Source organism: Salvelinus fontinalis, chromosome 10 (assembly GCF_029448725.1).
Source record: "Salvelinus fontinalis isolate EN_2023a chromosome 10, ASM2944872v1, whole genome shotgun sequence".
Lineage (NCBI taxonomy): Eukaryota > Metazoa > Chordata > Actinopteri > Salmoniformes > Salmonidae > Salvelinus > Salvelinus fontinalis.
The window spans coordinates 40227075-40360152 of NC_074674.1; the positions used below are offsets into that span (position 1 = coordinate 40227075).

General features: G+C 44.6%; 2 protein-coding genes across 2 annotated transcripts; both read left to right on the plus strand.

Moving 5' to 3' along the window:
- The first annotated feature begins 7562 nt into the window (after positions 1 to 7562).
- cct8 (chaperonin containing TCP1, subunit 8 (theta)) lies at positions 7563 to 31233 on the plus strand. The gene is made up of 14 exons (XM_055936814.1): positions 7563 to 7723; positions 9581 to 9671; positions 10760 to 10839; positions 11105 to 11254; positions 11715 to 11895; positions 15440 to 15501; positions 21032 to 21169; positions 22332 to 22510; positions 22767 to 22833; positions 23869 to 23956; positions 24101 to 24288; positions 27564 to 27728; positions 27973 to 28092; positions 30950 to 31233. The coding sequence occupies exons 1-14, from the start codon at positions 7664 to 7666 to the stop codon at positions 31019 to 31021; spliced, it is 1641 nt and encodes a 546-aa protein (XP_055792789.1). The 5' UTR covers positions 7563 to 7663; the 3' UTR covers positions 31022 to 31233.
- Positions 31234 to 36401: 5168 nt separating this feature from the next.
- ltn1 (listerin E3 ubiquitin protein ligase 1) lies at positions 36402 to 120179 on the plus strand. Its single transcript, XM_055936813.1, has 29 exons — positions 36402 to 36565; positions 37041 to 37247; positions 41822 to 41920; positions 42034 to 42093; positions 42629 to 42799; positions 44574 to 44626; positions 45637 to 45817; positions 46005 to 46178; positions 47844 to 48034; positions 49401 to 49548; positions 54212 to 54475; positions 56021 to 56335; positions 56575 to 56726; positions 58553 to 58646; positions 59431 to 59656; positions 61285 to 61356; positions 65533 to 65700; positions 72122 to 72275; positions 72831 to 72981; positions 73183 to 73426; positions 73925 to 74081; positions 92458 to 92568; positions 95091 to 95218; positions 97746 to 97881; positions 99425 to 99569; positions 104265 to 104478; positions 106259 to 106496; positions 108222 to 108299; positions 119954 to 120179. Exons 1-29 carry the CDS (start codon positions 36524 to 36526, stop codon positions 120162 to 120164), a joined length of 4584 nt encoding a protein of 1527 aa, XP_055792788.1. The 5' UTR covers positions 36402 to 36523; the 3' UTR covers positions 120165 to 120179.
- Positions 120180 to 133078: the final 12899 nt, after the last annotated feature.

A 133078-nucleotide genomic window follows, 5' to 3' on the forward strand; every position in this document is an offset into this window, starting at 1 on the left:
TAATGTTCCGCCTCCACTACGTTTTAATTATCACAAACCACGCCACCTCATGTTCTAATGACCCGCCTCCACTACATTTTAATTATCACAAACCACGCCCCCTCATGTTCTAATGATCCGCCTCCACTACATTTTAATTATCACAAACCACGCCCCCTCATGTTCTAATGATCCGCCTCCACTACGTTTTAATTATCACAAACCACGCCCCCCCATGTTCTAATGATCCGCCTCCACTACATTTTAATTATCGCAAACCACGCCCCCTCATGTTCTAATGATCCGCCTCCACTACATTTTAATTATCACAAACCACACCCCCTCATGTTCTAATGATCCGATCTTGTGAACTGTAAAGAACCATCTTATGAACTGTAAAGAACCATCTTGTGAACTGTAAAGAACCATCTTGTGAACTGTAAAGAACCATCTTGTGAACTACAAAGAACCATCTTGTGAACTGTAAAGAACCATCTTGTGAACTGTAAAGAACCATCTTGTGAACTGTAAAGAACCATCTTGTGAACTGTAAAGAACCATCTTGTGAACTGTAAAGAACCATCTTGTGAACTACAAAGAACCATCTTGTGAACTACAAAGAACCATCTTGTGAACTACAAAGAACCATCTTGTGAACTACAAAGAACCATCTTGTGAACTGCAAAGAACCATCTTGTGAACTGTAAAGAACCATCTTGTGAACTGTAAAGAACCATCTTGTGAACTGTAAAGAACCATCTTGTGAACTGCAAAGAACCATCTTGTGAACTGCAAAGAACCATCTTGTGAACTACAAAGAACCATCTTGTGAACTACAAAGAACCATCTTGTGAACTGTAAAGAACCATCTTGTGAACTGCAAAGAACCATCTTGTGAACTGCAAAGAACCATCTTGTGAACTGCAAAGAACCATCTTGTGAACTACAAAGAACCATCTTGTGAACTACAAAGAACCATCTTGTGAACTGTAAAGAACCATCTTGTGAACTACAAAGAACCATTGAAGAGCTCAGAGGGTTTTTTGAGTCAATATGGTTCCACATAGAACCACCACCCTTCCCCAAAGAACCCTTGAGGAACCCTCTCTTCTTAGTGTGCCACCTATGTTCTATACCCCAACTATTTTCACCCTTCCAGCTCCCTCTAGCTTATCTGCATCATAAACCCCAGACCTTGGACGCACCTATCTAATGACTACACAATAAGCCTGCAGGAATGTTATCCAACACAAAAAGGCCTACATCAGAAATAGTCTAAATAATCACCAACAAAAATCAGATCACTGGTTAGGGTAACTTGGGGGAAAATGCCCCCAGACAGAAAAGAAAAGCTATGTCTGATAATATTCAGAAATGTGGAAACGGGCTATCTTTAGCCTAACACATTTTGAAGGGAAATAAGTGGGCAGAATTAATTTGTTTTTCTTTGTTTTACAATAAAAACAGAAATGTAAAAAATTGAGTAATATATAGAATAGTGTGTTAAAAGCCATTTTATACTTTTTATTTTGTCATTTTTAAGTAATTGACCCTTAACAGCTAAAGCCTAGGTATGTTATTTTATTTAAATGAATATCAAAACAATACTATTAATATCCTTCCTATGATGAGGTTTTGATGTTATTTCATCCGAAAGTATCTCAAAATATATTGTGTAACTCAAAGAAGTTACTTATAGATGATTTGTAAAACCTTAAAATACAGTAGATACCATTGAATTGCAATGCGGGGGGGGGGGGGGGGGGGTATAGATCTACGTTCATTAGATAATATATATATCAACTTTTTATTAAAAATGAAAAAAAAGATTAGATCAAATTGCCTCAAAATCACTTTGTTGGCGTGACTTCATAAGTTCCGATGAGACATGACATGTTCAGTTGAGCAAGACTAGTTGGTATCCAGGGAAAGTGTTAAAATAAACGTTGGTGACACAAAGTGGTTTCTGTGAAAACTACAAGAGGAAAAGGGGATTGTTTCACCCCAAGCCACCCTACTTTGGTGGTCTGCCATTTACACACGGCGTGACACTAAACCAACCACAGCACAAAGCCTTTTACTTACCAGACAGCACGAACCGCACCTTCCGAGGTATAAAGAGAAATCTCCCCACGGAGTTTGACTTGTAATTCCTTTTGCTTTTGTCTCCCCCCCCCCGTTCAGTGTGTTATCATGAATTACTCCTCTGCTGTTCAGCACGTCCTGTTAGAGATGGGCTGGAGGTACAAAGCCTTGTCCCAATAGAACCAGCAGTTGACCCCTTCAACCTCTTCACCTGTCTCTCCAAACCCAAGGACTGTGGAGTTCAAGCCCTGGTTTCTCTTATTGTCCCCTGGCCTGACTGTGTGTGACAGAGCTGTCAGTCAGTCAGCATCAAATCCGCACAGTCGATCCTGGAGACGCAGACACACAGACTTAGAGCGCTCCTCTTTAGACACTGTGTGGAGACAGAACAGACACCACACGAGAGAGAGAGAGAAAGAGAGAGAGAGAGACACCCCACGAGAGAGAGAGACACCACACGAGAGAGAGAGACACCCCACGAGAGAGAGAGACACCACACGAGAGAGAGAGAGAGAGACACCACACGAGAGAGAGAGAGAGAGACACCACACGAGAGAGCGAGACACCACACGAGAGAGAGAGACCACACGAGAGAGAGAGAGACACCACACGAGAGAGAGAGAGACACCACACGAGAGAGAGAGACACCCCGAGAGAGAGAGACACCCCACGAGAGAGAGACACCCCACGAGAGAGAGAGACACCCCACGAGAGAGAGACACCACATGAGAGAGACACCACACGAGAGAGAGACACCACACGAGAGAGAGAGAGAGGGAGAGAGAGAGAGAGAGTGAGAGAGAGAGAGAGAGAGAGAGAGAGACCACACGAGAGAGAGAGAGACAGAGATATAGAGAGAGAGAGACAGAGAAAGAGAGAGAGAGAGAGACAGAGAGAGAGACACACCACACGAGAGAGAGAGAGAGAGAGAGAGAGAGAGAGAGAGAGTGAGAGAGAGAGAGAGACAAAGAGAGACAAAGAGAGACAAAGAGAGAGAGACAGAGAGAGAGAGACAGAGACAGAGAGAGACAGAGAGAGACAGAGAGAGAGAGACAGAGAGAGACAGAGACAGAGACAGAGAGAGAGAGGGAGAGAGAGACAGAGAGAGACAGAGAGAGAGAGGTTCCACGCGGCAGTAACACAACAGGGACGTCTGCTACACTCCGACCACCAATTAAACGTGTCTGATGGCATGACTTTAGCCTGTAACAATGTCCATTGCGCCGTCCGGTCATGGTTTGAGTGACATGACCACTCCGCAGGCTGGGCGGCAGGAAGGACTGTTGGAGCTGCAATAGCTGGGCAATGAGGCAGTCGCTCAGAATGACGCTCCACTAGTTCTAAATGCTTAGGGAGAGAAAATAGACACACACACTGCGTGCGAGTTTGGTCTGCTCTATACCAAATTACCATATCCCCTGAGTCCCTTCCCTGTTTCACACCTGGTAGTTTGGACTTGGTGGGTCTCTCCCTCTCCCTCTCCCTCTCCCTCTCCCTCTCCCTCTCAATTAAATTTCAATTCAAGGAGCTTTATTGGCATGGGAAACATATGTTAACATTGCCAAAGCAAGTGAAGTAGATAATAAACAATAAAAATGTACAGTAAACATTACACTCACAGAAGTTACAAAAGACATTTCAAATGTCATATTATGTATATGTAGTGTTGTAACGATGTGCAAATAATGAAAGTACAAAAGGAAAAATAAATAAACATTTATATTGGGGCGGCAGGTAGCCTAGTGGTTAGAGTGTTGGACTAGTAACCGAAAGGTTGCTGGATCGAATCCCCGAGCTGACAAGGTAACAATATGTTGTTCTGCCCCTGAATGAGGCAGTTAACCCAATGTTCCCCGGTAGGCTGTCATTATAAATAAGAATTTGTTTTTAACTGACTTGGCTAAGTTAAATAAAGGTTAAACAAATATGGGTTGTATTTAGAATGGGGTTTGTTCTTCACTGGTTGCCCTTTTCTTGTGACAACAGGTCACAAATCTTGCTGCTGTCATGTATGTACATGTACTTACCTGGAGTGCCTGAGGGTGGCGCTGTTACTAATTACTACATGTAATCATCTGTACTTGCACTTGACCCATGACATCTGATAAACGTGGTTCTTCTCCCCGCATCCCTGCCTCAGTGTTAAAAAGTTAAAAAGTAACACAAGGACAGCTCAACATTCCCAAAACATGGAACAAATGAGACCACCAACTACTCTGAACCTAGAGGGAAATCTAGTCCACATGAGACCACCAACTACTCTGAACCTAGAGGGAAATCTAGTCCACATGAGACCACCAACTACTCTGAACCTAGAGGGAAATCTAGTCCACATGAGACCACCAACTACTCTGAACCTAGAGGGAAATCTATCCCACATGAGACCACCAACTACTCTGAACCTAGAGGGAAATCTATCCCACATGAGACCACCAACTACTCTGAACCTAAAGGGAAATCTATCCCACATGAGACCACCAACTACTCTGAACCCAGAGGGAAATCTATCCCACAATTAGAGAGTGTGGATCTAACTAAGATTGACTTTAGATGCAGTATAACTTTAGCCAGCTAACTAAGATTGACTTTAGATGCAGTATAACTTTAGCCAGCTAACTAAGATTGACTTTAGATGCAGTATAACTTTAGCCAGCTAACTAAGATGTAGTATAACTTTAGCCAGCTAACTAGATTGACTTTAGATGCAGTATAACTTTAGCCAGCTAACTAAGATTGACTTTAGATGCAGTATAACTTTAGCCAGGTAACTAAGATTGACTTTAGATGTAGTATAACTTTAGCCAGCTAACTAAGATTGACTTTAGATGCAGTATAACTTTAGTTAGCTAACTAAGATTGACTTTAGATGCAGTATAACTTTAGTTAGCTAACTAAGATTGACTTTAGATATAGTATAACTTTAGTTAGCTAACTAAGATTGACTTTAGATGCAGTATAACTTTAGCCAGCTAACTAAGATTGACTTTAGATGTAGTATAACTTTAGCCAGCTAACTAAGATTGACTTTAGATGCAGTATAACTTTAGCCAGCTAACTAAGATTGACTTTAGATGCAGTATAACTTTAGCCAGCTAACTAAGATTTACTTTAGATGCAGTATAACTTTAGCCAGCTAACTAAGATGTAGTATAACTTTAGCCAGCTAACTAAGATTGACTTTAGATGCAGTATAACTTTAGCCAGCTAACTAAGATTGACTTTAGATGCAGTATAACTTTAGCCAGGTAACTAAGATTGACTTTAGATGTAGTATAACTTTAGCCAGCTAACTAAGATTGACTTTAGATGCAGTATAACTTTAGTTAGCTAACTAAGATTGACTTTAGATGCAGTATAACTTTAGTTAGCTAACTAAGATTGACTTTAGATATAGTATAACTTTAGTTAGCTAACTAAGATTGACTTTAGATGCAGTATAACTTTAGCCAGCTAACTAAGATTGACTTTAGATGTAGTATAACTTTAGCCAGCTAACTAAGATTGACTTTAGATGCAGTATAACTTTAGCCAGCTAACTAAGATTGACTTTAGATGCAGTATAACTTTAGCCAGCTAACTAAGATTTACTTTAGATGCAGTATAACTTTAGCCAGCTAACTAAGATGTAGTATAACTTTAGCCAGCTAACTAAGATTGACTTTGGATATAGTATAACTTTAGCCAGCTAACTAAGATTGACTTTAGATGCAGTATAAACTTTAGCCAGCGAACTAAGATTGACTTTAGATATAGTATAACTTTAGCCAGCTAACTAAGATTGACTTTAGATGAAGTGTAACTTTAGCCAGCTAAGATTGACTTTAGATGTAGTATAACTTTAGCCAGCTAACTAAGATTGCCGTATAAATTTCTTCCTCTCGCTTGCTGTCTATCCTGTTACACGTTGACAGAAATTGCAAGTGTTCACGCACTGTGTCAAGTCGTGTGGACAGTTCTAGAACGACGCTAGACTGCAAACTATTTTCCCCTCCCCGTTTTTTGTTGTTGTTGCATTAAATCTCGAGAAATTGCAAGTGTTCACACACCCCCTTTTATCTGGTGACCAATTGTGGTTACCACTATGTGAAATCAATTAGCAATAACCACTTGTCATTATGTATGGTTGGCTATTGTGTATGGTTATCGTGCATCATACATGTCATTTAGATGTTTATACTTTACAAACACACCTTTTATTTCTGTAGTTCTCAAAATCCATATATAGTAGACAAACCGGTTCAAACCCGTTCAACATCTCTAGGTTTACCAAACGGTTAAGTGATTAATCTTTAAGCGCAGTTGTATTAAGTGATGGTCAAATGTATTTAAACAAATGAGAAGAGAATCATATAAAAGTTACTGTGAGCATTGCATTGTGAATGGCAATGACTTTATATGAAAGGTATTTCTAGATAAAACACTGATTAGATTTGGTGTAAAAGTTACTGTGTGATTTTGTGTGTTGTACTTAGTCAATTGAAAAGTTTAGGGGGGAAAAAACTAAAATTTTGATGATCTGTTAAGAGTTTTCTACCAAGAGTTGTGAAATTTTACCTGTAAAACTGTAAAACACTGGACACTTCCCGTTTCACACTGTGTATTTAAATGCTGTATAACTCATTCTAGTACTTCTTCTATTACTGCATTTTAGTTAAACTGTTTATACACACCACATATTTATTTATACACTGGATTATTGACACAGCTTATGTCTACTGCTGTGCATACCATTCTTAGTGTATCTACTGCTGTACATACCATTCTTAGTATGTCTACTGCTCTACATACCATTCTTAGTATATCTACTGCCCTACATACCTTTCTTAGTATGTCTACTGCTCTACATACCATTCTTAGTATATCTACTGCCCTACATACCATTCTTAGTATATCTACTGCTGTGCATACCATTCTTAGTATATCTACTGCTGTACATACCATTCTTAGTATATCTACTGCTGTACATACCATTCTTAGTATGTCTACTGCTGTGCATACCATTCTTAGTATATCTACTGCTGTACATACCATTCTTAGGATATCTTATGTAAATTAATCCGGTGTACATAGGTATAATTTGCATTTGGATTACTGTTACAGTGCTATTTTGGTTGTTAATTCGATTTGTTCCGACTTTTCTTGATGTCTTTAATTTGTATTTGTATTTTCTTTAAATATTTAATGTTTTGTGTACTTGATAGGAGCTAGCTAGCTACACCCGCTATAACATCTGCTCAACTACATGCGACCAGTACACTTTGATTTGATTTTGATTCATCAGTCCATCCATAGTTTAAACAAAAGAAGAACATTAGTTTACTGGAAAACTAAAGATTGTGTCCATAAAACAATAGTTGTTAACATGTATGGCCCGTCTGTATTAACAATGAGAGTCAGAGAGAGCAGTGTTGAGTTCACTGGAGACACTTTTTTAATTCGAAAACGCCAAATGTAATGTATGTCCTCAACATCCCTCCGTAGTTGTGGACGCCTTTTTGACAGAGCTCCTCCCGATCTCTCTTCTGGCTTTGTGCAACTACCGAACCCCACGCTGCCGCTAACACATCTTGGATACAGGGGTTGCTAAAACAACATAAAAATGGCTATGCACGTACCGAAAGCACCGGGCTTCGCCCAAATGTTGAAGGATGGCGCAAAGGTAAGATTAACAAATGTTAAAATTAACACAAAACCTTAAGCAAAAGAGTGGTACTGTGACTGGGGAAGTTCAGGTACGCACTGTGTCAAGTCATGTGGAGAGTTCTAGAAAGCCGCAAGGCCGCGAAATATTTTCCTCCCTGTTTTTTCCTCCCTGTTTTTCGCTACCGAGGTACTTTTCATCTTGCTTTTGGAAATTGCTTAAAATGTATCAGTTGTAATTGTCGTGGAAAGCTTTTCTATGTATTTAGTGGATGGAATAAAAATGCGTTTTACGCATTGCCAACATGTGGTTGGTTACTATGATGTGTTAGCTAGTAGCTAGCTAACTAGCCTCAGCATCTTAACTGGCTAGTCAACGGCATCTGATTTAGGTAACATAGTTAACGGTTAGCTACCTAGCGTCCCATGCGGGCTGTCATTCATTCATACAAAGATGAACTAACTTCATAATAATCTGTCTTGTTGTTTTTATATTTAGATGACCACAACAATAATTTAAAAAAAAAAGTAGTTTGGCTACTGTCGACTTTTTGTCTGCATCTACTATTATCTTGTCACTGCGTAGTTGATAGCTACTGTAGTGAGCTAAGATGAGGACGTTGTCACTTAAATTAGTTACCACAGCCACAAAATCAAAAACGGGTTATCCTAAAAATGTAAGCGTTGTGGTCTTACGGTTAGGCATAATGTTAGGAGTGCGGTTAAGGTTAAAATAAGATTTTAAGAAGATAAGTTGTGGAAATAGGCGGGGTTTAGCTATCATTATTACTTGCCCCTACAATTGTTAGCCTCCTCAACCAGCTAATATTAATAGCCACCTTGCTAACGTTAGTGAATGGGATTAGTAGCTAGCTAGTTTCCAGAAGATACCGACCCTACACTTACGCTGGTTTACACTGAGCTGCACTGGGTTAATGAGTACATTAAGACGCCATGGTGCCGTACCTCAATGCAGGGATGGGATATGCCATTGTACTCAATTGTACCATTAGCCACACTGGTAACGTTACATCGATAAGATTGAAATACTGCTATTTTTCCTAGAAAACAGCCATTTTCATCCCATCTAGCAATAGCCACCCAAGCCATTTTTGTAACGGCAGTGTCAATCCATTCCAGTCTAGCCTATTCCTTTGTTCAACGTGTCGATAAAGATACAATTTGGAGTACAGTGGCATATCGGTACGTTTTCCCGACCCATATTGCTGCACAGTGTCTTAATGTATCCATGATTTGCGTTCAGACCTCATTGCAGCTCAGTGTAAACAAGCTTAAGGGTATGGTTCGTATCTTCTGACCTAGTTTAATACAGGTCTAAAAAATATATTCTGGCAAGTATAACAGATTAGCAGCGCTACTGGTCAGATTAGTGCCTAATAAGGCATTCCCCAAAGAGCTGCAGGTCTCACTCTCAACTGGTTTTACATAAATACAATAATGAACTAACAATCAAATGTCAAATTCAGACGTATCCATAGATACCGTTTTTTTTGCCTCTGGTATTGTTCCGTGTTAAATCCTCAATGGGAAATAGTTAGCTAGCTAATATGCACAACTAGTACAAATATTTGTTCTTCAATCAAAATCCAGTCTTTCACTATCCTTGTTTTGGAAATAAGTTATTTTCTTGTACTGTGTATTTGTATCGTAGCATAAGCATTTTACAATACATGAGTAATTTAGGAGACTGTTATCCAGAGCCACTTACAGTAGTGAGTGTACAGATGTTTAATGTTTTTTCTTACTGGGCATGGGAAGTCATGTAAAAGTCCTGGGATTTTTTATGTGTGTACGAGTGGGGGGGGGAAATGTACTGACTACCATTTTATTTATTTTTTGCTTGGTCATCCTCCAGCACTACTCTGGTCTGGAAGAAGCTGTGTTCAGGAACATTCAAGCCTGTAAGGAACTGGCTCAGACTACACGCACTGCCTATGGACCCAACGGTGAGACCTGTCTATCTGTGTCTCTGTCTCTTCGTCTGTCTGTCTCTTCGTCTGTCTGTCTCTTCGTCTGTCTGTCTCTTCGTCTGTCTGTCTCTTCGTCTGTCTGTCTCTTCGTCTGTCTGTCTCTTCGTCTGTCTGTCTCTTCGTCTGTCTGTCTCTTCGTCTGTCTGTCTCTTCGTCTGTCTGTCTCTTCGTCTGTCTGTCTCTTCGTCTGTCTGTCTCTTCGTCTGTCTGTCTCTTCGTCTGTCTGTCTCTTCGTCTGTCTGTCTCTGTGACCACACACACCGCCAATGGACGTGACGGTAAGACTTGGCTGTATCTCTCCTTGATTGCCTGTCCTTTCTCTTTTGTTAGACCACACACACCCTAACATGTTGACCACAGCGCTCACATTGCGTGCGTGTGCGTTGCAAAAATAAATGTACACGTGTTATTCATTCACTTCATCCAAACTGCTCGCACGCGTCAAAGGATCGTCTGCGTGGCCAGGTGCTAAAATACAACTTAGGTCTATTTTTGAGGCTTGGCGCTCTGCAACTCTAGCCTCTCCCATCTCCTCATTGGTTTTTAGGAGCATTTACCCATGTGGGTGATTGAAAGATGAACTGAGGTCCACACTCTAATCCAGTTGGTGGTGGTAAGGAACCTTAACGTTGGTTGCTAACCGCCATATAAAGTCCAAAGAAGAAGACCGAAGGAGGAGAGATGACTAGAAACTAACTTCCCCTTTTATCTGTGTTTTTTTTGTCCGAGTAGAGGACCTTGTGCATTTTCAGGTATCCCAGGACAAATTAGCTAGCAACAGCAAGCTAGCTAGCTAAATGGCTGTGAATGTTTCCTGTGTTTTTCGACCTGTCCCCAAATTTAATATAGTTGGTTCAGAGTTGGTTTGGATATTTCAACCTGCGTGTCCTGATCGCGTCTGGTGTGGGTGGGGCCAAATCTACATGCGAGCACACGCCCTGTCTAGTCAGCGTTTAAGGACCCAATGTCTGACTCTGTCTGTCTGACTCTGTCTGTTAGTTTCAACTCTGTCCTAAATGAGATATTGTTTTCTTGACGTTCTCCTTTTTCTGTTTAATCTTCAGGCATGAACAAGATGGTGATCAACCACCTGGAGAAGCTGTTTGTGACCAACGATGCTGCTACCATCCTCAGAGAGCTGGAGGTGAGACAGTCTGCTTCACCCAGTAGTTCTTATGGACTGGAGTTAGATGAAGACTCCTGGAATGGTCGTCGGGCTTCGTAACCCGGTCGTCGGGCTTCGTAACCCGGTCGTCGGGCTTCGTAACCCGGTCGTCGGGCTTCGTAACCCGGTCGTCGGGCTTCGTAACCCGGTCGTCGGGCTTCGTAACCCGGTCGTCGGGCTTCGTAACCCGGTCGTCGGGCTTCGTAATTTAACCGTTCCCCGTGTGTGGTTGTTCTTCCTCCAGGTGCAGCACCCAGCAGCCAAGATGGTCGTGATGGCGTCCCACATGCAGGAGCAGGAGGTGGGGGACGGAACCAACTTTGTCCTGGTGTTCGCTGGAGCACTGCTGGAGCTGGCTGAGGAGCTGCTGCGCATGGGGCTTTCTGTGTCAGAGGTACGCACACTACCTGTGTTTCCATTACAAAGTTTGTATAGAAAATAGAGGTGACGATTGCCTACTAGGGTGTTTCCATTTAAATATATTGTGTTTATAAAAAAAATCTGGACATGATAACTTCAAACCGTAAAAAAAATATATATATATATATACAATTATCGTTTATTTGAAAACAGTTTTCTATCATTTATCGCAATAAAGTTAGACAAAAGATAAATCCGCCCCCGTAAAACGGATCAAGTGTTCTCTCTCTTAAACATTTTTCCTATATCTGCCCGTTTTTTCCATTTTAATGTCGCAATGATTATTTATGCTACATTGCTTTTGTCAAATAATCCTGAATCCCGTAGGAACACGCAATTAAAAACGGCAAAGTTCAGGACAAATGGACACGGACCTGTATGTACCTGTTTGACAAGGACTTCCCTGACACACCTTGTGTGTGTGTCTCTCCCAGGTGATTGAGGGATATGAGCTGGCGATGAAGAAGAGTCTGGAGCTCCTCCCAGAGTGCGTGTGCGCGTCGGCCAAGAACCTTCACGATGTAGAGGAGGCCACCGCTATGATCCGCCCGGCCATCATGTCTAAGCAGTACGGCAACGAAGACTTCCTGGCCAACCTCATCGCCCAGGCCTGCGGTAAGAGACACGGGCTGTGTTCGAATACCCGTACTAACATACTGTATCCTACATACTTAATGAATACCCGTACTAACATACTGTCTACCTCATACTTAATGAATACCCGTACTAACATACTGTACACTTAATGAATACCCGTACTAACATACTGTATACTACATACTTAATGAATACCCGTACTAACATACTGTACACTTAATGAATACCCGTACTAACATACTGTACACTTAATGAATACCCGTACTAACATACTGTACACTTAATGAATACCCGTACTAACATACTGTATACTACATACTTAATGAATACCCGTACTAACATACTGTATACTACATACTTAATGAATACCCGTACTAACATACTGTATACTACATACTTAATGAATACCCGTACTAACATACTGTATACTACATACTTAATGAATACCCGTACTAACATACTGTATACTACATACTTAATGAATACCCGTACTAACATACTGTATACTATATACTTAATGAATACCCGTACTAACATACTGTATCCTACATACTTATTGAATACCCGTACTAACATACTGTACACTTAATGAATACCCGTACTAACATACTGTATACTACATACTTAATGAATACCCGTACTAACATACTGTATACTACATACTTAATGAATACCCGTACTAACATACTGTATACTACATACTTAATGAATACCCGTACTAACATACTGTATCCTACATACTTAATGAATACCCGTACTAACATACTGTACACTTAATGAATACCCGTACTAACATACTGTATACTACATACTTAATGAATACCCGTACTAACATACTGTACACTTAATGAATACCCGTACTAACATACTGTACACTTAATGAATACCCGTACTAACATACTGTATACTACATACTTAATGAATACCCGTACTAACATACTGTATACTACATACTTAATGAATACCCGTACTAACATACTGTATACTACATACTTAATGAATACCCGTACTAACATACTGTATACTACATACTTAATGAATACCCGTACTAACATACTGTATACTACATACTTAATGAATACCCGTACTAACATACTGTATACTACATACTTAATGAATACCTGTACTAACATACTGTATACTATATACTTAATGAATACCCGTACTAACATACTGTATCCTACATACTTATTGAATACCCGTACTAACATACTGTGTACTACATACTTAATGAATACCTGTACTAACATACTGTGTACTACATACTTAATGACTACCCATACTAGCATACTGTATACTGTAAACTCTCTTCACCGGTCTACCCGAAGTTGATGCTGTTGCTATGCAACCTCTTGCTAGCTTGTTAGCATAACAAATGATTAGCTAAACATTTTACAATTTCATGTGTGTTCGTAAATTCAGTCTGCAGTGCCAGAGTGCGCTCTGGGCGTTTGTAAATCCAGAGTGATGTCAGATTGTTAATTCTGAGTGTTTTGCGTTCGGAGCGCACACTGGACGCTCTGGCTGAGAACTAGAGTTGATCCGACTGTTCAAAGTCAGTTAACTTCTACTTCATCACAATCCCGAATCCGGGAGCACCCCCATCAGTAAAAACGCTGACTAGCATAGCCTAGCATAGCGTCACAAGTAAATACTAGCATCTAAATATCATCAAATCACAAGTCCAAGACACCAGATGAAAGATACACATCTTGTGAATCCAGCCAACATGTCAGATTTTTAAAATGTTTTACAGGGAAGACAAAATATGTAAATCTATTAGCTAACCACGTTAGCAAAAGACTCCACTTTTATTACTCCATCAGTTTTTGACTCCATCAGTAGCTATCACAAATTCTGCCAAATAAAGATATAAATAGCCACTAACCAAGAAACAACCTCATCAGATGACAGTCTGATAACATATTTATTTTATAGCATATGTTTTTTTCTCGAAAGATTTGCATATTTCAGGTATAAATCATAGTTTACATTGCCGCTACATTCAGAAATTGCACCGAAAGCAGCCATAATATTTAGACACCAACGTCAAATACCTAATTACTCATCATAAAACATTTCTGAAAAATACATAGTGTACAGCAAATGAAAGACAGGCATCTTGTGATGCCAGACAATATTTCCGATTTATTAAGTGTTTTACAGCGAAAACACAATATAGCGTTATATTAGCTTAGCACAATAGCCAGAAACACTTGGGCGCCGGCGACTACGACAGATATATGAAACAACATCATAAAATGGGTCTTACTTTTGCTGATCTTTCATCAGAATGTTGAACAAGGTATCCTTTGTCCAGATGAGTCGTTGTTTGGATTCAGATGGATCTCTCCATGTAAACAAACGGAAGAGAACGGAACACGGCAAAACTCCCGAAAAAAATTCAATCATCTGATGAAACTATATTGAAAAAACATACTTTACGATGATATGGTGACATGTATCAAATAAAATCAAAGCCGGAAATAATAGTCGCCTATAACGTCAGCAAAACAAAAGGCAACCCCACTGTCCAAATCGCGTTCTTCAGAGTACCGGAAATGGGGTACACGTCATTCCAAGAGGTTTTATTCCATCCCAGATCGAGATAATCACCTAATTTCTTCTCACAGCCTTCTTGACACCCAGAGGAAGGTGTATGACGTGCATGTATACTAATAGCTCTTGTGCCCATTCATAGGCAGGAAGAGGAAGAGAGCATCGATTTCAGACTTTGAACTTCCGGGTCAGGAAAAGTGCTGCAGAATGAGTTCTGTTTCACTCAGAAATAATTCAAACGGTTTTAGAAACTAGAGTGTTTTCTATCCAATAGTAATAATAATATGCATATTGTACGAGCAAGAATTGAGTACGAGGCCGTTTGAAATGGACACATTTTATCAGGCTATTCAATACTGCCCCTTGCAGACATAAGAAGTTAACCAGTAGGTGTTGTCCCAAAACTCTGCTTCTCACTACTGAAATTACAACATCAATACTGACTTATGTTACCATTTCATGTACATGGAGTAAATAACTAGTGAAACAACGTATTATTGAGTTGAACTTTTTAAGATGGTGATGAATACTGTTGCCCCCCCCCCCCCCCCCCCCATGAGGTTGCGGGGATATACTGCCACCTGGTGGCGACCAGTAACAATTGCATAATCTGAACTATTTACAAATTGATGGACCTTGAACATAGTTTTCCCAAGAACTAAAATTTACTTAAGTCCTTGAATTTGACTTGCCACGGACATGTTGAGGTGTGAATATGAGAAAGCGTTTTTTGTGCAGCACACTCTGAAAATGTGCCTATTTTCAATCGCTTTACAGGGGGGGAAAATTGTTTCCACGCAATTGAATACCCACGCATTTCCCCCCCCCCCCCCCCCCCCCCCCCCCCCCAGGCCCTAACCAGTCTGCATCACTGCAATTGGCTTTGATAGGAATGAAGAAAACAAGGATTTAGATGGCCGGTAACGTTTTTTAGGCACAGCCAATGTATCAAATATATAGGATGTTGATTTTTTTATTGTTATGGTGATTTTTGTCGTTCTAGTCTCCATCTTCCCTGAGTCTGGTAACTTCAGTGTGGACAACGTTAGAGTTTGCAAGATCCTGGTGAGTGTCCTTCACTACAATGCTACAGTACTCTGTCTCATATGTCTCGGTCTGCCTGTGTGTTGCTTTTGTCAATCTGTAGGTTTTATTTGATTGGTCTAATCTGTCTCGGGTCAAGCTAGACATCTGAATTTTCTAAATGCAGACATAAAAAAAAAAAACATTTCCAGCTTTAGATTGAAGTCAAGTGTTTTTTTTTGTTGTTTTTTTTGTTTCAGGGGAAGGATCAGGGACGTGCTGCTATATGTATTTTCTAAAGGAAAATAACTAATTTTTTTAATCCGATGACTAAGTGCAGCTCTATTTGACTAGCAGCCGCAAATAAATATTTTTTAGCAAAAACCGATTGCCTGGTCTTGCTTGAAGTGTTTTGCTTGAAGTTAATGTTGGATTTTACCCGAGAAAAGGAACCTAGACAGCAGTCAGAGAGCTGTCGGGTGATAGAATGCCCATTTGGGGAATTCTCATTGGAGTTTAGAAGCAGAAATTACAACGGGATTTTAGATGTGCGTTTACAAAACACAGCGAGATATTACTTGTGCATTTTATCTGCCTAAATGCGACGTCTGTTACACGCTAGACTTGTTATGGTTGGGGGCCTGTTACACGCTAGACTTGTTATGGTTGGGGGTCTGTTACACGCTAGACTTGTTATGGTCGGGGGTCTGTTACACGCTAGACTTATGGTTGGGGGTCTGTTACACGCTAGACTTATGGTTGAGGGTCTGTTACACGCTAGACTTGTTATGGTTGGGGTTCTGTTACACGCTAGACTTGTTATGGTCGGGGGTCTGTTACACGTTAGACTTGTTATGGTCGGGGGTCTGTTACACGCTAGACTTGTTATGGTGGGGGGTCTGTTACACGCTAGACTTGTTATGGTGGGGGGTCTGTTACACGCTAGACTTGTTATGGTTGGGGGTCTGTTACACGTTAGACTTGTTATGGTTGGGGGTCTGTTACACGTTAGACTTGTTATGGTCGGGGGTCTGTTACACGCTAGACTTGTTATGGTTGGGGGTCTGTTACACGCTAGACTTGTTATGGTCGGGGGTCTGTTACACGCTAGACTTGTTATGGTCGGGGGCCTGTTACACGTTAGACTTGTTATGGTCGGGGGCCTGTTACACGCTAGACTTGTTATGGTCGGGGGTCTGTTACACGCTAGACTTGTTATGGTCGGGGGTCTGTTACACGCTAGACTTGTTATGGTCGGGGGTCTGTTACACGCTAGACTTGTTATGGTCGGGGGTCTGTTACACGCTAGACTTGTTATGGTCGGGGGTCTGTTACACGCTAGACTTGTTATGGTCGGGGGTCTGTTACACGCTAGACTTATGGTTGGGGGTCTGTTACACGCTAGACTTGTTATGGTCGGGGGTCTGTTACACGCTAGACTTGTTATGGTCGGGGGTCTGTTACACGCTAGACTTATGATTGGGGGTCTGTTACACGCTAGACTTGTTATAGTTGGGGGCCTGTTACACGCTAGACTTGTTATGGTCGGGGGTCTGTTACACGCTAGACTTGTTATGGTCGGGGGTCTGTTACACGCTAGACTTATGGTTGGGGGTCTGTTACACGCTAGACTTGTTATGGTCGGGGGTCTGTTACACGTTAGACTTATGATTGGGGGTCTGTTACACGTTAGACTTATGATTGGGGGCCTGTTACACGCTAGACTTGTTATGGTTGGGGGCCTGTTACACGCTAGACTTGTTATGGTCGGGGGTCTGTTACACGCTAGACTTGTTATGGTTGGGGGTCTGTTACACGCTAGACTTGTTATGGTCGGGGGTCTGTTACATGCTAGACTTGTTATGGTCGGGGGCCTGTTACACGCTAGACTTGTTATGGTCGGGGGTCTGTTACACGTTAGACTTGTTATGGTCGGGGGTCTGTTACACGTTAGACTTGTTATGGTCGGGGGTCTGTTACACGTTAGACTTGTTATGGTCGGGGGTCTGTTACACGTTAGACTTGTTATGGTCGGGGGTCTGTTACACGTTAGACTTGTTATGGTCGGGGGTCTGTTACACGTTAGACTTGTTATGGTCGGGGGTCTGTTACACGTTAGACTTATGGTCGGGGGCCTGTTACACGCTAGACTTGTTATGGTCGGGGGCCTGTTACACGCTAGACTTGTTATGGTCGGGGGCCTGTTACACGCTAGACTTGTTATGGTCGGGGGCCTGTTACACGCTAGACTTGTTATGGTCGGGGGCCTGTTACACGCTAGACTTGTTATGGTCGGGGGCCTGTTACACGCTAGACTTGTTATGGTCGGGGGCCTGTTACACGCTAGACTTGTTATGGTCGGGGGCCTGTTACACGCTAGACTTGTTATGGTCGGGGGCCTGTTACACGCTAGACTTGTTATGGTCGGGGGCCTGTTACACGCTAGACTTGTTATGGTCGGGGGCCTGTTACACGCTAGACTTGGTATGGTTGGGGGTCTGTTACACGCTAGACTTGTTATGGTTGGGGGTCTGTTACACGCTAGACTTATGGTTGGGGGTCTGTTACACGCTAGACTTATGGTTGGGGGTCTGTTACACGCTAGACTTATGGTCGAGGGTCTGTTACACGCTAGACTTGTTATGGTCGGGGGTCTGTTACACGCTAGACTTGTTATGGTTGGGGGCCTGTTACATGCTAGACTTGTTATGGTTGGGGGCCTGTTACACGCTAGACTTGTTATGGTGGGGGGTCTGTTACACGCTAGACTTGTTATGGTGGGGGGCCTGTTACACGCTAGACTTGTTATGGTCGGGGGTCTGTTACACGCTAGACCTGTTATGGTTGGGGGTCTGTTACACGCTAGACTTGTTATGGTTGGGGGTCTGTTACACGCTAGACTTGTTATGGTGGGGGGTCTGTTACACGCTAGACCTGTTATGGTTGGGGGTCTGTTACACGCTAGACCTGTTATGGTTGGGGGTCTGTTACACGCTAGACTTGTTATGGTGGGGGGTCTGTTACACGCTAGACTTATGGTTGTGGGTCTGTTACACGCTAGACTTGTTATGGTCGGGGGCCTGTTACACGCTAGACTTGGTATGGTTGGGGGTCTGTTACACCCTAGACTTGTTATGGTTGGGGGTCTGTTACACGCTAGACTTATGGTTGGGGGTCTGTTACACGCTAGACTTATGGTTGAGGGTCTGTTACACGCTAGACTTGTTATGGTTGAGGGTCTGTTACACGCTAGACTTGTTATGGTCGGGGGCCTGTTACACGCTAGACTTGGTATGGTTGGGGGTCTGTTACACCCTAGACTTGTTATGGTTGGGGGTCTGTTACACGCTAGACTTATGGTTGGGGGTCTGTTACACGCTAGACTTATGGTTGAGGGTCTGTTACACGCTAGACTTGTTATGGTCGGGGGCCTGTTACACGCTAGACTTGTTATGGTCGGGGGCCTGTTACACGCTAGACTTGTTATGGTCGGGGGCCTGTTACGCGAGACTTGTTATGGTCGGGGGCCTGTTACACGCTAGACTTGTTATGGTCGGGTCTGTTACACGCTAGACTTGTTATGGTCGGGTCTGTTACACGCTAGACTTGTTATGGTCGGGGGTCTGTTACACGCTAGACTTGTTATGGTCGGGGGCCTGTTACACGCTAGACTTGTTATGGTTGGGGGCCTGTTACACGCTAGACTTGTTATGGTCGGGGGCCTGTTACACGCTAGACTTGGTATGGTTGGGGGTCTGTTACACGCTAGACTTGTTATGGTTGGGGGTCTGTTACACGCTAGACTTATGGTTGGGGGTCTGTTACACGCTAGACTTATGGTTGAGGGTCTGTTACACGCTAGACTTATGGTCGAGGGTCTGTTACACGCTAGACTTATGGTCGAGGGTCTGTTACACGCTAGACTTGTTATGGTCGGGGGTCTGTTACACGCTAGACTTGTTATGGTTGGGGGCCTGTTACACGCTTGACTTGTTATGGTCGGGGGCCTGTTACACGCTAGACTTGTTATGGTCGGGGGTCTGTTACACGCTAGACTTGTTATGGTGGGGGGTCTGTTACACGCTAGACTTGTTATGGTGGGGGGTCTGTTACACGCTAGACTTGTTATGGTGGGGGGCCTGTTACACGCTAGACTTGTTATGGTCGGGGGTCTGTTACACGCTAGACCTGTTATGGTTGGGGGTCTGTTACACGCTAGACCTGTTATGGTTGGGGGTCTGTTACACGCTAGACTTGTTATGGTTGGGGGTCTGTTACACGCTAGACCTGTTATGGTTGGGGGTCTGTTACACGCTAGACCTGTTATGGTTGGGGGTCTGTTACACGCTAGACTTGTTATGGTGGGGGGTCTGTTACACGCTAGACTTATGGTTGTGGGTCTGTTACACGCTAGACTTGTTATGGTCGGGGGCCTGTTACACGCTAGACTTGGTATGGTTGGGGGTCTGTTACACACTAGACTTGTTATGGTTGGGGGTCTGTTACACGCTAGACTTGTTATGGTGGGGGGTCTGTTACACGCTAGACTTGTTATGGTGGGGGGCCTGTTACACGCTAGACTTGTTATGGTCGGGGGTCTGTTACACGCTAGACCTGTTATGGTTGGGGGTCTGTTACACGCTAGACCTGTTATGGTTGGGGGTCTGTTACACGCTAGACTTGTTATGGTGGGGGGTCTGTTACACGCTAGACCTGTTATGGTGGGGGGTCTGTTACACGCTAGACCTGTTATGGTTGGGGGTCTGTTACACGCTAGACTTGTTATGGTGGGGGGTCTGTTACACGCTAGACTTATGGTTGTGGGTCTGTTACACGCTAGACTTGTTATGGTCGGGGGCCTGTTACACGCTAGACTTGGTATGGTTGGGGGTCTGTTACACACTAGACTTGTTATGGTTGGGGGTCTGTTACACGCTAGACTTATGGTTGGGGGTCTGTTACACGCTAGACTTATGGTTGAGGGTCTGTTACACGCTAGACTTGTTATGGTTGAGGGTCTGTTACACGCTAGACTTATGGTCGAGGGTCTGTTACACGCTAGACTTGTTATGGTCGGGGGTCTGTTACACGCTAGACTTGTTATGGTTGGGGGCCTGTTACACGCTAGACTTGTTATGGTCGGGGGCCTGTTACACGCTAGACTTGTTATGGTCGGGGGTCTGTTACACGCTAGACTTGTTATGGTGGGGGGTCTGTTACACGCTAGACTTGTTATGGTGGGGGGCCTGTTACACGCTAGACTTGTTATGGTCGGGGGTCTGTTACACGCCAGACCTGTTATGGTTGGGGGTCTGTTACACGCTAGACCTGTTATGGTTGGGGGTCTGTTACACGCTAGACTTGTTATGGTGGGGGGTCTGTTACACGCTAGACCTGTTATGGTTGGGGGTCTGTTACACGCTAGACCTGTTATGGTTGGGGGTCGGTTACACGCTAGACTTGTTATGGTGGGGGGTCTGTTACACGCTAGACTTATGGTTGTGGGTCTGTTACACGCTAGACTTGGTATGGTGGGGGGTCTGTAACACTGCTCTCTGGTGTGTCTGTGCAGGGCTGTGGACTGACTGCGTCCTCGGTGCTCCATGGGATGGTGTTCAAGAAGGAGACGGAGGGAGATGTCACGTCAATCAAAGACGCCAGGATCGCAGTCTTCTCATGCCCCTTCGACTGCATGGTCACAGAAACCAAGGTAGGATGGAAATCAATGTTACCCCTCTAGCTCCCTTCCTTGCTCCCTTCCTCGCTCCCTCTAGCTCCCTTCCTCGCTCCCTCTAGCTCCCTTCCTCGCTCCCTCTAGCTCCCTCTAGCTCCCTTCCTCGCTCCCTCTAGCTCCCTTCCTCGCTCCCTCTAGCTCCCTTCCTCGCTCCCTCTAGCTCCCTTCCTCGCTCCCTCTAGCTCCCTTCCTCGCTCCCTCTAGCTCCCTTCCTCGCTCCCTCTAGCTCCCTTCCTCGCTCCCTCTAGCTCCCTTCCTCGCTCCCTCTAGCTCCCTTCCTCGCTCCCTCTAGCTCCCTTCCTCGCTCCCTCTAGCTCCCTTCCTCGCTCCCTCTAGCTCCCTTCCTCGCTCCCTTCCTCGCTCCCTTCCTCGCTCCCTTCCTCGCTCCCTTCCTCGCTCCCTTCCTCGCTCCCTTCCTCGCTCCCTCTAGCTCCCTTCCTCGCTCCCTCTAGCTCCCTTCCTCGCTCCCTCTAGCTCCCTTCCTCGCTCCCTCTAGCTCCCTTCCTCGCTCCCTCTAGCTCCTTTCCTCGCTCCCTCTAGCTCCTTTCCTCGCTCCCTCTAGCTCCCTCTAGCTCCCTTCCTCGCTCCCTCTAGCTCCCTTCCTCGCTCCCTCTAGCTCCCTTCCTCGCTCCCTCTAGCTCCCTTCCTCGCTCCCTCTAGCTCCCTTCCTCGCTCCCTCTAGCTCCCTTCCTCGCTCCCTTCCTCGCTCTCTTCCTCGCTCTCTTCCTCGCTCTCTTCCTCGCTCCCTTCCTCGCTCCCTTCCTCGCTCCCTCTAGCTCCCTTCCTCGCTCCCTCTAGCTCCCTTCCTCGCTCCCTCTAGCTCCCTTCCTCGCTCCCTCTAGCTCCCTTCCTCGCTCCCTCTAGCTCCCTTCCTCGCTCCCTCTAGCTCCCTTCCTCGCTCCCTCTAGCTCCCTTCCTCGCTCCCTCTAGCTCCTTTCCTCGCTCCTTTCCTCGCTCCTTTCCTCGCTCCTTTCCTCGCTCCCTTCCTCGCTCCCTTCCTCTAGCTCTATCCATTCCTCCCTCTAGCACTATCTCTCCCTCCCTCTGCAGGGTACAGTGTTGATAAATAATGCAGAGGAGCTCCTTAACTTCAGTAAAGGAGAGGAGGATATGATATTGTCTCTCCCTCCCTCTGCAGGGTACAGTGTTGATAAATAATGCAGAGGAGCTCCTTAACTTCAGTAAAGGAGAGGAGGATATGATGGAAGCCCAAGTCAAGTCCATCGCTGAGGCAGGCGCCAACGTCGTGGTGACCGGTGGAAAAGTGGCGGACATGGCACTGCACTACGCCAACAAGTACCAGCTCATGGTTGTCAGGTAGGGCACCAGCTCATACCCGTTTTTAATTTCAGACCACTTCCTGCCTAAAAATCAACACTCCAAGACCGTCTGCTCTAGTTCCTTTGTCAGTTAAGATGAACTTGGTCATGAGGGTTTTAGTCAAGGGGTTACATGGGGTAGCTGGTAGGTCTTATTGGGGGTGTGATCCACCTGCTCTATATCTACTAAACATTAGCTGCTGGTCCTTAAGGATCCTGTCTCTCTGTGTGTTACTGACCCGTGTCTCCTGCAGGCTGAACTCTAAATGGGATCTGAGGAGACTGTGTAAGACTGTCGGAGCTGTGGCCCTGCCTAGACTGGTGAGTTCCCCTTACTGACGGGGTAGTATGGGTGTTGACGGTATTCGTACCCAATCGTTCGGTCCGGGGACCTCCCTGGTTCGGTCCGCAAACCTGTCGGGCTTCGGTCCGCAAACCTGTCGGGCTTCGGTCCGCAAACCTGTCGGGCAATCGTTCGGTACGGGGACCTCTCGGGTTCGGTCTAAAGGGTATGCCTTCGCTGCATTGTTTCTTGAGTAAATCTGACCTTAAAAAAACCAAACCCATTGTTTTAACAACTAGAGCCGGTTATAAACAAAATTCTATTCTTAATTGGCACATTTTAAACGATCCTTTTTGTAAGGTGCAGTCAGGAACTAATCTGAACAAAATGTGACAATTTTCAAAGATTTTACAAAGTCACCGTTCATATAAGGATATCCGTCAATTGAAATAAATGCCAGGATACCAATCACTACCAGGTTTATTTCTCTACTCCCGTCAACTGTGTCGTTTTACAAAATCAGCTGTAGTTTCAAGCATGGTTTAGAGGCAACTTTTCAGCAGAGCTCTTAAAGCGACAGTAGCGTAGTTTCTTCCTCAAAGTATCTAAAAATATATGCTACAATAATCATGTGTCCATGGGGGTAAATGCAGATGGACAAACCCCTTGCTTCAGCCTCTGTACATTTTATAGCTACTATTCTGCATCTATTGGCTTCAGGTTTGTTATTGGGCTTATTTGGAGATGGGACTTATTTTTTAAGATGGTGTCAGTATCTTAATTTATATTATTTATAAAATCATAAAAATCCTATCATAAAAATGATCCTTTGGAGGACCCGTAATTGGTCAAACTTATTTTAATACTTGTACAAAATAATGTATTATTAAAATAATGAATAATCCTCTTTCCCTAAACGCACGATGGTCATGACTTTCTAACATGAAAGGGGAGGTTAACTTGGCCCCAGACAATCGATATGTAAAATAAATTAATTTGTTCATGTAAGTTGTGCTTCTTCCAAGTCAAAACTGAAACGGACCATTCCTATGTCCCCCCCCCCCCCCCCCCAGACCCCTCCCACTCCGGAGGAGATGGGTCACTGTGACAGTGTCTACCTGGATGAGGTGGGAGACACTCAGGTGGTGGTCTTCAAACACGGTGAGAAAACAGAGACACACTTCACAACTAAAAGTCTCTCGTTTTTTTTAAAAACACATTTCTGTGTGTTCGGGAACTAGAACAGTCTGCATTGGTGCCCATGTCATAGTCGTTCTCTTTTCACCTCTCCTCCCCCCTTCACAGAGAAAGAGGACGGTGCCATATCCACCCTGGTAATTAGAGGATCCACTGACAACCGGATGGATGATATCGAGCGGGCCATCGACGACGGGGTCAACACCTTCAAGGTTCTGGTCAGAGACAAGAGACTGGTGCCAGGTGCCGGAGCTACGGAGATAGAACTGGCTAGACAGATCACTTCATACGGAGAGGTACGGAGATAGAACTGGCTAGACAGATCACTTCATACGGAGAGGTACGGAGATAGAACTGGCTAGACAGATCACTTCATACGGAGATAGAACTGGCTAGACAGATCACTTCATACGGAGAGGTACGGAGATAGAACTGGCTAGACAGATCACTTCATACGGAGATAGAACTGGCTAGACAGATCACTTCATACGGAGATAGAACTGGCTAGACAGAGATAGAACTGGCTAGACAGATCACTTCATACGGAGATAGAACTGGCTAGACAGAGATAGAACTGGCTAGACAGATCACTTCATACGGAGATAGAACTGGCTAGACAGATCACTTCATACGGAGATAGAACTGGCTAGACCACAGGTGTCAAACTCATTCCATGGAGGGCCGAGTGTCTGCGGGTTTTCGCTCCACCCTTGTACTTGATTGATGAATTAACATCACTAATTAGTTAGGAACTCCCCACACCTGGTTGTCTAGGGCTTTATTGAAAGGAAAGACCAAAAACCTGCAGACACAAGGCCCTCCGTGGAATGAGTTTGACACCCCTGGGCTAGACAGATCACTTCATACGGAGATAGAACTGGCTAGACAGATCACTTCATACGGAGATAGAACTGGCTAGACAGATCACTTCATACGGAGATAGAACTGGCTAGACAGATCACTTCATACGGAGATAGGACTGGCTAGACAGATCACTTCATACGGAGATAGAACTGGCTAGACAGATCACTTCATACGGAGATAGAACTGGCTAGACAGATCACTTCATACGGAGATAGAACTGGCTAGACAGATCACTTCATACGGAGATAGAACTGGCTAGACAGATCACTTCATACGGAGATAGAACTGGCTAGACAGATCACTTCATACAGAGATAGAACTGGCTAGACAGATCACTTCATACGGAGATAGAACTGGCTAGACAGATCACTTCATACGGAGATAGAACTGGCTAGACAGAGATAGAACTGGCTAGACAGAGATAGAACTGGCTAGACAGATCACTTCATACGGAGATGGAACTGGCTAGACAGATCACTTCATACGGAGATGGAACTGGCTAGACAGATCACTTCATACGGAGATGGAACTGGCTAGACAGATCACTTCATACGGAGATAGAACTGGCTAGACAGAGATAGAACTGGCTAGACAGATCACTTCATACGGAGATGGAACTGGCTAGACAGATCACTTCATACGGAGATGGAACTGGCTAGACAGAGATAGAACTGGCTAGACAGATCACTTCATACGGAGATAGAACTGGCTAGACAGAGATAGAACTGGCTAGACAGATCACTTCATACGGAGATAGAACTGGCTAGACAGAGATAGAACTGGCTAGACAGATCACTTCATACGGAGATAGAACTGGCTAGACAGATCACTTCATACGGAGATGGAACTGGCTAGACAGATCACTTCATACGGAGATGGAACTGGCTAGACAGATCACTTCATACGGAGATGGAACTGGCTAGACAGATCACTTCATACGGAGATAGAACTGGCTAGACAGATCACTTCATACGGAGATGGAACTGGCTAGACAGATCACTTCATACGGAGATAGAACTGGCTAGACAGATCACTTCATACGGAGATGGAACTGGCTAGACAGATCACTTCATACGGAGATGGAACTGGCTAGACAGATCACTTCATACGGAGAGGTACGGAGATAGAACTGGCTAGACAGATCACTTCATACGGAGATGGAACTGGCTAGACAGATCACTTCATACGGAGATGGAACTGGCTAGACAGATCACTTCATACGGAGATGGAACTGGCTAGACAGATCACTTCATACGGAGATGGAACTGGCTAGACAGATCACTTCATACAGAGATAGAACTGGCTAGACAGATCACTTCATACGGAGATAGAACTGGCTAGACAGATCACTTCATACAGAGATAGAACTGGCTAGACAGATCACTTCATACGGAGATAGAACTGGCTAGACAGATCACTTCATACGGAGATAGAACTGGCTAGACAGAGATAGAACTGGCTAGACAGAGATAGAACTGGCTAGACAGATCACTTCATACGGAGATGGAACTGGCTAGACAGATCACTTCATACGGAGATGGAACTGGCTAGACAGATCACTTCATACGGAGATGGAACTGGCTAGACAGATCACTTCATACGGAGATAGAACTGGCTAGACAGAGATAGAACTGGCTAGACAGATCACTTCATACGGAGATGGAACTGGCTAGACAGATCACTTCATACGGAGATGGAACTGGCTAGACAGAGATAGAACTGGCTAGACAGATCACTTCATACGGAGATAGAACTGGCTAGACAGAGATAGAACTGGCTAGACAGATCACTTCATACGGAGATAGAACTGGCTAGACAGAGATAGAACTGGCTAGACAGATCACTTCATACGGAGATAGAACTGGCTAGACAGATCACTTCATACGGAGATGGAACTGGCTAGACAGATCACTTCATACGGAGATGGAACTGGCTAGACAGATCACTTCATACGGAGATGGAACTGGCTAGACAGATCACTTCATACGGAGATAGAACTGGCTAGACAGATCACTTCATACGGAGATGGAACTGGCTAGACAGATCACTTCATACGGAGATAGAACTGGCTAGACAGATCACTTCATACGGAGATGGAACTGGCTAGACAGATCACTTCATACGGAGATGGAACTGGCTAGACAGATCACTTCATACGGAGAGGTACGGAGATAGAACTGGCTAGACAGATCACTTCATACGGAGATGGAACTGGCTAGACAGATCACTTCATACGGAGATGGAACTGGCTAGACAGATCACTTCATACGGAGATAGAACTGGCTAGACAGATCACTTCATACGGAGATAGAACTGGCTAGACAGATCACTTCATACGGAGATAGAACTGGCTAGACAGATCACTTCATACGGAGAGGTACGGAGATAGAACTGGCTAGACAGATCACTTCATACGGAGAGGTACGGAGATAGAACTGGCTAGACAGATCACTTCATACGGAGATAGAACTGGCTAGACAGATCACTTCATACGGAGAGGTACGGAGATAGAACTGGCTAGACAGATCACTTCATACGGAGATGGAACTGGCTAGACAGATCACTTCATACGGAGAGGTACGGAACACGGACGTGTGTATGTTAACGAACGTGTCGTTTAAAAACACTAACTAGTATGACTCCCTGTCTAGTCGTTTCCGGTCTTGGAGCAGTGTCATATTAACAAGTTTGCCTGATCCCCCTCTAGTCGTGTCCGGGTCTGGAGCAGTATGCCATCAAGAAGTTTGCTGAGGCGTTTGAGGCGGTGCCCAGAGCGTTGGCAGAGAACTCTGGCATCAAGGGAAACGAGCTCATCTCCAAATTGTACGCCGTACATCACGAGGGCAACAAGAACATGGGCTTTGACATCGAGGTGTGTGAGACGTTACCTTCCTGTTCCATTTCCTGTTTGTTTTTTTCTTCTTCCTTATACGTGACAAGGTGCGCTTGGTTTAGTTTGCACAGTGTACCAGGTTGGCAGAGGGTTTTCCCAAAGAAGCTCTACCGGCACGCCAGGCAAATTTAAATCCAGTGCACCTTAAGACAATAAGTTTCTGTTGATTTCCATGGAAGCGTTTTTAATTGTTTCTTACAAAGCTGACATTTTGTGTTCACAGGGAGAGGGTGCTGCTCTGAAGGACATGCTTGAAGCTGGGATCCTGGAGCCTTTCCTGGTCAAACACTGGGGCATCAAACTAGCTACCAACGCTGCTATCACCGTGCTCCGAGTAGACCAGGTACACACACACACACACACACACACACACACACACACACAGACACACACACACACAGACACACAGACACACACACACACAGACACAGACACAGACACAGACACACACACACACACACACACAGACTGGGGCATCAAACTAGCTGCCATCACCGTGCTCTGAGTAGACCAGGTACACACACACACACACACACACACACACACACACACACACACACACAGACTGGGGCATCAAACTAGCTGCCATCACCGTGCTCTGAGTAGACCAGGTACAGACAGACAGACTGGGGCATCAAACTAGCTGCCATCACCGTGCTCTGAGTAGACCAGGTACAGACAGACAGACTGGGGCATCAAACTAGCTGCCAACGCTGCTATCTAGGGATGTAACGATTCACCGATGCGCACCGGTCACCGGTTCAAATGTTTCAGATACTTCATTTGAGTGGAAGCGGAGTGCCTGGATGCAGTCATTAGCCGTGGTATATTGGCCATATATCACAGCCCCCCCCCGAGGTGCCTTATTGCTGTTATGAACTGGGTACCAACATAGTTAGTGCAGTAAAAATACATGTTTTTGTCATACCTACTAATATACCATGGCTGTCAGCCAATCAGCATTCAGAGCTCAAACCACCCAGTTCCTATTTACTCCTGTCGGCTCATGAGCACCACCTGCGGGAGATTTTATTTTAGAATAGAAAATGGATGTGTTAGTACATCGAGCCGAATCCCATCGACTCGTTCCTCTAAACAAACCGTCTATTCAAACTAAAACGTTCCTGTATCGTAACCGAGCCCATGTATCTACTAGATACGTAGCCAATTTTGTTTTGAAAGGGGGGGAAGCGTACACATCCCTACCACTATCACTGTGCTCCTACTGGACCAGCCACACACACACACACACACACACACACACACACACACACACACACACACACACACACACACACACAATAATCTTCTCATTGCAGGTCAAAAGGAGTAAAATGTTTCATCTTTTTAATTACTGTCTTCTCTTTTCCCAAGTTCTCATCAGCAACCAATGGATCCTGTAGAAATGTACAAGATGTGTGTTAATCTGTGTGTTTGGGGGGGTGTTTGTGTGTAGATTATCATGGCTAAGCCAGCAGGTGGGCCCCGGGCTCCTAAACAGCAAGGCCACTGGGACAAAGACGAGGGAGACGAGCCTGAACACTTTGATACACACCACTAATCTTCCTGAACAGGACAGAATACACACTGACAGGTGCTGCTGGAGCTGTGTGTGACCGGGGAGGGGGGGGGGGGGGGGGGCACGGCACGGGAAACACACACTGTGTGTGAAGGTCAAATGGCACGAGGAAAAACTCACTCACAGGGTGTCTGCGGTTCCTTAGTCTTTAAATACATTTTATCTGATTTTAGAAGGCCTTAAGTCTTAAATTCAGTTTTCGAAGGTCCGCGGTGTCGGAGATAGATTCAGTGTTTCCTGTATGTTGTGTCGCTGCTTAATTGTTGCCACATCAAATAATATTGGAGGTCACTTTCACGATGGGCTGTCCGGCCACTTTCAAGATGCTGTCACCGCCACCATGCTTCACCATAGGTTTCCTCCGGACGTGAAGCTTCGTATTCAGGCCAAAGAGTTCAATCTTGGTTTGATCAGACCACAGAAACTTGTTTTCACGTGGTCTGAGAGTCCTGCTATGAGCCATATAGCCTTTGGTAATAGACGGGCCTCAAATGACCACATCTTGCCAACATGGGCTCATTTCTGGAGAGGAATATATGTGTGGTCAACGCAGACCTCCAATTGATATTAAGTTGAATTCCAAGTTTTATTTAAAACGTTCTTAACATTCAATTTCATGGAACCTGCAGATACCTTGCTTTACTTTGGATATGCCCCGTTAATGGGCGGGATACATTTGTGATGGGAAATGGCATGATAACTCACTCTCACAGTCGTGTGTTTTAAATATAATAAGATAACAATGTTAATGAGACTACTGCTACCGTGTGACTAATCATAACATTGTTTGTTTTTATTTAGACGAAGGCTCGCTAACTGCTTTAATATAACCATGTTTGTGTTGTGTAGTAGATGTATTTGTTATGGATCCCCATTAGTTCCTGTCAAGGCAGCAGCTACTCTTCCTGGGGTTTATTATGGATCCCCAGTAGTTCCTGTCAAGGCAGCAGCTACTCTTCCTGGGGTTTATTATGGACCCTCATTAGTTCCTGCCAAGGCAGCAGCTACTCTTCCTGGGGTTTATTATGGATCCCCATTAGTTCCTGCCAAGGCAGCAGCTACTCTTCCTGGGGTTTATTATGGATCCCCATTCGTTCCTGCCAAGGCAGCAGCTACTCTTCCTGGGGTTTATTATGGATCCCCATTAGTTCCTGCCAAGGCAGCAGCTACTCTTCCTAGGGTTTATTATGGATCCCCATTCGTTCCTGCCAAGGCAGCAGCTACTCTCCCTGGGGTTTATTATGGATCCCCATTAGTTCCTGCCAAGGCAGCAGCTACTCTTCCTGGGGTTTATTATGGATCCCCATTAGTTCCTGCCAAGGCAGCAGCTACTCTTCCCGGGGTTTATTATGGATCCCCAGTAGTTCCTGCCAAGGCAGCAGCTACTCTTCCTGGGGTTTATTATGGATCCCCATTAGTTCCTGCCAAGGCAGCAGCTACTCTTCCTGGGGTTTATTATGGATCCCCATTAGTTCCTGCCAATAATAGGGGGGGGGGGGGGGGTGTTCGCATCTGGCACCGTGTGTGAATGCATGCTGCATGGTCACAGGAAGCCAGATCCACAGCATAATGTTTACAATGGTGGAATGACTGACTGTGGTGTGTGTGTGTGTGTCCTCAGATCATCATGGCCAAACCGGCAGGCGGACCCAAAGCCCCCACAGGCAAGAAAGACTGGGATGAAGATGAATGAACATGACCTCTACCCTTTGACCACCTAACCCCTGTCACTATGCCCCCCCCCCCCCCCGGTTTTATTTAAAGTCCAAAGCGTTTGGCGTATTGTGTAGGCACCCACCATCCTGCGTGGTTACTGTACGATGGAAGGAGAGATGACATGGATGATGATGGCACTGTATTGCTTTTTATGTTCTCCTCTCGAATAAAAGGCACTTCATTCCTGTCGTTGGAATTGTCTTTTTATTGCAATGTCAAATCCTTTCTGGGTAACGGCTACGTAACTTAATGTGAGAGAAAAATAAAATGCTTCTTAGCTTGGTGCCAGGACTGTCTGGTCTTCTGAGTGGGGAACATTGAAAACTAGATCTTATTGGCTGTGGAATGTTGGAATGGAATTTTCTTATTGGTTAATAGACCATTGATATTACCAAGGAGGCCAAAACTCCTTTCCACCAAAACAGGATGGAGTTTCAGGCCATCCTTTCAAACGGCTCTTATAAAGAACATCTTCCAACCTCCGTCTGGAAATTATATGAACACAGGAACATCTAGTTTTGGACAGCCTTTAATTCCTTTACACTCATACTGGTTGAAAATGGCAGATTTGGACACTAAGTGCCTAAACTGGAATGCAGTGGCTGTACCATAACATACTATACCTGATGTCTGAGCCCTCTCGGGGTTTTGAATTATAGACGCTTTGAATTTGAGAACTACGCGGGACAAGAATTTGCTCCCAACACCCATATCCCTCAAGCTAATTGGGCTACTTATGCAAATGTTTTGTCTGGGGGAAATGTACATTTAAGAGGACTCTTAAAGTATTTTTGAAAAGATGAGGATTATAAATACCACTTTCATGTCATGCATGCAAACCAAACACCTAGGAGAGAAGATTTGCTCATCACGTTTCCATATATTACAGTGCCTTCTGAGAGTATTCAGACCATGTCCACATGTGGTTACGTTACAGCCTTATTCTAAAATGGATTACATTTAAAAAAAAAAATCCTCAGCAGTCTACACAGGATACCCCGTGAAAACAGATTTCTTTGAAAAATGTGCACATTAAAAACAGAACCTTTTATTTTACATAAGTATTTGGCTATGAGACTTGAAATTGAGCTCAGATGAATCTGATCATTCTTAAAATGTTTCTACAACTTGATTGGAGTCCACCTGTGGTAAATTCAATTGATTGGTAAATATTTTCTTCTTGAACTCTTGAACTTCACTGTTGGTTAAGGACTTGTAAAGTAAGCATTTCACGGTAAAGTCTACACTTGTTGTATTCGGCGCATGTGGCAAATAAAGTTTGATTTATTTATCTTATTGTCCTTTTGGTAAAAATGATGTGGGTAAAAGCGCAAATTAAAAGTATGAATCTTGGAGCATCGTAGCACCATTAGGTGCAAAAACTCGACTTGCCCAGTTTTTGGAAGCGAACCACTCGATTTTCCTCCCTACGTTATTTGGATCAACAACATTGTAGTTAATCCACAATACTAACCTAATTGACAGTGTGAAAAATTGGCAGCCTTTACAGAATACAAATATTCCAAAACATGCATCCTGTATACAACAAGGCACTAAAGTAATACTGCAAAAAATGTTGCAAAGCAATTCACTTTTTTGACTAGAATACAAAGTGTTATGTTTGGGGAAAGTCCAATACAACACATTACGGAGTACCACTCTTCCTATTTTCAAGCATAGTGGTGGCTGCATCATGTTATGGGCATGCTTGTAATCGTTAAGGACTTGGGAGTTTTTCAGGATAAAAAAGAAAAATAATGGAGCTTAGCACAAAATCCTAGAGGAAAACCTGGTTCAGTCTGCTTTTCACCAGACACTGGGAGATGAATTCACCTTTCAGCAGGACAATAACATAAAACAAGACCAAATCTACCCTGGAGTTGCTTACCAAGAAGACTGTGAATGTCCCTGAGTTTTGATTTAAAATTTTGAAAATAAAAATGGGCAAATGTTGCACATTCCAGGTGTTGAAATCTGTTAGAGACTTACCCAGAAAGACTCAAAGCTGTAATCTCTGCCAAAGGTGCTTCTACAAAGTATTGCCTCGGGGGTGTGAATACTCATGTAAATAGATATTTATGTATTTCATTTTCAATACATTTGCAAAAATGGCAAAAAAAACATGTTTTCATTGAAGTATTGTGTGGGTGAGAGCAAAAATGTATTTTATCCATTTTGATTTCAGGCTGTAACACCACAAAATGTCGCATAAATCTGTCCACAAGAGATTACAACCTTGTGATAGTTATTACTAAATCGGATGCAGCTGAGAAGAAAGGAAACACTAAATTGGTGAATTTTGTGGAAACTTGCTCATTTGTAACAAGCGTGGTATACATTCGTTGTTGCACCTCTGTAATTACAGACTTTAATTACCACCAGATACACGTTATCACACTAACTGGGTTATTACAATGAACTACAATGCTTGTTACAGTGTCATTACTCTTGTAATTACACTGCAATAAGGACCCCTTAGAGAAATATCTTCAAAATTGAAAGGCAGCTGGGATGAGGGAAAGATCAGGTGGGACCATTATGAGATCAATTTCGAGTCTCATAGCAAAGGGTCTTTATACTTGTAATTTAAACAATTTTAGAATAAGGCTGTAACATAACAAAATGTGGAAATAGTAAAGGAGTCTGAATACTTTCCTAATGCACTGTATACTGCAACATGTCTAGAACTATACATCCTTTAAGCAGTCAGTGTTCATACAGACATTGGCAAGACAAATTCAAGGCCCATCATGGACTTTTTCAAGCTCTAAAATTGTAATTTTCAAGGACCTCAATATTATATAATTGTATAATTTATATAATTGTACATATAGGGCGTAAAATGTGCATGTGTCAGCATATGGTCTCACAAGGGGTCTGAGAATCTCATCTCGGTACCTATTGGCAGTCAGGCTACCTCTGGCGAGCACATGGAGGGCTGTGCGGCCCCACAAAGAAATGCCACCCCACACCATGACTGACCCACCGCCAAACCGGTCATGCTGGAGGATGTTGCAGGCAGAACGTTCTCCACGGCGTCTCCAGACTCTGTCACATCTGTCACATGTGCTCATGTGCTCAGTGTGAACCTGCTTTCATCTGTGAAGAGCACAGGGCGCCAGTGGCGAATTTGCCAATCTTGGTGTTCTCTGGCAAATGCCAAACGTCCTGCACGGTGTTGGGCTGTAAGCACAACCCCCACCTGTGGACGTCGGGCCCTCATACCACCGTCATGGAGTCTGTTTCTGACCGTTTGAGCAGACACATGCACATTTGTGGCCTGCTGGAGGTCATTTTGCAGGGCTCTGGCAGTGCACCTCCTTGCACTAAGGCGGAGGTAGCGGTCCTGCTGCTGGGTTGTTGCCCTCCTACGGCCTCCTTCACGTCTCCTGATGTACTGGCCTGTCTCCTGGTAGCGCCTCCATGCTCTGGACACTACGCTGACAGACACAGCAAACCTTTTTGCCACAGCTCGCATTGATGTGCCATCTTGGATGAACTGCACTACCTGAGCCACTTGTGTGGGTTGTAGACTCCGTCTCATGCTACCACTAGAGTGAAAGCACCGCCAGCATTCAAAAGTGACCAAAACATCAGCCAGGAAGCATAGGAACTGAGAAGTGGTCTGTGGTCACCACCTGCAGAACCATTCCGTTTTTGGGGGTGTCTTGCTAATTGCCTATAATTTCCACCTTTTGTCTATTCCATTTGCACAACAGCATGTGAAATTTATTGTCAATCAGTGTTGCTTCCTAAGTGGACAGTTTGATTTCACAGAAGTGTGATTGACTTGGAGTTACATTGTGTTGTTTAAGTGTTCCCTTTATTTTTTTGAGCAGTGTACATGTCGGCCATTTCCTCTGCTGTCTTCGTTTCAGGAGGAAATACATGTCGGCCATTTCCTCTGCTGTCTTCGTTTCAGGAGGAAATACATGTCGGCCATTTCCTCTGCTGTCTTCGTTTCAGGAGGAAATACATGTCGGCCATTTCTTCTGCTGTCTTCGTTTCAGGAGGAAATACATGTCGGCCATTTCCTCTGCTGTCTTCGTTTCAGGAGGAAATACATGTCGGCCATTTCCTCTGCTGTCTTCGTTTCAGGAGGAAATACATGTCGGCCATTTCCTCTGCTGTCTTCGTTTCAGGAGGAAATACATGTCGGCCATTTCCTCTGCTGTCTTCGTTTCAGGAGGAAGCTGGTTCGACCGTGAACAGTTGTTCAACACTTGACTGTCATTCAGAATATTCCTTCCTGGATCTGATGATAACGTGTGAAAATATGCACCACTAATCAGCTATCCAACAAGTATTATGCAGAATTATTGAAGAACCACTTATTAATCAAATCAAATCAAATGTATTTATATAGCCCTTCGTACATCAGCTAATATCTCAAAGTGCTGTACAGAAACCCAGCCTAAAACCCCAAACAGCAAGCAATGCAGGTGTAGAAGCACTTATTAATAACAGTATCAATTTAGGTTTTGTAAGTATCAAGGTAAGGTGACTTTTTGGGGGGGTTTAGAAGCATTCGATGTTGCCATTGCATTTATTATTTTTGATTTGAGTGCCCATGAAAACTGTTTCCACCCTGTAATATAAGGAGACAACAAATATGACAGAAGTTACACTGCATTTCTGAGATCTCAATACAACAAAAACGGTCAGATTTGTACAAGGTTCAAGTTCAATATCTAATTTAACGGACTAATACTTAATATAACAACAACTTACACTGCCATAAATGCAAGGACAGAAAAGTAATGTTTTATGTCACACGATTTTGGACGAAATCCATCAAGACACCAGTCATGATAAAGGGTTAAACATGAATTGTATTGCAAATAGCTATGACCCCCCTTATATATATTCATGTTATGACAGGAAAACAAACGCCATATTATTAACAACGACTTATCAACAGCTGTAACACGTTTTTCAGTGTAGGAAAACTACACTGGAACTCTAGTTTATAGAAAGAAACATTGCCTACGGGAATAACTTCACTGTGAAGTACACTTGTGCAATAACTCATTTCGCCCTTGCACACCTTGTAAACAATAGCATGTAGGGTCACGTCTCCAAAACTCAGTGCATTCTGTTCTTAGTATTGTTTTGGGAACCGAAAACTGTATTGAGATCGTCCTTTTCCACGATCAGCAGAATGTAAGCTCAGTTCCATCTCACTCCACTGTTGGCCAATGAGCTTTCTCTCTTCAGATTTCAATTCTTCAGATTTATACATCCGGTGAAACATCTTTTTGGTTTTTACGTGGTCTTCTAGTATTCAGGAGTCTTTTTGCACATCCGGTGAAACATCTTGCTCTAGCTGCGCTATGATGACGTATTTCCGATCTTTTTTTACGGTTTTTCCGGGTAACTGTTGTGACGTGTATTCCCTTTTCGGACCCCATGCTTTTTGGCTTTGGCTCGCTATCTAATGTTTGAAAGTTAACTTAATCTGTAAAATAAAATACATAAAATGGGGGGAAAGAATAAACAGCGAACGAAAGGAAACGTTCGGGTAAGTTACCTCGCCACTGCTATTGATTGAGCCAGATATAACGTTACATTCGCTCGCTATTCTAACGTTAGCCATGATATCTGTGTGGTTAGCTTAGCTAGCTACATAACACTAGGCAAGCTGGGTGATATCCGGGATCATTGGGACGTCCCTACCCTAAAATCAGAACCTCTTACCATTACCGTTTTAAATGTCAACTTCAATGGTGTAACGTCAAAGTTGGGATGTCCTATTCCCAAGGATCCCGGATAGCACTGACCCGTTAGGTAACGTTAACTTGGCCAGTCAAAGTTCACGCCAGCATAACTTTCCAGAATTTTATGTTTGATTACAATCAACTTAGAAATCAACTAACTAGTTTGTCAGTGAGTTACCCGGTGTTACGTATGGTACTGTTATGGTGAGTGGGCTTAATAACTACCGAACAACTCCAGTTGTGAATCTGACATTTCGTCCGTTCTTCCACCACCACTAGCCGTCCAGCAGCGGGCGGGCTGCCGAGTTGCTGGCCCGGGAGAGTGGTGTCGTTCCCGGGTTCGTGGGGTTCGCCACCACAACGACCACAGAGCCGGGCTATGTGCCTGCTGTCCATGGGGCAGAGGAGATCGACAACCTGGTTGATGCTGACTTCCGCCTGGTGTTGAGGAAACTATCAAAGAGAGACACGGTCACCAAACTGAAGGTAAGATCTTAGAGAAAGAGAAGGTGAAGAGATGTACACCTTTGGAGAGGCCAAATCAACCTTCGTACCGCCTCAAATTTTGTAACGATTTGAAGGGCTCCATATTGGTATGATTGGTTGATGGTAGGTGGGGGGGCGGTATGTCCTGTAAAAACACAAACTCGCTTCCTTGACATCTTCCTACACAACAACTCTGTTCTGTTCCCCGAAGTTCAAGAAGTACTAATAACCCTGACTTCTGCAGAGCAGTAAATGCCTTACGGCCAATGCAGATGCTGGAATGACCATAACGTGTCATCTAGTAGCTGTAATGCCGAGGCAGCATTGGTACGCACTATTTAAGCTTTTAATGGTTGCTAGGCAGCACCCGTTACTACTCATCCTGGCAGTTGTAAAACTTTGTGAGTCATGCCATTTCACCCGTCTCTTCACATAACCCACCACATTCAACTGTACATAGCCCATCTATAATTTAGCACAAACAACTACCTCTTCCCCTACTGTATTTATTTATTTAGCTCCTTTGCACCCCATTATTTCTATTTCTACTTTGCACATTCTTCCACTGCAAATCTACCATTCCAGTGTTTTACTTGCTATATTGTATTTACCTCGCCACCATGGCCTTTTTTTGCCTTCACCTCCCTTACCACATTTGATCACATTGAATATAGACTTATTTTTCTACTGTATTATTGACTGTATGTTTGTTTTACTCCATGTGTAACTCTGTGTTGTTGTATGTGTCGAACTGCTTTGCTTTATCTTGGCCTTGAACGCAATTGTAAATGAGAACTTGTTCTCAACTTGCCTACCTGGTTAAATAAAGGTTGAAAAAAAATAAAAAAGTAAAAACTGTTTTCTAAACCACAGCTAGATGTATCCAGAACAACAAATATTGTAATAAAGTAGGCTAGTGTAATTGAAGGCATCAAATTGTTGCTTACTTAAACTCCCAAAGTAATCCAATCGTTTATAATAGGATTTGAATCAATAGTCTACCCGCGTGTGGTCAACTATTTCAGCATCGTTTCACGCGGCTTTGAGGTCGTGTCTACACTTAACACTTACATGCGACTTTTGCTATCAGAATATGAAGATCACATTTGAAAAGACGGGTGTAGACGCACCCAAAGTTGTTTTGTGGTCTGATTGTGTTCAGATCTGGCTGACCTCTTCAGGAGGGGGGGTTCAGGGATGCATCGTATGCAGATTTCTCCTCAGTCTGGACCAATCAGACTACCGAAAGAATATCAAGTGTGTGACGTCATCAGCACTCCTCCCACAAGTCTCCATAAAACTTTTGTTTTGGCCCCGAAATAGACCTTTTCGTTGTAACATTGGAGGAAATACGTTCCTAGCACGTGAGAAACGTGTTTGCTGGACTCGTAAATGCTAGCCAGCTAGCTAATATTTAGAAAAATATGTTTTTGTTTGTGTAGAGTTTATTTATTTGTTATTTTTTTATATAACCTTTATTTAACTAGGCAAGTCAGTTATGAAAAAATTCTTATTTACAATGACGGCCTACTCCGGCCTGACCCGGACGACGCTGGGCCAATTGTTGGGACTTCCAATCACGGCCGGTTGTGATACAGCCTGGAATCGAACCAGGGTCTGTAGTGACGCCTCTAGCACTGAGATGCAGTGCCTTGGACCGCTGTGCCACTCGGGAGCCCAATCCCTTTAGTGTTGTTTGCTAGTTTGCTGGACAGCTACATAGTGTAGCTGGCTAGTTGGCTGCAGAGGTTAGCTGGCTAGTTAGCTGCAGAGGTTAGCTGGCTAGTTAGCTGCAGAGGTTAGCTGGCTAGTTAGCTGCAGAGGTTAGCTGGCTAGTTAGCTGCAGAGGTTAGCTGGCTAGTTAGCTGCAGAGGTTAGCTGGCTAGTTAGCTGCAGAGGTTAGCTGGCTAGTTAGCTGCAGAGGTTAGCTGGCTAGTTAGCTGCAGAGGTTAGCTGGCTAGTTGGCTGCAGAGGTTAGCTGGCTAGGTGGCTGCAGAGGTTAGCTGGCTAGGTGGCTGCAGAGGTTAGCTGGCTAGTTGGCTGCAGAGGTTAGCTGGCTAGTTGGCTGCAGAGGTTAGCTGGCTAGTTGGCTGCAGAGGTTAGCTGGCTAGTTGGCTGCAGAGGTTAGCTGGCTAGGTGGCTGCAGAGGTTAGCTGGCTAGGTGGCTGCAGAGGTTAGCTGGCTAGGTGGCTGCAGAGGTTAGCTGGCTAGGTGGCTGCAGAGGTTAGCTGGCTAGGTGGCTGCAGAGGTTAGCTGGCTAGGTGGCTGCAGAGGTTAGCTGGCTAGGTGGCTGCAGAGGTTAGCTGGCTAGGTGGCTGCAGAGGTTAGCTGGCTAGGTGGCTGCAGAGGTTAGCTGGCTAGGTGGCTGCAGAGGTTAGCTGGCTAGGTGGCTGCAGAGGTTAGCTGGCTAGGTGGCTGCAGAGGTTAGCTGGCTAGTTGGCTGCAGAGGTTAGCTGGCTAGGTGGCTGCAGAGGTTAGTTAATGCCGTCAAGTTGTTTCTTTTGTCATATTGTTCATATTCCAGTATTTGCAGAATGCATAGTGACATTTTAATATGGCGTGGGAAAGGGAATCCAGACACACTGTGGACACGGTAGACACATTTAAATATAGATTCATAATGTGTTCTGAATTCCATGATCAGAATCAAAAGCTGCGTGGACTGTCAAGTCTAGACACGGCCTGAGACGAGCTTGTGAACTTGACTAATAAATCAATCAATAAATGTCAGATTTTTCTTTTCACTGAATTGCCGTTTGGATATTGATTAGGCTACCATTAGGCTGGGGGAAATGTGAGGCGAGAGTGCTGATCATCTTGTCTAGTTGGGTCATTGATCGGCATTGATCAGAACATTTTGGCAGCACGTTATTTAGCTTAACAAGTAGATTTATTTTGCTCTTCTCTCTCACCCGCTCTGTCGCTCGGCCGTTCTGTCGCTCGGCCGCTCTGTCGCTCGGCCGCTCTGTCGCTCGGCCGCTCTGTCGCTCGGCCGCTCTGTCGCTCGGCCGCTCTGTCGCTCAGCCGCTCTGTCGCTTTGTAGCTTTGGACCTACTGTCGACCAAAAGCCTGTGATTTAATCAATCAATGTGATTTTGTTTCACTGAATCTGCGTCTGTATATTTGGTTAAATAAGAGGTGGTATCGCTCATCTGTTTGTTTGCTAATCTATCACTGATCAGAAAGATTTAGCATGTTATAATGTAGCCTAACTCAAGTGTAGGCCTATTGTTTACAAATAAATAAATCCTGTGGAGGTTGTGAAATATGAAGACGAGACTTGCATATTTTTGAAAACATAGATTGCTATTGTTTTCTATCAGTATCATGATGTAGATACTGTCAACGTAAGACCGTACGCCTGCTCCCCAACAAAGCGGAGTGAGGTTAGGAAAGAGATGTAATTGGATTTAAAAATAAATAAAAAAGCATTGGCTTGTCTTGGGCTCTGTTTCAACATATTTGGCCAGTCTACCTCCACTCCTAAACGTCTACCTCCACTCCTAAACGTCTACCTCCGCCCCTAAACGCCTCCCTCCGCCCCTAAACGTCTACCTCCACCCCTAAACGTCTCCCTCCGCCCCTAAACGTCTCCCTCCGCCCCTAAACGTCTCCCTCCGCCCCTAAACGTCTCCCTCCGCCCCTAAACGTCTCCCTCCGCCCCTAAACGTCTCCCTCCGCCCCTAAACGTCTCCCTCCGCCCCTAAACGTCTCCCTCCGCCCCTAAACGTCTCCCTCCGCCCCTAAACGTCTCCCTCCGCCCCTAAACGTCTCCCTCTGCCCCTAAACGCCTCCCTCCGCTCCTAAACGTCTCCCTCCGCTCCTAAACGTCTCCCTCCGCTCCTAAACGTCTCCCTCCGCTCCTAAACGTCTCCCTCCGCTCCTAAACGTCTCCCTCCGCCCCTAAACGTCTCCCTCCGCTCCTAAACGTCTACCTCCGCCCCTAAACGTCTCCCTCCGCCCCTAAACGTCTCCCTCCGCCCCTAAACGTCTCCCTCCGCTCCTAGACGTCTCTCTCCGCTCCTAGACGTCTCTCTCCGCTCCTAAACGTCTCCCTCCGCTCCTAGGCGTCTCCCTCCGCTCCTAGGCGTCTCCCTCCGCTCCTAGACGTCTCCCTCCGCTCCTAGACGTCTCCCTCCGCTCCTAAACGTCTCCCTCCGCTCCTAAACGTCTCCCTCCGCTCCTAGGCGTCTCCCTCCGCTCCTAGACGTCTCCCTCCGCTCCTAGACGTCTACCTACACCCCTAAACGTCTCCCTCCGCTCCTAAACCCGTTCATGTGCGCAGGAGATATAAAAGCTTATCTGAGCTAGAATGTGGTAAAAAAAAAATGGGACTGTTTCTAAAAAAAACCCATTGTCAGATTAAAATAAAATACAGGCAGCATACCATAAAGACTGTAAAGACTAATAGAGTACCAAAAACTGATATCACACAGAATAGAGTACCAGTCGCTTCAGTTCCCTTGGGAGAAGAATGTTCTAGACTCAAACAGACACAAACAGACACACACACACACACACACCAGCCCTGTCCCGGAGGCGCTGACATTTTGCCCTCTATTTCTCCCCTGAAGGCAGCACAGGAGTTTGGGGCTATGTGTCAGGAGCGGGACTCAGAGGTCGTTAAAGGAGTTCTACCTTACTGGCCCAGGATCTACTGCAAGATTTCAATGGTGAGTCTTAGTGAGCTGCTACACTAGGGAGGGAGGGGGGTCTCAAGTGTTTGCATATTGTATGTGATCCTTGTGGGACTTGAACCCATGACTCTGATGTTGTTTGATTCCAGGACCACGACCGACGTGTGAGAGAGGCCACCCAGCAGGCGTTTGAACAACTGGTCCTGAAGGTGGGAGACGGACAGACAGCGAGACGGACGGACGGACAGACAGCGAGACGGACGGACGGACAGACAGCGAGACGGACGGACGGACAGACAGCGAGACGGACGGACGGACAGACAGCGAGACGGACGGACGGACAGACAGCGAGACGGACGGACGGACAGACAGCGAGACGGACGGACGGACACACAGCGAGACGGACGGACAGACACACAGCGAGACAGACAGACAGCGAGACGGACAGACGGACAGCGAGACGGACGGACACACAGCGAGACGGACGGACAGACACACAGCGAGACGGACAGACAGACAGCGAGACGTACAGACAGACACTTGTATAACCCATTGATCTCTGTATAACCCATTGATCTCTGTATAACCCATTGATCTCTGTATAACCCATTGATCTCTGTATAACCCATTGATCTCTGTATAACCCATTGATCTCTGTATAACCCATTGATCTCTGTATAACCCATTGATCTCTGTATAACCCATTGATCTCTGTATAACCCATTGATCTCTGTATAACCCAAGGTGCGGCGTAGTCTAGCCCCCTACCTGAAGAGTGTGATGGGCCACTGGCTGCTGTCTCAGTGTGACAGCTATCCTCCTGCTGCCTCTGCTGCCTGCCAGGCCTTCAACGCTGCCTTCCCCCCCAGCAAACAGGCTGAGGCTCTTAGCTTCTGCAAGGACGAGGTTCTCACTGTGAGTAGTCTATAGTATAGTATAGAGAGAGATCCTCACTGTCAGTAGTCTATACTATAGAGAGAGGTCTTCAGTTTCAGTCTATAGTATAGTATAGAGAGAGATCCTCACTGTCAGTAGTCTATACTATAGTATAGATAGAGATCCTCACTGTCAGTAGTCTATACTATAGTATAGATAGAGATCCTCACTGTCAGTAGTCTATACTATAGTATAGAGAGAGGTCCTCACTGTCAGTAGTCTATACTATAGTATAGAGAGAGGTCCTCACTGTCAGTAGTCTATACTATAGTGAAGAGGTCTTCACTGTCAGTAGTCTATAGTATAGAGAGAGGTCTTCACTGTCAGTAGTCTATAGTATAGAGAGAGGTCTTCACTGTCAGTAGTCTATAGTATAGAGAGAGGTCTTCACTGTCAGTAGTCTATAGTATAGTATAGAGGTCTTCACTGTCAGTAGTCTATACTATAGTATAGAGAGAGGTCTTCACTGTCAGTAGTCTATAGTATAGAGAGAGGTCTTCACTGTCAGTAGTCTATAGTATAGAGAGAGGTCTTCACTGTCAGTAGTCTATAGTATAGAGAGAGGTCTTCACTGTCAGTAGTCTATAGTATAGAGAGAGGTCTTCACTGTCAGTAGTCTATAGTATAGAGAGAGGTCTTCACTGTCAGTAGTCTATAGTATAGAGAGAGGTCTTCACTGTCAGTAGTCTATAGTATAGAGAGAGGTCTTCACTGTCAGTCTATAGTATAGTATAGAGAGAGATCTTCACTGTCAGTAGTCTATAGTATAGAGAGAGGTCTTCACTGTCAGTAGTCTATAGTATAGAGAGAGGTCTTCACTGTCAGTCTATAGTATAGTATAGAGAGAGATCTTCACTGTCAGTCTATAGTATAGAGAGAGGTCCTCACTGTCAGTAGTCTATAGTGTAGAGAGAGGTCCTCACTGTCAGTAGTCTATAGTGTAGAGAGAGGTCCTCACTGTCAGTCTATAGTATAGAGAGAGGTCCTCACTGTCAGTAGTCTATAGTATAGAGAGAGGTCTTCACTGTCAGTCTATAGTATAGAGAGAGGTCCTCACTGTCAGTAGTCTATAGTATAGAGAGAGATCTTCACTGTCAGTCTATAGTATAGAGAGAGGTCCTCACTGTCAGTAGTCTATAGTATAGAGAGAGGGCTTCACTGTCAGTAGTCTATAGTATAGAGAGAGGTCTTCACTGTCAGTAGTCTATAGTATAGAGAGAGGGCTTCACTGTCAGTAGTCTATAGTATAGAGAGAGGGCTTCACTGTCAGTAGTCTATAGTGTAGAGAGAGGTCCTCACTGTCAGTAGTCTATAGTATAGAGAGAGGTCTTCACTGTCAGTAGTCTATAGTATAGAGAGAGATCTTCACTGTCAGTCTATAGTATAGAGAGAGGTCCTCACTGTCAGTAGTCTATAGTGTAGAGAGAGGGGGTGTTGTTGAGGGAGATGATTGTCAAAATGATGAAGAGGTCTTTAACCTGAGTGACGATGGTGATTGTGATAGTGATGATGATGAATGTGATAGTGATGATGAGTGTGATTGTGATGATGATTGTGATTGTGATGTGATAGTGATGATGATGATGATGATGATAGTGATGATGATTGTGATTGTGATGATGATAGTGATAGTGATGATGATGATGATGATGATGATAGTGATGATGATGATGATGATGATGATGATAGTGGTGATGATGATGATGATAGTGATGATGATGATAGTGATGATGATTGTGATGATGAACTTCAGGTACTTCAAGACAACTTGCTGAAGGAGACGGCAGACACCCTAAGTGACCCACAGTGAGTAGTTCATCTATTTTCTTATAACATATGAATGCTGTTTAGCACCCATAGTAAGCTGGGTACTTGACTATAAGGAAGAATGAAGTCATACCCATAATGCCAGAGAAGCTGCGATCTCTAGTGCAGGCTAAATAACCCTGGCTAGGGGCTGATAGGCCAGCAGCAGAGGTAGAGACTGATTCATTAACCTGTTGACGATGTGTTATATGATTGGCCAGCAGCAGAGGTAGACTGATTCATTAACCTGTTGATGATGTGTTATATGATTGTCCAGCAGCAGAGGAAGAGACTGATTCATTAACCTGTTGATGATGTGTTATATGATTGGCCAGCAGCAGAGGTAGAGACTGATTCATTAACCTGTTGATGATGTGTTATATGATAGGCCAGCAGCAGAGGTAGAGACTGATTCATTAACCTGTTGATGATGTGTTATATGATTGGCCAGCAGCAGAGGTAGACAGATTCATTAACCTGTTGATGATGTGTTATATGATAGGCCAGCAGCAGAGGTAGAGACAGATTCATTAACCTGTTGACGATGTGTTATATGATTGGCCAGCAGCAGAGGTAGACTGATTCATTAACCTGTTGATGATGTGTTATATGATAGGCCAGCAGCAGAGGTAGAGACTGATTCATTAACCTGTTGATGATGTGTTATATGATTGGCCAGCAGCAGAGGTAGACAGATTCATTAACCTGTTGATGATGTGTTATATGATAGGCCAGCAGCAGAGGTAGAGACAGATTCATTAACCTGTTGATGATGTGTTATATGATAGGCCAGCAGCAGAGGTAGACAGATTCATTAACCTGTTGATGATGTGTTATATGATAGGCCAGCAGCAGAGGTAGACAGATTCATTAACCTGTTGATGATGTGTTATATGATAGGCCAGCAGCAGAGGTAGAGACTGATTCATTAACCTGTTGATGATGTGTTATATGATAGGCCAGCAGCAGAGTTAGACTAATTCATTGATTTGTTGATGATGTGTTATGAGGAGTGTACCAGAGGAGGAGAGGGAGGCGAAGTTTATCCGCCTGCTTACCAGCTCTCTACTGGGGGTGAAGAGACTGCTGTCCTCCTTACCCCAGACAGACACACACAACCTGCAGGACAGACTGACACACCTCCTCAACCAGGCCAAGTTCTGGAAGTACAGCAGACACAAGACCCCACAGGTACGGAGATAGGGTACACACACACACACACGCGCGCACACACACACACACACACACACACACACACACACACACACACACACACACACACACACACACACACACACACACACACACACACACACACACACACACACACACACCTCCCACTATCCTCCTCGGTGTGTCCTCTGGTCTCTATCTCCAGGTGCGTGGTGCTTTCTTCGAGGTGGTGTCTTCCCTGTGTGAACACACTCCAGGTCTCATGCAGACTGAGGCTGCCAGAGTATGTCCCGCTGTTCTACTGTCTATAGACGACACGGACCCTGTGGTGCTGCCTCCTCTCTGGGAAGCTGTACTCCACACGCTCTCCACCTTAACAGTAAGTCTGCTGGGGGGGTCGATGTAACCACAGACATTCAAACCGGTAGATAGTGACTGGGCTGACGTCATCCACCGAAAAATCTCCCGGGAGTATTTGAAGCTTTGCCATATTTCTGAACGGGGTTGAATGGCACACAACAATTTGTTTTGCTAAGGATCATGGTGAACGTGGCCGTAACTAGGAAAGGATTGTGGTCGTTGTAGTCTTTTTCATGTTGCCTGATGGCCGTAACTAGGAAAGGATTGTGGTCGTTGTAGTCTTTTTCATGTTGCCTGATGGCCGTAACTAGGAAAGGATTGTGGGCGTTGTAGTCTTTTTCATGTTGCCTGATGGCCGTAACTAGGAAAGGATTGTGGTCGTTGTAGTCTTTTTCATGTTGCCTGATGGTCCTAACCTGGTTTTAATGTCTATGAACCGGATGGTCGTCTACTGTTAATCCTTTGCAGCAGAAGCTTCATTTGAAAGCTCAGCGTTTCCTAGAACCTAGAACCTAGAACCTAGCCAGGTCAACATTGGAAAACAAAAAAAGGACGGCAAATACGATCATCAGAATTACGGCTCTTTAGAGTGACATTTTAAAAAAAATATTACCTTTATTTAACTAGTCAAGTCAGTTAAGAACAAATTCTTATTTACAATGACGGCCTAGGAACAGTGGGTTTAACTACCTTGTTCAGGGGCAGAACGACAGATTTTGACCTTGTCAGCTCAGGGATAGCAACCTAGCACTGTTAAATACAGAACATGGTGACTCTCTTCTCCATTCTGGTCAGTCCCTCCATCTCCATTTGACAGCCCCATAGACATTGGTCAGTCCCTCCATCTCCACTCTGTCAGCCCCATAGACATTGGTCAGCCTCTCCGTCTCCATTGGTCAGCCTCTCCGTCTCCATTGGTCAGCCTCTCCGTCTCCATTGGTCAGCCTCTCCGTCTCCATTGGTCAGCCTCTCCGTCTCCATTGGTCAGCCTCTCCGTCTCCATTGGTCAGCCTCTCCGTCTCCATTGGTCAGCCTCTCCGTCTCCATTGGTCAGCCTCTCCGTCTCCATTGGTCAGCCTCTCCGTCTCCATTGGTCAGCCTCTCCGTCTCCATTGGTCAGCCTCTCCGTCTCCATTGGTCAGTCCCTCCGTCTCCACTCTGTCAGCCCCATAGACATTGGTCAGCCTCTCCGTCTCCATTGGTCAGCCCCATAGACATTGGTCAGCCTCTCCGTCTCCATTGGTCAGCCCCATAGATATTGGTCAGCCTCTCCGTCTCCATTGGTCAGGCTCGTTGACACCGCAGTTTTCGTCCATGTGTTAAGAGCGTGCGTGAGGGCGCGAGCTTCCTCATAGCCTGCTGGCCCGTGATTGGCCCGTGTCAGCACATGGTCCTGTGTGACCACAAATGTAGTAGTCAGAATGGATCAGTATTTAGTTACATATCTAGTAGTCAGAATTGATCAGTATTTAATTAAATATATAGTAGTCAGAATGGATCAGTATTGAATTAAATCTCAATTTGTAGCGAACTTCCAAAGAATTCAATGTGGGTATCGAAGTTGATGACAATAAACACACTTTAAAGCCTAAAAAAGCTTTATTAATTGAGGGATTTGCTGGGTCATTGTTACCAAGTACGCCCTCTGTCTCTGTCTCTGTCTCTGTCTGTCTCTCTGTCTCAGGACTGTTGGAGTCATGTCAACGCCAGGAAGGCTGTTCTGCCTAAACTGTGGTCCCTGTTAAAGGATGGGGGTAAAGGTTTGGCTACAGCCCTCCACCCTAACCTGCTACCCCTCATCAGTAAACTACCCACTGAGGTCACGACACCTGACCTAGACTTCTACACAACCTTCTACAGCTGTCTCATACAAGGGTAAGGAGAGGGCGGGTGGTGGGGGAGAGGGCGGGTGGTGGGGGAGAGGGCGGGTGGTGGGGGAGAGGGCGGGTGGTGGGGGAGAGGGCGGGTGGTGGAGGAGAGGGCGGGTGGGGGAGGAGAGGGCGGGTGGGTGAGGAGCGGGCGGGTGGTGGAGGAGAGGGCGGGTGGGTAAGGAGAGGGCGGGTGGGTAAGGAGAGGGAAGGAGAGGGCGGGGGAGGAGGAGGAGGAGAGGGCGGGTGGTGGAGGAGAGGGAAGGAGAGGGCGGGGGAGGAGGAGGAGGAGAGGGCGGGTGGTGGAGGAGAGGGAAGGAGAGGGCAGGGGAGGAGGAGGAGGAGAGGGCGGGTGGTGGAGGAGAGGGCGGGTGGTGGAGGAGAGGGAAGGAGAGGGCGGGTGGTGGAGGAGAGGGCGGGTGGTCGAGGAGAGGGAAGGAGAGGGCGGGGGAGGAGGAGGAGGAGAGGGCGGGTGGTGGAGGAGAGGGAAGGAGAGGGCGGGTGGTGGAGGAGAGGGCGGGTGGTGGAGGAGAGGGAAGGAGAGGGCGGGGGAGGAGGAGGAGGAGAGGGCGGGTGGTGGAGGAGAGGGCAGGTGGGTAAGGAGAGGGAAGGAGAGGGCGGGGGAGGAGGAGAGGGCGGGTGGTGGAGGAGAGGGAAGGAGAGGGCGGGTGGTGGAGGAGAGGGCGGGTGGTCGAGGAGAGGGAAGGAGAGGGCGGGGGAGGAGGAGGAGGAGAGGGCGGGTGGTGGAGGAGAGGGAAGGAGAGGGCGGGTGGTGGAGGAGAGGGCGGGTGGTGGAGGAGAGGGAAGGAGAGGGCGGGGGAGGAGGAGGAGGAGAGGGCGGGTGGTGGAGGAGAGGGCGGGTGGTCGAGGAGAGGGCGGGGGAGAGGGCGGGTGGTGGAGGAGAGGGCGGGTGGTGGAGGAGAGGGCGGGTGGTGGGGGAGAGGGAAGGAGAGGGAGGAGAGGGAAGGAGAGGGAGGAGAGGAGAGGGCGGGTGGTGGAGGAGAGGGAAGGAGAGGGAGGAGGAGAGGGCGGGTGGTGGAGGAGAGGGCGGGTGGTGGAGGAGAGGGCGGGTGAGGAAAGAGAGGGCGGGTGAGGAAAGAGAGGGCGGGTGGTGGAGGAGAGGGCGGGTGGTGGAGGAGAGGGCGGGTGAGGAAAGAGAGGGCGGGTGAGGAAAGAGAGGGCGGGTGGTGGAGGAGAGGGCGGTTGGTGGAGGAGAGGGCGGTTGGTGGAGGAGAGGGCGGGTGGTGGAGGAGAGGGCGGGTGGGTGAGGAGAGGGCGGGTGGTGGAGGAGAGGGCGGAGGGGAAGTGTGTGTGTTATCCCATCGGAGAGTCCAGCTGCAGTGTTTAACCCAGAGTGTGTGTGTGTGTTGCAGCTTGTCCAGTGAGCGTGCTGTGTCCAGTCCTTCAGAGAGTGCAGCTATCGTGGTGTCAGCAGTAGAGTGTTTGAGATACACTCTGTTACAGAACACTGGGGAGGAGGAGGAACACACACGGATACGCACCGTGCTCCTAGAACAACAGGTAACAACATGCTCCTAGAACAACAGGTAACAACATGCTCCTGGAACAACAGGTAACAACAGGTAACAACATGCTCCTAGAACAACAGGTAACAACATGCTCCTAGAACAACAGGTAACAACATGCTCCTAGAACAACAGGTAACAACATGCTCCTAGAACAACAGGTAACAACATGCTCCTAGAACAACAGGTAACAACAGGTAACAACAGGTAACAACATGCTCCTAGAACAACAGGTAACAACAGGTAACAACAGGTAACAACATGCACCTAGAACAACAGGTAACAACATGCTCCTAGAACAACAGGTAACAACATGCACCGTGCTCCTAGAACAACAGGTAACAACATGCTCCTAGAACAACAGGTAACAACATGCTCCTAGAACAACAGGTAACAACATGCTCCTAGAACAACAGGTAACAACATGCTCCTAGAACAACAGGTAACAACATGCTCCTAGAACAACAGGTAACAACAGGTAACAACAGGTAACAACATGCACCTAGAACAACAGGTAACAACATGCTCCTAGAACAACAGGTAACAACATGCACCGTGCTCCTAGAACAACAGGTAACAACATGCTCCTAGAACAACAGGTAACAACATGCTCCTAGAACAACAGGTAACAACATGCTCCTAGAACAACAGGTAACAACATGCTCCTAGAACAACAGGTAACAACATGCTCCTAGAACAACAGGTAACAACATGCTCCTAGAACAACAGGTAACAACATGCTCCTAGAACAACAGGTAACAACATGCTCCTAGAACAACAGGTAACAACATGCTCCTAGAACAACAGGTAACAACATGCTCCTAGAACAACAGGTAACAACATGCTCCTAGAACAACAGGTAACAACATGCTCCTAGAACAACAGGTAACAACATGCTCCTAGAACAACAGGTAACAACATGCACCTAGAACAACAGGTAACAACATGCTCCTAGAACAACAGGTAACAACATGCTCCTAGAACAACAGGTAACAACATGCTCCTAGAACAACAGGTAACAACATGCTCCTAGAACAACAGGTAACAACATGCTCCTAGAACAACAGGTAACAACATGCTCCTAGAACAACAGGTAACAACATGCTCCTAGAACAACAGGTAACAACATGCTCCTAGAACAACAGGTAACAACATGCTCCTAGAACAACAGGTAACAACATGCTCCTAGAACAACAGGTAACAACATGCTCCTAGAACAACAGGTAACAACATGCTCCTAGAACAACAGGTAACAACATGCTCCTAGAACAACAGGTAACAACAGGTAACAACAGGTAACAACATGCTCCTAGAACAACAGGTAACAACATGCTCCTAGAACAACAGGTAACAACATGCTCCTAGAACAACAGGTAACAACATGCTCCTAGAACAACAGGTAACAACATGCTCCTAGAACAACAGGTAACAACATGCTCCTAGAACAACAGGTAACAACAGGTAACAACATGCTCCTAGAACAACAGGTAACAACAGGTAACAACATGCTCCTAGAACAACAGGTAACAACATGCTCCTAGAACAACAGGTAACAACAGGTAACAACATGCTCCTAGAACAACAGGTAACAACAGGTAACAACATGCTCCTAGAACAACAGGTAACAACAGGTAACAACATGCTCCTAGAACAACAGGTAACAACATGCTCCTAGAACAACAGGTAACAACAGGTAACAACATGCTCCTAGAACAACAGGTAACAACAGGTAACAACATGCTCCTAGAACAACAGGTAACAACAGGTAACAACATGCTCCTAGAACAACAGGTAACAACATGCTCCTAGAACAACAGGTAACAACATGCTCCTAGAACAACAGGTAACAACATGCTCCTAGAACAACAGGTAACAACATGCTCCTAGAACAACAGGTAACAACAGGTAACAACATGCTCCTAGAACAACAGGTAACAACAGGTAACAACATGCTCCTAGAACAACAGGTAACAACAGGTAACAACATGCTCCTAGAACAACAGGTAACAACAGGTAACAACAGGTAACAACATGCACCTAGAACAACAGGTAACAACATGCTCCTAGAACAACAGGTAACAACAGGTAACAACATGCTCCTAGAACAACAGGTAACAACAGGTAACAACATGCTCCTAGAACAACAGGTAACAACATGCTCCTAGAACAACAGGTAACAACATGCTCCTAGAACAACAGGTAACAACATGCTCCTAGAACAACAGGTAACAACAGGTAACAACATGCTCCTAGAACAACAGGTAACAACATGTAACAACAGGTAACAACAGGTAACAACATGCTCCTAGAACAACAGGTAACAACAGGTAACAACAGGCTCCTAGAACAACAGGTAACAACATGTAACAACATGCTCCTAGAACAACAGGTAACAACAGGTAACAACATGCTCCTAGAACAACAGGTAACAACATGCTCCTAGAACAACAGGTAACAACATGCACCGTGCTCCTAGAACAACAGGTAACAACATGCTCCTAGAACAACAGGTAACAACATGCTCCTAGAACAACAGGTAACAACATGCTCCTAGAACAACAGGTAACAACATGCTCCTAGAACAACAGGTAACAACATGCACCTAGAACAACAGGTAACAACATGCTCCTAGAACAACAGGTAACAACATGCACCTAGAACAACAGGTAACAACATGCTCCTAGAACAACAGGTAACAACATGCTCCTAGAACAACAGGTAACAACATGCTCCTAGAACAACAGGTAACAACATGCTCCTAGAACAACAGGTAACAACATGCTCCTAGAACAACAGGTAACAACAGGTAACAACATGCTCCTAGAACAACAGGTAACAACATGTAACAACAGGTAACAACAGGTAACAACAGGCTCCTAGAACAACAGGTAACAACATGTAACAACATGCTCCTAGAACAACAGGTAACAACAGGTAACAACATGCTCCTAGAACAACAGGTAACAACATGCTCCTAGAACAACAGGTAACAACATGCACCGTGCTCCTAGAACAACAGGTAACAACATGCTCCTAGAACAACAGGTAACAACATGCACCGTGCTCCTAGAACAACAGGTAACAACATGCTCCTAGAACAACAGGTAACAACATGCTCCTAGAACAACAGGTAACAACATGCTCCTAGAACAACAGGTAACAACATGCTCCTAGAACAACAGGTAACAACATGCACCTAGAACAACAGGTAACAACATGCTCCTAGAACAACAGGTAACAACATGCACCTAGAACAACAGGTAACAACATGCTCCTAGAACAACAGGTAACAACATGCTCCTAGAACAACAGGTAACAACATGCTCCTAGAACAACAGGTAACAACATGCTCCTAGAACAACAGGTAACAACATGCTCCTAGAACAACAGGTAACAACATGCTCCTAGAACAACAGGTAACAACATGCTCCTAGAACAACAGGTAACAACATGCTCCTAGAACAACAGGTAACAACATGCTCCTAGAACAACAGGTAACAACATGCACCTAGAACAACAGGTAACAACATGCACCGTGCTCCTAGAACAACAGGTAACAACATGCTCCGTGCTCCTAGAACAACAGGTAACAACATGCTCCTAGAACAACAGGTAACAACATGCTCCTAGAACAACAGGTAACAACATGCTCCTAGAACAACAGGTAACAACATGCTCCTAGAACAACAGGTAACAACATGCTCCTAGAACAACAGGTAACAACATGCACCTAGAACAACAGGTAACAACATGCTCCTAGAACAACAGGTAACAACATGCTCCTAGAACAACAGGTAACAACATGCTCCTAGAACAACAGGTAACAACATGCTCCTAGAACAACAGGTAACAACATGCTCCTAGAACAACAGGTAACAACATGCTCCTAGAACAACAGGTAACAACATGCTCCTAGAACAACAGGTAACAACATGCTCCTAGAACAACAGGTAACAACATGCTCCTAGAACAACAGGTAACAACATGCTCCTAGAACAACAGGTAACAACATGCTCCTAGAACAACAGGTAACAACATGCTCCTAGAACAACAGGTAACAACATGCTCCTAGAACAACAGGTAACAACATGCTCCTAGAACAACAGGTAACAACATGCTCCTAGAACAACAGGTAACAACATGCTCCTAGAACAACAGGTAACAACATGCTCCTAGAACAACAGGTAACAACATGCTCCTAGAACAACAGGTAACAACATGCTCCTAGAACAACAGGTAACAACATGCTCCTAGAACAACAGGTAACAACATGCTCCTAGAACAACAGGTAACAACATGTAACAACAGGTAACAACAGGTAACAACATGCTCCTAGAACAACAGGTAACAACATGCTCCTAGAACAACAGGTAACAACATGCTCCTAGAACAACAGGTAACAACATGCTCCTAGAACAACAGGTAACAACATGCTCCTAGAACAACAGGTAACAACATGCTCCTAGAACAACAGGTAACAACATGCTCCTAGAACAACAGGTAACAACATGCTCCTAGAACAACAGGTAACAACATGCTCCTAGAACAACAGGTAACAACATGCTCCTAGAACAACAGGTAACAACATGCTCCTAGAACAACAGGTAACAACATGCACATAAATTATAATTCTGTGTATCTTTCCTCTCTGTCCATAGCTCCTCCCCCTCATCGACAGTGCCTTGGGAAGCCCCTCCCTCCAAGCCGGTCCCCTTTTCCCATTGGTTACGGACATGCTCGTCTCCTGGGAGAAGAGGGCTGGACTTCAGGATGTGGGTGTGCTTAGCGAGGGAGAGAACGAAGTTGTCTTTGATAGGCTGCTGGCGGACTTCTGGGAGGGGCTTAGGGTGATGTTAGCCCGTCGTGTACAGAGTGACAGTCTGGAGCGGAAAGACCTAGAAGGAATGTCCTCGCTGCTACAGGTATGTGTGTCTGTCTGCCTGTTTGTCTGTCTCTAAGTGTCTCTGCCTGTTAGCCTGTCTCTAAGTGTCTCTCTGCCTGTCTGTCTGTCTCTAAGTGTCTCTCTGCCTGTTTGTCTGTCTCTAAGTGTCTCTCTGCCTGTTTGTCTGTCTCTAAGTGTCTCTCTGCCTGTTTGTCTGTCTCTAAGTGTCTGTCTGCCTGTTTGTCTGTCTCTAAGTGTCTGTCTGCCTGTTTGTCTGTCTCTAAGTGTCTCTCTGCCTGTCTGTCTGTCTCTAAGTGTCTGTCTGCCTGTTTGTCTGTCTCTAAGTGTCTCTGCCTGTCTGTCTGTCTCTAAGTGTCTGTCTGCCTGTTTGTCTGTCTCTAAGTGTCTGTCTGCCTGTTTGTCTGTCTCTAAGTGTCTCTGCCTGTTAGCCTGTCTCTAAGTGTCTGTCTGCCTGTTTGTCTGTCTCTAAGTGTCTGTCTGCCTGTTTGTCTGTCTCTAAGTGTCTCTGCCTGTTAGCCTGTCTCTAAGTGTCTGTCTGCCTGTTTGTCTGTCTCTAAGTGTCTCTGCCTGTTAGCCTGTCTCTAAGTGTCTGTCTGCCTGTCTGTCTGTCTCTAAGTGTCTGCCTGCCTGTTTGTCTGTCTCTAAGTGTCTCTGCCTGTTTGTCTGTCTCTAAGTGTCTCTGCCTGTTAGCCTGTCTCTAAGTGTCTCTGCCTGTTAGCCTGTCTCTAAGTGTCTCTCTGCCTGTTTGTCTGTCTCTAAGTGTCTCTCTGCCTGTCTGTCTGTCTCTAAGTGTCTGTCTGCCTGTTTGTCTGTCTCTAAGTGTCTGTCTGCCTGTTTGTCTGTCTCTAAGTGTCTCTCTGCCTGTCTGTCTGTCTCTAAGTGTCTGTCTGCCTGTTTGTCTGTCTCTAAGTGTCTCTGCCTGTTTGTCTGTCTCTAAGTGTCTCTCTGCCTGTCTGTCTGTCTCTAAGTGTCTGTCTGCCTGTTTGTCTGTCTCTAAGTGTCTCTGCCTGTTAGCCTGTCTCTAAGTGTCTCTCTGCCTGTCTGTCTGTCTCTAAGTGTCTGTCTGCATGTTTGTCTGTCTCTAAGTGTCTCTGCCTGTTAGCCTGTCTCTAAGTGTCTCTGCCTGTTAGCCTGTCTCTAAGTGTCTCTGCCTGTTAGCCTGTCTCTAAGTGTCTGTCTGCCTGTCTGTCTGTCTCTAAGTGTCTCTGCCTGTTAGCCTGTCTCTAAGTGTCTCTCTGCCTGTCTGTCTGTCTCTAAGTGTCTCTGCCTGTTTGTCTGTCTCTAAGTGTCTCTCTGCCTGTTTGTCTGTCTCTAAGTGTCTCTCTGCCTGTTTGTCTGTCTCTAAGTGTCTCTCTGCCTGTTTGTCTGTCTCTAAGTATCTCTCTGCCTGTTTGTCTGTCTCTAAGTGTCTCTCTGCCTGTTTGTCTGTCTCTAAGTGTCTCTGCCTGTTTGTCTGTTTCTAAGTGTCTGTCTGTCTCTGTCTATGTGTGTTTCTGTCACTCTGTTTCTCTCTGTCTCTCTCTCTCTGTCTGTTATTATTTCTATCCATCTCTGTCTCCTCCAGGTGATGCAGAGCCCAGTGAGTGCCGGCAGGAAGCAGACCAAGAAGAAGAGATCGGTGAAGATCTGTTTCTCTGAGCCAGAGAGTTCTGGTTCTCCAGAGGAAGAGGGCGAGGTGGCGCTGAAGTGTGCCCAGCTGGAGACCCCCGAGCTGGGCCAGGAGACGGCCGAGGGCCCCCTGAAAAGCTGGCACCTGGAGGAGATTGTCTGTCAGCAGGCACAGATCAGTTACTCCCATGTGAATGATAAAAACTCGGAGAGACATCTGGTGTACCTCTCTCTTCTCCTTCGCTCCTTCCATACCCCCAGGGTCTTCACTGTGAGTCTTCCTTTCCTTTAGTCCATTTTCTCTATTGTGTTCTTTATTGGAGATAAACTGTTATTTTCCTCACAGTAACATTATCAATCACAGATATATTTTGTATATTGGATCGCAGGAAGTCACCTTTTTAACATCATACTTCATTTGCATTATATTGATTCTATCTCTTAGTCACATAATGATTTCTCTAATTTCTTTCCCCCTTTTTTGTATTTTTTCCCCCCCCCACTCCCCAGATGCTGCTCATCACATCAGAAGAGGAGAAGTTAAAAGGGAAGGATGAACAGAAGGCAGATGGAGGAGGGGGAGGTGGCGTGCCCCACCCCAGTAACCCTGCTGTGCGGTTTCTACTGGAGCGTGTGGTGTTGTGGCTGGGGCAGGAGGACAGGTAATGTACACACTCATTAAAATATAAATATACACTGCTCAAAAAAATAAAGGGAACACTTAAACAACACAATGTAACTCCAAGTCAATCCCACTTCTGTGAAATCAAACTGTCCACTTAGGAAGCAACACTGATTGACAATAAATTTCACATGCTGTTGTGCAAATGGAATAGACAAAAGGTGGAAATTATAGGCAATTAGCAAGACACCCCCCAAAACAGGAGTGATTCTGCAGGTGGTGACCACAGACCACTTCTCAGTTCCTATGCTTCCTGGCTGATGTTTTGGTCACTTTTGAATGCTGGCGGTGCTTTCACTCTAGTGGTAGCATGAGACGGAGTCTACAACCCACACAAGTGGCTCAGGCAGTGCAGTTCATCCAGGATGGCACATCAATGCGAACTGTGGCAAAAAGGTTTGCTGTGTCTGTCAGCGTAGTGTCCAGAGCATGCAGGCGCTACCAGGAGACAGGCCAGTACATCAGGAGACGTGGAGGAGGCCGTAGGAGGGCAACAACCCAGCAGCAGGACCGGTACCTCCGCCTTAGTGCAAGGAGGTGCACTGCCAGAGCCCTGCAAAATGACCTCCAGCAGGCCACAAATGTGCATGTGTCAGCATATGGTCTCACAAGGGGTCTGAGGATCTCATCTCGGTACCTAATGGCAGTCAGGCTACCTCTGGCGAGCACATGGAGGGCTGTGCGGCCCCACAAAGAAATGCCACCCCACACCATGACTGACCCACCGCCAAACCGGTCATGCTGGAGGATGTTGCAGGCAGCAGAACGTTCTCCACGGCGTCTCCAGACTCTGTCACGTCTGTCACATGTGCTCATGTGCTCAGTGTGAACCTGCTTTCATCTGTGAAGAGCACAGGGCGCCAGTGGCGAATTTGCCAATCTTGGTGTTCTCTGGCAAATGCCAAACGTCCTGCACCGTGTTGGGCTGTAAGCACAACCCCCACCTGTGGACGTCGGGCCCTCATACCACCCTCATGGAGTCTGTTTCTGACCGTTTGAGCAGACACATGCACATTTGTGGCCTGCTGGAGGTCATTTTGCAGGGCTCTGGCAGTGCACCTCCTTGCACTAAGGCGGAGGTAGCGGTCCTGCTGCTGGGTTGTTGCCCTCCTACGGCCTCCTCCACGTCTCCTGATGTACTGGCCTGTCTCCTGGTAGCGCCTGTATGCTCTGGACACTACGCTGACAGACACAGCAAACCTTTTTGCCACAGTTCGCATTGATGTGCCATCCTGGATGAACTGCACTACCTGAGCCACTTGTGTGGGTTGTAGACTCCGTCTCATGCTACCACTAGAGTGAGAGCACCGCCAGCATTCAAAAGTGACCAAAACATCAGCCAGGAAGCATAGGAACTGAGAAGTGGTCTGTGGTCACCACCTGCAGAATCACTCCTGTTTTGGGGGGTGTCTTGCTAATTGCCTATAATTTCCACCTTTTGTCTATTCCATTTGCACAACAGCATGTGAAATTTATTGTCAATCAGTGTTGCTTCCTAAGTGGACAGTTTGATTTCACAGAAGTGGGATTGACTTGGAGTTACATTGTGTTGTTTAAGTGTTCCCTTTATTTTTTTGAGCAGTGTATATATATATATATATATACCGGCCAAACCCGGATGACGCTGGGCCAATTGGGTGGGGCTATGCCCTCCCAGGCCCACCCATGGCCGCGCCCCTGCCCAGTCGTGTGATATTTTAGTGACCAGTATTAAAGTGACCATTGTTCCTTGACTATGTATGTAGGGCTGCAGGGTTGAGTAACCGGGTGGTAGCCGACTAGTAACAGTCTCGTATTATATTACAGGAGAGACACCAGCTACCTGGTAGAGATGGTGTACAGTTCTCTACGCTGTTGCAGTCCACAGGAGACCACACGCATCCTCAACCATATCACCACGGTAACGTCAACGCTAACTATCATCGCTGTAACTCTGTCGACTCGAACTGTCAATTCCCTAACTCTTAGCTCTGTAGCTGCCAATTCCCTAACTCTTAGCTCTGTAGCTGCCAATTCCCTAACTCTTAGCTCTGTAGCTGCCAATTCCCTAACTCTTAGCTCAGTAGCTGCCAATTCCCTTACTCTTAGCTCTGTAGCTGCCTATTCCCTAACTCTTAGCTCTGTAACCCTCAGTTCCCTAACTCTTAGCTCTGTAACCCTCAGTTCCCTAACTCTTAGCTCTGTAACCCTCAGTTCCCTAACTCTTAGCTCTGTAACCCTCAGTTCCCTAACTCTTAGCTCTGTAGCCGCCAATTCCCTAACTCTTAGCTTTGTAGCTGCCAATTCCCTAACTCTTAGCTTTGTAGCTGCCAATTCCCTAACTCTTAGCTCTGTAGCTGTCAATTCCCTAACTCTTAGCTCTGTAGCTGCCAATTCCCTAACTCTTAGCTCTGTAGCTGTCAATTCCCTAACTCTTAGCTCTGTAGCTGTCAATTCCCTAACTCTTAGCTCTGTAGCTGCCAATTCCCTAACTCTTAGCTCTGTAGCTGCCAATTCCCTAACTCTTAGCTCTGTAGCTGCCAATTCCCTAACTCTTAGCTCTGTAGCTGCCAATTCCCTAACTCTGTAGCTGCCAATTCCCTAACTCTTAGCTCTGTAGCTGCCAATTCCCTAACTCTTATCTCTGTAGCTCAATAGTATGCTGGTGAAGATGGTCCCAGCCTTATTCTCTGTCTCACCTACAGATGGATCTAAAATGGGGAGTTCTTCTCCAGATCATACAAAAGGCGTGTGCGGACCCTGTATCTCTGCAGGCGTGTGGTGATTGGTTTAAGGGCTCCGTGCTGGGTGAGCGGCTGCTGGGGTTGGCTGAGGAGCTGTGTGAGGTGGGACTTAAAGGCTCCGGCTCCGCCCCTAATAGGGACAGCTGGGCTCTGATCAGCCTAGCGTTGTCTCAGCATCATAATAATGGTGAGATTACACACACACACAAAAATCAGCTTTCTTTTGTAGCCCAGCCAGCTCAGATGATCTGACCCATATTACTGCCGCAACATTTTCATCCTCCTAAAGCGAATCCTATTTTACTTTCACGAACCGCGTCGCGGTCTGTTCTAAAACTATTACCGGGTCGTTAACCGTTTGTTTACACTTTGTTCAGTCATGTTACCTCATTGGCTAGCTAGCTAACAACCATGCTAACTTGACCAATAAATATATCCAAATATTCTGGGGCGTAGAAAGAAAAGTAGGGTTGCACTATATATCGGGGAACATATCGGAATCGGACGATATTTTGCTAAAAATGCTAACATCGGTATCGGCCTGATGTCTAGTTTAACGGCGATGTTAAAAACCGATGTCAGAGCTGCCGTGCATTTAACGTAGACACATAATGTAATGACACCGTGTAAAATTTTGCACTACACGTGTGCAACCCAGCATTCCTAACCTAGCCCACAATGTCTGCTGTGTGGATCGAGCCGTAAACAAGTCCAGCAGTCATTTGACAGAGTAAGAACATTTCAGAGAGACAAATCAAAAGGCGAAATCCATTAACGGCAAGATAATGGAATTCATTCCCCTTGACAGTCAACCGTTCTCTGTCGTGGGTGATGTTGGCTTTCGCCGACTGGTTGAGCACCGGTACACACTACCAAGTGCGCTATTTTTCAGATGTTTCCCTACCAGAGTTACACGGTAGTAGCGTCACTGCTATTAGCTTCACAACATACTATGGAACGCCGTTTGGGTCTTTGCGTATCAAGAGATACAGTAGCACTGTCAAAGCTGTACAAAAAAGACTGGAAACTAGCAAACACCGGCTACATACGATGGGGTTACAATACCGCGTTGGTAATAAAGCATTATTTCTTCGACCTCAACTTCAACAAGATTTAGCTTGGTACCTAGCTAGCACCGATACAACCAGCCTGAAAACAATGACCAGTAGAAACTGCAGTCAATTTCATTATTCTTAGCAGTGATTTAGGAATCCTTCGGAGTAAGTATTAGCTAAGTTGCCACTTGTTGTTCGCAAATGAATACAAATGGTAGAATTATGCCATACTTTTATTTTAGCTAACCACAAAGTCCACTATTGGACTGAATGAATGACAGATATTTTGCATGTCATCATCACAAACCTAATATTTATTTTTTACGAGACTTGTGTACAATTTTCAATGTATTGCATCTCAGTAGGAAAATGTAGTGCTTTTACACCAAATGTAGAAACCTAATATTTTGTAATTTCAGTGACAGGTATACATATTAACATCTGAGCTTTTATAATTAACTCACGTCTGTCAGTGTTTACATATCAGTTTCTACGTGTCCTTCAAAAGTAGCTAGAATTCCACATAGACCCAACATAGGCTGTATCTCAATCAATAAATACAAAAAAATATATATATATATTTTCTGGTGCTCCTAAATTGAATGTGGTGCTCCTAACTTTTTCAAATTAGGAGCACCAGTGCTACCAATGGAAGAAGAAGAAAAAAAGACAATTTTGACATTTGGGTTGCTCCTTGAACTTCCTATGCTGGAAAAAAAAAATCCTGATTATCCACCCCACTCTCTGTCTTTCTCCCCAGAGCCCCTGATAGGAGCTGTGTACGTGGAGAAGATGATAGCCAAGCTCCATGCTACCCTGTCGGCGGCTAAAGGTCTGTATGTTGGGCCCCTGGAGCTCCAATACATCCTCTTCGTACAGGAGTGCTGCGCTGCGGCTTGACCCTGTGCCTCCTCTTAACTAATGTATGTGTATGTTAAACGGGGTGTAACGGTTCGTTAAACCCTCGGTTGGGTTCGGGTACAGCAGGAAAATTTAAATGCCGTGCACAACGTTCAACATTTCACAATGTTCCTGGCGTTGTCGGTTGTGACATCATTCTCAATGTTCCCGGCGTTGTCGTTGGTGACGTCATTCTCAATGTTCCCGGCGTTGTCGGTTGTGACGTCATTCTCAATGTTCCCGGCGTTGTCGGTTGTGACGTCATTCTCAATGTTCCCGGCGTTGTCGGTTGTGACGTCATTCTCAATATTCCCGGCGTTGTCGGTTGTGACGTCATTCTCAATGTTCCCGGCGTTGTCGTTGGTGACGTCATTCTCAATGTTCCCGGCGTTGTCGGTTGTGACATCATTCTCAATGTTCCCGGCGTTGTCGTTGGTGACGTCATTCTCAATGTTCCCGGCGTTGTCGGTTGTGACATCATTCTCAATGTTCCTGGCGTTGTCTATTTGACAGGATTGTTATGTTTCCACTCTGATGCTGCGTTTGTAACCATGTTGGAGGTGGGAATTTACCAGTTGTGAAGTGGGAGGTGGGAATTTACCAGTTGTAAATACCAGTTGGATGCATTCTTCATGTGATTGGAACTCGTTGAGAAAGGCCAATTTGTCTAATGGTGAACAAGCTGTGTCCATAAACTAAACCATAAACTAAAAGTAAAGTTTATCATGCCTGTAAACAAATGATAGTTCAAAAACCACATGAATCAAATCAAATCAAGTTTATTTTATATAGCCCTTCGTACATCAGCTAATATCTCGAAGTGCTGTACAGAAACCCAGCGTAAAACCCCAAACAACAAGCAATGCAGGTGTATAGATGTGTAAGCATTAATAGATTGTGTTTTATAAAAAAAATGTTGTTGGATTGAACTGCTGTTATAGAGGTCAGAGGTCACCATGTGGGAGAAGTGGGTGCTTAGGATGATAGTCAGTTTCCCACTATTGTTTACCAGTTGGAGCGGCCGTTCAAATGAATTTTTCCCAGTCGTATCTGCTAACTTCCCACTGCTTGCTAAAGTGCCAGATGCACACTTGTGACTTAAGGGACCGTGTTTGTAGCACGGGACTTTCTTACTCCGGGGGTAATGTAATGGGACGTTTCCCACTCCGGGGTAATGTAATGGGACGTTTCCCACTCCGGGGTAATGTAATGGGACGTTTCCCACTCCGGGGTAATGTAATGGGACGTTTCCCACTCCGGGGTAATGTAATGGGACGTTTCCCACTCCGGGGTAATGTAATGGGACGTTTCCCACTCCGGGGTAATGTAATGGGACGTTTCCCACTCCTGGGTAATGTAATGGGACGTTTCCCACTCCGGGGTAATGTAATGGGACGTTTCCCACTCCGGGGTAATGTAATGGGACGTTTCCCACTCCGGGGTAATGTAATGGGACGTTTCCCACTCCGGGGTAATGTAATGGGACGTTTCCCACTCCGGGGTAATGTAATGGGACGTTTCCCACTCCGGGGTAATGTAATGGGACGTTTCCCACTCCGGGGTAATGTAATGGGACGTTTCCCACTCCGGGGTAATGTAATGGGACGTTTCCCACTCCGGGGTAATGTAATGGCACGTTTCCCACTCCGGGGTAATGTAATGGGACGTTTCCCACTCCGGGGTAATGTAATGGGACGTTTCCCACTCCGGGGTAATGTAATGGGACGTTTCCCACTCCGGGGTAATGTAATGGGACGTTTCCCACTCCGGGGTAATGTAATGGCACGTTTCCCACTCCGGGGTAATGTAATGGGACGTTTCCCACTCCGGGGTAATGTAATGGGACGTTTCCCACTCCGGGGTAATGTAATGTGCAACACATGGTGCATTGGAAAACAAGCAGAATACATACACTACCTAGCCACAAGTATGTGGATACCCCTTTTAAATTTGTCGATTTGGCTATTTCAGCCACACCCGTTCCTGACAGGTGAATAAAATTGAGCACACAGCCATGCAATCTCCATAGACAAACATTGGCGGTAGAACAGGTTTACTAAAGAACTCAGTGACTTTCAACGTGGCGCTGTCATAGGATGCCACCTTTCCAACGAGTCAGTTTTGTCAAATTTCTGCCCTGCTAGAGCTGACCCCCGGTCAAGTGTAAGTGCCGTTATTGTGAAGTGGAAATGTCTTGGAGCAACAACGGCTCAGCCGTGAAGTGGTAGGCCACACAAGCTCACAGAACGGGACCTCTGAGTGCTGTAGCACGTGAAAATCATCCGTCCTCGGTTACAACACTCACTACAGAGTTCCAAACTACCTCTGGAAGCAACGTCAGCACAATATCTTTTCGTGGGTTTCCATGGCTGAGCAGCCGCACACAAGCCTAACATCACCATGCACAATGCCAAGCTTTGGCTGGAGTGGTGTAAAGCTCTCCCCCATTGGACTCTGGAACAGTGGAAACTCGTTCTCTGGAGTTATGAATCACGCTTCACCCTCTGGCAGTCTGATGGAGGAATCTGGGTTTTGGAGAATGCCAGAAGCACGCTACCTGCCTCACTGCATCGTGCCAACTGTAAAGTTTGGTGGAGGGGGATTAATGGTCTGGGGATGTTTTCATGGTTCGGGCCCCTTAGTTCCAGTGAAGGGAAATCTTAACGCTACAGCATACAATGGCATTCTAGATGATTCTGTGCTTCCAACTTTGTGGCAACAGTTTGGGGAAGGCCCTTTCCTGTTTCAGCATGACAATGCCCACGTGCACAAAGCGAGGTCCGTACAGAAATGGTTTGTCAAGATCGGTGTGGAAGAACTTGACTGGCCTGCACAGAGCCCTGACCTCAACCCAATCGAACAACTTTGGGATCAATTGGAATGCCGACTGAAAACCAGGCCTAATCGCCCAACTTCACCTCACCTCACTAATGCTCTTGTGGCTGATTGGAAGCACAGTCACCACAGCTATGTTCCACCATCTAGTGCAAAGCCTTCCCAGAAGAGTGGAGACTGTTATAGGGGACCAACTCCATATTAATGGCCATTTTGGAATGAGATGTTGGACGAAAAGGTGTCCACATACTTTTGGACATGTAGTGTATTTCTGTTTGCTGTAACGAATAGACAATAAATATGTCCACTATTGAATTGTGTATTAAAGTATTATAACATATTGTAAAGTATTGTATTGTACCTTATTATATTAGTATTGTATATCAACAGTATTCCATTGTATTGTAGTAGTATTGTACACTTAGTTAGGTACACCATCCCGTTCATCAAAATGGTTAGCTCCTACAGGCAGTGAGTCATGTGGCCATGGCTTGCCATATAAAGCAGGCAGACAGGCATCAAGACATTCAGTTACTGTTCAGTTGAACGTTAGAAAGGACAAAACGAGTGGCCTAAGAGACTTTGAGGGAGGTATAATCGTCGGTGCCAGGCGCGCCGGTTCCAGTATCTCAGAAACGGCCTCCTGGGCTTTTCACCCACGACAGTGTCTAGGGTTTTTTCCCCCACGAAAAATGTCTCAACAAACATCCAGTCAACGGCAGTCCTGTGGGCGAAAACAGCTTGTTGACGAGAGGTCCAAGGACAAGGGAAAGAATCTCGCAAGCCAATCGGCGGGCCACAAACCGACCAATAACAGCGCGATACAACAGTAGTGTGCAGAATGGCGTCTCGGAACGCACAGCTCGTCGGTCCTCGTCACGGATTGGCTGTTGCAACAGACTCCTATCAGCTAAAAACAAGAAGAAGCGGCTCCAGTGGGCACGCGATCACCAACACTGGGCAATTCGTGAAGTGGATTAACATCGCCTGGTCTGACAAATCCCGGTTCCTGTTACGTCATGCTGATTTGGCGTAAGCAGCATGAGTCCATGGGCCCATCCTGCCTTGTGTCAACGGTACAGGCTGGTGGTGGTGGTGGTGTAATGGTGTGGGAAATGTTTTCCTGGCACACATTAGGTCCCTTGATACCAATTGAGCATCCTTTACATCCCCAAAGAATTCAGGGTGTTCTGGAGGTAAATGGGGGTCTGACCCGGTACCAGATGGGTGTACCTAATAAACTGTATATCAACATTATTGTATTGTATTGCAGGTCTGTCTGAGAGGGGTAACCTGGAGCCGCTGGTGTGTTTCATCTGTGATGTGGCCTCCACGTTCTTCACCTCCGTAACACACTGCCTCCTACTGGCCTCCGCTGAGGAGCTACTGCTCACTGTCTTCACACTCACCGCACAGGACCAGACACACACACACCTGTCAGGTAAGACACACGCTCACACACACACACACACACGGGACCAGACACACAGTGTTTTCCATTAGCGTCGTCTAATCAGCCGGACACATAACACATTTTCAACTTTATAAATTGAACTAGGCTTCTTTTTCATTTAAAAGCCTTCGCCTGCTAGAATGAACGATATACGTCTTCTACCTATCTATTGATAGGACAGCTGCCTGTCAGTCATAAAGCCAGCGATGACAGCGAAGCTCACTCTGCTATCTGACCCACCTCCCGGTACTGTTTGTGTGGCTGTGATTGGTTGCGGTCGAATTTCATTACATGGAAGAGGGGAGAGAGGGCATGCTCGTGTATTTGCACGTCCCAACGATGAGTCTAAATCCACTTATTTTCTGTCACATTCATTTATTTTCTTTTGCGTGTTTCACATAGGTTTCCTTGAAAACCAAATCTTTCATAGGATGTCGGGGGTTGCCAGAGGATGTAGGGGATTGTAGGGGATTTCATAGGATGTCGGGGCTTGCCAGACAGTGACGCAAAAGTTTGGGGACTCTCGTCTTGTTAGTCAGTCTGGCCTACCAAATCGCATCGCTGAGAGAGCCATTTATTTGGCTCGATTAATTGCATAGGTTCCTGGTAGGCCTAGGCTTTTTTGTTTATTATCTGCAGATCAATGATGATTAAATTTTGATGAAGATGATGAACCTTCACTGCAGGAACAATTAGGTAGTGGAGAGACTCATTCTGGTCCAAATAGGATCGTTAGGGCCCTCGGGTAATCTAGGCGTTAAAACGGAATTCAACAATATAAACAAAATGCATTGTCCTTAGTGGGTAATCAATTAAATGTATTTAATATGTATTGATTTATCAAGTTTATCATGAGACATGAACAGAATGCATAAAAACTGGGAATAGCTAAACTGAATTTTTGAAAGAAAACCGAATCAGGCAAAATATATAGGGCACTACCTATGGATAATTTGAAATTAAGTTATGCTATGTCAACTCAGAAAGATATCATTCTTAAGACTGATTTAACCTTTAATAAAATTGTCAAGATAACGTAGGTTTGTTACTTAATTTTTCTGTTTTAATAAAATAAATTATTTGAAGAACTATTCATAACTTTCTGTAAAACTGGAAATATGACTTTAAGATATATTTTTTAAAGGTTTAATAGTCCTGATCTCATTGACCTAGACAATATCTAACAATACACTGAATTCATATATTTAAATTTAAATCGTAGTCATATATCTTTCTACACAATACCACAACTAATGTTTCTAATCTGGGAGCTAAACTTGATAAAGTATTAAATCATTTTGTTGTGTATTTGATGGAATCAAGGCATTAGATATATATATATATATATAGATGTATAATATACCAGAGGCCACCAACGTAGAGCTCCTTCTGCAAAACATTTCAAACCCCGATGACCGTCAGCCTGTACAGCCGACCCATCCAACTACACCGAAACTATACCGAAACTAATTTCACACATAATAAGACTTTGCCTATAGACAACATTTAAATTGACAATAGTCCGATGATTTGATTTAATATTATCAGTTGTCAAATTGTACATGAAGAGATGGGCGTATCTTGTAATGGACAGATGCAGGGAAAGGAGCATCGCTTTATCAAATCCTCCTTCAGAGTCACATGCAGGAATAAAACATTTAGATTTATATATAGAATCAGAAATATCCTATTCTACAGTTTCTATGACGCTTTGTCAAATAACTCTTCAAATTCAAGAGGTGCAGCTCTATTTCCAAATGTAACTTTTTCCATGAATATCTGCTCTGTCCACATGCACTCCAGGCAGCATTGCTCTGGCTACTAAGCAAAGACTAGTAACATAATAAACTTAAAATATGCTATTCTGTTTTCTTTTCAAATACATTTCCACAATGTTTCTTTAGACCTGCCAAATACAAAATGATGATGGACTTCTTTGTAATGGACTTGAACTAGTCGTTTTAGTTTTTAGTTTTACTTGTAGCCCAAAGCAGCGTTTCCTGTTGTTTTTCTACTTGGAGCCTAAAGCAGCGTTTCCTGTTGTTTTTCTACTTGGAGCCTAAAGCAGCGTTTCCTGTTGTTTTTCTACTTGGAGCCCAAAGCAGCGTTTCCTGTTGTTTTTCTACTTGTAGCCCAAAGCAGCGTTTCCTGTTGTTTTTCTACTTGGAGCCCAAAGCAGCGTTTCCTGTTGTTTTTCTACTTGGAGCCCAAAGCAGCGTTTCCTGTTGTTTTTCTACTTGGAGCCCAAAGCAGCGTTTCCTGTTGTTTTTACTTGGAGCCCAAAGCAGCGTTTCCTGTTGTTTTTCTACTTGGAGCCCAAAGCAGCGTTTCCTGTTGTTTTTACTTGGAGCCCAAAGCAGCGTTTCCTGTTGTTTTTCTACTTGGAGCCCAAAGCAGCGTTTCCTGTTGTTTTTCTACTTGGAGCCCAAAGCAGCGTTTCCTGTTGTTTTTACTTGGAGCCCAAAGCAGCGTTTCCTGTTGTTTTTCTACTTGGAGCCCAAAGCAGCGTTTCCTGTTGTTTTTCTACTTGGAGCCTAAAGCAGCGTTTCCTGTTGTTTTCTACTTGGAGCCTAAAGCAGCGTTTCCTGTTGTTTTTCTACTTGGAGCCTAAAGCAGCGTTTCCTGTTGTTTTTCTACTTGGAGCCTAAAGCAGCGTTTCCTGTTGTTTTTGCTTGGAGCCTAAAGCAGCGTTTCCTGTTGTTTTTCTACTTGGAGCCTAAAGCAGCGTTTCCTGTTGTTTTTCTACTTGGAGCCTAAAGCAGCGTTTCCTGTTGTTTTTCTACTTGGAGCCTAAAGCAGCGTTTCCTGTTGTTTTTCTACTTGGAGCATAAAGCAGCGTTTCCTGTTGTTTTTACGTGTAGCCCAAAGCAGCGTTTCCTGTTGTTTTTCTACTTGGAGCCTAAAGCAGCGTTTCCTGTTGTTTTTCTACTTGGAGCCCAAAGCAGCGTTTCCTGTTGTTTTTCTACTTGGAGCCCAAAGCAGCGTTTCCTGTTGTTTTTCTACTTGTAGCCCAAAGCAGCGTTTCCTGTTGTTTTTCTACTTGGAGCCCAAAGCAGCGTTTCCTGTTGTTTTTCTACTTGGAGCCCAAAGCAGCGTTTCCTGTTGTTTTTCTACTTGGAGCCCAAAGCAGCGTTTCCTGTTGTTTTTCTACTTGGAGCCCAAAGCAGCGTTTCCTGTTGTTTTTACTTGGAGCCCAAAGCAGCGTTTCCTGTTGTTTTTCTACTTGGAGCCCAAAGCAGCGTTTCCTGTTGTTTTTACTTGGAGCCCAAAGCAGCGTTTCCTGTTGTTTTTCTACTTGGAGCCCAAAGCAGCGTTTCCTGTTGTTTTTCTACTTGGAGCCCAAAGCAGCGTTTCCTGTTGTTTTTCTACTTGGAGCCCAAAGCAGCGTTTCCTGTTGTTTTTACTTGGAGCCCAAAGCAGCGTTTCCTGTTGTTTTTACTTGGAGCATAAAGCAGCGTTTCCTGTTGTTTTTCTACTTGGAGCCTAAAGCAGCGTTTCCTGTTGTTTTTACTTGGAGCATAAAGCAGCGTTTCCTGTTGTTTTCTACTTGGAGCCTAAAGCAGCGTTTCCTGTTGTTTTTCTACTTGGAGCATAAAGCAGCGTTTCCTGTTGTTTTTGCTTGGAGCCTAAAGCAGCGTTTCCTGTTTTTTTTCTACTTGGAGCCTAAAGCAGCGTTTCCTGTTGTTTTTCTACTTGGAGCCTAAAGCAGCGTTTCCTGTTGTTTTTACGTGTAGCCCAAAGCAGCGTTTCCTGTTGTTTTTCTACGTGTAGCCCAAAGCAGCGTTTCCTGTTGTTTTTCTACTTGGAGCCCAAAGCAGCGTTTCCTGTTGTTTTTCTACTTGGAGCCCAAAGCAGCGTTTCCTGTTGTTTTTCTACTTGGAGCCCAAAGCAGCGTTTCCTGTTGTTTTTCTACTTGGAGCCCAAAGCAGCGTTTCCTGTTGTTTTTACGTGTAGCCCAAAGCAGCGTTTCCTGTTGTTTTTCTACGTGTAGCCCAAAGCAGCGTTTCCTGTTGTTTTTCTACTTGGAGCCCAAAGCAGCGTTTCCTGTTGTTTTTCTACTTGGAGCCCAAAGCAGCGTTTCCTGTTGTTTTTCTACTTGGAGCCCAAAGCAGCGTTTCCTGTTGTTTTTCTACTTGGAGCCCAAAGCAGCGTTTCCTGTTGTTTTTACTTGGAGCCTAAAGCAGCGTTTCCTGTTGTTTTTCTACTTGGAGCCCAAAGCAGCGTTTCCTGTTGTTTTTACTTGGAGCCTAAAGCAGCGTTTCCTGTTGTTTTTACTTGGAGCCTAAAGCAGAGTTTCCTGTTGTTTTTCTACTTGGAGCCTAAAGCAGCGTTTCCTGTTGTTTTTCTACTTGGAGCCCAAAGCAGCGTTTCCTGTTGTTTTTCTACTTGGAGCCCAAAGCAGCGTTTCCTGTTGTTTTTCTACTTGGAGCCCAAAGCAGCGTTTCCTGTTGTTTTTCTACTTGGAGCCTAAAGCAGCGTTTCCTGTTGTTTTTCTACTTGGAGCCCAAAGCAGCGTTTCCTGTTGTTTTTACTTGGAGCCTAAAGCAGCGTTTCCTGTTGTTTTTCTACTTGGAGCCTAAAGCAGCGTTTCCTGTTGTTTTTCTACTTGGAGCCCAAAGCAGCGTTTCCTGTTGTTTTTCTACTTGGAGCCCAAAGCAGCGTTTCCTGTTGTTTTTCTACTTGGAGCCTAAAGCAGCGTTTCCTGTTGTTTTTCTACTTGGAGCCTAAAGCAGCGTTTCCTGTTGTTTTTCTACTTGGAGCCTAAAGCAGCGTTTCCTGTTGTTTTTCTACTTGGAGCCTAAAGCAGCGTTTCCTGTTGTTTTTCTACTTGGAGCCTAAAGCAGCGTTTCCTGTTGTTTTTCTACTTGGAGCCTAAAGCAGCGTTTCCTGTTGTTTTTCTACTTGGAGTCCAAAGCAGCGTTTCCTGTTGTTTTTCTACTTGGAGCCCAAAGCAGCGTTTCCTGTTGTTTTTCTACTTGGAGCCTAAAGCAGCGTTTCCTGTTGTTTTTCTACTTGGAGCCTAAAGCAGCGTTTCCTGTTGTTTTTCTACTTGGAGCCTAAAGCAGCGTTTCCTGTTGTTTTTCTACTTGGAGCCTAAAGCAGCGTTTCCTGTTGTTTTTCTACTTGGAGCCTAAAGCAGCGTTTCCTGTTGTTTTTCTACTTGGAGCCTAAAGCAGCGTTTCCTGTTGTTTTTCTACTTGGAACCCAAAGCAGCGTTTCCTGTTTGAAATGATGAGCGTTTCTTCGTCACCTTTTCCTGTTGTTTATTAAATTACTTTTCATTCAAATCATATGGATTGGTTTCAATACTTCTCAACCAACTGGTAGGTCCAGGTAGTCACAACAATAGATGGCTGTTGGTAAAATTGGGATTTGAATAAATGGAGTGAATTTGGAGCAGCTAGTTTTTTTTTAACCTTTTGAGCAAGGAGCGTTTTTTTAGCAGAGCGTTTGGAAAGGACATGGAGTACCGGAGAGCGAGATTTCCAACTGCTCAACTCCACTCACATACTCTGGTATCAACGCAGGGAACAGCACAACGTATTCTTTAACAGTGCGGAGGTAAAGATGGCTGTAGTAGATGGCTTTGTCAAGGTAATTGCTGTTTGACTTGACATGGAACTAGAGTTTTAATCCCGGTGCTGTGCTAGTGCATCGTAAGAAGTTAATTATTGTATGATGTGCTTGGTGAATGTTCAGTATCCTATTGACTGAGGTGAATGTTCCGTCTCCTATTGACTGAGGTGAATGTTCAGTCCCCTATTGACTGAGGTGAATGTTCAGTCTCCTATTAACTGAGGTGAATGTTCAGTCTCCTATTGACTGAGGTGAATGTTCAGTCTCCTATTGACTGAGGTGAATGTTCAGTCTCCTATTGACTGAGGTGAATGTTCAGTCTCCTATTGACTGAGGTGAATGTTCAGTTTCCTATTGACTGAGGTGAATGTTCAGTCTCCTATTGACTGAGGTGAATGTTCAGTTTCCTATTGACTGAGGTGAATGTTCGGTCTCCTATTGACTGAGGTGAATGTTCAGTCTCCTATTGACTGAGGTGAATGTTCAGTCTCCTATTGACTGAGGTGAATGTTCAGTCCCCTATTGACTGAGGTGAATGTTCAGTCTCCTATTAACTGAGGTGAATGTTCAGTCTCCTATTGACTGAGGTGAATGTTCAGTCTCCTATTGACTGAGGTGAATGTTCAGTCTCCTATTGACTGCAGGCTACAGTTATATAATTGTGTAAATGAGCTTAATTTTTATCAAATGTAACCCCCCCCCCCCCCCCCCCATTTCTTTGCCATACCCTGAGTTTAGCTGAAATGACGCCCTGCACCTCTCAGGTACACACATGCACCTTAGATACACACACCGGTTACATGCACACACGAACAGCTCTCTCTCCCCCCAGACTCCCTGCTGAAGAAGCTGAGTCAGGTGTGTCATGCCGGTGTCCTCTCTTTGGTCCATCACTCGGGGTCAGAGGTGAAGGAGGGCAGCTTCCTATACAGCGCTGCATTCTGGGTCAAAACCCAGCTGCTCACCTCCTCCCTGGGAGTCAAAAGGTAAACAAAGTTTTTTTTTTTTGTCTATGTGGTTCATTTTATGTTTTTCTATGTGCTTCTAGATGTTGGTCTGATGTTCCACGTATTCGATCAGTCTGTAGGTGTTGGTTCTAGGCCTGATGTTCTGTGTTCTATCAGTCTGTAGGTGTTGGTTCTAGGTCTGATGTTCTGTGTTCTATCAGTCTGTAGGTGTTGGTTCTAGGTCTGATGTTCCACGTATTCGATCAGTCTGTAGGTGTTGGTTCTAGGCCTGATGTTCTGTGTTCTATCAGTCTGTAGGTGTTGGTTCTAGGTCTGATGTTCTGTGTTCTATCAGTCTGTAGGTGTTGGTTCTAGGTCTGATGTTCTATGTGTTTGATCAGTCTGTAGGTGTTGGTTCTAGGCCTGATGTTCTGTGTGTTGTTCTATCAGTCTGTAGGTGTTGGTTCTAGGTCTGATGTTCTATGTGTTTGATCAGTCTGTAGGTGTTGGTTCTAGGCCTGATGTTCTGTGTGTTGTTCTATCAGTCTGTAGGTGTTGGTTCTAGGTCTGATGTTCTATGTGTTGTTTGATCAGTCTGCAGGTGTTGGTTCTAGCAGTCCAGAGACTAGCTGACACACTGAGATCTGTTGGTCAGCGAGGCTCCGCCCACCTCTCCCAGTTCCTCTCCTTCCTGACTCCCAGCCAATCAGAGTGGAGCAAGATCAGACAGGCCCTGCCCCCTCAGGTACGACCAGCCAATCACATTCCTAGATGTAACACAAACCAACTGACTCATTATGTTCTTCACTGTAGACTACTATTAGTGGAATCTGCTGTCAACCTGATTGGAACAAAACCTTAAACGCTTGTTACCTCCCTTTCCTGGTCCTTCTCATATGTTGTCCCCTTATCCCTTATCTCCCCCCTCTCCCTCCTCTCGTCTCAGTGGGTGAGGTCTCCCCTGCTGTCTGGACGGCTGAGGATGGTCTCTGACTACCCCTGTGTGGAGGTCTGGAAGGTCAGAGGCTCTAGCAGACTGCCTGCCCACCTGTGTGTGTGTGCCCTGCTGACCAGAGTGGTCTATGACACAGATATGACTGCTACTACTGGTACTGCTGTTGCTACGGCTGCAGTGTGTCCAGATGACCAGGAGGGGGCAGGAGACTACATGAAAGACTTCAAACACACAGGTGAGGATTGAAATTCACTTCAGTTATTTTCAGACAGTTCAGTTGACTTTTGTTCTTTTCAAATCAGAACATTTGAATTCAGAACATTTGAATTCAGAACATTCGAATTCAGAACATTGAAATCAGAACATTGAAATCAGAACATTCAATTCAGAACATTCAACTGTCTCTCTCTCTCTCTCTTTCTCTCTCTCTCTCGCTCTGTCTCTGTCTCTCTCTCTCACTTTCTTTCTCTCTGTCTCTCTGTCTCTCTGTCTCTCTGTCTCTCTGTCTCTCTGTCTCTCTGTCTCTCTGTCTCTCTGTCTCTCTGTCTCTCTGTCTCTCTGTCTCTCTCTCTCTCTCTCTCTCTGTCTCTCTGTCTCTCTGTCTCTCTCTCTCTCTCTCTCTCTCTCTGTCTCTCTGTCTCTCTGTCTCTCTGTCTCTCTGTCTCTCTGTCTCTCTGTCTCTCTGTCTCTCTGTCTCTCTGTCTCTCTCTCTGTCTCTCTCTTTCTTCCTCAGTTTGTGAGCTGCTGTATGCAGTGCAGTGGTGCAGGGAGATGGACTATAGTCCTGCTCTAGTAACAGAGTACTACACTTTGTTGAAGGACTGGGACCTAACAGACCGTATAGACAACCAAGGACCAGCCACTGATATACTGGACACACTCTACAGCAGGTAAACATGTGTAACTATCCTATAGTATAGATGCAGGTAAACATGTGTAACTATCCTATAGTATAGATGCAGGTAAACATGTGTAACTATCCTATAGTATAGACACACTCTACAGCAGGTAAACATGTGTAACTATCCTATAGTATAGATGCAGGTAAACATGTGTAACTATCCTATAGTATAGATGCAGGTAAACATGTGTAACTATCCTATAGTATAGACACACTCTACAGCAGGTAAACATGTGTAACTATCCTATAGTATAGACACACTCTACAGCAGGTAAACATGTGTAACTATCCTATAGTATAGACACACTCTACAGCAGGTAAACATGTGTAACTATCCTATAGTATAGACACACTCTACAGCAGGTAAACATGTGTAACTATCCTATAGTATAGACACACTCTACAGCAGGTAAACATGTGTAACTAACCTATAGTATAGATGCAGGTAAACATGTGTAACTATCCTATAGTATAGACACACTCTACAGCAGGTAAACATGTGTAACTATCCTATAGTATAGACACACTCTACAGCAGGTAAACATGTGTAACTATCCTATAGTATAGATGCAGGTAAACATGTGTAACTATCCTATAGTATAGATGCAGGTAAACATGTGTAACTATCCTATAGTATAGATGCAGGTAAACATGTGTAACTATCCTATAGTATAGATGCAGGTAAACATGTGTAACTATCCTATAGTATAGATACACTCTACAGCAGGTAAACATGTGTAACTATCCTATAGTATAGATACACTCTACAGCAGGTAAACATGTGTAACTATCCTATAGTATAGATGCAGGTAAACATGTGTAACTATCCTATAGTATAGACACACTCTACAGCAGGTAAACATGTGTAACTATCCTATAGTATAGATATACTCTACAGCAGGTAAACATGTGTAACTATCCTATAGTATAGACACACTCTACAGCAGGTAAACATGTGTAACTATCCTATAGTATAGATGCAGGTAAACATGTGTAACTATCCTATAGTATAGATGCAGGTAAACATGTGTAACTATCCTATAGTATAGACACACTCTACAGCAGGTAAACATGTGTAACTATCCTATAGTATAGATGCAGGTAAACATGTGTAACTATCCTATAGTATAGACACACTCTACAGCAGGTAAACATGTGTAACTATCCTATAGTATAGATCTACTCTACAGCAGGTAAACATGTGTAACTATCCTATAGTATAGATATACTCTACAGCAGGTAAACATGTGTAACTATCCTATAGTATAGATATACTCTACAGCAGGTAAACATGTGTAACTATCCTATAGTATAGATATACTCTACAGCAGGTAAACATGTGTAACTATCCTATAGTATAGATATACTCTACAGCAGGTAAACATGTGTAACTATCCTATAGTATAGATATACTCTACAGCAGGTAAACATGTGTAACTATCCTATAGTATAGACACACTCTACAGCAGGTAAACATGTGTAACTATCCTATAGTATAGACACACTCTACAGCAGGTAAACATGTGTAACTATCCTATAGTATAGATATACTCTACAGCAGGTAAACATGTGTAACTATCCTATAGTATAGACACACTCTACAGCAGGTAAACATGTGTAACTATCCTATAGTATAGATGCAGGTAAACATGTGTAACTATCCTATAGTATAGACACACTCTACAGCAGGTAAACATGTGTAACTATCCTATAGTATAGACACACTCTACAGCAGGTAAACATGTGTAACTATCCTATAGTATAGATATACTCTACAGCAGGTAAACATGTGTAACTATCCTATAGTATAGACACACTCTACAGCAGGTAAACATGTGTAACTATCCTATAGTATAGATGCAGGTAAACATGTGTAACTATCCTATAGTATAGACACACTCTACAGCAGGTAAACATGTGTAACTATCCTATAGTATAGATCTACTCTACAGCAGGTAAACATGTGTAACTATCCTATAGTATAGATATACTCTACAGCAGGTAAACATGTGTAACTATCCTATAGTATAGACACACTCTACAGCAGGTAAACATGTGTAACTATCCTATAGTATAGACACACTCTACAGCAGGTAAACATGTGTAACTATCCTATAGTATAGATATACTCTACAGCAGGTAAACATGTGTAACTATCCTATAGTATAGACACACTCTACAGCAGGTAAACATGTGTAACTATCCTATAGTATAGATATACTCTACAGCAGGTAAACATGTGTAACTATCCTATAGTATAGACACACTCTACAGCAGGTAAACATGTGTAACTATCCTATAGTATAGATGCAGGTAAACATGTGTAACTATCCTATAGTATAGACACACTCTACAGCAGGTAAACATGTGTAACTATCCTATAGTATAGACACACTCTACAGCAGGTAAACATGTGTAACTATCCTATAGTATAGATATACTCTACAGCAGGTAAACATGTGTAACTATCCTATAGTATAGACACACTCTACAGCAGGTAAACATGTGTAACTATCCTATAGTATAGATGCAGGTAAACATGTGTAACTATCCTATAGTATAGACACACTCTACAGCAGGTAAACATGTGTAACTATCCTATAGTATAGATCTACTCTACAGCAGGTAAACATGTGTAACTATCCTATAGTATAGATCCACTCTACAGCAGGTAAACATGTGTAACTATCCTATAGTATAGACACACTCTACAGCAGGTAAACATGTGTAACTATCCTATAGTATAGATATACTCTACAGCAGGTAAACATGTGTAACTATCCTATAGTATAGACACACTCTACAGCAGGTAAACATGTGTAACTATCCTATAGTATAGACACACTCTACAGCAGGTAAACATGTGTAACTAACCTATAGTATAGATGCAGGTAAACATGTGTAACTATCCTATAGTATAGACACACTCTACAGCAGGTAAACATGTGTAACTATCCTATAGTATAGACACACTCTACAGCAGGTAAACATGTGTAACTATCCTATAGTATAGACACACTCTACAGCAGGTAAACATGTGTAACTATCCTATAGTATAGATGCAGGTAAACATGTGTAACTATCCTATAGTATAGATGCAGGTAAACATGTGTAACTATCCTATAGTATAGATGCAGGTAAACATGTGTAACTATCCTATAGTATAGATGCAGGTAAACATGTGTAACTATCCTATAGTATAGATGCAGGTAAACATGTGTAACTATCCTATAGTATAGATCTACTCTACAGCAGGTAAACATGTGTAACTATCCTATAGTATAGATGCAGGTAAACATGTGTAACTATCCTATAGTATAGACACACTCTACAGCAGGTAAACATGTGTAACTATCCTATAGTATAGATATACTCTACAGCAGGTAAACATGTGTAACTATCCTATAGTATAGATGCAGGTAAACATGTGTAACTATCCTATAGTATAGACACACTCTACAGCAGGTAAACATGTGTAACTATCCTATAGTATAGACACACTCTACAGCAGGTAAACATGTGTAACTATCCTATAGTATAGATATACTCTACAGCAGGTAAACATGTGTAACTATCCTATAGTATAGATATACTCTACAGCAGGTAAACATGTGTAACTATCCTATAGTATAGATATACTCTACAGCAGGTAAACATGTGTAACTATCCTATAGTATAGATATACTCTACAGCAGGTAAACATGTGTAACTATCCTATAGTATAGACACACTCTACAGCAGGTAAACATGTGTAACTATCCTATAGTATAGATATACTCTACAGCAGGTAAACATGTGTAACTATCCTATAGTATAGACACACTCTACAGCAGGTAAACATGTGTAACTATCCTATAGTATAGATATACTCTACAGCAGGTAAACATGTGTAACTATCCTATAGTATAGACACACTCTACAGCAGGTAAACATGTGTAACTATCCTATAGTATAGATCTACTCTACAGCAGGTAAACATGTGTAACTATCCTATAGTATAGATCTACTCTACAGCAGGTAAACATGTGTAACTATCCTATAGTATAGATATACTCTACAGCAGGTAAACATGTGTAACTATCCTATAGTATAGATATACTCTACAGCAGGTAAACATGTGTAACTATCCTATAGTATAGATGCAGGTAAACATGTGTAACTATCCTATAGTATAGATCTACTCTACAGCAGGTAAACATGTGTAACTATCCTATAGTATAGATATACTCTACAGCAGGTAAACATGTGTAACTATCCTATAGTATAGATGCAGGTAAACATGTGTAACTATCCTATAGTATAGATATACTCTACAGCAGGTAAACATGTGTAACTATCCTATAGTATAGATATACTCTACAGCAGGTAAACATGTGTAACTATCCTATAGTATAGATATACTCTACAGCAGGTAAACATGTGTAACTATCCTATAGTATAGACACACTCTACAGCAGGTAAACATGTGTAACTATCCTATAGTATAGATGCAGGTAAACATGTGTAACTATCCTATAGTATAGATGCAGGTAAACATGTGTAACTAACCTATAGTATAGATCTACTCTACAGCAGGTAAACATGTGTAACTATCCTATAGTATAGATATACTCTACAGCAGGTAAACATGTGTAACTATCCTATAGTATAGATATACTCTACAGCAGGTAAACATGTGTAACTATCCTATAGTATAGATGCAGGTAAACATGTGTAACTATCCTATAGTATAGATCTACTCTACAGCAGGTAAACATGTGTTACTATCCTATAGTATAGATCTACTCTACAGCAGGTAAACATGTGTAACTATCCTATAGTATAGATACACTCTACAGCAGGTAAACATGTGTAACTATCCTATAGTATAGATGCAGGTAAACATGTGTAACTATCCTATAGTATAGATATACTCTACAGCAGGTAAACATGTGTAACTATCCTATAGTATAGATCTACTCTACAGCAGGTAAACATGTGTAACTATCCTATAGTATAGATATACTCTACAGCAGGTAAACATGTGTAACTATCCTATAGTATAGATCTACTCTACAGCAGGTAAACATGTGTAACTATCCTATAGTATAGATCTACTCTACAGCAGGTAAACATGTGTAACTATCCTATAGTATAGATCTACTCTACAGCAGGTAAACATGTGTAACTATCCTATAGTATAGATCTACTCTACAGCAGGTAAACATGTGTAACTATCCTATAGTATAGATGCAGGTAAACATGTGTAACTATCCTATAGTATAGACACACTCTACAGCAGGTAAACATGTGTAACTATCCTATAGTATAGATATACTCTACAGCAGGTAAACATGTGTAACTATCCTATAGTATAGATATACTCTACAGCAGGTAAACATGTGTAACTATCCTATAGTATAGATATACTCTACAGCAGGTAAACATGTGTAACTATCCTATAGTATAGATGCAGGTAAACATGTGTAACTATCCTATAGTATAGATCTACTCTACAGCAGGTAAACATGTGTAACTATCCTATAGTATAGATCTACTCTACAGCAGGTAAACATGTGTAACTATCCTATAGTATAGATATACTCTACAGCAGGTAAACATGTGTAACTATCCTATAGTATAGATCTACTCTACAGCAGGTAAACATGTGTAACTATCCTATAGTATAGATACAGGTAAACATGTGTAACTATCCTATAGTATAGATCTACTCTACAGCAGGTAAACATGTGTAACTATCCTATAGTATAGATACACTCTACAGCAGGTAAACATGTGTAACTATCCTATAGTATAGATATACTCTACAGCAGGTAAACATGTGTAACTATCCTATAGTATAGATCTACTCTACAGCAGGTAAACATGTGTAACTATCCTATAGTATAGATCTACTCTACAGCAGGTAAACATGTGTAACTATCCTATAGTATAGACACACTCTACAGCAGGTAAACATGTGTAACTATCCTATAGTATAGATATACTCTACAGCAGGTAAACATGTGTAACTATCCTATAGTATAGATCTACTCTACAGCAGGTAAACATGTGTAACTATCCTATAGTATAGATGCAGGTAAACATGTGTTACTATCCTATAGTATAGATATACTCTACAGCAGGTAAACATGTGTAACTATCCTATAGTATAGACACACTCTACAGCAGGTAAACATGTGTAACTATCCTATAGTATAGATGCAGGTAAACATGTGTAACTATCCTATAGTATAGATATACTCTACAGCAGGTAAACATGTGTAACTATCCTATAGTATAGATGCAGGTAAACATGTGTAACTATCCTATAGTATAGATGCAGGTAAACATGTGTAACTATCCTATAGTATAGACACACTCTACAGCAGGTAAACATGTGTAACTATCCTATAGTATAGATCTACTCTACAGCAGGTAAACATGTGTAACTATCCTATAGTATAGATATACTCTACAGCAGGTAAACATGTGTAACTATCCTATAGTATAGATATACTCTACAGCAGGTAAACATGTGTAACTATCCTATAGTATAGACACACTCTACAGCAGGTAAACATGTGTAACTATCCTATAGTATAGATATACTCTACAGCAGGTAAACATGTGTAACTATCCTATAGTATAGATATACTCTACAGCAGGTAAACATGTGTAACTATCCTATAGTATAGACACACTCTACAGCAGGTAAACATGTGTAACTATCCTATAGTATAGACACACTCTACAGCAGGTAAACATGTGTAACTATCCTATAGTATAGATATACTCTACAGCAGGTAAACATGTGTAACTATCCTATAGTATAGACACACTCTACAGCAGGTAAACATGTGTAACTATCCTATAGTATAGATATACTCTACAGCAGGTAAACATGTGTAACTATCCTATAGTATAGACACACTCTACAGCAGGTAAACATGTGTAACTATCCTATAGTATAGATACACTCTACAGCAGGTAAACATGTGTAACTATCCTATAGTATAGATATACTCTACAGCAGGTAAACATGTGTAACTATCCTATAGTATAGATGCAGGTAAACATGTGTAACTATCCTATAGTATAGATGCAGGTAAACATGTGTAACTATCCTATAGTATAGATACACTCTACAGCAGGTAAACATGTGTAACTATCCTATAGTATAGACATACTCTACAGCAGGTAAACATGTGTAACTATCCTATAGTATAGATGCAGGTAAACATGTGTAACTATCCTATAGTATAGATCTACTCTACAGCAGGTAAACATGTGTAACTATCCTATAGTATAGATACACTCTACAGCAGGTAAACATGTGTAACTATCCTATAGTATAGATGCAGGTAAACATGTGTAACTATCCTATAGTATAGATCTACTCTACAGCAGGTAAACATGTGTAACTATCCTATAGTATAGATACACTCTACAGCAGGTAAACATGTGTAACTATCCTATAGTATAGATCTACTCTACAGCAGGTAAACATGTGTAACTATCCTATAGTATAGATGCAGGTAAACATGTGTAACTATCCTATAGTATAGATACACTCTACAGCAGGTAAACATGTGTAACTATCCTATAGTATAGACACACTCTACAGCAGGTAAACATGTGTAACTATCCTATAGTATAGATGCAGGTAAACATGTGTAACTATCCTATAGTATAGATCTACTCTACAGCAGGTAAACATGTGTAACTATCCTATAGTATAGATCTACTCTACAGCAGGTAAACATGTGTAACTATCCTATAGTATAGATCTACTCTACAGCAGGTAAACATGTGTAACTATCCTATAGTATAGATCTACTCTACAGCAGGTAAACATGTGTAACTATCCTATAGTATAGATATACTCTACAGCAGGTAAACATGTGTAACTATCCTATAGTATAGATATACTCTACAGCAGGTAAACATGTGTAACTATCCTATAGTATAGATATACTCTACAGCAGGTAAACATGTGTAACTATCCTATAGTATAGACACACTCTACAGCAGGTAAACATGTGTAACTATCCTATAGTATAGACACACTCTACAGCAGGTAAACATGTGTAACTATCCTATAGTATAGATATACTCTACAGCAGGTAAACATGTGTAACTATCCTATAGTATAGACACACTCTACAGCAGGTAAACATGTGTAACTATCCTATAGTATAGATATACTCTACAGCAGGTAAACATGTGTAACTATCCTATAGTATAGACACACTCTACAGCAGGTAAACATGTGTAACTATCCTATAGTATAGATACACTCTACAGCAGGTAAACATGTGTAACTATCCTATAGTATAGATATACTCTACAGCAGGTAAACATGTGTAACTATCCTATAGTATAGATGCAGGTAAACATGTGTAACTATCCTATAGTATAGATGCAGGTAAACATGTGTAACTATCCTATAGTATAGATACACTCTACAGCAGGTAAACATGTGTAACTATCCTATAGTATAGACATACTCTACAGCAGGTAAACATGTGTAACTATCCTATAGTATAGATGCAGGTAAACATGTGTAACTATCCTATAGTATAGATCTACTCTACAGCAGGTAAACATGTGTAACTATCCTATAGTATAGATACACTCTACAGCAGGTAAACATGTGTAACTATCCTATAGTATAGATGCAGGTAAACATGTGTAACTATCCTATAGTATAGATCTACTCTACAGCAGGTAAACATGTGTAACTATCCTATAGTATAGATACACTCTACAGCAGGTAAACATGTGTAACTATCCTATAGTATAGATCTACTCTACAGCAGGTAAACATGTGTAACTATCCTATAGTATAGATGCAGGTAAACATGTGTAACTATCCTATAGTATAGATACACTCTACAGCAGGTAAACATGTGTAACTATCCTATAGTATAGACACACTCTACAGCAGGTAAACATGTGTAACTATCCTATAGTATAGATGCAGGTAAACATGTGTAACTATCCTATAGTATAGATCTACTCTACAGCAGGTAAACATGTGTAACTATCCTATAGTATAGATCTACTCTACAGCAGGTAAACATGTGTAACTATCCTATAGTATAGATCTACTCTACAGCAGGTAAACATGTGTAACTATCCTATAGTATAGATCTACTCTACAGCAGGTAAACATGTGTAACTATCCTATAGTATAGATATACTCTACAGCAGGTAAACATGTGTAACTATCCTATAGTATAGATCTACTCTACAGCAGGTAAACATGTGTAACTATCCTATAGTATAGATCTACTCTACAGCAGGTAAACATGTGTAACTATCCTATAGTATAGATATACTCTACAGCAGGTAAACATGTGTAACTATCCTATAGTATAGATCTACTCTACAGCAGGTAAACATGTGTAACTATCCTATAGTATAGATACACTCTACAGCAGGTAAACATGTGTAACTATCCTATAGTATAGATACACTCTACAGCAGGTAAACATGTGTAACTATCCTATAGTATAGATGCAGGTAAACATGTGTAACTATCCTATAGTATAGATCTACTCTACAGCAGGTAAACATGTGTAACTATCCTATAGTATAGACACACTCTACAGCAGGTAAACATGTGTAACTATCCTATAGTATAGATACACTCTACAGCAGGTAAACATGTGTAACTATCCTATAGTATAGATACACTCTACAGCAGGTAAACATGTGTAACTATCCTATAGTATAGATGCAGGTAAACATGTGTAACTATCCTATAGTATAGATCTACTCTACAGCAGGTAAACATGTGTAACTATCCTATAGTATAGATGCAGGTAAACATGTGTAACTATCCTATAGTATAGATCTACTCTACAGCAGGTAAACATGTGTAACTATCCTATAGTATAGATCTACTCTACAGCAGGTAAACATGTGTAACTATCCTATAGTATAGATCTACTCTACAGCAGGTAAACATGTTTAACTATCCTATAGTATAGATCTACTCTACAGCAGGTAAACATGTGTAACTATCCTATAGTATAGATATACTCTACAGCAGGTAAACATGTGTAACTATCCTATAGTATAGATACACTCTACAGCAGGTAAACATGTTTAACTATCCTATAGTATAGATACACTCTACAGCAGGTAAACATGTGTAACTATCCTATAGTATAGACACACTCTACAGCAGGTAAACATGTGTAACTATCCTATAGTATAGATCTACTCTACAGCAGGTAAACATGTGTAACTATCCTATAGTATAGATGCAGGTAAACATGTGTAACTATCCTATAGTATAGATGCAGGTAAACATGTGTAACTATCCTATAGTATAGATCTACTCTACAGCAGGTAAACATGTTTAACTATCCTATAGTATAGATCTACTCTACAGCAGGTAAATATGTGTAACTATCCTATAGTATAGATATACTCTACAGCAGGTAAACATGTGTAACTATCCTATAGTATAGATCTACTCTACAGCAGGTAAACATGTGTAACTATCCTATAGTATAGATGCAGGTAAACATGTGTAACTATCCTATAGTATAGACACACTCTACAGCAGGTAAACATGATCCCATCACCTGGTGATATTAGTAGGGGTGTGGCTTAAGGCATATTCATTCTACAGTCTTTTATGTGAGTTTCGGTGAGGTCAAAAGAGGGGACAGAATTTTTCCTGTGATAGATGTTTACAAACTAAATTAGTAATTAGATACGTATCATTTAATGACTCTACAGAACTACAGATGTTCTGTTGAAATAACAGGACTGTGGTCTCTATCTAACCCTTATTGTACCTGTCACCTCAGATCACTAGAGGAGGGGGGGGGGGGGGGAGACTGTGGTCTCTATCTAACCCTTATTGTACCTGTCACCTCAGATCACTAGAGGAGGGGGGGGGACTGTGGTCTCTATCTAACCCTTACTGTACCTGTCACCTCAGATCACTAGAGGAGGGGGGGGGACTGTGGTCTCTATCTAACCCTTACTGTACCTGTCACCTCAGATCACTAGAGGAGGGGGGGGGGGGGACTGTGGTCTCTATCTAACCCTTATTGTACCTGTCACCTCAGATCACTAGAGGAGGGGGGGGGACTGTGGTCTCTATCTAACCCTTACTGTACCTGTCACCTCAGATCACTAGAGGAGGAGGGGGGGGACTGTGGTCTCTATCTAACCCTTATTGTACCTGTCACCTCAGATCACTAGAGGAGGAGGGGGGGGACTGTGGTCTCTATCTAACCCTTATTGTACCTGTCACCTCAGATCACTAGAGGAGGGGGGGGGGGGAGACTGTGGTCTCTATCTAACCCTTATTGTACCTGTCACCTCAGATCACTAGAGGAGGGGGGGGGGGGGTACTGTGGTCTCTATCTAACCCTTATTGTACCTGTCACCTCAGATCACTAGAGGAGGGGGGGGACTGTGGTCTCTATCTAACCCTTATTGTACCTGTCACCTCAGATCACTAGAGGAGGAGGGGGGGGGGGGGACTGTGGTCTCTATCTAATCCTTTGTCCTTATTTTACCTGTCACCTCAGATCACTAGAGGAGGGGGGGGGGGCTGTGGTCTCTATCTAACCCTTATTGTACCTGTCACCTCAGATCACTAGAGGAGGGGGGGGGGGGACTGTGGTCTCTATCTAACCCTTATTGTACCTGTCACCTCAGATCACTAGAGGAGGAGGGGGGGGACTGTGGTCTCTATCTAACCCTTTGTCCTTATTGTACCTGTCACCTCAGATCACTAGAGGAGGGGGGGGGGGGACTGTGGTCTCTATCTAACCCTTATTGTACCTGTCACCTCAGATCACTAGAGGAGGGGGGGGGGGGGGAGAGACTGTGGTCTCTATCTAACCCTTATTGTACCTGTCACCTCAGATCACTAGAGGAGGGGGGGGGGGACTGTGGTCTCTATCTAACCCTTATTGTACCTGTCACCTCAGATCACTAGATGAGGGGGGGGGGGCTGTGGTCTCTATCTAACCCTTTGTCCTTATTGTACCTGTCACCTCAGATCACTAGAGGAGGGGGGGGGGGGGACTGTGGTCTCTATCTAACCCTTACTGTACCTGTCACCTCAGATCACTAGAGGAGGGGGGGGGACTGTGGTCTCTATCTAACCCTTACTGTACCTGTCACCTCAGATCACTAGAGGAGGGGGGGGGGGGGACTGTGGTCTCTATCTAACCCTTATTGTACCTGTCACCTCAGATCACTAGAGGAGGGGGGGGGGACTGTGGTCTCTATCTAACCCTTACTGTACCTGTCACCTCAGATCACTAGAGGAGGAGGGGGGGGACTGTGGTCTCTATCTAACCCTTATTGTACCTGTCACCTCAGATCACTAGAGGAGGAGGGGGGGGACTGTGGTCTCTATCTAACCCTTATTGTACCTGTCACCTCAGATCACTAGAGGAGGGGGGGGGGGGAGACTGTGGTCTCTATCTAACCCTTATTGTACCTGTCACCTCAGATCACTAGAGGAGGGGGGGGGGGGTACTGTGGTCTCTATCTAACCCTTATTGTACCTGTCACCTCAGATCACTAGAGGAGGGGGGGGACTGTGGTCTCTATCTAACCCTTATTGTACCTGTCACCTCAGATCACTAGAGGAGGAGGGGGGGGGGGGGGACTGTGGTCTCTATCTAATCCTTTGTCCTTATTTTACCTGTCACCTCAGATCACTAGAGGAGGGGGGGGGGGCTGTGGTCTCTATCTAACCCTTATTGTACCTGTCACCTCAGATCACTAGAGGAGGGGGGGGGGGGGACTGTGGTCTCTATCTAACCCTTATTGTACCTGTCACCTCAGATCACTAGAGGAGGAGGGGGGGGACTGTGGTCTCTATCTAACCCTTTGTCCTTATTGTACCTGTCACCTCAGATCACTAGAGGAGGGGGGGGGGGGACTGTGGTCTCTATCTAACCCTTATTGTACCTGTCACCTCAGATCACTAGAGGAGGGGGGGGGGGGGGGAGAGACTGTGGTCTCTATCTAACCCTTATTGTACCTGTCACCTCAGATCACTAGAGGAGGGGGGGGGGGACTGTGGTCTCTATCTAACCCTTATTGTACCTGTCACCTCAGATCACTAGATGAGGGGGGGGGGGGCTGTGGTCTCTATCTAACCCTTTGTCCTTATTGTACCTGTCACCTCAGATCACTAGAGGAGGGGGGGGGGGGGACTGTGGTCTCTATCTAACCCTTATTGTACCTGTCACCTCAGATCACTAGAGGAGGAGGGGGGGGGGGGGGGACTGTGGTCTCTATCTAACCCTTTGTCCTTATTTTACCTGTCACCTCAGATCACTAGAGGAGGGGGGGGGGGGACTGTGGTCTCTATCTAACCCTTATTGTACCTGTCACCTCAGATCACTAGAGGAGGGGGGGGGGGACTGTGGTCTCTATCTAACCCTTATTATACCTGTCACCTCAGATCACTAGAGGAGGGGGGGGGGGACTGTGGTCTCTATCTAACCCTTTCTCTTTATTGTACCTGTCACCTCAGATCACTAGAGGAGGAGGGGGGGGACTGTGGTCTCTATCTAACCCTTTGTCCTTATTTTACCTGTCACCTCAGATCACTAGAGGAGGGGGGGGGGGGGCTGTGGTCTCTATCTAACCCTTATTGTACCTGTCACCTCAGATCACTAGAGGAGGGGGGGGGGGGACTGTGGTCTCTATCTAACCCTTTGTCCTTATTTTACCTGTCACCTCAGATCACTAGAGGGGGGGGGGGGGGGACTGTGGTCTCTATCTAACCCTTATTGTACCTGTCACCTCAGATCACTAGAGGAGGGGGGGGGGGACTGTGGTCTCTATCTAACCCTTATTGTACCTGTCACCTCAGATCACTAGAGGAGGGGGGGGGGGACTGTGGTCTCTATCTAACCCTTATTGTACCTGTCACCTCAGATCACTAGAGGAGGGGGGGGGACTGTGGTCTCTATCTAACCCTTATTGTACCTGTCACCTCAGATCACTAGAGGAGGGGGGGGTACTGTGGTCTCTATCTAACCCTTATTTTACCTGTCACCTCAGATCACTAGAGGAGGGGGGGGGGACTGTGGTCTCTATCTAACCCTTATTGTACCTGTCACCTCAGATCACTAGAGGAGGGGGGGGGGGGGACTGTGGTCTCTATCTAACCCTTATTGTACCTGTCACCTCAGATCACTAGAGGAGGAGGGGGGGGGGGACTGTGGTCTCTATCTAACCCTTTGTCCTTATTTTACCTGTCACCTCAGATCACTAGAGGAGGGGGGGGGGGGGACTGTGGTCTCTATCTAACCCTTATTGTACCTGTCACCTCAGATCACTAGAGGAGGGGGGGGGGGGGGGACTGTGGTCTCTATCTAACCCTTATTGTACCTGTCACCTCAGATCACTAGAGGAGGGGGGGGGGGACTGTGGTCTCTATCTAACCCTTTGTCCTTATTGTACCTGTCACCACAGATCACTAGAGGAGGGGGGGGGGGGGACTGTGGTCTCTATCTAACCCTTTCTCTTTATTGTACCTGTCACCTCAGATCACTAGAGGAGGAGGGGGGGGGACTATGGTCTCTATCTAACCCTTTGTCCTTATTTTACCTGTCACCTCAGATCACTAGAGGAGGAGGGGGGGGGGGGGACTGTGGTCTCTATCTAACCCTTTCTCTTTATTGTACCTGTCACCTCAGATCACTAGAGGAGGAGGGGGGGGACTGTGGTCTCTATCTAACCCTTTGTCCTTATTTTACCTGTCACCTCAGATCACTAGAGGAGGAGGGGGGGGGGGGGACTGTGGTCTCTATCTAACCCTTTCTCTTTATTGTACCTGTCACCTCAGATCACTAGAGGAGGAGGGGGGGGACTGTGGTCTCTATCTAACCCTTTGTCCTTATTGTACCTGTCACCTCAGATCACTAGAGGAGGGGGGGGTACTGTGGTCTCTATCTAACCCTTATTTTACCTGTCACCTCAGATCACTAGAGGAGGGGGGGGGGGGACTGTGGTCTCTATCTAACCCTTATTGTACCTGTCACCTCAGATCACTAGAGGAGGGGGGGGGGACTGTGGTCTCTATCTAACCCTTATTGTACCTGTCACCTCAGATCACTAGAGGAGGAGGGGGGGGGGGGGACTGTGGTCTCTATCTAACCCTTTGTCCTTATTTTACCTGTCACCTCAGATCACTAGAGGAGGGGGGGGGGGGGGGACTGTGGTCTCTATCTAACCCTTATTGTACCTGTCACCTCAGATCACTAGAGGGGGGGGGGGGGGACTGTGGTCTCTATCTAACCCTTATTGTACCTGTCACCTCAGATCACTAGAGGAGGAGGGGGGGGACTGTGGTCTCTATCTAACCCTTATTATACCTGTCACCTCAGATCACTAGAGGAGGGGGGGGGACTGTGGTCTCTATCTACCCCTTTGTCCTTATTGTACCTGTCACCTCAGATCACTAGAGGAGGGGGGGGGGGACTGTGGTCTCTATCTACCCCTTTGTCCTTATTGTACCTGTCACCTCAGATCACTAGAGGAGGGGGGGGGGGACTGTGGTCTCTATCTAACCCTTTGTCCTTATTGTACCTGTCACCTCAGATCACTAGAGGAGGGGGGGGGGGACTGTGGTCTCTATCTAACCCTTATTGTACCTGTCACCTCAGATCACTAGAGGAGGGGGGGGGGACTGTGGTCTCTATCTAACCCTTATTGTACCTGTCACCTCAGATCCCTAGAGGAGGGGGGGGGGGGGGGGGGACTGTGGTCTCTATCTAACCCTTTGTCCTTATTGTACCTGTCACCTCAGATCACTAGAGGGGGGGGGGGGGACTGTGGTCTCTATCTAACCCTTATTGTACCTGTCACCTCAGATCACTAGAGGAGGGGGGGGGGGGACTGTGGTCTCTATCTAACCCTTATTGTACCTGTCACCTCAGATCACTAGAGGAGGGGGGGGGGGGACTGTGGTCTCTATCTAACCCTTTGTCCTTATTGTACCTGTCACCTCAGATCACTAGAGGAGGGGGGGGGGGGGGGACTGTGGTCTCTATCTAACCCTTATTGTACCTGTCACCTCAGATCACTAGAGGAGGGGGGGGGGACTGTGGTCTCTATCTAACCCTTATTGTACCTGTCACCTCAGATCACTAGAGGAGGGGGGGGGGGGGGACTGTGGTCTCTATCTAACCCTTATTGTACCTGTCACCTCAGATCACTAGAGGAGGGGGGGGGGGACTGTGGTCTCTATCTAACCCTTATTGTACCTGTCACCTCAGATCACTAGAGGAGGGGGGGGGGGGGGGGGACTGTGGTCTCTATCTAACCCTTATTGTACCTGTCACCTCAGATCACTAGAGGAGGGGGGGGGGGGACTGTGGTCTCTATCTAACCCTTATTGTACCTGTCACCTCAGATCACTAGAGGAGGGGGGGGGGGGGGACTGTGGTCTCTATCTAACCCTTATTGTACCTGTCACCTCAGATCACTAGAGGAGGGGGGGGGGGGGACTGTGGTCTCTATCTAACCCTTTGTCCTTATTGTACCTGTCACCTCAGATCACTAGAGGAGGGGGGGGGGGGGGTGGGACTGTGGTCTCTATCTAACCCTTATTGTACCTGTCACCTCAGATCACTAGAGGAGGGGGGGGGGACTGTGGTCTCTATCTAACCCTTTGTCCTTATTGTACCTGTCACCTCAGATCACTAGAGGAGGGGGGGGGGGACTGTGGTCTCTATCTAACCCTTATTGTACCTGTCACCTCAGATCACTAGAGGAGGGGGGGGGGGGGGGCCTGTGGTCTCTATCTAACCCTTATTGTACCTGTCACCTCAAATCACTAGAGGAGGGGGGGGGGGGGGGGGGGGGGGGACTGTGGTCTCTATCTAACCCTTATTGTACCTGTCACCTCAGATCACTAGAGGAGGGGGGGGGGGGGGCTGTGGTCTCTATCTAACCCTTTGTCCTTATTGCACCTGTCGCCTCAGATCACTAGAGGAGGGGGGGGGGGACTGTGGTCTCTATCTAACCCTTATTGTACCTGTCACCTCAGATCACTAGAGGAGGGGGGGGGGGGACTGTGGTCTCTATCTAACCCTTTGTCCTTATTGTACCTGTCACCTCAGATCACTAGAGGAGGGGGGGGGGGGGACTGTGGTCTCTATCTAACCCTTTGTCCTTATTTTACCTGTCACCTCAGATCACTAGAGGAGGGGGGGGGGGACTGTGGTCTCTATCTAACCCTTATTGTACCTGTCACCTCAGATCACTAGAGGAGGAGGGGGGGGACTGTGGTCTCTATCTAACCCTTATTGTACCTGTCACCTCAGATCACTAGAGGAGGGGGGGGGGGGACTGTGGTCTCTATCTAACCCTTATTTTACCTGTCACCTCAGATCACTAGAGGAGGGGGGGGGACTGTGGTCTCTATCTAACCCTTTGTCCTTATTGTACCTGTCACCTCAGATCACTAGAGGAGGGGGGGGGGACTGTGGTCTCTATCTAACCCTTATTGTACCTGTCACCTCAGATCACTAGAGGAGGGGGGGGGGACTGTGGTCTCTATCTAACCCTTATTATACCTGTCACCTCAGATCACTAGAGGAGGGGGGGGGGACTGTGGTCTCTATCTAACCCTTTGTCCTTATTGTACCTGTCACCTCAGATCACTAGAGGAGGGGGGGGGACTGTGGTCTCTATCTAACCCTTATTGTACCTGTCACCTCAGATCACTAGAGGAGGGGGGGGGACTGTGGTCTCTATCTAACCCTTTGTCCTTATTGTACCTGTCACCTCAGATCACTAGAGGAGGGGGGGGGGGGGGACTGTGGTCTCTATCTAACCCTTTCTCTTTATTGTACCTGTCACCTCAGATCACTAGAGGAGGAGGGGGGGGGACTATGGTCTCTATCTAACCCTTTGTCCTTATTGTACCTGTCACCTCAGATCACTAGAGGAGGGGGGGGGGGGGACTGTGGTCTCTATCTAACCCTTATTGTACCTGTCACCTCAGATCACTAGAGGAGGAGGGGGGGGGGGGGGGGGGGGGGGGGGGGGGGCTGTGGTCTCTATCTAACCCTTTCTCTTTATTGTACCTGTCACCTCAGATCACTAGAGGAGGGGGGGGGGGACTGTGGTCTCTATCTAACCCTTTGTCCTTATTGTACCTGTCACCTCAGATCACTAGAGGAGGAGGGGGGGGGGGACTGTGGTCTCTATCTAACCCTTATTGTACCTGTCACCTCAGATCACTAGAGGAGGGGGGGGGGACTGTGGTCTCTATCTAACCCTTATTGTACCTGTCACCTCAGATCACTAGAGGAGGGGGGGGGGGACTGTGGTCTCTATCTAACCCTTTCTCCTTATTGTACCTGTCACCTCAGATCACTAGAGGAGGGGGGACTGTGGTCGCTGACTCTACAGAACTACATATACACCAACCACGTGGCTGAAACAGCTGGCACCATCAACACACTCTGTGGCAGCCCAGACAGGTAAGATATCAGTACTACTTTAACCCTGACAGGTAAGATATCAGTACTACTTTAACCCTGACAGGTCAGGTATCAGTACTACTTTAACCCTGACAGGTCAGATATCAGTACTACTTTAACCCTGACAGGTCAGGTATCAGTACTACTTTAACCCTATTAGGTCAGGTATCAGTACTACTTTAACCCAGACAGGTAAGATATCAGTACCACTTTAACCCTGACAGGTCAGGTATCAGTACTACTTTAACCCTGACAGGTAAGATATCAGTACTACTTTAACCCTGACAGGTAAGATATCAGTACCACTTTAACCCTGACAGGTCAGGTATCAGTACTACTTTAACCCTGACAGGTCAGGTATCAGTACTACTTTAACCCTGACAGGTCAGGTATCAGTACTACTTTAACCCTGACAGGTAAGATATCAGTACCACTTTAACCCTGACAGGTCAGGTATCAGTACTACTTTAACCCTGACAGGTCAGATATCAGTACTACTTTAACCCTGACAGGTAAGATATCAGTACTACTTTAACCCTGACAGGTCAGATATCAGTACCACTTTAACCCTGATGAGTGAGATGAGATATGTCTCACTTTATTCAATGTTAGGTTTCATAATTGATAAACTATGTGATATGCCAGCTGTCAGTCATTTTCTTTCAAACTCATGTGATGGAACATTAGGTTTGGAACGCTAGGCTTGGAGCTGGAGGTCGACCGATTATGATTTTTCAACGCCGATACCGATTATTGGAGGACCAAAGAAGCTGATAACGATTAATCGGCCGATTTAAAAATAAAAAAATGTATTTGTAATAATGACAATTACAACAATACTTAATGAACACTTATTTTAACTTAATATAATACATCAATAAAATCAATTTAGCCTCAAATAAATAATGAAACATGTTCAATTTGGTTTAAATAATGCAAAAACAAAGTGTTGGAGAAGAAAGTAAAAGTGCAATATGTGCTATGTAAGAAAGCTAACGTTTCAGTTCCTTGCTCAGAACATGAGAACATATGAAAGCTGGTGGTTCCTTTTAACATGAGTCTTCAATATTCCCAGGTAAGAAGTTTTAGGTTATAGTTATTATAGGAATTATAGGACTATTTCTCTCTATACGATTTGTATTTCATACCTTTGACTATTGGATGTTCTTATAGGCACTTTAGTATTGCCAGTGTAACAGTATAGCTTCCGTCCCTCTCCTCGCCCCTACCTGGGCTCGAACCAGGAACACATCGACAACAGCCACCCTCGAAGCAGCGTTACCCATGCAGAGCAAGGGGAACAACTACTCCAAGTCTCAGAGCGAGTGACGTTTGAAACGCTATTAGCGTGCACCCCGCTAACTAGCTAGCCATTTCACATCGGTTACACCAGCCTAATCTCAGGAGTTGATAGGCTTGAAGTCATAAACAGCGCAATGCTTGAAGCATTACGAAGAGCTGCTGGCAAAACGCACGAAAGTGCTGTTTGAATGAATGCTTACGAGCCTACCGCTCAGTCAGACTGCTCTATCAAATCATAGACTTAATTATAACATAATAACACACAGAAATACGAGCCGTAGGTCATTAATATGGTCGAATCCGGAAACTATCATCTCGAAAACAAAACGTTTATTCTTTCAGTGAAATACAGAACCGTTCCATATTTTATCTAACAGGTGGCATCCATCAGTCTAAATATTGCTGTTACATTGCACAACCTTCAATGTTATGCCATAATTAGGTAAACTGTTGCATAAACACTGACTCTGCGTGCAATGAACGCAAGAGAAGTGACACAATTTCACCTGGTTAATATTGTCCTGGATTTCTTTTAGCTAAATATGCAGGTTTAAAAATATATACTTCTGTGTATTGATTTTAAGAAAGGCATTGATGTTTATGGTTAGGTACACGTTGGAGCAACGATACGCACCACATCGATTATATGCAACGCAGGACACGCTAGATAAACTAGTAATATCATCAACCATGTGTAGTTAACTAGTGATTATGATTGATTGTTTGTTATTTACAAGATAAGTTTAATGCTAGCTAGCAACTTACCTTGGCTTCTACTGCATTCGCGTAACAGGCAGTCTCCTCGTGGAGTGCAATGAGAGGCAGGTGGTTAGAGCGTTGGATTAGTTAACTGTAATGTTGCAAGATTGAATCCCCCGAGCTGACAAGGTAAAAATCTGTCGTTCTGCCCCTGAAACAAGGCAGTTAACCCACTGTTCCCCGGTGGGCCGTCATTGAAAATAAGAATGTGTTCTTAACTGACTTGCCTAGTTATATAAAGGTGTTATGGATTGTTTTGAAAACTTGAAATCGGCCCTAATTAATCGGCCATTCCGATTTAATCGGTCGACCTCTACTTGCAACGCTAGGTTTGGAACAGACCTGTTCTCCTTTCATTCAAGGAAACGGTCAGGTTTGCAGAGAGCACTAAGAATGGTTCTAATGTTTGTTTCTCTGTGTGTGTTTCTCTGTGTGTGTGTGTGTCTCTGTGTATGTGTCAGTCTATTCCCCCTGTCAGAGAGCAGGCTCAGTACTCTACAGGTGCTGTGTCCCTATCTGACCACAGAGGAGAGAGAACGTCTAATTTCCCTGGCTGCCGCTGGCATACTCAACTGGCAAGAGGACCCCAGTAAGAACACACATAGAAACACTCTCTCACACACAGACGCTCCAGTGTCTGTTCACTGTTTTTTCTCTCACTGACCAGAAAATAATTTCCACTGGGCCTGACATGGTGTCGTTAAAAAGCATTGGTGTCATGCAGAAGCCTGTAGGTTGGCATGCTTGCTCTCTATATTCAACACATTTCACTCCACATATCTGGTGTATGTGACAACATACATTTTTTTCATCTACACTGATTGAAGTGGATTTAACAGGTGACCTCAATAAGGGATCATAGCTTTCACCTGGATTCACCTGGTCAGTCTGTGTCACGGAATGAGAAGGTGTTCCTAATATTTAGTCTACTCAGTGTATAGGCTCTTCATCAAAGTAGCCTATTTTGCGTTGATGAACAAATATAATCTCAGGGACTGTTCAAACAGTAAACCAAACAACGAGATTCCCCCTGAAAAGGCATTTTGTTTAGCAGTAATAACTAGTGATTACAGGCTGTTGTTAAATGCTTGAACCTACTGTAATAACTAGTGATTACAGGCTGTTGTGAAATGCTTGAACCTACTGTAATAACTAGTGATTACAGGCTGTTGTGAAATGCTTGAACCTACTGTAGTAACTAGTGATTACAGGCTGTTGTGAAATGCTTGAACCTACTGTAATAACTAGTGATTACAGGCTGTTGTGAAATGCTTGAACCTACTGTAGTAACTAGTGATTACAGGCTGTTGTGAAATGCTTGAACCTACTGTAATAACTAGTGATTACAGGCTGTTGTTAAATGCTTGAACCTACTGTAATAACTAGTGATTACAGGCTGTTGTTAAATGCTTGAACCTACTGTAATAACTAGTGATTACAGGCTGTTGTTAAATGCTTGAACCTACTGTAATAACTAGTGATTACAGGCTGTTGTTAAATGCTTGAACCTACTGTAATAACTAGTGATTACAGGCTGTTGTTAAATGCTTGAACCTACTGTAATAACTAGTGATTACAGGCTGTTGTTAAATGCTTGAACCTACTGTAATAACTAGTGATTACAGGCTGTTGTTAAATGCTTGAACCTACTGTAATAACTAGTGATTACAGGCTGTTGTGAAATGCTTGAACCTACTGTAGCCAGCTAGTGATTACAGGCTGTTGTGAAATGCTTGAACCTACTGTAGCCAGCTAGTGATTACAGGCTGTTGTGAAATGCTTGAACCTACTGTAGCCAGCTAGTTAGCCGTGTGCTTTTTTTTTCCATTCGTGACCAAAACATGACAACGTTCTATTATTCAGTAGATATGGGAATGAATACACAACCAGGATATCAAACTGGGAGGGAGTGTGTAATCTCTGTGGTCCTCTAGGTGTGTGAGGGTGTGTGTAATCTCTGTGGTCCTCTAGGTGTGTGAGGGAGTGTGTAATCTCTGTGGTCCTCTAGGTGTGTGAGGGAGTGTGTAATCTCTGTGGTCCTCTAGGTGTGTGAGGGAGTGTGTAATCTCTGTGGTCCTCTAGGTGTGTGAGGGAGTGCGTAATCTCTGTGGTCCTCTAGGTGTGTGAGGGTGTGTGTAATCTCTGTGGTCCTCTAGGTGTGTGAGGGAGTGTGTAATCTCTGTGGTCCTCTAGGTGTGTGAGGGAGTGTGTAATCTCTGTGGTCCTCTAGGTGTGTGAGGGAGTGTGTAATCTCTGTGGTCCTCTAGGTGTGTGAGGGAGTGTGTAATCTCTGTGGTCCTCTAGGTGTGTGAGGGAGTGCGTAATCTCTGTGGTCCTCTAGGTGTGTGAGGGAGTGTGTAATCTCTGTGGTCCTCTAGGTGTGTGAGGGAGTGCGTAATCTCTGTGGTCCTCTAGGTGTGTGAGGGAGTGTGTAATCTCAGTGGTCCTCTAGGTGTGTGAGGGAGTGTGTAATCTCTGTGGTCCTCTAGGTGTGTGAGGGAGTGTGTAATCTCTGTGGTCCTCTAGGTGTGTGAGGGAGTGTGTAATCTCTGTGGTCCTCTAGGTGTGTGAGGGAGTGTGTAATCTCAGTGGTCCTCTAGGTGTGTGAGGGAGTGCGTAATCTCTGTGGTCCTCTAGGTGTGTGAGGGAGTGTGTAATCTCAGTGGTCCTCTAGGTGTGTGAGGGTGTGTGTAATCTCTGTGGTCCTCTAGGTGTGTGAGGGTGTGTGTAATCTCTGTGGTCCTCTAGGTGTGTGAGGGAGTGTGTAATCTCTGTGGTCCTCTAGGTGTGTGAGGGAGTGTGTAATCTCAGTGGTCCTCTAGGTGTGTGAGGGAGTGCGTAATCTCTGTGGTCCTCTAGGTGTGTGAGGGTGTGTGTAATCTCTGTGGTCCTCTAGGTGTGTGAGGGTGTGTGTAATCTCTGTGGTCCTCTAGGTGTGTGAAGGAGTGCGTAATCTCTGTGGTCCTCTAGGTGTGTGAGGGTGTGTGTAGTCTCTGTGGTCCTCTAGGTGTGTGAGGGAGTGCGTAATCTCTGTGGTCCTCTAGGTGTGTGAGGGTGTGTGTAATCTCTGTGGTCCTCTAGGTGTGTGAGGGAGTGTGTAATCTCTTGTCCTCTAGGTGTGTGTGGGTGTGTGTCGGTGCTGTTGTGCTGTCTCAAGGCCTCTACACCGGTCCAGGAGGAGCTGCTAACAGCTGTACTGGCCACCATGATGGAATGGAGAAACAGCAAAGAAGACTGGTTTCTATTCAGCAGGTAGGAGGGAGCATGGCTGGCTGTCTGGCTGTCTGCCTGTCTGGCTGTCTGCCTGTCTGCCTGTCTGTCTGTCTCCCTGGCTCGTCTGTCTGCCTGGCTCGTCATTGTCTGCCTGGCTCGTCTGTCTGCCTGGCTCGTCATTGTCTGCCTGGCTCGTCATTGTCTGCCTGGCTCGTCATTGTCTGCCTGGCTCGTCATTGTCTGCCTGGCTCGTCATTGTCTGCCTGGCTCGTCATTGTCTGCCTGGCTCGTCTGTCTGTCTCTGTCTGTCTCTGTCTGTCTCTCTGGCTGGCTGGCTCGTCTGTCTGTCTCTGTCTAGCTGTCTGTCTCTGTTTGTCTTGCGTACTCTCTGTCATGTTGTGCTCGTCCCTCTCTGTCTCCATTTCTCTCTCTCTCTGATGTGATGCACAGCAGCCATTTAGTGATAGAAAGCTCACCATGTTGAAATGGAGTGAACTTTTACCATTTAAACCCTTTATCCTCTGTGCTCCAGTGACCTGTTAAAACCCTTTATCCTCTGTGTTCCAGTGACCTGTTAAAACCCTTTACCCTCTGTGCTCCAGTGACCTGTTAAAACCCTTTATCCTCTGTGTTCCAGTGACCTGTTAAAACCCTTTACCCTCTGTGTTCCAGTGGTCTGTTAAAACCCTTTACCCTCTGTGTTCCAGTGGTCTGTTAAAACCCTTTACCCTCTGTGTTCCAGTGACCTGTTAAAACCCTTTACCCTCTGTGTTCCAGTGGTCTGTTAAAACCCTTTACCCTCTGTGTTCCAGTGGTCTGTTAAAACCCTTTACCCTCTGTGTTCCAGTGACCTGTTAAAACCCTTTACCCTCTGTGTTCCAGTGACCTGTTAAAACCCTTTACCCTCTGTGTTCCAGTGGTCTGTTAAAACCCTTTACCCTCTGTGTTCCAGTGGTCTGTTAAAACCCTTTACCCTCTGTGTTCCAGTGACCTGTTAAAACCCTTTACCCTCTGTGTTCCAGTGGTCTGTTAAAACCCTTTACCCTCTGTGTTCCAGTGGTCTGTTAAAACCCTTTACCCTCTGTGTTCCAGTGGTCTGTTAAAACCCTTTACCCTCTGTGTTCCAGTGGACTGTTAAAACCCTTTACCCTCTGTGTTCCAGTGGTCTGTTAAAACCCTTTACCCTCTGTGTTCCAGTGGACTGTTAAAACCCTTTACCCTCTGTGTTCCAGTGACCTGTTAAAACCCTTTACCCTCTGTGTTCCAGTGACCTGTTAAAACCCTTTACCCTCTGTGTTCCAGTGGTCTGTTAAAACCCTTTATCCTCTGTGTTCCAGTGACCTGTTAAAACCCTTTACCCTCTGTGTTCCAGTGGTCTGTTAAAACCCTTTATCCTCTGTGTTCCAGTGACCTGTTAAAACCCTTTACCCTCTGTGTTCCAGTGACCTGTTAAAACCCTTTACCCTCTGTGTTCCAGTGGTCTGTTAAAACCCTTTACCCTCTGTGTTCCAGTGACCTGTTAAAACCCTTTACCCTCTGTGTTCCAGTGGTCTGTTAAAACCCTTTACCCTCTGTGTTCCAGTGACCTGTCCAAGACGACCGCGGCCCAGCTGTCTCTCAGCGTGGAGATGATGCGTTTCCTGTCTCGGCTGGTGACTCATTCTCCCACAATCCTCGGGGGCAGCCAGTGGGACTTCCTGCTCTGCTCCATGCTGGCCTGGCTAGAGGTAAAATGGCTGCCCAGACCATGTGACCACGACAAGAAAATACTCCTGGTTCTACATATCCCCATCACATTTTAGTCATTTATCAGATGCTCTTATCCAGAATGACTTTCTGTCAGTACATTCATCTTCAGATAGCTAGGTGAGACAACCACATATCACAGTCAGTACATTCATCTACAGATAGCTAGGTGGGACAACCACATATCACAGTCATAGTCAGTACATTCATCTTCAGATAGCTAGGTGGGACAACCACATATCACAGTCAGTACATTCATCTTCAGATAGCTAGGTGGGACAACCACATATCACAGTCATAGTCATTACATTCATCTTCAGATAGCTAGGTGGGACAACCACATATCACAGTCATAGTCAGTACATTCATCTACAGATAGCTAGGTGAGACAACCACATATCACAGTCAGTACATTCATCTTCAGATAGCTAGGTGGGACAACCACATATCATAGTCAGTACATTCATCTTCAGATAGCTAGGTGGGACAACCACATATCACAGTCATAGTCAGTACATTCATCTACAGATAGCTAGGAGAGACAACCACATATCACAGTCAGTACATTCATCTTCAGATAGCTAGGTGGGACAACCACATATCATAGTCAGTACATTCATCTTCAGATAGCTAGGTGGGACAACCACATATCATAGTCAGTACATTCATCTTCAGATAGCTAGGTGGGACAACCACATATCACAGTCATAGTCAGTACATTCATCTACAGATAGCTAGGAGAGACAACCACATATCACAGTCAGTACATTCATCTTCAGATAGCTAGGTGGGACAACCACATATCATAGTCAGTACATTCATCTTCAGATAGCTAGGTGGGACAACCACATATCACAGTCATAGTCAGTACATTCATCTACAGATAGCTAGGAGAGACAACCACATATCACAGTCAGTACATTCATCTTCAGATAGCTAGGTGGGACAACCACATATCATAGTCAGTACATTCATCTTCAGATAGCTAGGTGGGACAACCACATATCACAGTCATAGTCAGTACATTCATCTACAGATAGCTAGGAGGGACAACCACATATCACAGTCAGTACATTCATCTTCAGATAGCTAGGTGGGACAACCACATATCACAGTCAGTACATTCATCTCCAGATAGCTAGGTGAGACAACCACATATCACAGTCAGTACATTCATCTTCAGATAGCTAGGTGAGACAACCACATATCACAGTCATAGTCAGTACATTCATCTTCAGATAGCTAGGTGGGACAACCACATATCACAGTCATAGTCAGTACATTCATCTACAGATAGCTAGGTGAGACAACCACATATCACAGTCAGTACATTCATCTTCAGATAGCTAGGTGAGACAACCACATATCACAGTCATAGTCAGTACATTCATCTACAGATAGCTAGGTGAGACAACCACATATCACAGTCATAGTCAGTACATTCATCTACAGATAGCTAGGTGGGACAACCACATATCACAGTCAGTACATTCATCTACAGATAGCTAGGTGGGACAACCACATATCACAGTCATAGTCAGTACATTCATCTACAGATAGCTAGGTGGGACAACCACATATCACAGTCATAGTCAGTACATTCATCTACAGATAGCTAGGTGAGACAACCACATATCACAGTCATAGTCAGTACATTCATCTTCAGATAGCTAGGTGAGACAACCACATATCACAGTCATAGTCAGTACATTCATCTACAGATAGCTAGGTGAGACAACCACATATCACAGTCATAGTCAGTACATTCATCTACAGATAGCTAGGTGAGACAACCACATATCACAGTCATAGTCAGTACATTCATCTACAGATAGCTAGGTGAGACAACCACATATCACAGTCAGTACATTCATCTTCAGATAGCTAGGTGAGACAACCACATATCACAGTCATTACATTCATCTACAGATAGCTAGGTGGGACAACCACATATCACAGTCATAGTCAGTACATTCATCTACAGATAGCTAGGTGAGACAACCACATATCACAGTCAGTACATTCATCTACAGATAGCTAGGAGAGACAACCACATATCACAGTCATTACATTCATCTACAGATAGCTAGGTGGGACAACCACATATCACAGTCATAGTCAGTACATTCATCTACAGATAGCTAGGTGAGACAACCACATATCACAGTCATAGTCAGTACATTCATCTACAGATAGCTAGGTGAGACAACCACATATCACCGTCATAGTCAGTACATTCATCTACAGATAGCTAGGTGGGACAACCACATATCACAGTCATAGTCAGTACATTCATCTACAGATAGCTAGGTGAGACAACCACATATCACAGTCATTACATTCATCTACAGATAGCTAGGTGGGACAACCACATATCATAGTCAGTACATTCATCTACAGATAGCTAGGTGGGACAACCACATATCACAGTCATAGTCAGTACATTCATCTCCAGATAGCTAGGTGAGACAACCACATATCACAGTCATTACATTCATCTTCAGATAGCTAGGTGAGACAACCACATATCACAGTCATAGTCAGTACATTCATCTTCAGATAGCTAGGTGAGACAACCACATATCACAGTCATAGTCAGTACATTCATCTTCAGATAGCTAGGTGAGACAACCACATATCACAGTCATAGTCAGTACATTCATCTACAGATAGCTAGGTGAGACAACCACATATCACAGTCAGTACATTCATCTACAGATAGCTAGGTGAGACAACCACATATCACAGTCATTACATTCATCTACAGATAGCTAGGTGGGACAACCACATATCACAGTCATAGTCAGTACATTCATCTCCAGATAGCTAGGTGAGACAACCACATATCACAGTCAAAGTCAGTACATTCATCTCCAGATAGCTAGGTGAGACAACCACATATCACCGTCATAGTCAGTACATTCATCTACAGATAGCTAGGTGGGACAACCACATATCACAGTCATAGTCAGTACATTCATCTACAGATAGCTAGGTGGGACAACCACATATCACAGTCATAGTCAGTACATTCATCTACAGATAGCTAGGTGAGACAACCACATATCACAGTCATAGTCAGTACATTCATCTACAGATAGCTAGGTGAGACAACCACATATCACAGTCATAGTCAGTACATTCATCTCCAGATAGCTAGGTGGGACAACCACATATCACAGTCATAGTCAGTACATTCATCTACAGATAGCTAGGTGGGACAACCACATATCACAGTCATAGTCAGTACATTCATCTACAGATAGCTAGGTGGGACAACCACATATCACAGTCTTAGTCAGTACATTCATCTACAGATAGCTAGGTGAGACAACCACATATCACAGTCATTACATTCATCTTCAGATAGCTAGGAGAGACAACCACATATCACAGTCATAGTCAGTACATTCATCTCCAGATAGCTAGGTGGGACAACCACATATCACAGTCATAGTCAGTACATTCATCTACAGATAGCTAGGTGGGACAACCACATATCACAGTCATTACATTCATCTACAGATAGCTAGGTGGGACAACCACATATCTAGGTGAGACAACCCCTCGTAGGGGTGTGAGGGCCATGAGACAGATAGCTAGGTGGGGTGTGAGGGCCATCATCTAGGGGTGTGAGGGCCATCATGGGGTGTGAGGGCCCTCGTAGGGGTGTGAGGGCCATCATCTACAGATAGCTAGGTGAGACAACCACATAGCTAGGTGAGACAACCCCTCGTAGGGGTGTGAGGGCCATGAGACCAGAGGCTGCAGAACAGAGTGCTCGGGTTGGGGTGTAGGGTTTGAGCAGAGCCTGAAGGTAGGGAGGGCCAAGAGACCAGAGGCTGCAGAACAGAGTGCTCGGGTTGGGGTGTAGGGTTTGAGCAGAGCCTGAAGGTAGGGAGGACCATGAGACCAGAGGCTGCAGAACAGAGTGCTCGGGTTGGGGTGTAGGGTTTGAGCAGAGCCTGAAGGTAGGGAGGGCCAAGAGACCAGAGGCTGCAGAACAGAGTGCTCGGGTTGGGGTGTAGGGTTTGAGCAGAGCCTGAAGGTAGGGAGGGCCAAGAGACCAGAGGCTGCAGAACAGAGTGCTCGGGTTGGGGTGTAGGGTTTGAGCAGAGCCTGAAGGTAGGGAGGGCCAAGAGACCAGAGGCTGCAGAACAGAGTGCTCGGGTTGGGGTGTAGGGTTTGAGCAGAGCCTGAAGGTAGGGAGGGCCAAGAGACCAGAGGCTGCAGAACAGAGTGCTCGGGTTGGGGTGTAGGGTTTGAGCAGAGCCTGAAGGTAGGGAGGGGCAGTTCCTCTTCCTGATGCGTAGGCAAGGACCAAGGCCTTATAGTGGATGTGAGCGTCACACCAAGGTTCATTTTACAGCTTCTCCCTCCCTCCCTCTCTCTCTCCCTCTCCCTCTCCCTCTCCCCCTCTCTCTCTCTCTCTCTCTCTCCCCTCTTTCTCTCCCCTCTCTCGCTCTCTCTCGCTCTGTCTCTCTCTCGCTCTGTCTCTCTCTCCCTCTCCCCTCTCTTCTCTTCTCTCCCCCTCTTCTCTCCCCTCTCTTCTCTCTCTCTCTCGCTCTCTCTCTCCCCCCTCTCCTCTCTCTCTCTCGCTCTCTCTCTCCCCCCTCTCTCGCTCTCTCTCTCGCTCTGTCTCTCTCTTTCTCTCTCTCCCTCTCCCTCCCTCCCAGACTACTAGTGATAACGTGGGGTGTCTGTGGAACCCCTGGGTGCAGTTGTTGATGTGTGAGATCTGTGAGCTGATCGTGCAGCTGAACCAGTTCTTCACAGCGCCCCCGTCTGGTGTGGATGACCTACTGCCCTCAGAGCTGACCGCGGAGTGGAACGACTTCTTCATAGAGGGAATATACAGCCTGATGCTGCCCCTGCCTGGCAAGATCACTGGTAGGGATGGGAGTGGTGGTGGTGGGGGGGTCAGGATGTGGTGGTGGGGGGGTCAGGATGTGGTGGTGGGGGGGTCAGGATGTGGTGGTGGGGGGGGTCAGGGTGTGTATGTGGTGGTGGGGGGGTCAGGATGTGTATGTGGTGGTGGGGGTCAGGGTGTGTTGGTGGGGGGGGGGTCAGGGTGTGTATGTGGTGGTGGTGGTCAGGATGTGGTGGTGGGGGGCTCAGGGTGTGTATGTGGTGGGGGGGGGTCAGGGTGTGTATGTGGTGGGGGGGGTCAGGGTGGTGGGGGGGTTCAGGATGTGGTGGTGGGGGGCTCAGGGTGTGTATGTGGTGGGGGGGGTCAGGGTGTGTATGTGGTGGTGGGGGGGTCAGGGTGTGTATGTGGTGGTGGGGGGGTCAGGGTGTGTATGTGGTGGTGGGGGGGGGTCAGGGTGTGGTGGGGGGGTCAAGGTGTGTATGTGGTGGGGGGGTCAGGGTGTGTATGTGGTGGTGGTGGGGGGGGCGGCAGGGTGTGTTTGTGGTGGGGGGGTCAGGGTGTGTATGTGGTGGGGGGGGTCAGGGTGGTGGGGGGGTCAGGGTGTGTATGTGGTGGGGGGGTCAGGGTGTGTATGTGGTGGGGGGGTCAGGGTGGTGGGGGGGGGCAGGGTGTGTATGTGGTGGGGGGGTCAAGGTGTGTATGTGGTGGGGGGGGTCAGGGTGGTGGGGGGGTCAGGGTGTGTATGTGGTGGGGGGGGTCAGGGTGTGTATGTGGTGGGGGGGTCAAGGTGTGTATGTGGTGGGGGGGGTCAGGGTGGTGGGGGGGTCAGGGTGTGTATGTGGTGGGGGGGTCAGGGTGTGTATGTGGTGGGGGGGGTCAGGGTGGTGGGGGGGTCAGGGTGTGGTGGTGGGGGGGTCAGGATGTGGTGGTGGGGGGGTCAGGATGTGGTGGTGGGGGGGTCAGGGTGTGTATGTGGTGGGGGTCAGGGTGTGTATGTGGTGGGGGTCAGGGTGTGGTGGTGGGGGGGGTCAGGGTGGTGGGGGGGGTCAGGGTGTGGTGGTGGGGGGGGTCAGGGTGTGGTGGTGGGGGGGGTCAGGGTGTGGTGGTGGGGGGGGTCAGGGTGTGTATGTGGTGGTGGGGGGGTCAGGATGTGTATGTGGTGGTGGGGGGGGTCAGGATGTGTATGTGGTGGTGGGGGTCAGGATGTGTATGTGGTGGTGGGGGTCAGGGTGTGCATGTGGTGGTGGTGGTGGGGGGGGGTCAGGATGTGGTGGTGGGGGGGACAGGGTGCGGTGGTGGTGGTGGGGGGGGGGGGGGGCAGGGTGTGGTGGAGGGGTCAGGGTGTGTATGTGGTGGGGGGGGTCAGGGTGTGGTGGGAGGGGTCAGGGTGGTGGGGGGGGGTCAGGGTGTGGTGGGAGGGGTCAGGGTGTATATGTGGTGGTGGGGGGGGGGTCAGGGTGTGGTGGCGGGGTTAGGGTGTATATGTGGTGGCGGGGTTAGGGTGTATATGTGGTGGGGGGGTCAGGGTGTGTATGTGGTGGGGGGGTCAGGGTGTGTATGTGGTGGGGGGGTCAGGGTGTGTATGTGGTGGGGGGGGTCAGGGTGTGTTTGTGCTGGCCGGGTTTGGGTGTATATGTGATGGGGGGGTCAGGGTGTGTTTGTGGTGGCGAGGTTAGACTGTCATTATGAAACAGTATCACATTCATACTAATCCCATGGTAACCCTCAAGGTGAGATCTCCTACAATACATTTTCTCGTCTAATTTTAAACCCCTTGTTGTCCTTTCTCCCCTTCCGTAGAGGCCTTCAAGGAGCCAGACGATCCACTGTTCCCATTGGCTGTCTTGCGGTCTGTGGGCATGGCTCTGACCTACGTCCCGCTGCAGCAGCTTACCCATAATTCCTTGCCAGCGCGGTTCGTGGCAGACCAGAAGACAAGCCTACCTGAGGCACTGCAGACTCTACTCAACACACTAACTCCTTTGCTGCTGTTCAAAGCCAGACCGCTGCAACTCACTGTCTACCACATACTAGACAAGTAGGTGATATAACTCTGTCTACCACATACTAGACAAGTAGGTGATATAACTCACTGTCTACCACATACTAGACAAGTAGGTGTTATAACTCACTGTCTACCACATACTAGACAAGTAGGTGATATAACTCACTGTCTACCACATACTAGACAAGTAGGTGTTATAACTCACTGTCTACCACATACTAGACAAGTAGGTGTTATAACTCTGTCTACCACATACTAGACAAGTAGGATTAGAATACACTGTCTACCACATACTAGACAAGTAGGTGTTATAACTCACTGTCTACCACATACTAGACAAGTAGGTGATATAACTCACTGTCTACCACATACTAGACAAGTAGGTGATATAACTCACTGTCTACCACATACTAGACAAGTAGGTGATATAACTCACTGTCTACCACATACTAGACAAGTAGGTGATATAACTCACTGTCTACCACATACTAGACAAGTAAGATATATAACTCACTGTCTACCACATACTAGACAAGTAGGTGATATAACTCTGTCTACCACATACTAGACAAGTAGGTGATATAACTCTGTCTACCACATACTAGACAAGTAGGTGATATAACACACTGTCTACCACATACTAGACAAGTAGGTGATATAACATACTGTCTACCACATACTAGACAAGTAGGTGATATAACTCATTGTCTACCACATACTAGACAAGTAGGTGATATAACTCACTGTCTACCACATACTAGACAAGTAGGATTAGAATACACTGTCTACCACATACTAGACAAGTAGGTGATATAATTCACTGTCTACCACATACTAGACAAGTAGGTGATATAACTCACTGTCTACCACATACTAGACAAGTAGGTGATATAATTCACTGTCTACCACATACTAGACAAGTAGGATTATAATACACTGTCTACCACATACTAGACAAGTAGGATTAGAATACACTGTCTACCACATACTAGACAAGTAGGTGATATAACTCACTGTCTACCACATACTAGACAAGTAGAAGATATAACATACTGTCTACCACATACTAGACAAGTAGGAGATATAACATACTGTCTACCACATACTAGACAAGTAGAATATATAATTCACTGTCTACCACATACTAGACAAGTAGGAGATATAACATACTGTCTACCACATACTAGACAAGTAAGATATATAACTCACTGTCTACCACATACTGTCTACCACATACTAGACAAGTAGGTGATATAACTCATTGTCTACCACATACTAGACAAGTAGGTGATATAACTCACTGTCTACCACATACTAGACAAGTAGGAGATATAACTCACTGTCTACCACATACTAGACAAGTAGGTGATATAACATACTGTCTACCACATACTAGACAAGTAGGTGATATAACTCACTGTCTACCACATACTAGACAAGTAGGTGATATAACTCACTGTCTACCACATACTAGACAAGTAGGTGATATAACATACTGTCTACCACATACTAGACAAGTAGGAGTTATAACTCACACTACCACAGGGTAGACAAGTACGATATATAACACACACTACCACAGGGTAGACAAGTACGAGAGAGAGCAAATCAATGTATTACAAATCTATGTCTGTGTGTTCACTGCCGCGGAACATGTTTGTTCAAACTTGTTGACAACTCTGGCATGGTACGTGAATACCCACCCATACGACAAGCCTCCCGAGCTCAAGGAGCATGACCTGTCTCTGTCTGTCCCAGGGTAATGCCTACTCTCCCAGAGTGTGATGGAGAAGGAGATGACACCAAGCCAGAGGACGATGGAGAGGAACCGTGCCTGTGAGTATAACAGCCCTGAGTGGATGCGTGGAGTGTTTTCTCTATGGGAATGTCCATCTGTTAGTTAAAGTGGAAATCACACCATTTTAAATACTCTTACACACAATCATAATATCAGACCATAATATCAAATTTGCCAGGTTATGCTACAAAACCATCTTCATAAGAGGTTTAAAAAAAAAAAAAAAAAGATTTTTGATTCAACCTTCCATGACGTACACTAAGGCATTGTTGTCAGAATAGATGGATGTCGTTTTCTATGCATTATTCATATAATCCACCAATACATTTATTTTTGGTCCCAGAAATATTGCTCTCAGGTTGTAAATGGCAGCAGACCTGGGTACGTTGTTTGCTGCCTCCAGCCATCAGTCATAACGTGGCTAGTGCTCGTCAAACTAGCTAGGTCACAATGATCACAAGGCAGTCATGACGTGGCTAATAGGCTAGCTTATCTGACGTGGCTAATAGGCTAGCTTATCTGACGTGGCTAATAGGCTAGCTTATCTGACGTGGCTAATAGGCTAGCTTATCTGACGTGGCTAATAGGCTAGCTTATCTGACGTGGCTAATAGGCTAGCTTATCTGACGTGGCTAATAGGCTAGCTTATCTGACGTGGATAATAGGCTAGCTTATCTACAGCGGCATTCGGAAAGTATTCAGACCCTTTTGACTTTTTCCACATTTTGTTACGTTACAGCCTTATTCTAAAATGGATTAAATTGTTTTTTCCCCCCTCATCAATCTACACACAATACCCCGTAATGACATCACAATACCCCGTAATGACATCACAATACCCCGTAATGACATCACAATACCCCGTAATGACATCACAATACCCCGTAATGACATCACAATACCCCGTAATGACATCACAATACCCCGTAATGACATCACAATACCCCGTAATGACATTACAATACCCCGTAATGACATTACAATACCCCGTAATGACATCACAATACCCCGTAATGACATCACAATACCCTGTAATGACATCACAATACCCCGTAATGACATCACAATACCCCGTAATGACATCACAATACCCCGTAATGACATTACAATACCCCGTAATGACATTACAATACCCCGTAATGACATCACAATACCCCGTAATGACATTACAATACCCCGTAATGACATTACAATACCCCGTAATGACATTACAATACCCCGTAATGACATCACAATACCCCGTAATGAATTCACAATACCCCGTAATGACATCACAATACTCCGTAATGACATCACAATACCCCGTAATGACAAAGCAAAAACAGGTTTTTAGATGAATCTTCTCCCTAGTCTGAGGTCCTGAGTGCTCTGGAGCAGGTTTTAATCAAGGATCTCTCTGTACTATACTCTGTTCATCTTTCCCTCGATTCTGACAAGTCTCCCAGTCCCTGCCGCTGAGAAACATCCCCGCAGCATGATGCTGCTGCCACCATGATTCACCATAGGGATGGTGCCAGGTTTCCTCCAGACGTGACGCTTGGCATTCAGGCCAAAGAGTTCAATCTTGGTTTCATTAGAACAGGGAATCGTGTTTCTAACGGTCTGAGTCCTTTAGGTGTCTTTTGGCAAACTCCAAGCGGGCTGTCATGTGCCTTTTACTGAGGAGTGCCTTCAGTCTGGCCACTACCATAAAGGCCTGATTGGTGGAGTGCTGCAGAGATGGTTGTCCTTCTGGAAGGTTCTCCCATCTCCACAGAGGAACTCTGGACCTCTATCAGAGTGACCATCTGGTTCTTGGTCACCTCCCTGACCAAGGCCCTTCTCCCCCGATTTCTCAGTTTGGCCGGGCAGCCAGATCTAGGAAGAGTCTTGGTGGTTCCAAACTTCTTCCATGTAAGAATTTTTTAATCCTCAAAAAAGATATGCCAGCCACCACTATGCTTGAAAATATGGAGAGTGGTACTCAGTAATGTTTTGTATTGGAATTTTCCCCAAACATAACGCTTTGTATTCAGGACTTTGCTGTATTCTTTGCTGTATTACTTTAGTGCCTTGATGCAAACAGGAGGCATGTTTTGGAATATTTGTATTCTCTACAGGCTTTCTTCTTTTCACTCTGTCATTTAGGTTAGTATTGTGGAGTAACTACAATGTTGTTGATCCATCCTCAGTTATATCACAGCCATTAAACTCTGTAACGGTTTTAACGGTCACTGTTGGCCTCATGGTAAAATCCCTGAGTGGTTTCCTTCCTCTCCGGCAACCAGTGGTGTAATGTACTTGAGTAAAAATACTTTAAAGTACTACTTAAGTAGTTTTTGGGGGATATTGGTTCTTTACCATTTCATATATATATATATATTTTTTTTTAAAACTTTTTGCCAACTTTTACCTCACTACATTCCTAATAAAAATATTGTACTTTTGAAGACAATATTTTTTTCTCTGCCACCCAAAAGTACTCGTATGCTTAGCAGGACAGGAAAATGGTCCAATTTACACGGTTATCAAGAGAACATCCCTGGTCATCCCTACTGCCTCTGATCTGGCGGACTCACTAAACACACATGCTTGGTTTGTAAATGTTGTTGGGAGTGTGCCCCGAGCCCACGACTACCTCATAAATAAAGGTGAAATATATATATAATAAAAAATGTAAACTACAATCTCGACGCTGTGTTTTAACATTTAGAAACGTCAATAATCATCACTAACGCTTTCTAAACATATGGCCCTTTTCATCAGTGGGAAAGACTTCTTCAGATATAAAATATAAACGGACTCGGGCAGTTTTGCACAGATCCATACAGCTATGTGTGCCTCCATCCAACGGAAACGATGCTTCCTCTACTTCTTCTCGAATTACACATTTGTTCGAGGGAATAGTAGATAGTATCTCTCGAAAGCCCTTCTTCTTCACATTTGTTCGAGGGAATAGTAGATAGTATCTCTCGAAAGCCCTTCTTCTTCTTCACATTTGTTCGAGGGAATAGTAGATAGTATCTCTCGAAAGCCCTTCTTCTTCACATTTGTTCGAGGGAATAGTAGATAGTATCTCTCGAAAGCCCTTCTTCTTCTTCACATTTGTTCGAGGGAATAGTAGATAGTATCTCTCGAAAGCCTTTCTTCTTCTTCACATTTGTTCGAGGGAATAGTAGATAGTATCTCTCGAAAGCCTTTCTTCTTCTCTCCGTATGTCGCAGTTTCAGCCGTTACATTCACCCACATTTGGCTCCGGGGTAAACTACAATTCCGATGCTGTGTTCTAACGTTTAGAAACGTCAATAATCATCGCTTTCTAAATAGTTTTTTTCAAGACATATGCTGATATGCCTTTGTCTTTTTCTGTCAGCGAGAAAGAATCCTTCAAATAATAAAGAAACACGTGTGCCTCCAGTTGACAAACTACACTTTTACAATTTTTAAATTTAACCTTTAATTTAACTAGGGCAAGTCAGTTAAGAACAAATTCTTATTTACAATGACGGCCTACCCCCGGCCAAACCTGGATGACGCTGGGCCAATTGTGTGCCGCCATTGTTGGACTCCCAATCACGGCCGGGCTGTGATACAGGCAGGAATCGAACCAGGGTGTCTGTAGTGACGCCCTCTAGCACTGAGATGCAGTGCCTTAGACCTCTGTGCCACTCGGGTGGCCCCAGTTAGCTTACACACAGATGTTCTCGGAGCATGCTAGATCGCTAATTAGCACAGATGGCCACCTCAGTCTTTTGTAAACAAGCGCTGTGACATGGAGTTATGGCCGTGTGGGAACACTAACCCTATAAAAGGTGTGTGGTAATTGAATCTTTTTTTAGGCGTTTGACTTTTATTTTCTCGCTGACATGAAAGATAAAAGTCCTGATGCTTCTAAAACTATAGCGTGAGCAGCACCTGTTAATGTTCAGATTGAGCGTCAGACCTCTTAACAAAACCTCCCTCGTATAGAAGACGCATCCGTCCAATGACTCCTGTCTAATTTAATGTCATGTGTAATGTAACTGGAACTGAGAGTCATGCTCAAGAGCACCTGGCTATCTGTAAAAACTCCAAAATGGTGCCACCTGGTTTGCTTATTATAAGGAATTTGAAATAATTTATAATTTAAGTATATTTTTTGCAATTACGTTTAACGTTTGATACTTAAGTATATTTAAAAACAAATATTTTGACTTTTACTCAAGTCGTATTTTTCTGGGTAACTTTTGCTTGAGTCATTTTCTATTAAATCATCTTTTAGTTTTACTGCTGGCAACAGAGTTAGGAAGGACGCCTGTATCTTTGCTGTGACTGGGCGTATTGATACACCAAGTGTCATCAATAACTTCACCATGCTCAAAGGGATATTCAATCTCTGTTTCTTTTATATTTAACCATCTACGCTGCGGCAGGTAGCCTAGTGGTTAGAGCGTTGGGCCAGTAACCCGAAAGGTATCTGGATCGAATCCCCCGAGCTGACAAGGTAAAAATCTGTCGTTCTGCCCCCTGAACAAGGCTGTTAACCCCACTGTTCCCCGGTAGGCCGTCATTGAAAATAAGAATTTGTTCTTAACGGACTTGCCTAGTTAAAGGTTAATTAAAACAATTATAAAAAATCTACCATTAGGTGCCCGTCTTTGCGAGGCATTGGAAAACCTACCTGGTCTTTGGTTGAATATGTGTTTTTTTTAATTCTCTGCTTGACTGAGGGACCTGCAGATAATTTTGTCTGTGGGGTATAGAAATAAGATATTCATTCAAAGATCATGTTAACTTCTTATTGTGTATTAGCCAGTGACAAAAAAATAAATATACATTTGATTAGTTTTAAATTCAGGCTGTAATACAACAAAATGTGGGATAAGTCAAGGGGTGTGTACTTTCTGAAGGCTCTGCATGTTTCTAAAATGTGTGTTTTCACGATGCGTGTGTACATTTGTATCGTGTGTATACATTTGTATCGGTTTGTGTATACATGTCTGTTTATAAAACGGTGAGTTTGAATCTTGGATTCTGATCGGTTGCTAGATAGTTATTCACGATAATTAACGCAAAATGCCATAATTCCATATCAAATATTATTTCTCAAAACATTATTTCCCAATGCTTCTTGCCTAGCATTTAGTTTGGTATAGCAGGGGTTAATATAAACCTAGCATTTAGTTTGGTACAGCGGGGGTTAATATAAGCCTAGCATTTAGTTTGGTATAGCAGGGGTTAATATAAACCTAGCATTTAGTTTGGTACAGCGGGGGTTAATATAAGCCTAGCATCTAGTTTGGTACAGCGGGGGTTAATATAAACCTAGCATTTAGTTTGGTATAGCGGGGGTTAATATAAACCTAGCATCTAGTTTGGTATAGCGGGGGTTAATATAAACCTAGCATTTAGTTTGGTACAGCGGGGGTTAATATAAACCTAGCATTTAGTTTGGTACAGCGGGGTTAATATAAACCTAGCATTTAGTTTGGTACAGCGGGGGGTTAATATAAACCTAGCATTTAGTTTGGTACAGCGGGGGGTTAATATAAACCTAGCATTTAGTTTGGTACAACGAGGGTTAATATAAACCTAGCATTTAGTTTGGTACAGCGGGGGTTAATATAAGCCTAGCATTTAGTTTGGTACAGCGGGGGGTTAATATAAACCTAGCATTTAGTTTGGTACAGCGGGGGGTTAATATAAACCTAGCATTTAGTTTGGTACAGCGGGGGTTAATATAAACCTAGCATTTAGTTTGGTACAGCGGGGGTTAATATCAGCCTAGCATTTAGTTTGGTACAGTGGGGGGTTAATATAAACCTAGCATTTAGTTTGGTACAGTGGGGGTTAATATAAACCTAGCATTTAGTTTGGTACAGCGGGGGTTAATATAAGCCTAGCATTTAGTTTGGTACAGTGGGGGGTTAATATAAGCCTAGCATTTAGTTTGGTACAACGGGGGGTTAATATAAACCTAGCATTTAGTTTGGTACAACGGGGGGTTAATATAAACCTAGCATTTAGTTTGGTACAGCAGGGGTTAATATAAACCTAGCATTTAGTTTGGTACAGCGGAGGTTAATATAAACCTAGCATTTAGTTTGGTACAGCGGGGGGTTAATATAAACCTAGCATTTAGTTTGGTACAGCGGGGGTTAATATAAACCTAGCATTTAGTTTGGTACAGCTGGGGGTTAATATCAGCCTAGCATTTAGTTTGGTACAGTGGGGGGTTAATATAAACCTAGCATTTAGTTTGGTACAGTGGGGGTTAATATAAACCTAGCATTTAGTTTGGTACAGCGGGGGTTAATATAAGCCTAGCATTTAGTTTGGTACAGTGGGGGGTTAATATAAGCCTAGCATTTAGTTTGGTACAACGGGGGGTTAATATAAACCTAGCATTTAGTTTGGTACAACGGGGGGTTAATATAAACCTAGCATTTAGTTTGGTACAGCAGGGGTTAATATAAACCTAGCATTTAGTTTGGTACAGCGGAGGTTAATATAAACCTAGCATTTAGTTTGGTACAGCGGGGGTTAATATAAACCTAGCATTTAGTTTGGTACAGCGGGGGTTAATATAAACCTAGCATTTAGTTTGGTACAGCTGGGGGTTAATATCAGCCTAGCATTTAGTTTGGTACAGCGGGGGTTAATATAAACCTAGCATTTAGTTTGGTACAGCGGGTAATATAAACCTAGCATTTAGTTTGGTACAGCGGGGGTTAATATAAACCTAGCATTTAGTTTGGTACTGCAGGGTTAATATAAACCTAGCATTTAGTTTGGTACAGCAGGGTTAATATAAACCTAGCATTTAGTTTGGTACAGCGGGGGTTAATATAAACCTAACATTTAGTTTGGTACAGCGGGGGTTAATATAAACCTAGCATTTAGTTTGGTACAGCAGGGTTAATATAAACCTAGCATTTAGTTTGGTACAGTGGGGGGTTAATATAAACCTAACATTTAGTTTGGTACAGCGGGGGTTAATATAAACCTAACATTTAGTTTGGTACAGCGGGGGTTAATATAAACCTAGCATTTAGTTTGGTACAGCAGGGTTAATATAAACCTAGCATTTAGTTTGGTACAGTGGGGGGTTAATATAAACCTAACATTTAGTTTGGTACTGCAGGGTTAATATAAACCTAACATTTAGTTTGGTACTGCAGGGTTAATATAAACCTAACATTTAGTTTGGTACAGCGGGGGTTAATATAAACCTAACATTTAGTTTGGTACAGCGGGGGGTTAATATAAACCTAGCATTTAGTTTGGTACTGCAGGGTTAATATAAACCTAACATTTAGTTTGGTACTGCAGGGTTAATATAAACCTAACATTTAGTTTGGTACAGCGGGGGTTAATATAAACCTAACATTTAGTTTGGTACAGCGGGGGGTTAATATAAACCTAGCATTTAGTTTGGTACTGCAGGGTTAATATAAACCTAACATTTAGTTTGGTACAGCGGGGGTTAATATAAACCTAACATTTAGTTTGGTACAGCGCGGGTTAATATAAACCTAGCATTTAGTTTGGTACAGTGGGGGGTTAATATAAACCTAGCATTTAGTTTGGTACAGCAGGGTTAATATAAACCTAACATTTAGTTTGGTACAGCAGTGGGTTAATATAAACCTAGCATTTAGTTTGGTACAGCGGGGGTTAATATAAACCTAGCATTTAGTTTGGTACTGCAGGGTTAATATAAACCTAACATTTAGTTTGGTACAGCGGGGGTTAATATAAACCTAGCATTTAGTTTGGTACAGCGGGGGTTAATATAAACCTAGCATTTAGTTTGGTACAGCAGGGGTTAATATAAACCTAGCATTTAGTTTGGTACAGCGGGGTTAATATAAACCTAGCATTTAGTTTGGTATAGCGGGGGTTAATATAAACCTAGCATTTAGTTTGGTACAGCGGGGGTTAATATAAACCTAGCATTTAGTTTGTTACAGCGGGGGTTAATATAAACCTAGCATTTAGTTTGGTACAGCGGGGTTAATATAAACCTAGCATTTAGTTTGGTACAGCGGGGGTTAATATAAACCTAGCATTTAGTTTGGTACAGCGGGGGGTTAATATAAACCTAGCATTTAGTTTGGTACAACGAGGGTTAATATAAACCTAGCATTTAGTTTGGTACAGCGGGGGTTATTATAAGCCTAGCATTTAGTTTGGTACAGCGGGGGGTTAATATAAACCTAGCATTTAGTTTGGTACAGCGGGGGGTTAATATAAACCTAGCATTTAGTTTGGTACAGCGGGGGTTAATATAAACCTAGCATTTAGTTTGGTACAGCGGGGGTTAATATCAGCCTAGCATTTAGTTTGGTACAGTGGGGGGTTAATATAAACCTAGCATTTAGTTTGGTACAGTGGGGGTTAATATAAACCTAGCATTTAGTTTGGTACAGCGGGGGTTAATATAAGCCTAGCATTTAGTTTTGTACAGTGGGGGGTTAATATAAGCCTAGCATTTAGTTTGGTACAACGGGGGGTTAATATAAACCTAGCATTTAGTTTGGTACAACGGGGGGTTAATATAAACCTAGCATTTAGTTTGGTACAGCAGGGGTTAATATAAACCTAGCATTTAGTTTGGTACAGCGGAGGTTAATATAAACCTAGCATTTAGTTTGGTACAGCGGGGGTTAATATAAACCTAGCATTTAGTTTGGTACAGCGGGGGTTAATATAAACCTAGCATTTAGTTTGGTACAGCTGGGGGTTAATATCAGCCTAGCATTTAGTTTGGTACAGCGGGGGTTAATATAAACCTAGCATTTAGTTTGGTACAGCGGGTAATATAAACCTAGCATTTAGTTTGGTACAGTGGGGGTTAATATAAACCTAGCATTTAGTTTGGTACAGTGGGGGTTAATATAAACCTAGCATTTAGTTTGGTATAGCGGGGGTTAATATAAACCTAGCATTTAGTTTGGTACAGTGGGGGTTAATATAAACCTAACATTTAGTTTGGTACAGCGGGGGTTAATATAAACCTAACATTTAGTTTGGTACAGCGGGGGTTAATATAAACCTAGCATTTAGTTTGGTACAGCAGGGTTAATATAAACCTAGCATTTAGTTTGGTACAGTGGGGGGTTAATATAAACCTAACATTTAGTTTGGTACTGCAGGGTTAATATAAACCTAACATTTAGTTTGGTACTGCAGGGTTAATATAAACCTAACATTTAGTTTGGTACAGCGGGGGTTAATATAAACCTAACATTTAGTTTGGTACAGCGGGGGGTTAATATAAACCTAGCATTTAGTTTGGTACTGCAGGGGTAATATAAACCTAACATTTAGTTTGGTACAGCGGGGGTTAATATAAACCTAGCATTTAGTTTGGTACAGCGGGGGGTTAATATAAACCTAACATTTAGTTTGGTACAGCGGGGGTTAATATAAACCTAGCATTTAGTTTGGTACAGTGGGGGGTTAATATAAACCTAGCATTTAGTTTGGTACAGCAGGGTTAATATAAACCTAACATTTAGTTTGGTACAGCAGTGGGTTAATATAAACCTAGCATTTAGTTTGGTACAGCGGGGGTTAATATAAACCTAGCATTTAGTTTGGTACTGCAGGGTTAATATAAACCTAACATTTAGTTTGGTACAGCGGGGGTTAATATAAACCTAGCATTTAGTTTGGTACAGCGGGGGTTAATATAAACCTAGCATTTAGTTTGGTACAGCAGGGGTTAATATAAACCTAGCATTTAGTTTGGTACAGCGGGGTTAATATAAACCTAGCATTTAGTTTGGTATAGCGGGGGTTAATATAAACCTAGCATTTAGTTTGGTACAGCGGGGGTTAATATAAACCTAGCATTTAGTTTGGTACAGCGGGGGTTAATATAAACCTAGCATTTAGTTTGGTACAGCGGGTAATATAAACCTAGCATTTAGTTTGGTACAGCAGGGGTTAATATAAACCTAGCATTTAGTTTGGTACAGCGGGGGTTAATATAAGCATTTAGTTTGGTACAGCGGGGGGTTAATATAAGCATTTAGTTTGGTACAGTGGGGGGTTAATATAAACCTAGCATTTAGTTTGGTACAGCAGGGGTTAATATAAACCTAGCATTTAGTTTGGTACAGCGGGGGTTAATATAAGCATTTAGTTTGGTACAGCGGGTAATATAAACCTAGCATTTAGTTTGGTACAGCGGGGGTTAATATAAACCTAGCATTTAGTTTGGTACAGCGGGGGTTAATATAAACCTAGCATTTAGTTTGGTACAGCAGGGGGTTAATATAAACCTAGCATTTAGTTTGGTACAGCGGGGGTTAATATAAACCTAGCATTTAGTTTGGTACAGCAGGGTTAATATAAACCTAGCATTTAGTTTGGTACAGCGGGGGTTAATATAAACCTAGCATTTAGTTTGGTACAGCGGGGGTTAATATAAACCTAGCATTTAGTTTGGTACAGCGGGGGTTAATATAAACCTAGCATTTAGTTTGGTACAGCAGGGTTAATATAAACCTAGCATTTAGTTTGGTACAGCGGGGGTTAATATCAGCCTAGCATTTAGTTTGGTACAGCAGGGGGTTAATATCAGCCTAGCATTTAGTTTGGTACAGCAGGGGTTAATATAAACCTAGCATTTAGTTTGGTACAGCGGGGGTTAATATAAGCCTAGCATTTAGTTTGGTACAATGGGGGTTAATATAAACCTAGCATTTAGTTTGGTACAGCGGGGGTTAATATAAACCTAGCATTTAGTTTGATACAGCGGGGGGTTAATATAAACCTATCATTTAGTTTGATACAGCGGGGGGTTAATATAAACCTAGCATTTAGTTTGGTACAGCAGGGTTAATATAAACCTAGCATTTAGTTTGGTACAGCGGGGGGTTAATATAAACCTAGCATTTAGTTTGATACAGCGGGGGGTTAATATAAACCTAGCATTTAGTTTGATACAGCGGGGGGTTAATATAAACCTAGCATTTAGTTTGGTACAGCGGGGGTTAATATAAACCTAGCATCTAGTTTGGTACAGCGGGGGTTAATATAAGCCTAGCATTTAGTTTGGTACAGCGGGGGTTAATATAAACCTAGCATTTAGTTTTGTACAGGGGCAGTGATGGTTGCTGTCATTTCAGCTGGGTGATGTTTGTTGTGACTGTGTGTTAGTTGTCGTTAGCTAGCTAGCCAAGGAGAGGTAACGGTTGTTGTCATTTCAGCTGCGTGATGTTTGATGTGTTAGTTGTCGTTGGCCAGCTAGCCAAGGAGAAGTAACGGTTGCTGTCATTTCAGCTGCGTGATGTTTGATGTGTCTGTGTGTTTGTTGTCGTTAGCTAGCCAAGGAGAAGTAACGGTCGTGTTTCCTTCATAACAATCCTATTGAATCAACAATCAGCTGGTTGTTGCCTCATTTATAAATTATTTATTAAATCATTATTTGCTGAAGTTCATGTCTCTCGTCATCATTGAACTTCTGATAGCCAAGCTACGTGCCAATGATTTATTTAGCATAGCAACGTGGGAATGAATAGAACGAACGACTGGGTCAATACATGACAATAGAATTAACGACCAGTCTGTTTGGTAAACCCGGGAGTGAGAACTCCCTCGTAAGGGCTGTTTCCCTAGGCTCTGCCTCTGACTTAAAAACAGACCTCAGTCGGGACTTATTTACACCATAATCCCCAGGCCTTATTTGCTAAAATATCTTTGTGTGTGTGTGTGTGTCTAGGTCTCCCCCGGCAGCTCTGATGACCCTCCTCTCTACGTGTGAGGAGTTGTGTGAGAGCATCATGGTAGGAGTGTGTGTAGGGGAGTTTGCAGTGGTTCAACCGCTCTCTGTGGAATACTCCTGTATCCTGGCCTACCTGCTGGCCTGGAAACTACTGCTGTCCTTCTTCAAGGCTTCTCCCTCCCACGTAAGTCTACGACTGAGTGAGTGACTGACTGAGTGAGTGAGTGACTGACTGAGTGACTGACTGAGTGACTGACTGAGTGAGTGACTGACTGAGTGAGTGACTGACTGAGTGAGTGACTGACTGAGTGACTGACTGAGTGACTGACTGAGTGACTGACTGAGTGACTGACTGAGTGACTGACTGAGTGACTGACTGAGTGACTGACTGACTGAGTGACTGACTGAGTGACTGACTGAGTGACTGACTGAGTGACTGACTGAGTGACTGACTGACTGAGTGACTGACTGACTGAGTGACTGACTGACTGAGTGACTGAGTGAGTGACTGAGTGAGTGACTGAGTGAGTGACTGAGTGACTGACTGACTGACAGAGTGACAGAGTGACAGAGTGACAGAGTGACAGAGTGACAGAGTGACAGAGTGACAGAGTGACTGACAGTGACTGACAGTGACTGACAGTGACTGACAGTGACTGACAGTGACTGACAGTGACTGACAGTGACTGACAGTGACTGACAGTGACTGAGTGAGAGAGAGAGAGAGTGAGTGAGTGAGTGAGTGAGTGAGTGAGTGAGTGAGTGAGTGAGTGAGTGAGTGAGTGAGTGAGTGAGTGAGTGACAGCCAGTAGGTAACGCATCCCTTAGGGATTAACTGACACGGAAACAAACATTACAATAATTCAGAAATGATTATTCTGGTGTTCTGTGCAGTGCGCACCGCATAAAGAGTGATACGTAAATCAATACTTATACACACACGTACCATTTGCTGTGTAGGAGGTAATTATTTTACAATTTAATTATAGGTCACCCTTTTTCTTTTATTCCAGGCTTTATCTAAACATTCCACAAACGGAAATACACATTTAAGTTTCTCCTCATGACTACATAATACCAGGGTATATCTGGTGGTCTGTCTCCTCATGGTTACATAATACCAGGGTATATCTGGTGGTCTGTCTCCTCATGGCTACATAATACCAGGGTATATCTGGTGGTCTGTCTCCTCATGACTACATAATACCAGGGTATATCTGGTGGTCTGTCTCCTCATGACTACATAATACCAGGGTATATGTGGTGGTCTGTCTCTTCATGACTACATAATACCAGGGTATATCTGGTGGTCTGTCTCCTCATGGCTACATAATACCAGGGTATATCTGGTGGTCTGTCTCCTCATGACTACATAATACCAGGGTATATCTGTCTCCTCATGACTACATAATACCAGGGTATATCTGTCTCCTCATGACTACATAATACCAGGGTATATCTGGTGGTCTGTCTCCTCATGGCTACATAATACCAGGGTATATCTGGTGGTCTGTCTCCTCATGACTACATAATACCAGGGTATATCTGGTGGTCTGTCTCCTCATGGCTACATAATACCAGGGTATATCTGTCTCCTCATGACTACATAATACCAGGGTATATCTGGTGGTCTGTCTCCTCAGCTACATAATACCAGGGTATATCTGGTGGCCTGTCTCCTCATGACTACATAATACCAGGGTATATCTGGTGGTCTGTCTCCTCATGACTACATAATACCAGGGTATATCTGGTGGTCTGTCTCCTCATGACTACATAATACCAGGGTATATCTGGTGGTCTGTCTCCTCATGACTACATAATACCAGGGTATATCTGGTGGTCTGTCTCCTCATGGCTACATAATACCAGGGTATATCTGGTGGTCTGTCTCCTCATAACTACATAATACCAGGGTATATCTGGTGGTCTGTCTCCTCATGACTACATAATACCAGGGTATATCTGGTGGTCTGTCTCCTCATGACTACATAATACCAGGGTATATCTGGTGGTCTGTCTCCTCATGACTACATAATACCAGGGTATATCTGGTGGTCTGTCTCCTCATGACTACATAATACCAGGGTATATCTGGTGGTCTGTCTCCTCATGACTACATAATACCAGGGTATATCTGGTGGCCTGTCTCCTCATGACTACATAATACCAGGGTATATCTGGTGGTCTGTCTCCTCATGACTACATAATACCAGGGTATATCTGGTGGTCTGTCTCCTCATGGCTACATAATACCAGGGTATATCTGGTGGTCCTCCTCCTCATGACTACATAATACCAGGGTATATCTGGTGGTCTGTCTCCTCAGCTACATAATACCAGGGTATATCTGGTGGTCTGTCTCCTCAGCTACATAATACCAGGGTATATCTGGTGGTCTGTCTCCTCAGCTACATAATACCAGGGTATATCTGGTGGTCTGTCTCCTCATGGCTACATAATACCAGGGTATATCTGGTGGTCTGTCTCCTCATGACTACATAATACCAGGGTATATCTGGTGGTCTGTCTCCTCATGGCTACATAATACCAGGGTATATCTGGTGGTCTGTCTCCTCATGACTACATAATACCAGGGTATATCTGGTGGTCTGTCTCCTCATGGCTACATAATACCAGGGTATATCTGGTGGTCTGTCTCCTCATGACTACATAATACCAGGGTATATCTGGTGGTCTGTCTCCTCAGCTACATAATACCAGGGTATATCTGGTGGTCTGTCTCCTCATAACTACATAATACCAGGGTATATGTGGTGGTCTGTCCTCATAGCTACATAATACCAGGGTATATCTGGTGGCCTGTCTCCTCATGACTACATAATACCAGGGTATATCTGGTGGTCTGTCTCCTCATGGCTACATAATACCAGGGTATATCTGGTGGTCTGTCTCCTCATGACTACATAATACCAGGGTATATCTGGTGGCCTGTCTCCTCATGACTACATAATACCAGGGTATATCTGGTGGTCTGTCTCCTCATGACTACATAATACCAGGGTATATCTGGTGGTCTGTCTCCTCATGGCTACATAATACCAGGGTATATCTGGTGGTCTGTCTCCTCATGGCTACATAATACCAGGGTATATCTGTCTCCTCATGACTACATAATACCAGGGTATATCTGTCTCCTCATGACTACATAATACCAGGGTATATCTGGTGGTCTGTCTCCTCATGGCTACATAATACCAGGGTATATCTGGTGGTCTATCTCCTCATGACTACATAATACCAGGGTATATCTGGTGGTCCTCCTCCTCATGGCTACATAATACCAGGGTAAATCTGGTGGTCTGTCTCCTCAGCTACATAATACCAGGGTATATCTGGTGGTCTGTCTCCTCATGACTACATAATACCAGGGTATATCTGGTGGTCTGTCTCCTCATCTACATAATACCAGGGTATATCTGGTGGTCTGTCTCCTCATGACTACATAATACCAGGGTATATCTGGTGGTCTGTCTCCTCATGACTACATAATACCAGGGTATATCTGGTGGTCTGTCTCCTCATGACTACATAATACCAGGGTATATCTGGTGGTCTGTCTCCTCATGGCTACATAATACCAGGGTATATCTGTCTCCTCATGACTACATAATACCAGGGTATATCTGGTGGTCTGTCTCCTCAGCTACATAATACCAGGGTATATCTGGTGGTCTGTCTCCTCATGGCTACATAATACCAGGGTATATCTGGTGGTCTGTCTCCTCATGACTACATAATACCAGGGTATATCTGGTGGTCTGTCTCCTCATGACTACATAATACCAGGGTATATCTGGTGGTCTGTCTCCTCATGGCTACATAATACCAGGGTATATCTGTCTCCTCATGACTACATAATACCAGGGTATATCTGTCTCCTCATGACTACATAATACCAGGGTATATCTGGTGGTCTGTCTCCTCATGACTACATAATACCAGGGCATATCTGGTGGTCTGTCTCCTCATGGCTACATAATACCAGGGTATATCTGGTGGTCTGTCTCCTCAGCTACATAATACCAGGGTATATCTGGTGGTCTGTCTCCTCATGGTTACATAATACCAGGGTATATCTGGTGGTCTGTCTCCTCAGCTACATAATACCAGGGTATATCTGGTGGTCTGTCTCCTCATGACTACATAATACCAGGGTATATCTGGTGGTCTGTCTCCTCATGACTACATAATACCAGGGTATATCTGGTGGTCTGTCTCCTCATGACTACATAATACCAGGGTATATCTGGTGGTCTGTCTCCTCATGGCTACATAATACCAGGGTATATCTGGTGGTCTGTCTCCTCATGACTACATAATACCAGGGCATATCTGGTGGTCTGTCTCCTCATGACTACATAATACCAGGGTATATCTGGTGGTCTGTCTCCTCATGACTACATAATACCAGGGTATATCTGGTGGTCTGTCTCCTCATGGCTACATAATACCAGGGTATATCTGGTGGTCTGTCTCCTCAGCTACATAATACCAGGGTATATCTGGTGGTCTGTCTCCTCATGGCTACATAATACCAGGGTATATGTGGTGGTCTGTCTCCTCATGACTACATAATACCAGGGTATATCTGGTGGTCTGTCTCCTCATGGCTACATAATACCAGGGTATATCTGGTGGTCTGTCTCCTCATGGCTACATAATACCAGGGTATATCTGGTGGTCTGTCTCCTCATGACTACATAATACCAGGGTATATCTGGTGGTCTGTCTCCTCAGCTACATAATACCAGGGTATATCTGGTGGTCTGTCTCCTCATGACTACATAATACCAGGGTATATCTGGTGGTCTGTCTCCTCATGACTACATAATACCAGGGTATATCTGGTGGTCTGTATCCTCATGGCTACATAATACCAGGGTATATCTGGTCGTCTGTATCCTCATGGCTACATAATACCAGGGTATATCTGTCTCCTCATGACTACATAATACCAGGGTATATCTGGTGGTCTGTCTCCTCAGCTACATAATACCAGGGTATATCTGGTGGTCTGTCTCCTCATGACTACATAATACCAGGGTATATCTGGTGGTCTGTCTCCTCATGACTACATAATACCAGGGTATATCTGGTGGTCCTCCTCCTCATGACTACATAATACCAGGGTATATCTGGTGGTCTGTCTCCTCATGACTACATAATACCAGGGTATATCTGGTGGTCTGTCTCCTCATGGCTACATAATACCAGGGTATATCTGGCGGTCTGTCTCCTCATCTACATAATACCAGGGTATATCTGGTGGTCTGTCTCCTCATGACTACATAATACCAGGGTATATCTGGTGGTCTGTCTCCTCATGACTACATAATACCAGGGTATATCTGGTGGTCTGTCTCCTCATGACTACATAATACCAGGGTATATCTGGTGGTCTGTCTCCTCATGGCTACATAATACCAGGGTATATCTGGTGGTCCTCCTCCTCATGGCTACATAATACCAGGGTATATCTGGTGGTCCTCCTCCTCATGACTACATAATACCAGGGTATATCTGTCTCCTCATGACTACATAATACCAGGGTATATCTGGTGGTCTGTCTCCTCATGACTACATAATACCAGGGTATATCTGGTGGTCTGTCTCCTCATGGCTACATAATACCAGGGTATATCTGGTGGTCTGTCTCCTCATCTACATAATACCAGGGTATATCTGGTGGTCTGTCTCCTCATGGCTACATAATACCAGGGTATATCTGGTGGTCTGTCTCCTCATGACTACATAATACCAGGGTATATCTGGTGGTCTGTCTCCTCATGACTACATAATACCAGGGTATATCTGGTGGTCCTCCTCCTCATGACTACATAATACCAGGGTATATCTGGTGGTCTGTCTCCTCATGACTACATAATACCAGGGTATATCTGGTGGTCTGTCTCCTCATGACTACATAATACCAGGGTATATCTGGTGGTCTGTCTCCTCATGGCTACATAATACCAGGGTACATCTGTCTCCTCATGGCTACATAATACCAGGGTATATCTGTCTCCTCATGACTACATAATACCAGGGTATATCTGGTGGTCTGTCTCCTCATGGCTACATAATACCAGGGTATATCTGGTGGTCTGTCTCCTCAGCTACATAATACCAGGGTATATCTGGTGGTCTGTCTCCTCATGGCTACATAATACCAGGGTATATCTGGTGGTCTGTCTCCTCATGACTACATAATACCAGGGTATATCTGGTGGTCTGTCTCCTCATGACTACATAATACCAGGGTATATCTGGTGGTCTGTCTCCTCAGCTACATAATACCAGGGTATATCTGGTGGTCTGTCTCCTCATGGTTACATAATACCAGGGTATATCTGATGGTCTGTCTCCTCAGCTACATAATACCAGGGTATATCTGGTGGTCTGTCTCCTCATGACTACATAATACCAGGGTATATCTGGTGGTCTGTCTCCTCATGACTACATAATACCAGGGTATATCTGGTGGTCTGTCTCCTCAGCTACATAATACCAGGGTATATCTGGTGGTCTGTCTCCTCATGACTACATAATACCAGGGTATATCTGGTGGTCTGTCTCCTCATGATTACATAATACCAGGGTATATCTGGTGGTCTGTCTCCTCATGGCTACATAATACCAGGGTATATCTGGTGGTCTGTCTCCTCATGGCTACATAATACCAGGGTATATCTGGTGGTCTGTCTCCTCATGGCTACATAATACCAGGGTATATCTGGTGGTCTGTCTCCTCATAACTACATAATACCAGGGTATATCTGGTGGTCTGTCTCCTCATGGCTACATAATACCAGGGTATATCTGTCTCCTCATGGCTACATAATACCAGGGTATATCTGTCTCCTCATGGCTACATAATACCAGGGTATATCTGGTGGTCTGTCTCCTCAGCTACATAATACCAGGGTATATCTGGTGGTCTGTCTCCTCATGACTACATAATACCAGGGTATATCTGGTGGTCTGTCTCCTCATGGCTACATAATACCAGGGTATATCTGGTGGTCTGTCTCCTCATGACTACATAATACCAGGGTATATCTGGTGGTCTGTCTCCTCAGCTACATAATACCAGGGTATATCTGGTGGTCTGTCTCCTCAGCTACATAATACCAGGGTATATCTGTCTCCTCATGGCTACATAATACCAGGGTATATCTGGTGGTCTGTCTCCTCAGCTACATAATACCAGGGTATATCTGGTGGTCTGTCTCCTCATGACTACATAATACCAGGGTATATCTGGTGGTCTGTCTCCTCAGCTACATAATACCAGGGTATATCTGTCTCCTCATGACTACATAATACCAGGGTATATCTGGTGGTCTGTCTCCTCAGCTACATAATACCAGGGTATATCTGGATGTCATTCTGGAATAAGGACAAGTGTATTTCGTGGTAGAAAGTGCAACAGAGGATCAAATTAATTTCTCTATTTCTTCAAGGTCGCTATAGTTACATAATGTTTCATCTTCTATTTCACCATTATACCGACCTGTTTCAATATCTTACCCATACACATAGCAATCTGTTTATAGGTGGATTGGACTTAATATATATTTGACACAAATTCACCCCTAATCAAACAAAAGGTTCTCCAATTTGGGTTTATGATTCATCTCCTTCACCCATTTCTTTTCATATAGCGTCATCAGTTGTTTTTTAATAGCGTCCGTCTCCCTTAATTTGGTTTTCGTACAATTGTTCACAGACTGTTTGAAAAGGTCAGACATTTCTGTTGCCCAGACTCCCCCCTATGGAGAGATCCTATTGAGGGAAAACAATGTTGCTTTCTATTCTGGCAATTGGCATATTCAACAGTCTATTCCAAAGTCTCACCGTACACTTCCGTTACAGGGCCACTTTCTCCTCCACGGACTAACACACCACCTTTACCTCCTCGGGTCCTTTACCTCCCTCATCCTCTCCGCTGCAATCACCTCTTTCGTAGCCTAGGCCTGCCAATATCAGCTGGTTCACATTAGAGATTAGGTCCTCGTTTTCATCGGCTGGCAGTCCTCCCACTATCATACACATTGTTGTTTTGGCAGCGCATTTGTTTTCTACAGGAGTCAATATGTTTTAGCGGTTAGGTGTTTCTATTATTTCCGTTCAAGGTGGCTAGCCAGCTAGGTCAATAGCAAGGCTAGCTAGCCAGCTAAGTCAATAGCGAGGCTAGCTAGCCAGCTAAGTCAATAGCGAGGCTAGCTAGCCAGCTAAGTCAATAGTCTATAGCGAGGTTAGCTAGCCAGCTAAGTCAATAGTCTATAGCGAGGTTAGCTAGCCAGCTAAGTCAATAGCGACGAGGCTAGCTAGCCAGCTAAGTCAATAGCGACGAGGCTAGCTAGCCAGCTAAGTCTATAGCGACGAGGCTAGCTAGCCAGCTAAGTCTATAGCGACGAGGCTAGCTAGCCAGCTAAGTCTATAGCGACGAGGCTAGCTAGCCAGCTAAGTCTATAGCGAGGCTAGCTAGCCAGCTAAGTCAATAGCGACGAGGCTAGCTAGCCAAATAAGTCAATAGCGACGAGGCTAGCTAGCCAGCTAAGTCAATAGCGACGAGGCTAGCTAGCCAGCTAAGTCTATAGCGATGAGGCTAGCTAGCCAGCTAAGTCTATAGCGAGGCTAGCTAAGTCTATAGCGAGGCTAGCTAGCCACCTAAGTCTATAGCGAGGTTAGCTAGCCAGCTAAGTCTATAGCGAGGTTAGCTAGCCAGCTAAGTGTATAGCGAGGCTAGCTAGCCAGCTAAGTCTATAGCGAAGCTAGCTAGCCAGCCAGCTAACTCGTCAAGTATTCCCCAACACGTCTATCTGTTTACTGTCTTTCACCCTCACTGTATTCAGACTTGGGCTGCCTCTATTTCCAGGCCATTCTCTATGTTTTTAAACTTGAAAATGTAAATGAAAACAGTTTGGGGTATGATTTGATGTGCTGGGGTAATTGAGGTAGATGTGGACATATAGGTAGGATTACCGCAACCCTGGTGTGAGTGTTGTAACATTCCACCTTGTCATCTTGAAATCGGAAAAACGTAAAACTCGCTGTCAAATGCCCTTTTCCTCGTTTCTCCCTTCGCCTCCCAAGGCTCATTTCAGGAGATTATCCAAGGCTCTTCTTTCTGAACGCCGGCGAGCTTTGAGTAGGGAGGAATTGAGGAAACAAGGACAAAGGAAGGATTAGTGTGTCAGTCTACTGTCTCTATCTAAAGAAGAGTTCTAGGCTGACCTGTGTGTCCAGTACTCTCTCTCTCTCTAACGAGGCTGACCTGTGTGTCCAGTACTCTCTCTCTCTCTCAGGCTCTGTGGTCCCAGGTTACCTCTCTCTCTCTCAGGCTCTGTGGTCCCAGGTTACCTCTCTCTCTCTCAGACTCTGTGGTCCCAGGTTACCTCTCTCTCTCTCAGAGTCTGTGGTCCCAGGTTACCTCTCTCTCTCTCAGACTCTGTGGTCCCAGGTTACCTCTCTCTCTCTCAGAGTCTGTGGTCTCAGGTTACCTCTCTCTCTCAGGCTCTGTGGTACCAGGTTACCTCTCTCTCTCAGACTCTGTGGTCTCAGGTTACCTCTCTCTCTCAGGCTCTGTGGTCCCAGGTTACCTCTCTCTCAGGCTCTGTGGTCCCAGGTTACCTCTCTCTCTCAGACTCTGTGGTCCCAGGTTACCTCTCTCTCAGGCTCTGTGGTCCCAGGTTACCTCTCTCTCTCAGACTCTGTGGTCCCAGGTTACCTCTCTCTCTCAGGCTCTGTGGTCCCAGGTTACCTCTCTCTCAGGCTCTGTGGTCCCAGGTTACCTCTCTCTCAGGCTCTGATGTCCCAGGTTACCTCTCTCTCAGGCTCTTTGGTCCCAGGTTACCTCTCTCTCTCAGACTCTGTGGTCCCAGGTTACCTAACTCTCAGGCTCTGTGGTCCCAGGTTACCTCTCTCTCAGGCTCTGTGGTCCCAGGTTACCTCTCTTTCAGGCTCTGTGGTCCCAGGTTACCTCTCTCTCAGGCTCTGTGGTCCCAGGTTACCTCTCTCTCTCAGGCTCTGTGGTCCCAGGTTATCTCTCTCTCTCAGGCTCTGTGGTCCCAGGTTACTTCTCTCTCTCAGGCTCTGTGGTCCCAGGTTATCTCTCTCTCAGACTCTGTGGTCCCAGGTTACCTCTCTCTCTCAGGCTCTGTGGTACCAGGTTACCTCTCTCTCTCAGGCTCTGTGGTACCAGGTTACCTCTCTCTCTCAGGCTCTGTGGTACCAGGTTACCTCTCTCTCTCAGACTCTGTGGTCCCAGGTTACCTCTCTCTCTCAGGCTCTGTGGTACCAGGTTACCTCTCTCTCTCAGGCTCTGTGGTCCCAGGTTACCTCTCTCTCTCAGGCTCTGTGGTCCCAGGTTACTTCTCTCTCTCAGGCTCTGTGGTCCCAGGTTATCTCTCTCTCAGACTCTGTGGTCCCAGGTTACCTCTCTCTCTCAGGCTCTGTGGTCCCAGGTTACCTCTCTCTCTCAGGCTCTGTGGTCTCAGGTTACCTCTCTCTCAGGCTCTGTGGTCCCAGGTTACCTCTCTCTCAGGCTCTGTGGTCCCAGGTTACCTCTCTCTCTCAGGCTCTGTGGTCTCAGGTTACCTCTCTCTCTCAGAATCTGTGGTCCCAGGTTACCTCTCTCTCTCTCAGACTCTGTGGTCCCAGGTTACCTCTCTCTCTCAGACTCTGTGGTCTCAGGTTACCTCTCTCTCTCAGGCTCTGTGGTCCCAGGTTACCTCTCTTTCAGGCTCTGTGGTCTCAGGTTACCTCTCTCTCTCAGGCTCTGTGGTCCCAGGTTACCTCTCTCTCTCAGGCTCTGTGGTACCAGGTTACCTCTCTCTCTCAGGCTCTGTGGTCCCAGGTTACTCTCTCTCTAACAAGGCTGACCTGTGTGTCCAGTACTCTCTCTCTCTAAAGAGGCTGACCTGTGTGTNCTCTCTCTCTCTGTCTCCTCTCTCGTCCTCTGTCTCCTCTCTGTCTCTGTCCTCTCTTCTCTGTCTCTCTCTCTCTCTCTCTCTCTCTCGGTCTCTCTCTCTGCCTCTCGTCTCTCTCTCTGTCTCTCTGTCTGTCCTCTCTCCCTGTCTCGCCTCCTCCTGTCTCTCTCTCTGTCTCTCTCTCTGTCTCTCTCTCTGGTCTCCTCTCTCTGTCTGTCTCTCTCTCTCTCTCTGTCTCTCTGTCTCTGTCTCTGTCTCGTCTCTCTCTCTCAATTCAATTCAATTGACTTTATTGACATGGCAAGTTCATTATTACTTACATTGTCAAAGTATACATATCGAAAAATCAAAATCAAATATATATGTATATATATACAAAATATATATATATATTTATATATAAATAAATGGTGGGACCAACAGCAATAAAAATAGTAGTGGTGGACATGGGATCACCATTAACAACAACTACAACAACAATATTAATCAGAACAACAATACATTAAATCAACGGTAGTAGACCAGTGTCAATATGACTGAGAAGACACATGACCTAGTAGTAGACCAGTGTCAACGTGACTGAGAAGACACATGACCTAGTAGTAGACCAGTGTCAACATGACTGAGAAGACACATGACCTGGTAGTAGACCAGTGTCAATATGACTTGAGAAGACATATGACCTGGTAGTAGACCAGTCTCAACATGACTGAGAAGACACATGACCTGGTAGTAGACCAGTGTCAACATGACTGAGAAGACACATGACCTGGTAGTAGACCAGTGTCAACATGACTGAGAAGACATATGACCTGGTAGTAGACCAGTGTCAATATGACTTGAGAAGACATATGACCTGGTATGAAAGACAAAACAAAACTAAGCTAAATGGGAAATATTATCAACATTACTTTGCATTTTTCACTGGCTGTCCCTCAGGTTGTGGCAGGAGGACACATATTTGGCTGCCAAAACTGCACATTTTGTAGTTTCAAATTCTTTGTATTGAGTTATACTTTTGGGAAAGAAATATGTTCTTAGGTCTGAGTATTTGTCACAGTGTAGTAGGAAATGCACCTCTGTCTCTACCTCTCGTCTGGAGCAGAGTGAGCACAGCCTGTCCTCTCTGGGCAGCCAGGTTTGTCTGTGACGACCGGTCTCTCTCTCTCTCTCTGTTTCCTCTCTCTCTCTCTGTCTCCTCTCTCTCTGTTTCCTCTCTCTCTCTGTTTCCTCTCTCTCTCTGTCTCTCTCTGTCTCCTTTCTCTCTGTCTCTCTGTCTCCTCTCTCTTTAATGCTCTGTCTCTCTGTCTCTCGCTCTCTGTCTTTCTCCACAGAGTCGTCCGGTATCCAATATGAGCTCTCCCACCTGGCGTGTTGTGTGTACTACAGTGCGGTCCAGGACCTGCCTGCCATGGTTAGGTTGTGGTGGACCAGTCAGGAAAAGAGAGTTAGCCACACGGTGGATAAGTTCACAGGACGATACGTCTCGCCTGTCCTCTCTGCTCAGGAGATCTCCTCTGTACACGCCAGCACACAGACCTTCGACAGCATGACTGTGAGTAGAGCAGGGAGGAGTGTGTGTGTGTGTGTGTGTGTGTGTGTGTGTGTGTGTGTGTGTGTGTGTGTGTGTGTGTGTGTGTGTGTGTGTGTGTGTGTGTGTGTGTGTGTGTGTGTGTGTGTGTGTGTGTGTGTGTGTGTGTGTGTGTGTGTGTGTGTGTGTGTGTGTGTGGTAGAGGAAGCCTTCAGAAAGTATTCATACCCCTTGACTTATTCCACATTTTGTTTTTACTGCCTGAATTCAAAATGGATAAAATGTACGTTTTTTTCCCTTCTTTTCTTCACCCATCTACACATAATAACAAAAATGAAAACATGTTTTTGAGAAATGTTTGATAATTGAAAATGAAATATAGATAACTCATTTACATAAGTATTCACACCTTTTTTTGCCATGACAATCCAAATGGACACCCAGGTGCATCTGATTTCCTTTGATCATCTTTGATCGGAGTCCCACCTGTGGCCAATTACAGTTGTTTGAACACGATTCATATCGAAACACCTGGTGCATATCAGAGTTGAAAACATCTCGTGAAGTCACAAGGAACTGCCCGTAAATCTCAGAGATATATGCCTCAGCACGGTTGTATCTGGGGAAGGGTAT

Bases quoted from the DNA above. Each gene is read 5' to 3' on its own strand.
- cct8 (XM_055936814.1), top strand. From the start codon at position 7,664: ATGGCTATGCACGTACCGAAAGCACCGGGCTTCGCCCAAATGTTGAAG. The intron at 11,255-11,714 runs GTACGCACACTA...TGTCTCTCCCAG, and splicing joins TGGGGCTTTCTGTGTCAGAG to GTGATTGAGGGATATGAGCT. The intron at 24,289-27,563 runs GTACGGAGATAG...ATCCCCCTCTAG, and splicing joins AGATCACTTCATACGGAGAG to TCGTGTCCGGGTCTGGAGCA.
- ltn1 (XM_055936813.1), top strand. From the start codon at position 36,524: ATGGGGGGAAAGAATAAACAGCGAACGAAAGGAAACGTTCGG. The intron at 42,800-44,573 runs GTGAGTAGTCTA...GATGAACTTCAG, and splicing joins GCAAGGACGAGGTTCTCACT to GTACTTCAAGACAACTTGCT. The intron at 95,219-97,745 runs GTAAGAACACAC...CTTGTCCTCTAG, and splicing joins CAACTGGCAAGAGGACCCCA to GTGTGTGTGGGTGTGTGTCG.